Genomic DNA, 139,065 nt, shown 5'->3' with positions numbered 1-139,065 from the left:
CTGACTATGAATGACAAAGAGAAGAACAAATAGAATTGAAAACGAAAAGCCCAAAGCGAAACACAAAGATTGTAAAGATAAGGTTGAAGATAATACTGAACAACACTAAATAGAAAGGACAGGCAGAAAATAGGAAGAAGGCACAGTCCAGTTTATGAACATAACAGGTTAAGGCCCCTTTACACGTAATCATTTAAAGTATATTTTGATCCGGATTATGAATACGGGGGGAAAGATGACGCTCATTATGTATTCATTACAATAACAAAAGATGACAAATGATTCACAAAGATGAATAAATACGGGGAAGTCACGTAATGGAGGAAACGAAACAATCCCCGTTACATCGTCCTTGGTACGCCTTATGCTTGTCCACCCCATTTTCGTCACCCATCTGACCCGTGACCCGGACTCTCTGGGTATAGGACTCCCGAAGGGGGTATTCCAGAGAACTTGATGACCAATCTCCATTGACCATTACTGTTATGCCATGGTCAAGAGGACGAACAGTCAATGTTAGTCATAGAGATAGTTTATTATGATGTATTGTGATCATGATTGGGAGTGAAATGTGATGGGCCGAGACGCTTCCGATCTTTCTGCCAAAACAAGATGGGCAAGATGGATGGATCGGTATGACTAGGTGATGATGCGATCCTGATTCACCTGTATACGCTTTGAGTTCATTGACTGCTGTCAGAACGGAACGTTATATCCTCTTTATTTCTGTCTGTCTGTCTGTCTTCCTCTCTTTTCTCTCTTTAGTTCTTCTTCACCCTCTCTCTCTCTCTCTCTCCTTATCTCTCTCTCTCTCTTTCTCTCTCTCTCGTTCTCTCTCTTTATCTCTCTCTCTCTCTCTCTCTCTCCGACCAACTCCCCGTCTCTCCTCATCTCTAAAAACAAGTCAATCCTGCTCAATCGTGATTGATCGTACATTCTCGTAAAAGTCCGTCGGTCAGTCACGTGACGTCGATAAAACCCGAAGCCATAGATCCGTGTATCAGCTCCGGTGACAGATGCGACCAGAATACATGAAACTGCGCAGAACCTGCGCACTGGAAGCAGCGAATAACCGTTTCTCAGATATCAAAGCCCACAGAGCCATAGATCGGCATTATTATGACACATCGAGCCCCATGACAGTTTATTCCGATCCCTGATTACTTTGCAGGGGCCTCCATCCTACATCGTTTTATTAGACAAAGGAACTACCGTATGTACGCGTTTCGACATACATTTATATCAAACATTGTATCAAACAATGTTTTGAATAAACTTGAACTTGGAGAGCTAATGCATCCGTATGGAATTCATGTTATAAGAGTTAGGGTATAAATTCCAAACCATCCAATGACTAATACGAAAATTTCTGGATGGATAAAAGCACCTGTTTAAAACATAACATTTATTATGAAAGAAACAATTAATATAAAATAGCCTACATGATATAAGCTGAATGCTATCAATATTAAATGCATTCGTTAATTTATATGCAATAATTTTTTTCTCATAACCTACACAATCATGTTGGATTAGTTGTAAGCGCAAAAACACTTTCTAGATAAAGTTTGAACTGTATCAAACAAAATATTGGAACAAAATACGGGGAGAGAACCTTAGCTGAAAAATACGCCGTTTCTCCTTTTAATTCAGGTGGTAAAATACTATTATCTACTTTACAGTTTTAGAAAGCCAGGTGTTGTATCGATTTACTGGTTATAAGCTTCACAACCTTTGTCATGATGTAGTTCACTTTTTTTGTTTGTGTGTGTAAATGAACATTTATCAGAACTAAAAAGAGCGCTACAAATACTACCGTGTGCCTTCATATAACTAATATACAAATTCACCTGTTTTTCTTCAGTGACGTCAGACTATCAGTTATGGACGTCATTAAATCTAGTCACTTCTATTTTGACACTGACACAATTTCAATAGCTGATGTTACGTAGACGGATTCAGAGTTAGGACTAATTAGTAGGCTGACGTGGAGTTGTTTGTTTTTTCATTTAATATTTCAAACTTTCTAATTCATGTGGAAAGTGTATAATACTTGAGATAATCATAAACTTACTGGAGATTTACACATTAAATTTGCGGTATAAAACGTTTTGTTATATGCAAATTTGCAAACCAATAACAATTATGATAAATAAATGTCATTAAAAAATGTCTGTATTTCGAAAGGAGAGAGAGAGAGTCGCACACACACACACACACAACAAGAGAGGGAGAGAGACAGAGACACCATTATAGAGATACATAGACAGAGAGAGAGAGAAAGAGAGAGAGAGAGAGAGAGAGAGAGAGAGAAATAGAGAGGGAGGAGGATGGGTTCTAAGAGAGAACGAATAATAATAAGCAAGCAAAACAAAAATCCATTCATACATGCACATCTTCAAATTTTAGGCTTTGACTACTAGTCATGTGACTAACCGATCATGTGTTGCTAACTTTTCTTAGCTTTTAAATTACCACTGCTCATGCGCAGATCGACGAAGAACACATGAAGGAATGCGGTTTAATCATACCTTCCGGTTTGCAACCAAGAGGGAAAGGGATCGAGGTCACTAAAGAAGAAACAGTGATGAAGAAGAAAATCCGAGCTTAAATTTAGACTTCAGCTAATAATAAGACGGCATAAGCTCAAGTTGGAACGCCGCAACGTGATTAGAACGTAATAAGTCCAGCTGTTAAGATTTCCGTAAACAGAAATGCAGGCAGTTGTTGCGCATCGGTTCGCCGCTATCAAGGGCATAGGAGGAAACATGACTTGTCTCTGGCAGCGCGTGGGTTAAGAAACGTCTGGAGTTTCGGTGGCGTCCGCGGTCTCCAAATGCTACCTTGTGTTGAAGATGTTAGCTATATTGGGGTTAGACCTGCCGTTAAAATGTCTCCTAGGAGGGCGTTGGCTGTGTCTTGAATACACAGGTGAAGATGATAAAGAGAAGGAGGGGGAGGAGGGGGGGGGGGGGGGGCAGCGGGGGCAGCGGGTGCCCTCATGCCGGCCCTCATAAAATATCACTTCGTAGAGGTGCCTGTTGTTAGATAAAGTTTTGAAGTTTTCTTTTTGTTTTCCTCTGCTCATTAATTTTTTCGGCAAATTGTGGACAAGTGCAGCACTGTTGCACAACACTGCTCCACCTTCAAAATGGTTTGTATGTATGTGTGCGTGCATGTGTTTGTGTTTTTATTTGTAGGGGCCTATGAACAAATTGAGAGCATCACAATTTTACCAAGTAAGTCGATCATAGGCCTATGTAACTTTATGATAGTTTCTTTGTTATTTTGACTTTATCCAATAAAGAAGCCTGTGACGGGCTAAATAATATTTTAAAAAGGAATTATGCTATCGATAAAAAGATTGGTAGCCCAACTGGTCACGAGACAATAAGATGATTAGACCTCGTGGTCTATCGACACCTGGTTTGGACGAAATGAATTTGGACGAGCTGGATACCAGACGAATTCGCGTTGGACGAAATGGCAGTAGACGTACTCTCGAGCGAGTTCTGATCCCTCAATCTTTTAGATTAAATTTTCAACCAACATTTTTACTTTTGATATGCAAACTTTTTAATACGCTATGATAGAATCAGATTCCAAACTGATAAATAAAGGGATACAACAGGCTTATATCTTCTAGTTTTATACTTTCCTGTGTTTTGTGTTCCCAAATCTACTTTGTGCCAGCCTGATCTTCCTAAAATATGGGTCGACCAAAATACACCCACAAACTTCCAACAACTGATGAAGCGCCAGTGAGCTAGCATATCCTACTTGATCGCTTTAATTGCAACTGGAATTATGCTAAGATCCTCTCACAAATGATAAAATATTAACGTGATATTAACGCAGGAGCTCAGCCGAAATTACCCAAATCCCTTCCCGTTAAGCCCGCCTAAGCAGCGGGTTAGCGTCTGACGTCCAAAGTACCCAGCGCTCTTGACGGTTCGGAGCAAAAGGTGAGCGCATTTTTGGAAATTCGACCAACGTTTACCTGACAAGAAAAGGCCACACAGCTGCCAAGAGAAAACGCCCTTTTATTTGCCAATTTTTGCTCCTTTTCTTTGTTATTTTGTTATCTCCCAAGGATTCGTTATTTCGGTTAACGATAAACATCCTTTGATTATACGACACACGTTCGGTGCTTCTATATTTCAATTTTGTTAAAAGATCACGTGTCAATTTTAATAAAACTGGTAGGAATAAAGAAAAAAAATGAACTATTGTTGCACTTTTTCATCACTAATGTTCTGTGGACGAGGTGCTGATTACTCATAAGTAAGTACTTTGTTCTTCCGTTTGCACTAAACACGTCGGTCTTTCTATTTCGGTAGAGCATTATCATAAGAGTCATCGCTATCATTGTATCAACGAACATTTTTTTTCCTTCTCATCTTCATAAACATCGAAAATATGAATGATGTCGGCAACTTTGTTCGCCCTCTTCTAAATTACCAAGAAGTTGTGACCTAGTTGGTTCGGGAGGAGAACGAAATATGTGCAGAGACAAATCCACCCTTTTCTAAGGGCGGGAACGAATAATGATCGCCCGCCCCGCCCCCTTTGGAAAAGAAATGGGTTAGTCGCCATCAACCTCTTCTTCCTTGAGTTCCTCGACGTAAACGTTTTTCAAACATTTCAATCCTTCACCCCCTTGTTTTCAAATGATTATCTTGCATTCCCTTCTGCACCCTCCCTTCTGCAGGAGAGAAAAACAATACAAGTCCTCACGGACATCCATGCTAATAAAAATGTCGGGAAGGGTCATGTTTTAACCATGGAGATAAGAAGAGATATCTCCACGTTTTAACGAAGCTAGCTGCCTCCCTTCTCTCTGTCTTTCTCTCTCTTCACTTCTTTCATTATTTTGGCCATTCTATGGGATGCCCCCCCCCCTTGTCCCCACATGAATGAAATAATGTTATAGCTAAACTAGCTATACGCAACTGCGGTTTAAAGCTTATCTGCCGTAGTTTACAGGAGGGATTAGACCGCCCTGCAAGGTCACTGGACAGGTGGTTATCTCATCAACTCAGCTCTCAGTTAACATAAGAAAAAGAGGATCATGGGGGACCAATGGTCACCGATTATGCATTGTTTGTTATATAGAGGGCGCAAGCAGCTACAAGTAATGCAGTGGGCCTTTAATAGCTGTCTATCCTTGCCAAACAAATGTCAGAGAAACTGTTGTTCTACCACAAACACTCCACCGATATTGTCGCTTGCCAAAGGTATTTTACTATTTTAAAATCACCTTTATACCCCTGGATATATCTGTAACATCATAATTTGTTTGTAATGAGTTATAATAATGGATTTCCTTGCAAATCCGCGATAAAGGGATGGCATTTCTAGACATTAATGTCACCGGTGACGTTTAATCTTGACGCATGGTATGGAAATATCTGTCAAGATTAAAATCATCCTGCTTGGGGGCAACATTTTTTGGCGGTATTTCAAGAGAGAGAGAGAGAGAGAGAAAGAGAAAGAGAGAGAGAGATAGAGAGAGAGAGACAGACATAGAGATAGAGAGAGAGACAGACAGAGAAAGATAGAGAGAGAGAGACAGAGAGACAGAGAGGAGAGGAAAAGAGAGAGAGAGAGAGAGAGAGAGAGAGAGAGAGAGATCAATTTTTGACACGAAAGGTGTTGTGAGGTTTTGTGACGCACATGACGTAACAAAAAGAAGTGCAAACCTTTTTATATGAGAACATGACATTTTAAGGTCACGGCACACCTTATGCTCTGAGAGAAACTGAAGCAGGATTAGATATAGAATTTCAAAATGATATGATTCCTTTTAATTTCTAGATTTATATTCAAAATTTCTCTCAAAGTCTAGATACATGCGATATTAAAAATGTGTATCAAGATGTGTTGGACCTTCGATTCGAAGAAAAGGCCCGATCGGCGGCGAATCGTCGTGATGCCATATTCGTTTCGCACGACCTACTAACGAATTGTTGACGATTGGGCATATTCTTAGACATGGGGAATACCATGCAATTTTGATATCAATAATCATAACTGTGACTATGTGGGACCTCATCAGTTAAAAAAAAAAACTTGTTGAACATTCTTATGAATAAATGTTACCAAATTTGTAAATTTATAAACTTACATATTTCCAAATTCGGATGCAACCTCTGTTCCCATTTCAATTCCTTTCAAAGTCCAGTCGTAGTAAACTATATATTAATGGGGTCGTGTAAAGTGTTTCTTGGCCTCTGCTCTGTACTTTTAAACAACATCTCAGAATGTATTCTCACGTAGTTTCAAGAGATCCTCAGACAAGGCGCAAAAGTCGGATATTAAAACAAATATATTCTGGAGACTAATCCATCGAAACTACCTGTCTCCGATTGTTGAAAATTCTTGATAAATAATTTCCCTTTTCCTCTTTTCCTTAGCTGATTGTGTGTGTGATGGGGGGGGGGGAGGGGTAGATGGGGTGAGGTAGCAGCAAGTGGCTTAATTAAGGGCCATTCGTTATACTGTACGAAGTTTGCGATTTTCTATATATTGTTGGATATTACCATAACGTGGCACAGTTATGTCCATATCTAACAATGCAGCTAACTTTTACAAAATGGTTCATGACCTAGTTTACTTGACGAGGTGCAATTGTCCAAAAACTTAAATAAATGGAGGAAATTGAAGAAGAATAGCATGAAATGGAAATGTTTCCAGCAAAGCTTAAGCGAATAATAATTGCCAAATAATATAATCAACTCAAACTTCTGTATGCGGCATATTGCCAGCGTCTTTATCCGCGCAAACGCCAAAAATATCCCTAAAGGTATACCGATGAGGCGATTCCGTATAGCCTCCTGTTTTGTAGAGCAACTGGCAACCATTTTGTACCGTTTAAAAGTATGATCAGGTGTATATTCTGGAGTACGCAACATAGTGGTAATTAAGCACCGTTTCGATCCAGTTTTCTCGGAAATTTGACTGTGATAAACATTACTTCTGGATAATAAATACATTTTCTGACTTCTAGGACTAATTTGGGTAAGTAAAATATAACTTCCTAAACTGTTTTCACTGGTTTCACTGGTTTCTGTAAATGGAAATTGATTACACGAACGGCTACGTTCCACACTTAATGACTCTATATGTAAAACTGGTACTGACAAAATGGACAATATATACCCGAATTTAGGTTGGTTGGTTTAGGTTGATTATATCTGACTGCTAGGAAAGCATGCATGTGCTTGTAAGTAAGCAACCAGGGGACCGACGGCTTTAAGTCTTCTCTGATGAACTTGGTAATGAGGATTAATGCCTTACCAAAGGGCACTAGCGCATCGACTTGGTTTCGAGCCCGGGACCCCCCGGTTACGAGACCACTGCTCTACCACTCTACCGCCTCCGTCGAATACAACAAAACTCCAGACTCTGATGAAATTCGCACAGCAGTTTCTAGTAAACTAGTCTATTTGCTGCCATTGCTCAGGTTTTTATGCACTCTCTATTTGCAATAATGTCTTTATAGTGGTAAACATTTGCCGCAGGATTTAGAAATATGGTAATGTTAACCTTACGTAATTTATCCACCTTTTGAACTTACTATATTTAACACAAATATAGTAAGTTCAAAAGGTAGATAAATTACTATATTAACACAAATTTCAACAAAGTTATTGCTTCTTTAAACAAAGAAGACACATTTTGTGATTAAAGCGAATAAACCAAATTGCTAGAATTATTATTACAAACGCCTAGCCATGATCTCCGAGGGAAAGTGGGTCAAATGGAATTCCTACGTGTACATTTTTGACCACGTGACTCTTTCAAACTATCCGCCAGGGAGGGTGTCGAGACGCATTTGTCCGAGTCGCGGAGAAAAATGTCCGAATTAATTTCCCTTCACATCCTTCCACTCTGAAAGGTAGGATAAAATGTAGAGCATGCATGTATGATTATGTCTATCAGAGAGCTATATGCTGCTTAAAAGTTTTAATAGGTTACAGGGTCACACCTTATTTTTCTTGGGGGGGGGGGCATAAAAAACATATAACCTATTTTCTTCTAATATAGATAAACAAAATGCAGTTTTAACTGTGAAGAAAACATCGGTGCTCTTTGTATTGGTGTAAAATCAATTGGGTCGTATGCTCACGCCTTATTTACAAGATAAATCAGTCTATATTGATGGGGGAGAGAAAGAAAAGAGAATGCATTTGTTGTTCATTCATTCATTCAAGGGCGCACATATTCAGAAATACATGAATATATATATATATATTTATATATTTCTCCATCACGTGGACCTATTTTGATATTCAAAATATCAATGAGAAAAATATAAAAAGTATTTTATCAATTATACTACCACCTACGCTGAAAGGACACCATATAAAGTAGAAGTGATTTGTCATTATTAATAAATAGCCGAATTTTATCATCACTCTACCAGTACGTTGCACGACCCCTCCCTTACCCTACTTCCAACTTCTCCAACTGTCTCCCTCTGCGGAGCTCCTTCAACAAATAGAAAAACTCCGTGTTTACTTTTAGAAGGAAGAAACTCTTGCGTGAGTCGAAGAAAAACCCTAGAGAGCAAAACACACCACAGGATAGACTTAAATTTTCCATTTCCAAGCCACAGACAATCCGAAGAGAACCAGGACTTAACATTCATTCAAGAAGACCTGTCCGACATGACCCATTAATCATGTCGTATTCATTTTTTATCTTGTAATGCCAATTAAATAATTAGCATGCGGTGAGAAAAGCGATTTGCCAAGCCGTTAGGACAGCTTTAACGAGCTGCCTAATTGTTCTTATTACAGTTTTTGCCTGCGAATTATACGTTTATGGACGTTTCAGCAACCGCCGTAAAGCAGGTCGTTGATGAATGAGGTTACATGCATTCATGATTATAGGACTAAGACAGGATTCAGCGATTTTTTAAAATCAAAACTTTTTATGTTTGGGAAATTAAATAACATAATGAAAAAATGGAATATATACACTGTTGGTCATAATGGTGGAATAATTATTTTTACCCCAGTTTAGGGAAGGATTTTAAAAAATTATTTATTTCTAATAGATCTAGATAATGGTATACATTCTCAGATTTTATTGAATATTAATTTGCGAGTGTTTGTTTTGCATGACTGCTAAATCATATGTGTGCTACTATGCTAATCAGCTAGGGAACCTACGTCCTTAAATCATAATTGACAGTAATGAGGATTAATGCCTCACAAAAGGGCACTGATATAGCTGATCGACACGATTTTTATCCTGGGGCCTCACGGTATCGAGGCCATTGCTAAGCCCCAGAATTATGACTGTACGCAATGTTTGCTAGGGTACGCGGCCGCCCCCACAAATCCCCCAAAACGAAGAAATTGCAATAAATTGTCAAAAATTCATTGCATTTCCCCCCGGCCCCCAACAGGAAAAATTCGTCTGTGTGGCCATGCCTTGAACCATAATGCATGGCCCTACAGATGATTTTTTTCCTGTTGGGGGCCGGGGGAAAATGCAATGAATTTTTGACAATTTATCGCATTTTCTTCGTTTTGGGGGATTTGTGGAAGGGGCCGCGTACCCTAGCAAACACTGCGTACAGTCATAAATAATTTTTTAAAATCCTTCCCTAAACTGGGGTAAAAATAAATATTCCACCATTATGACCAACAGTGTATCTACAGCCCACTTTTGTTTACTACAACGGTTTTAAAGTTCGAAATTACTTGGTTTATTGATAAGGTATATGCTATCAAATAGAATGACGCGACAACCATATACGTCTGCCATTTTATTAAACTTGAGATTATTATCAATATTACATAGGGATAATTTGTCTTTTTGGAAGCCATCAGTAAATATCAAGTTACATTATATGATAATATGACTTAACTTTGTAACTTGAAGGAAAGGTTGTGAAATTTGACGAAAACTTAAATTATCATCAGTATGATGCAAGTTTGAAATTACTTTGTAGACACGACACAGTCGTTTCGCGTAACAGTATCTGCAATATAGGACGACAATAAGCTTTGTACTTTCGCACAGCCATGCAGAGACTGACAAATCTAGGCTCTGTTCAAGGCTTTGGAAATTGTGGTAACGTGTCAAATTAGTATAGAGTCTGCACTTGCGGACTAGTTTCAAATAGATGTATCTTATCTTCTTAAGATCTACGAATCAATAAAGGATCAGTAAATAAATGCCCAAACTATGATTCGACAATTTCAACACTTTAAGCTAAATCATTACGACTTTACACATTTTCCTTTCTGTCTAAATATTTCCTAATTAATTCAATTTTAATGTAAACATGTTATAACCATTAATAATTAAGCAATTTATTTAATTATCAAGTATGTTTATAAAAACGCTATCCTTCTTACAACGAAACTCTCCGACACGTACCGTGACATTGCATTTTTGTGCGAAAATATAAAGACCGGTGGACAGACACTAATTTAATGTTATCTCAAAATACATTATTGGCGATTAGCGCTTGACCGCAAGAACATCCTTAATGAAGTTACCTCACATTTTCTATCAATACTTAAAGCTAATTATGAGTTCTGAATGATGACATAGCATTTGTACAGAGAGCACGTTTAAATTTATGTTATGATTACGGTTTGTCATGAAGTAGATGGATGAATCGGAGAAAAAAAGTAACAAAAACATGGGAAAAGTAACATTCACTTCTAAAGCACCGCTCATAAAACATTGCATGATCTCTGTTTGCTCATTGCGCAGGTTGTGTTCGTTTACCACTAAATAGTTTAGTAGATATGAATTATTTATAATATTGATCATCTAGTATAACACATCCCATCAGTGTTCGGAGGGCTCTTCAGGTGTTATGGCGGGGCTATATTTAAGCATTTTTTTAATTGATATTAATCATTACTTCGAATGTTTCCAAACATTACATTTTGACGAAATTGTTCAGTCAAAGTTTCACCTTTGCAATATTGAAAATAGAGTTAGTTTTTCAAATGTTCACACAGCTACTTTAAGATAGCAATTTAATTGGTTATGTCGCGACGTTCATATTCTAAAACCAATTAATTACCCAAGAACAAGCCCCAGGGGAAATGGAGGAGTGTTGGAGAGGGGAGTGTGAGTTCGAGGGTTCCACCTGTCGTGCGTTTAAGTCTTGTTGGTATGAAACATTTAACGTCTAGACAAAATTAATCGAGCCTTTCATTCTGTTCTGGAGGCCATTTTAGGTAAGATGAATGTGAGGTTGTAGAATAATTATCTCGTCGTGTCCAGGCACATTAGAAGCCCCCTTTTAAACGAGATGATGATTGAATGTGAGCAAAACAACATTCATATCAAAAGAAAGTATAAGAACAGAAGGCGATCTACGACGGAAAAGGTATTTGTTGATTGAGGGCCTCAGTTTTTTTGTGATAAAAACAACCGATCAACTATTAATTAACGTTTTTATTTTGCGGGGGAGGGGGTCTAAGGCCGTAATAATATAAGAATTAGATAAAATCGTAGAAAAACAAATTGAAAATATATATATATATATATATATTTTTTTTTTTTTTTGGGGGGGGGGGGGGGCAACATTCATTTTAACGCATATTGGTATTAATGAAAATAGAGATAAAGAGATAATATGGGTGTTAGCATGCTAGCATGAACCATAAAATGGTGAAGGTGTTGGTGTTGGTGTGTGTGTATGTGTATGGGAGGGTGGAGGTGAATTAAAAGAAAGACCAGCGGATGTATGTACAGGAAAAATGTGAATTGTGGGATAATGGTGTATAGATCGTCAGATAGTCATATTGGTACATGCTTAGAGAAAGAGATCGGAGCTATGACCAGAAAAGGGCATGTGACAAAGGTTTGAAATTTCCTGTATCGCATCCAAAAGGAAAAAAATACCTGTACCAGTTCTAGATGAATAGAACTCTAAACATCAAAAATGTATTTTTTCCTTTGTAATGTGCACTTTCAAATCATTATTACAATCATCCGGATGAAATTCTTTCACAATAACATGTACTATAGAAATAGATAGTAATCCGGTGACCCGAGTTCGAAACCAAGTCGATGCGCTAGTGTCCTTTGGTATAAGGCATCAATCCTCATTACCAGGTCCCTCGGAGAGGATCTAAAGCCGTCGGCCGTCTGGTTGCTTACTTACAAGCATTTATGCTTTCTTAGCAGTCAGGTAAAAATAACCACCACCACAATATATATTCACATTGTATTACATAAATATTGTCTATTACTATCATTGATATGACTATTACACGTGAGGCGTCATTTCAACTACTCAAGCTAATTTAGCCTTTACAAACCGGGTAAGGCATTGATCTACATTTGCCACACTCTACCCAGGTGAAGTAAATGGGGACCTGGTAGGAATTTTTTCCTTGAAACGCAGAGCGCGTGACAGCTGCTATGCTAAAGTCAGGGTAATTATGCAGCATTATTGTTTTATTGTTTTATCAAACAGGGCCCAGACAAGCCGAAAGATAGAGACAGATGAATTCACAGGTGGATTCTATATTACATTAGAAGGGAGACAAGAGAAGCACTTGAAATAGTTGACACTGAGGATATTTCAAACAATTATCAGCCAATAACTAGTTGACTCCTTACGCAACTAGAGCATTACAAAGTTTGAAGGTGCATGTACATGTGTAGAGGAGTTGTGGTCGAGTGGATACGTCGCCGGACTGTCGATCACAAGGTCCGCCGCCGCACTAACTTTGGCAAGACATTGATCTACATTTGCCACACTCCACCCAGGTGATGTAAATGGGTACCTGGCAGGAATAATTTGAAATGCTAGAGTGCCGTATGGCAGCCGTGCTAAAGCCAGGGTAATAATCGGGAGCGCCAGGAGGGTCAAATCTGACTGACATGAGCGCTATACAAGAACCCATTATTATTATTATTACAGTATGTCGATTTTATCGAGGACAATGTTAAAACAAGATTATATGTTAAAAATGTGTCTAGATTGCGTGAATTGTGAAGCAGTGAAAAGAGATTTCGAAAGTGTGAAAACGATGTCTACAAACAAGTAAAGGAATTGTGCAAAAAAATCGCGAGACAGAATAAATCTAAATTTATCTCAACACACCAAACTCCTACAGAGCAACATTTTCTTGAATGTCCTTATATTTATTTTTAGTGATTGCATGATTTAATTCGTATTAAAAAAAAATCATACCCCCTCCCCCTTCCTCTCTCTCTCTCTCTCTCTCTCTCTCTCTTCAGTCTGTCATTTAAAAAAAAAAAGATTTTTACCTTCTCTTTATTTCTTTCCCTCCCCCTTCGCATGCCCCTCTCCCCTTCTCTATCTTCGTGCACCTCTCTCCCTCTTAAGCCGGTATGTCTTACGATTCATTAGCACTTGACGACCAATTACCGGCATTGAAGAGCTTAGGATACTCCAATGGCACGCACTTTCATCACTTTCACATCATGAATGTTGAATACTTCATCTTGGCCATGTTGGCGAGGGGCATTACAAATTTCGAATTTTCCCCAAATTCTTTCTTGAGTTGAACATCCCACTTGTTTTGTTCGTCCTTTTAAACCGGGTAAGGCGCAGGTATCAATTTCGATTTAATGATTACTCCTTTCATGTTATAGTCAAAAAAAATAATCATGTCTTCACTACCAATGGAAACATTTTGATATACTAACATTTCAGTTTTCACAGCTTTAAGGTTTTGAGTATTTTAGTCAATTTTTGTAATTCGTATTGTAAACATAGCTTCATATGCAAGTTCTTGCAGTGTGTGCTAAACTCAAATTTTGGCGTCCAAAACAGTGCATGTTGAAGCCAAAATCTTACTAATTATAATTATCCTAATTTGGCTTTGCGTTGATTTAGGTCAATCATTAATTAGATTTATTGCACTCTCATTGCAAATTAAAGAACACAAAGTGAGGTGTTTGATAATTCAGCTGCACCTTGCAATTTAATACGTTAATTCTATTTTAATATTGTAATGTAAAGCAAATGTGGCTTCGTGCACGTATTGTTAAGGCACGAATAACAAGGAATTGACTTGTTTGATCTTCCTTTATATTTTAATTTTAATTTTTAATTTCCAATATGCATCATTTATTTTGCCACTATTTGTTGATTCTTCTTCGAATTCTTCCATTTTCCCATGTACTTCTAACATTCTAGAATGATATAAAAGTTTATGGAAGCACCATTTGGGAAGTCCCTAAACGGACTATTGCGATTAATTCGGCAACAGTTCTGAAAAGACCTCATTTTCAGAGCAAGAATGGCGTTATATCTTTGTTAAAGTATATGAGTTAACGTCCTTCTGGCTCTAAACAGATGTATTTTTTTAATTTTCTGTCTCTCGTCTTTTTATTTTCAATCTATGTTTTAACCGTCCGTAATCAATCGACCTATATCACCCTCAACCTTGTTTCGCCACCCGTGCATTTACCTGTTTGCTTAAGAGACGTGCGTAACATGTCGAGACCCAGGGGGACACGCTGAAACCCCTTTCGCAGTTTCCCGCCGACCAATTTTCCAATTTCACGGTTTGTGGCAACGCTCCGCTGGGTTATTTTGCCAAATCAAGGAGCCAGAAATAGTCGCAATTGTAGCCTTTGATTTAGAAATGTGTCAGTATGTGTCAACCTTCCTCGCCTCTGGCGCATTGACCCCCTATTAACGCGTACGTCTTGACTTCTGTAACTTTTCCCTAGCGTCTTAAAAAGCCCCCCCCCCCCCCATCCCCCTCTCTCTGTCTCTCTCTCTCTATTTCCTTTTTGCTAAAATACTTCATACACATTTGTTGTCTTTCACTCTCTCACTCTTTTTTTTAGTGCCCGCTCTTTATCTTGTTTTGTTAATGGAACCACACTGCTTTAAAAAAAAAAACATGAATAAATAAATAAGTAAATGTCTACCTGTCTATATCAAGGCCTATATATTGATCTGTCTATCTATCTATCTACCTATCGAAGTATCCATCTATCATTCTGTCTGTCCGTCTGTATGTCTCTGTCTCTATCTATCAACCTATATATATTTCACTCCCTCTCTCTCTTTCACCCCTTACCCCTCCCCTTCCCTCCTCTACTCCCTCTCCCATGTCTCCTTATGTTTGTTTATTTGTTTGTCTTGTCACCTCTCTCTCCCTCCCCTATCTCTCTCTTTCCATCACCCCCCCCCCCCTCTCTCTCTCTTTTCTTTCTCTTTCTCAATTACAGGTTTGTTTTTATTTAGAAATTTGTCAGTATATGTCAAGTTTCCTCGCCTCTGGCGCATTGACCCCCTAAACGCATCGAAACAAGAAGTTAGACACGTCTTCTGCTTACGTCTTGGCTTCTAGTGTCTCAGAGAGAAAGTTCTCCACTTTCTCTGTCCTACCCTTTCCTCTTTTTCTCTATAAACCACCCCTCTAATTATGCCTGTCTGTCTGCCTCTCTCTCTCTCTCTCTCTCTCTCTTTTTCTCTCTCTCTATTGCTACTCTCCCTTTTCTCCCTGCCCTTTCATTTCTCTCCATCTCCTATGAGTTCTTCACTCTCCCCTTCTCTTTCTTTTGCTCTCTCTCCCTCGTTCTCTCTCTCTCTTTCTCTCTCTCTCTCTCTCTCTCTCTCCCTCTCTCCCTCCTTCCCTGTGTTTTCTCTCCCCTCTCTCTCCCTTTATTTATCTTTATTTCCCTATCTTCGTCTCTATCTCGCCCTCCTTCTTTTTCTCCCTGTCTGTCTCCTCTGCTTCTCTGCCTCTCTCTCTCTCTCTCTCTCTCTCTCTCTCTTCCTCTCTCCATCTTTCCCTGTGCTTTCTCACCCCCCTCTCTCTCTCTATTTATTTATCTTTGTCTCTCTATCTTCGTCTCTAACTCGCCCTCCTTTTCTTTTTCTCCCTGTCTGTCTCCCCTGTCTCTTGGTCTCTATCTCTCTCTCTCCCTCTCTTCTTGCTTCCCCATTCCAATACTCCTATTGCTGACGTCACAGCGACAATGTGACCTAGGAAGATGGTTGCAATTAGAATAATCAAGGGTTGCATCTGATAGAGACACTTGACAGGCCAGACATCCCCAGATGGCCGCAGAAATATACGGAAATAGTCCGCCGTTAAATCACATTATAATCATTCAATTCACATGGTAAAGTTCAAGGGGCTCTGAATGTAGATGTTGGCGACTTCAAGGGGTACAGGCTGCTGATTATAAGCCAAATTTGGCGATTCTCTTCAAGCTGAGGGTATTACCCTCTTGACTTGGACAGGCGATTAATCGTATATAAATTTGACGGATGATCGCTGATGTGATGTGCAGCTCTTGGCAGAATCAGAAAGAGTTGTCCGGGACAATTACTACAGAATATATATAACTATAATGTCCTATGTATTATTCTTTAAAATATACCAGTCATGTTGGGGAAGATAATGATCATAACCCCGCTTATCGGATTCAGGCAAGCCCGCACACAATGTTTGCACATTCTCCACTCCCTGGGGAGCATTCCAGCAAGGCGTTTCATACGCTCACGAAACCGAGAAAACTACTTTGACTTTCGCAGCGTACCTGGGTAGTGAGAACCAATGTAGAGAAAATGCATTGCCAAAGGACATAAATGCCATACCGGGGATGGAACCAACGACCTTCGCATTTCTAATAAAGCGCTTAAACGACTCGCCTTCTCGAACAAAAACGAAACTGAGAAAATGGGTTTCCATGCATTATAAATCATCATTGAGATTGATATATCGTGATGGTGACATGACTCTTTATTTTTACAGCCAAATCAGCGACAGAATATGTTTGGAGTCAAGTACCACAATATAAAGCTGTCATCACTTTCCCTCTGAATCAGATTCCTATACGGAAACCAAATGTTAGATCATGATAGTGATGTCCTCGGAGTTCAAGAACACCGAAGAAGGAGATGTACTTTCAAATTCATTCTGACTAATGTGATACAAAATAATTTCGCGAATATTTCTGCACTTGTTGAAAAATCAAATAAAAAATATTAAAACAACACCAATAGTATCCAATGTAATTGATTTTTTTATAAAATGTGACAACTGAAAAAAAAAAAAAAAAAGAAGTACGTCGCGAATGAATTCACCGTTAATTATTATTCACCATTAGTAAATGGATTCTATTTCAACAAATACATAAAACCCTTTTAATGCTAAACATAGATAATGTTTCAATCTTTTCTATATCCCCATAAATGAATTTATACAAAATAAAACATATTAGCATCTGCCTTTATTCATACTTACAAATGCAGTAACAATTTTCTTTAAAAGTAAATAACTAGGAATTACTAATTGTATGGATGAATCGTAAATTGGACAAATTCTACACAGACTTTCTTTCATCAGTTTTAGTTTTAAAATGCTTTTTTTTTTTTTTTAATTGTCCATGTAGTTGTGTGTGAAGATTGTGAAAAGAGCCCCCGTGCAACGATCAACGTCAATTTTCATGTATTTGGCACGTAATTTGGCGGATGGTGAAAACGTCCTCTGTTGATATCCTGTAGATGATTGAGGTACGGAGGAGAAGGAGAGGGGTCTTCCAGATAATCTTTTATCAGTGTTTTCACCCCTTATACATAAGAGTATTCACAATATTCCGGTGTCTGTATTTTTAGTTGAATCACAAGATGGTGTTGTGGGACAATATGAAAAGATAATATCTTCTATAATCATATACATGTACCACATACCGTCACAATTATGGAAAGGACTGTGATAGTGCTATTACTAACATTCAAATATTAGTTCCAGTCGCGTTTGGTCCTAGACTTGTCTCTTCAAAGAGGTAGGTAGAGTTAATGTGGTTGGATGAGCAAGTGGCGCTTGTCAAATAGCGACTGGCCGGAATGCTCCCCAGGGAGTGGAGAATGTGTATACATTGTGTGCGGGTAGGCCTGAATCCGATGACCGGGCTAATAATATGTTCTGCGACTAGAAACAAAGTATTAGACGCATTATAAATGTAAGCTATTATAAACTGTCATAAATACTAAATTTCCTCAAACATGATAAAACATTATAAAATTATTTGCGGAAGACGGACTGTCATTGGAAGCAGATTGCTTGACAATACGACAGCCCCAGAAAAAACTCATGAAATATATTAACACATTTATTAAGCAGAAACGGATAGGTAATTGAAAATACAAATTTCGATGATGGTGATGCAGATGAGGATGATGATGATGACGAAGATGATGATGGTGATGATGATGATGATGATGATGACGATGGTGATAATGATTCGAATGAATGAAAGAAGAGATGACATGATAAAGAATGAAGAGTTGACACAGAAATTCTACCTTGAGTATTCTGATAATAACATCGTTTTAACTTTGTATAGTGACCATGGATGACTCACACATCTATCCAATGGCTATTCGTCCTTTGTACTGAGACCCTTACCTGGCTCGAGCCAAAGTTTCCCCCATAATATTTACCATATTTATAGATATTGGACAAGGGCCATGGTCATTGGATATTGTGCGAATAGCGTTAATTCCGTTTAGTAATTAGAGATTTGATCCTGATTGGGGGCAATAGGTATGTTTCAAAGGGTATAACCCAAGGGAATCGAATCAGAGAATAGAGAGATCAGTCACTCTTGTCAAGTCCTGGTGTATAATAAGATGAGTGGACAATGATTTCATGGTTAGAAGTGATTGAAGAGCAGGGACGGACCAAAATGGCTATATTTGGCGCAGGTTTCAGGTTGGGTTTTTGTTTAAAATGTTTCAAAACGGTAGATACCGAGGATGAGATAAAGTTTGCACAACAAGATGATAGAAAAGTTAAGGCGAGGAAATTACAAGAGAGAGACAGGGAGAGAGACAGAGAGAGAGGCAGAGAGAGAGAGAGAGAGCAAGAAAGAAAGACAAAAAGATATGGCGACAGAGAAATGTAGAGACATGTTTGATAATAACATGAATAATGATAATAAATAATTGGGTCTTAGTCACACATGCTAGCTATACCAGTATTGAATACTGCTTTTCCTGTAGATCCTACAATTATCATTACCCCCCCCCCCCAGTAGAGACTAATCTACACCTGGGTCGAGAGTGGTCGAGAGGGACAAATGCGGTCAATATAACTTGTCCAAGGATGAAAGCACCGAGGGAGGATCGAACCCAGAACCTCTTTTATGAGAGTTAAGACTAGAGCCTTTACCAATATACCACAGTGCTTCCTCAGTGCTTTTTGGACGTGTACAGGCGTACATTTTTTTTTCTTTAATTCTGACCACCCTTAAAACAAACAATTTGCTGTCCATACATTGTCATTATATTTACATCTATTTCGACCACATAAATTGTGAGACATAACACCAAACCACGCAAGAGTTCTTTCACGGAATTTTCTTTCAAGTACACTTATTATACATCTCTATAAGTAATAGTTAATCAGATGGTCAAAGTGATATAAGAATGTCAAGACAGTGTAAAACATTTTTCTCGGTGACCTCTTAACCTTTGGCTGACCATTGCCGATTGCATGAAAAGACCTTTCATCAGACAAGTTAGGACTGAATCACTGATTGGTTGTAATTCGTCGAGTAAATTCAATTTGAGAGTTGGTGAGAAAATGTTTAATTGGACAGATGGAACTGCGTTCATCTTTAATTTTGTTGGCAAGTGACAGCCCATCTGATTAAAAATGATTTGAGGCCGGGTGAAGCATGCTTATTACCCCTCCCTCACCTCTCCCTCCCTCCATCCTCTCCCTCCCCTCTCTCTCTCTCTCTCTCTCTCTCTTTGCATTTTCTATCCTCCAGCTCTTGTCTACCAATCTCTCTCATTTTCTCTCGTGCATTATCTCATCTATCCCTTTCCTCCCATTCTCTCAATCCGACTTTCTCGCATTATTTCTTTTACTTAGTAAGTTTTTCCCTCTCTTCCTCTCCCACTGTCTCCCTCTCTCTTAACCATTTCCCCCTTTCTGCATGATATCTCTCATATTATTTGTGCCTATGGTTTTTAACTCCCCTTTAATAATTTCTCTATGAGCTTTTTCAGTAGTCTATTTTTTATCTTGCTTTCTGCCATAAACCTTCGTTTCGCTCCCTCCTGCTCATAATTCTTATTATTTCTTTCCCCAGATTTTTGTCATGAAATTTATGGTATTTTAGAGAATAAATTTGGCAGCAAAATTTAACCTCTTTTAAACTATTGCAAAATCAACACGAAAATTTACCGCACGTTCTCAAAGATACTGTAAAATCCATCAGTATTAATGCACTGGAAATAGACATGCAGAGCCAATCATTGGAGTGCAGACGCATTTGGAAATGTTTGCCAGTTGCCCTACTTATTCTAAATCGTCAAAATTAAAATTCACTTTTGTCGATCGATGATTCATGTCTCGTTATACCTAATTAATGTGCGGTTGGAGGAGAGTGCATGACCCATTAACACAAAAAGTATTTATTTTGGTGTCCTGAGCGATCGCCGCGTGTACTATGTCACGGATCCCTGTCTTATTCAATAAATGGAGTGACTTGTCTGGAGGGAGGACTATCGCGCCAAACTTGTATTAACGTTTCTCGAGCTGCACTGAGGTTATGCAGTTTATGCTCCCTCTATGTAAATTGCCCCCCTCTCTCTCTATCTCTCTGTCTCTCTGTCTCTCTGTGTCTCTCTGTTTCTTTCTCCATTTCTCCCTCGCTCTTTCACGTTCTCTCCTCGTTTGACTTTTTATTGTTTTAAACATAACCGTTATTGATAAGTCACATGAATAACATGAAACAAAATATTAAACTCAAATACAGCTCTTTATAAAAACTTGTTAACGCTCTTCCTGTCATCTGGGGGCAAAATTGAGAAAATTTGCAAATTTTATGAACTGGAATTCGCTTTGATTAAGAAGGTCTAATTCATTACCACCCTCTTCCTATTGCTATTCTATAGTGTTTGAATATTTCATAGAAATACAATCTGAATACTTGATACTCATCATCAATAGCGATCTGTCAGTTTATGACAGGTTCAGTGACCCAATCAAAATGTTATATCAAGTTTCTCTCCAAGTTGATACTGCTTTATATAAATAAATGTCAAATCAAGTCAATGTAATTATTGTTTAGCGACATAGCCATTAATTATTGCTTCCTTTTTATACTTGAAAATAGGTATTTTTCCAGTGAGGTATTCTGCCACAATTTTAGCCAGACGTATGGAAGCAAAAGAGGCCTTCTTTGCTTTTTCTAATGTTTTTTGGTAGACTGATCATCTCGTTATATGGAGGAAACGAATATTATCTCTGTGCCAAACCTTTGAAGGCTAACCTTTAATAGAAGAGTATAGCGTGTGCTGATATATATTTATACTGTTAATTCGGTGACGGGCAATGACATATATTCGTTATTAGTGGTATTCTGTCTAAATGGAATGGCTACTGCCAGTCTAGCATGGTCACATATAGAAGAGATATGTCCAAGTATTTGTTTTAATTCAATTTTACATATTCATTTAATTGATAATGCAAAAAAGAAGAGCGCCCTTAGACAAAAAGCTTTTTCCCCATGGGGGCCTGTTTATACAAAGTAACATTAAAACACCATGAATAAGTAAAATAAATTAACATATAAATTGATAACACACAGCAAGTAATATGGAAATGATACATTGCATTTCAGTCACTTGAAGAGTAATCTTCACTAAAAACGTATTTGCTATATCACGTTGGCAAATATTAACACAAATTTATTTGATTTCAATTCACAATTGATCACTTTGGATATAATTATATTGATGTAGATTGTTTAATCGAAATAAGATGAGAACATTGCATTTGTTAAAAAAGTCATACACTTGATTACAATGTTGAACAAAAGCATTAGAACGAACAATGATACGACGGAAATGACCTAAATCGGCAAGTAAATTTCCATGATATTACGTTACCATGGTTACTTTAGCCGCCATGATCATCATACAAGTAACAAATATCATCACATAACATAAACGGTAAAATTTATCTATCGGCGAAGTAAATTGCCAGGCATTTGCGGTCATTTGTGATTGAACTCTTCGCATCTAAACTTTTCAGATAACTCGTCCTTCATTGTGTTACTAGCTACATGACGTAAGATGTAATGTGGGAAAATCATTTCAATTACATATCTGATGCAGACACCAATCATTGAAACCGATTGCTAACCAAGCTGCGAAAATCCAACCCGCAAAACCTTGCTAAACCCGTCTTGGTTAACCAAACTACGTTTAATCAAATACCTTGAACCGAAATGTTACGTATATTACAGAACAGGTGGTGGATATGTTACTTCAGATAAACGACGACCACAATGTCCTTCCTAGACTACAATTTAAAATGACTTTTTTTTCATTGGCGAACCTTGTCAAATATGATATCTCCATTTCAAGAAGGGATTTCAAATCTCAGTCACGGGTCTGACAGCTAAATGATTATGAGTCATCATCATAAAGACTTCGAGCGTTTCACAAAAAAAAGTGCACCAATAAAATTTTCTGAAACGATATAATTGGTAAAAGTTTGCGGCATTTCTCTTTTTCAGTGTATGAAAAAAATGCAAACCATCATATATGCCTCTTGAAATGAAAATGTCAACAAAATAAATTGACAGCTACTTGTTGCCATGGAGAACTAACTGTCATCAGAATATAGCTTTCAGGGTTTGAACAAATGCCCGATTGACGAGCAAACGTAAAATTGTTGGTTAACCGCCAGCGGCCTTTCCTGAAGAGCGTTACCCCCTTGCAGCATAATTTCGGGCTACATCACATGAATGCCCGCTGCTACCTCGTCATAATGTCGGGCGCATGCGTGGTGAGGGGATATATCTCACGTTGTCTTGATTATCAGTTAAAATGGGAACTGAGCTATCTTTATTATACTTGATATAACTTAATCGACCAGTAACTGGAAGCCTGATTCATACTTTCAAGAAATAGAATGATGTTTTTAATGAGACACGAAAGCAGGGTGATGCATCGTTCTTAAACAAGAGGCCAATTCTCATTCGTCAATCCTACATAAAAGTCAATTTTTGAAAGGAGACAGGTAGTAAACAATGGACAAAATAGAACCCAGAAGAAAGGGTGGAATGGGATCGATCTAGTTGAATGATTAACACGAGGAATTGTAACAGAATGACAAATGTTTACATTCGTCATTGTTCTGATAATGAAATTGGTAGATACCGTTATTCGCCGAGATTTGTGTCTTCTTTTTTAAACTGTTTTGTATTATAGCAGTTTGAAAGTTTTATTGATAAAAAGTGCAAACGTCTCAGATCTGAGAAAAAGTCTATTAAAATTGTTTATTCATTTAATCATTCTGTATGAATGGTTCCCAGTACGTATCCAATGGTAAAATGAAACAGTAAAAATAACACTTGCTCCGTTTTATTTTGTTCATTTGAATTATAAAGTTATTTTACTGGTGTAATAAGGCCATCATAATTAGCTATACACAAATCAGTCTATGAGGCTTTCAACATATCAATGCATCTACGTGATTCAAGGTGACTAACTGCACTCTTAATCATGTAAAGATTAATGTCGTAATGTGTTTGATCATAAATTTACCACATTATATACACCTTCAAATAGCTACATTGTTTTGCTGGGAGTTTCCCAAGCACGTATACGGAAGAATAATTAGAGTCATACGCCAAAATATCTTCCTTTGGAGGGCTTACCACCTTTCCAAAAAGGATTATCAAGCTTGGTCCCCGCCCAAATCTTCTGATGACCGTACCATGAAAACAATGCCCGGTGTGTCCTATATAGCCTTGATAATATTCTCCTATATGCCTATCATCATCAATATCTATTATATTGTGATAGCTTTCACACTTATTTTCTTGCGATGATGTACATAACAATGACCGTATAAAATTTGACAAACAATGCCCCTGTAACGTATATCTTTGATGACCTTTCTATTGTAAAAGTAAAATATAATCACTTCTATGGTAGTTCTCTAAGCCTAGATCCCATCCATTCATCCCAATCATATGGACTGTGGATGACACTAAACAGTGCACACGGACACTTTCCCTTTTTCTGGGGCTCTTGTTGTGAAAGACACCAAGAATTATTTGATCATGATAGATAAATCACACTTTCGTGCGTTATTGATCGCAACATTGACTGTGTGATATGATAATAATACCCGGTGATAGCTCTCCTTTCAAATTGATCATGAATTCTGGTACTATGAGAGTTTTCGAGCCTCAATATCTTTCCCGTTTGCTTAAGGCCTTGTTCCATTTCCTTGCACGCAATAATGGAAACAATGACTGTCCAATATGATAAACAATTCTCATTGACACCTTTCCTTAGATCGTTTTCGTATTGTAAAGATTTCCAAGAATAATTGTATTGTGATCATTTTCACACCCAAATATCTCCCCTCCACGGTTTCCCTAGGCCTCGTTACACTGTCCATGAGATAATAATCGTAACAATGCCGTGCCATATAATAAACAATGACCATTGGCACCTTTCTCTCCACGATTGTCCAATTTCATAGAAAAATCAAAACGTGTATAATTTTGTTTATAACTGAAAAATATTTTTACGTAGATAAATTAACTTATACATATTATGCTAATGAAGTAACTCTATAGTTACTTTGTCTGACTCGTAATACTAACACCGGGGAGTGAAAAATGAAGGTAATGGAAATGAGTTTGAAAATGTTAATGTAAGGACGTAAATATTTGAATACTTTCCTTAGTTTATCGAATTGTCAAACTAAAGAATTTGATATAATGAAAGAAAATAAATTAAAAGGGAAGGAACAAGAAATAATATATAGTAAAGAAGACAAAATTGATATTCTACATGAAGAAGTTGCTACAAGGTGATCATATAATTTAGTATCAATTCATATCAATTTATATCACCGACTACTGCAGAGCGTGGGGGAAGAAGAAAAACGTATTTTATGCCTACAAACTTTCGCTTAGATTTACCCCATCAGGAAAGACAATAGCTAAATCTGATATGGCATCCAAGGTCGCTATTCTACCTTGATAAGAAAAAATAAAAGTTACAAGAAAAATGACCTTTTACTCTAGACGGCATTGTGATAGGTTGTGGCTTCCATGACGTTTCCTTTACAAACTTTTATTAAAGGAGTGAGTCATGATTGTGCTGAAGAAAGTATATTAATATCGATGAAAGGCTTGGACGAATATGCCTTTAATTTTAGGAGGATATCTCTAGCTTCGAGCAACAATTAGTGGATTTGAAAAAAAGTTGGTATATGATCCTCGTCAAATATCATGCGAGATATCATCAAATATATAACAACAAAAAAAGGTGATTTTCTTCAACTGAGTCAACTTTTTTTCCGTTTGGAATTTAAAATACTTTTCTTGGAATCCTCCCAAATTATAGCAGAATCAACATTACTTTGCCCTTTCATTTTATTCGTATTTTATTACGCCTCTTTGTTTAATCATATAACCTGAAGGGTTTGTTAGAATATAGAAAAGTAAGCAAAGTCTTAAGCATTCAATCGAACACATTATGTGATTTGCCAAGCTGTCATGACGGGGTTGCTGAAAGTTTGAAAATTTTCAGAGTCGCTTATATATTTTAGAATAAGAAGAGAGGCAGAGGGAGAGAGATAGAGAGAGAGAGAGAGAGAGAGAGAGAGAGAGAGAGAGGGAGGAAAGGGAGAGAGAGAAAGAGAGAGAGAGAGAGGGTGAGAGAGAGAGAGAGAGGAAGAGAGCGAGAGAGAAGGACAGTATGTTACCTAGATAACAATAGCAATCATGATAACCATGATAACAGCGTTGATGATAATAATGAAATAATTTCTACAACGAATGCAGAAACAAACTAATATAAATCCTTCTTTATCTTTTTATATCTTAATGACAAATTATCCGGATTATTATTATCGGTTAACAAGTTGCCATTTACATCTTTAATATCTTCCTGTTGAAAAAAGAGTCATGCGCGGCCAGGACACTTTGTTCCCCATCTTTCGTCATAACTTGAGCTCAAGTTGTATCGCTTTCATTCTCAGTCAAAGATACAATAAAACTATCTATGAAGAGGCCTTCTTCGTCAAATAAAAATCAATTTGGAAACAAAAGACCTGTCATCCGTTTTGCTCTCTTTCCCCGCTGATTGCCAAGGCAATATCATGTTTCCTGTTTTCATTTGCCCCCTTCTCTTTGACAATCGCCTGGGAGGCCTCGTATAGCAGTATGGCTCCGAATTATGAAATGTCATATTTAATCGATGGGGTTTCCAGAAGGAAACGTTAGAGTATCAGCGAATTGATATGTTGTCAGTGGGGATAAAATAGTTTGTATGAGTGTAGCTGAGGCGGGGATATTCTTGTTATGATTTGGGGGAGGGGCTCGTGTTCTTTAGGGGATGGAGGTATTGAGGATTTGAGTTTGTAATATAAAAAACTCGCATCGTTTGGACCATTCCATCAATGCAGCGGTTTTTAAAAGGAATGCTAGGTAACGGCAAATCGTTAGATTGTAAGTTATGGAATCAGGATGAAAATATATACTGTAGTGGGGAGGGGAGGGGGGAGGGGGGTAAAGTATTTTGTCTATGGAAGCTAAGATTTGTTTGTATAAAATCTCATTGGTTTCATCAAGACATTCTTTATCCTTTTGATGGGAGGGGGTAGAGGCAGGCAAAAGGCGGTCCCGTAATGTGTTAAACCCCAACTGATGCTTTTATGTTCAATTCAATTCAATTCATTTTATTCCATTCATCATATAAAAACATATATAATTATAAGATTTAATATTAACAGATATTAAGTAAAGAACATACACATAACATAACGAAACAGTCAGACCGCAGCCGGTGCGAAAACCCTCTATTTTATTCAGCACGTATGCAAGAATTTACGTGTCTCGCATACGTAATGAGTAGTGCAGACGGTCTTCCCGATCGGCAGTTTTTGCCTTTATAATTGTTCATTTCTCATGAAATGGGTCTTATTTTAAAGATAAGAAGTTGCACTCTCTATATACTTATATGACAATCATGTTAGATATATTTTGGAAACAGATATTTCGCCTTGAAAATGGGGTTTTTCGACGATAAATCTATCTAAAAGAGTAGGGCTAATTTTCACATAGAAATCATTCTTGCGTCAAGAAGATGTTATAATCAGCATAAAGCATAAATATTTTTCTTTACAATGATATCAAAATTATTATATTTTACGCTGTCCCAAAGTCAGGAACCAAAAAAGATCGCGCTCATGTTCATGAATAATTAAAAAAAGTAGTAAATTTTGCCGATGTGATAATAGAGAGTTCTGATTGGTCAACTACGTCAACTACGTCACATATGTTTCGCTTTGGTTTATTAACATTCTGAATACCACATCTTGGTAACCATGCGTTGTGGCGTGCGCCTGTAATGCACGTGCGCGCAAGCCGTCTTGACAACAATCTAAGGACCCGAGATCAAATACTTCACATGCCATGTAAATGTTTCTTTTCTACTGAATTTCTATTTTAATCATTTTTCTAAATTTTTTTCGGCTAGTCGATGGCGCGGCGGAGCTCCCTGGAGTTTAATAATCAGTTATGCATTGCCATTGCTCAGACGGCGAGCGTGCACGAGTATGAAATCACACAATTTCGCGCTATCATAAAAAGAACAAATTGGTAATTTCCGGGTTTTTAGGGTCTTAATTACTATGATTATAAAAAGAACATGATTTTGCGTCAATTAGGTTTTGACATATTTTTGATCAGTGACTTTTCATCTTTCGAACGAATCTCAAAGTGGACAAATTTATTTTGTCCCAAAGTCAGGAACCAAAAGTGAAATTCCCGGGTCAAAACAGCAGTTGAAATGTTACAAAAATAGCGTCAATAAAAGTTGTGAAAATTATTGTTTACAAATTGCGAAATATGGCAAATTACATATCAAACTGATGCTGAAAATCTCGAGAGTGACTTTCCGTTGCATGCTGCCATGTTGAATGAAGTTAACGACCAAAAACGCAGCTACATGTACACCCCTACAAATCTCACTGAAAAGCGCATGGAAATTCAGCAGACGTAAATGTTATGTGATCGCCAGATATCGCTGAATAAAAATCAGCTTTCAGCCTCATTAACGCGCGCGCTGCGGTCTGACTGGAAAGATAAACACAAAATACAAATATACGATTGAGGAACCAGCAAGAAAGAACAATTAAGTCTTATGTGGTGCTGGTCCCTTGTGACATAATAAAGAATCTTAACCTATAACACTTAACACCTTACATCTAACACCTAACAACTAACACCTAACATCTAACACCTGATTGCATATATACATATATATATATATATATATATATATATATATATATATATATATATATATATATATATATATATAAAACCAATAAAATACTATTCACAAAAATGTAATTGTTTGTATCTCTTTTTAAATGTATTCAGAGTTGTGCAACGTCACTTCCATCGACATCTCATCAACATCATAATACATGTATAATCGTAATTATTTTTATGGGATAGATTGTTTTGTTGAATTCTATAACGGTCATAGCAATAGGGATAACAAAAATAACATTCGATAAATAACGTTAATGCAATTATCTGGGACTAAATTTGTAATCTAAAATTGTAAAATTCTATATCTCTGCACTGTGGAATCGACGTCTCATTAACATCATAATACATGTATAATCATAATTATTTCTATGGGATAGATTGTTATGTCGAATTCTATAACGGTCATAGCAATAGGGATAACAAAAATAACATTCGATAAATGACGCTAATGCAATTATCTGCGACTAAATTTGTAATCTAAAATTGTAAAATTCTATATTACTGCACTTTTTGTCGCGAACTGAATGTCAAATTACAATGGAAACATTGACAATTTCTACTTTGTGTGTATCACGGACAGGATACTGCTATTATGGGGTGATGTAATTGATCTTTTATTTGATAGGAAATAAGGTGACCAGCGGGAAGCCAACATATATAGCTTAGGATGGGACTAAATAATTAAATCCATGCACTTTTGGGTTATTCTAATCTAAAATCAGCTGCAAATTATGATTGATGGTTTTTGCTTGTTCTGCCTAATTTTGGTTATTCTTACGATCAGATAATTACGAAAGATTTCGGCTTATATAGCATAGAACCTATTTTTTTTGTATGATTTGATTTGATTTGATTTATTTTTACAGCTATTGATTAAATTTTAGCCACTTTTAACGATTTCCCTAATCACATTCTGTATTTAGATTTACTACATTTGAACCTGAATGACATAAATAGAATATTTAAGCATGAATCACTTCGATAATAACTTTTCTTGTATTTAGTCCTTAACATATCAAACATGTTGAAAATAAACTTCCAAGCCTCTCCCCGTTACTATAATTTTGAGCATATATAATAACAATTAAAGGTTGAGGAACATTAACTTATTAAATCTTCACCAAATCCAAAACAAGCAGAAAAAATTAAAAGGAAAATTATACACAAAACATACAAAGAATTTTTTAAAAACTATTACATATTTTTTAGTTCAAATCGAATTCCAATATATCCGAAATTCAAAGATTTGGGGGTTAAAATGACTATACAGGTATACCTAAATATTGGCCTCTAGCTTCACAACACAATGCCCGCAGGGTCAAATGTTCAACTGGGTGGAACAAAGAAGCAAGAAAGGAAGTAACAAAGGATCGGATGTTTTGTATTAAGGTGGCTTTAAAATATTTACCGTACTAATCGCTCACGTGTATATACTGAAGGTGGATTCGGTGTGGAAGGGTGGGGTGGGGGGGGGGCAGTATGAGGGTATTAAATATAGGTATAGGAGCACTGGACGGACATATAGGGACTGAATAGCACCCCTTTATTAGGTGCATCGTCAACAGGTGGGGGATATATGTTGGTATCATAAATAAGATTACATTATAAAGGGGCCCTTTTATCCTTCCTGTGTTGCGATGTAGGCCTATATAGAGAAGGTCTGGTTGAATAAGAACTAGGTGTAGCAACTTCAAGATGACCGTGCATTATTATTAGTCATTATATACATTCAGCATATCTCTTCATATACTCCTTTATTAACGTACACAATTATTTCCTAATAAAATTTATGTCAAACTTGCATGATATCTTTGAAAATAAAACTAAGATACAAGCGTAATCTGTTACACTTAAAGCTACAATTTAGCGGTCTGTATGATGCCACTTGTCTACTTTTGCGAGCTAGCAAGGCGAGCGAGAAGAGTTTTGACAATTCATTACAGTATTTGCATTCAGTTATACCTTTTAAGTGTAATTTGTTTTTGAAGAAGATTACATAAGACACACGATTCAAAAGTACAGACACCGCCTTGTTTTTGTTTATGTATGAGGTGGCGGTTTCCCGATTGTGGTAGTTATAATTTTTTCCCGTTCAGGTGTCAAATGATAATTGAGATTGGCCGGGGGTATGGAAAATCCTACAGTTGATTAAGTAAAATCAAAGAACTGTGACGAAATCTTTTTCATGAGACGCACTAAATATGTATAAATGATATAAATATATATATAATCCCACATACTTGGGATAAACACATTAATTAAAATCTGCTTTCGTTTCAATAAACTCAAGAGGAGAACATAAATAAATACAATACCCCAAAATAATGTGACCCGGTAAACAGTTTTTATATAAACATTTAAAACAACAAATTTGTTTAATGTTGTCCGAACAGTGACAATATTGTTAACAATTTCCATACAGTGCTCACTTAAATATCAATTATCATTTCTTATTTCTTTTTTCAAAAGCTCTAGGCAAAAAGCAATAAAGGAGAGTAATTCGATATGCTACAATAAAGTATTATTCAATCATTCAGCAGTCGAAATATGTCAATCAACAGAGGATTAACTCATTATTTGGATGTGATTACAGAGACCACGGTTTGAAGCATAACAAGTTATGAATCAACGATAAAACCCAAATAAATGAGACAATTGGATTAACATTCTATAATTGATGCGTATGAATAATAAATGCAAGGACATATTATATCTGGCCGATATGAATCGAAATGTACTCGAATAAAAGGAGAAAATAGGAAGAACAAAACGACTTCCGCAGCGGGGGTATTAATCAAGTCCTAAACAATTTCGGTTGCGTCGCCACAGTAAGTTCCATGGATCATGTTCGGTAAATGCATTCTCTGTTTTGCTTAGCGTAAAACATCAAGGTTTATGGATAGCTGTCACTATCTTCTTTTTGAGATCGAAGTTAGTCATTGATCCGAAGAAACAGAACACGGAGGTGGTTTTCCAATTATTCACAATGACTTTGAGGGGGAGCAATGACGTAATGAGCCCCTCCCACCCACACATTCCCGTGGAGAGCAAAATAGGGGGACACACAAAAAGGGCGTTTATTTCACCGAAATTAAAATTCCGATGATGCCTTTGTGGTCAAAATATGCAATACTAACATAATGCTGGTATGACGTGAGGTTTATTCAAAGTATTGCCGACAAACGTAACACTCATGAAGAAAGGAAAGCATAACAATTGAACAAAATAAGATTTCAAACACAGTACAAGACAAACAAAATTGAACAAACGAACAAACCAAAACGAAAACCGCGTGATTTTTCAATATTTTTTTTAACCAGACAATAACGGAAATTCAGACGGCCGTTATTAACACAATTTAAAAGTTCGTTTTTAGAAACACTCATAATTTGAAACTTTTCTCATAAACAAATTGGACATTTACATGTTGTTGAAATTATTATGAATGAGAACTAAGTCCTTGCATTATTTTGCTCATTAAGAAAGTCCTTGGTTTTTATTGATTTCGTATGCACCAGTTTGCAATATTTCAAACGGACGCAGCATTTCAAATACATTAATAAAACACTCCAATACCAGTTTTCCCGCCAATGTAATTAACTTCAGAATTCCTCGCGGGAACTCTTAATTTATTCATCATTTCCCTCCTTGCCGTCCCAGATTCCTGGCGTTGCTGACAATTTTGTTTACGGTATTTCTTCTCCTTTCTTCTTTATCGCAGCTTCAGACAAAGACATTGACCGCACTGTTGTCTATCATGCTTTTGTGGAACCCGACGATATCCAAACGAAAAGTGCTAATCTTATTATCGATAGTCATATTTCAGGATGTAGTCTGCGCCGAAACCTGCGACGAACAATGCCCTAACTGTTTGTATATGTTTCTTAAAGACAAACAGACTGTCAGATTAATTACCCTCATTTGATGCTGCTGCGAAATAGCAGTAATGCCCGTTACATTTGAGTCATTTCGATAGTGTTGGTACCTAACATAAACAAAACAATAAAGGCAATTACTGCAAGCGCTAGTCAAATCGATAGTCAAATTTCAGGATGTCGTCTGCGTCGAAACCCCTTGAAGAACAAAATCCTAACTGTTTTTAAATGTTTGCTAAAGACAAGCAGACTGTCAGATTAATTCATCTCATTTGACGATGCTGTAAAAGAAAAGCAGTTATGCCCGTTACATTTGAGTCATTTCGATGATAAACAAAACAATAAAGGCAATTACTGCAAGCGCCAATGATTCATCGAATTATGTTCATTTTGAATTCACTTTTAGTTTTACTCTGTCACTCTCACTTGGCAAGCGTCAAAGACTGCGTCAGACGTTGACACAGTCTTAGGTCAGGCAAAATATGACGCATCTTGTGTAGCGGGTATTAAAGCCCCACTGCACTACTTATAGCTACTTGCGCCCTCTATATAGCAAACATTGCCCAATCGGTGACCAGTGGTCCCCATGATCCTCTTTTTCTTATGTTAATTGAGAGCTTATTGATGAGATAACCACCTGTCAGTGACCATGCAGGGAGGTCTAATCCCTCCTGGCCAAACTAGTGCAGTGGGGATTTAGGACTGATTTTGTATTCCCCTTGGTTGAATCAGAGTTGACAGTACCAACAGTTATGAAATCAGAGTCAGACACGATTTGATTGAACTGATGGTAAATGTGCATTTCTTGCTTGAATTTATGTATACAGTGCGTCCCAGAAAAAAAGAAACCGAGAATTATCGATGTTTTATCATAACTTAATCACAATTATAATTAATAAATGACACATATTTGTAATGCCTATAGATCCACCTTTTTCATTTGATGCAACTCATTTGATGCACATTTCACGCATGCGTGATTAAAATCAATTTGAAGAAAGAGTACCAAAAAGTCATTTGGCAGACGGTATCTGAATTTCAAAGAGAAAAATTACATTTCTAGACAGTCTGTTCATTTTCTGCCCTTTCATATGACACCCATCAGGAAAAATGAGCTAGGAATAACAAAGTTTTGTCTGTTTAAAGTAATGCTTGCATTTCCATAATTTTATTTTAAAAACGAACTCGTTTTCACTGTATATATCTATATATATATATAATTCATTGTAGGTCACCTCTCCCTGACCAGAGACTTATAGAGGCTTCAAAAGGCATCGCGAGAGTCTTATCTGCTCGGCCAATTAGACAATTAATCTGATATCAATTTAGCACATTAATTTTGTTTATCTCTTAAATAGACATGTTTTCCCTGGTATAACCGGTTTTTTGTTATCAGTTACAATCAGAATTAAAACGAATGACCTGTTTTTCATTGCGGTCAGACATGTTGACATGTTGACATGAGATAATCAAAAGTATGGTGAAAACAACAATATTTTGATAATTATTCAATTGGGCATAGGCCTATCTCTCAAGCTCTTCATAAGGAGGCTGTACTACAATTTAGCAATTTTGAATCCATAACTTTAACCCTGAGCCCAACACTATGATCTGACCCTAACCTTAACCCTAAACTTTTGAGGAAATACAGCTCAGAGCAATTATTGCAGGAATAAATGTCGAATCAACCTGACTGAATATAACCTGATAACCACACAAAAACGCGCCTATAATAATCCCATTACCATTACGTCATTGTTCACTTCGTCTTGGTCCGTATAGTGGTCATTTTTGTCGTATTCGGACTTCGAAATGGTCTCATTAACCTCGTATATAGACGAGCAGCTGACCACCGATGAAACATAAATGCGACCGCCAAGAAACCACGACGGAAGCTTTCAATTTTTTAAAATTTAAAATTCGAGATTTTTTTTTTAATGGAAAAAACAAGCTCGTTAAATCCAGCCCGTTTGATAATCATGACCTAACAATTATAGTCATGTTTCCGAGCAGTATATATTTCCTATACGAATGTAGGTATAGTGGCAAAAGCGTTTTTCCAGCTATGTAGGGGCACAGATGTTAGATGGGAGGTAGGGAGGGGGGGGGGTTGGGGCTGCATCAATATTTCTTGATGGATGAAATGCGAAAGAACAAAGCTCTCGATTGCGGAGAATATGTTGGATGGAGTCATAATAGTCGCTTTCATCTCTCCAATACTTTCCCTCTTTTTAAAACTTTTTTTCCATCTTTCGTCATTCTAAAGGAGATATGTGCCCCCTGCCCCTGTATGTACATAGTCAATTATATTCGCTGACACATGTGTCCTTACGTGTTCTGTATGTTTCAGTTTCCATTGATTATTCATCGTTTACGTCATCAGTGACATTCGTCATAATTATTGTCAAAATGAACGCAGTGGCGGCAAAATATTTATATTTCTTTCACACAATCAGAGCAAATTAAAGGTTGGTTGGTTTGTTTATTTTACCTGGCTGCTGACTGCTGACTGTTTAAGTTTCTAAGTAAGCAACCAGTGGACCGACGTCTTTAAGCCTCTCCGAGAGACTTGGTAACGAGGATTAATGCCCTACCAAAGGGCACTAGCGCATCCAATTGGTTTCAAAACCAGGACCAATGCTCTTCCACTGAGCCATCGCGCCTCACAAAGTATTACCATTTTCTTCTTGTTGGTCGTCGTAGCGTCTTAGGTTAACTCCTACCGGCAGATGCAGACGAGCGGGTGACACCTTTTACTTTTTGTTTGATGAAGACTATATAGTCATGACAAATTCAAATATTTGTTTGAGTCACTCTTGTTTATGTTTTCATTAAGCACACTGCTAAATACAAAGTCTACAACTGAGTATAATTACATTTTCACCTCACATTCTTCGAGTGGAGGTGTTAAATGGACATGGCTTTCGTTGGGTGATTAGCGTCGGCAGAAGCATAAAGATTACTTTACAGTAATTAAACCACCGTCTCTCGTTTCTTTACTTATGTAATTTGTTTAAAATTAACTTTTATCTGTGCGCAATCTTTTTTGCAGGAGGCCCTTATCTATGATGAGGCCATTCTCCTTTCTCTATGATTTTGTACCCTTTCCCTATACTTCATTGATTTTGTGTCATGCAGTGTATAGCTAAATTGATCTTTGAATATTATATAGTATTCGAAATTGAATTCATAGTAAGATACTGCATTCAAAATCAGATAATATTGTAAGTCGCAATTAATGAACTAACATGACTAGTCTAGTATAGCGGAGGTGCGAGTATTTTTTGGTGTTGTTGGTTGTTTGTTTTGTTTTGTTTTGCTTTATTTTGTTAATTTAAAAAAAAGTATATTTCTTCTTCTTCTTCTTCTCTTTTTTTTTTTGGGAGGGGGGGGGGGCGGGGGGGGGGGGGTGAAATGCTTATGATTAATGACATCGAATGGGGAAGGTGTAGGGGGGGGGTTCGTATAACCTACTCATACTCCCTTTTCCTCACCTTCTTGATTTCACTCTCCTCATTCCCACACACACACACACACACACACACACACACACTCTCTCTCTCTCTCCCTCTCTCTCTCACCCTCTCTCTCTCTCTCTATCTCGCTCACTCTCTCTCCCTCTCTCTGACATTGGATTGAGGATGGGCCTGTGCACCCGTCGTAGTTATACGCATCTGCTAAAGACAATTTTCTAAGATTTCTCAAAATGGGTTTCACTTTTAAAGAATAAAGTCAAACTGCCGCCCATTGCTACTGAATAGGTTGTCACTTTGTAAGGCATGAAAGAGTTTTGAAGGAAGAACAGTTTTTTTAAAGAACAACCTGATACAAATAATTATTTCCCACATAGGATACAGCTACTTAAGAACACCTTGGCTGGGCCAGTCAGCTGGCTGCATAAGGTACTATCTGTTCCCATCAACACACCCCTTAGAGATTAACCTTAATCCCCACAAGACGGGATTAGACAATCGCCATGTAGGATCTACAAGAATATGGTTAAATATTATCGAAGCACCGCCACCGTTAATTGTTTGTTACGAGAATATGAGTTTCTGCATGAGGAAGGAGACTGTTAATGGTTATGTATTATCATGTTAATTACAAAACAAATATCACTGAATAAAAGAATAATAATCTCCTATTAATACAGAAATTATAAGATATTAACAAACCTGATGAGTTTGTTTTCTTTTTGCAATCGATCAAATGTAATAGGCCTAGTGTTAAAAAAATAGGATATCTTTGAAAAAATGTAAAGGGAGAAAAAGTGAAAGAAAGAGAGAGAATGACGGAGGAGGGGGGAATGTTGATTTATATTAGAAAATCGAATTTCATATACTTTAGGTTCTGTAATTTCTATCAAACATTTTTGGGTCCATCTCTCTCTCTCTCTCTCTCTCTCTCTCTCTCTCTTAATTCTTCCCTTCTCATTCTTTCGTTGTCCCTTTTTAAACTTTTCTTTCTAATAAGAAATATTCTACTCTTCATCCACCCCTTTATTTGTCATTTTGTTTTGTTCTCACCTACATTTTGTTCTCACTCATGCTCAGTCGCTTTTCATTACACACTAATGACCAAGGCGCTGCGCGTCCGCCTTGCAGCAGCCAGGCCAAACCAAGTGACAGAATATTATTAGGATGAGAGGGGTTTAAAAATAAAGCTGTGACAGCTTTCGGTAATATGGTAATATCCGGTAACTCGACCGAGCTCTCTCCTCTTCAAATATATATCCCGATCTTGCCCTGGCGGTGCTGCCAGTTTTTCCGCCGCTCGCTGCTAAAGAAGAGCGCACGGCAATCAGATCTCTTCGCCAGTTTACGAAGTTTATATTATGCCGCAGAAAGTTCTCAGACAGTTGTCTGCTCAAGTGCCAGAGAGCACACACGCTTTCCGCCAATAGAACTCTCACTCTTTTCACACAGGCGCTGATGAAAGGCGCCTTAGAGATCGTCTGCATACTTTTGCACCTGAAAAGGATCCACACGCATGCGCGACTTTGTCTGTGTGTTCGCTCCGTTCGTTACTCGGTTTTGTTATCTGAGTTCAACCATCGGGCGAATGATATTGAGAGCGCGTGAGGGGGAGAGAAAGGTCGCACTTTGGTTTTGAAGCTTGCTCGGATCAGTCGTTCTTGTGCGGCTGAAGTTAACAGTGATATTTAGGGATTCAGAGTCCAGGATTGTGGAAATAATGATCGCAGCCTTCCTCTTGGAACTTATTTCTTGGAGCTAATACATTATTGTTTATACTTTGAAACAACTAAACTGTACTGATATGTGAGTATACTTCAAAATTCTATTCTTTCGTCTGATCTTTATTTGTACCTTTTATTATTGTAAGAGCTTACCTTGTTCATATATTCTTTGCTATTGAATTGTTTGTCCCTTTCTTACTAGGTGATTTTATCCTTACATTGTCATCGTATGTTCGTATTATATTGCATGGCATGGTATTTCTTTTCCAAATCACAATAAGAAACAATACACATACAATAGAAAAGTACATATAATAAAATCAAGAGTATATTAAATGGTTGGGTAGCAAACTCAGCTTTGTTAACTTGATAAAAGTTAGCTTAAACTAGAAATACGAAGCAATATTTTGCCAGTGTTTCGTTGCAAGCTGGTGGAAAAATAATGTCAAGCACTGCTACAAGATAAGTCTATTATCATTTCTTACTTATATGATACTTATAACCTTGTGGCGCATTCATCATACAATTGTTAGCATATTTTATATTTTTTTTAAATAAACACTGCAAGTATACAATTTGACGTGAATGTGAAGTAGTATTATCACAGCTCATCAAGCGTTAATAGAACAGCAGGAACATGTTGATATTTTCTTTCATTCGCTAAGTACTGTTGTATATTCTCCCGCTGTTAGGTTTATACACTGCTTTATTTTTCGAACATGTTGAAATGATTGTATTATTTTGAATAACTTTGAGTAACTTTCCCCTGTATATAAATTTATGTATGTTTTTTTCTTCTTCAGTTTGTCTATTTTCCGTCAACCGCCGCACGACTATTTTTTATTCAGATATCATTATATATATATATATATATATATATATATATATATATATATATAATATAAAAAAAAATATATATATATCTGTTAATATTGTATATACATACACCGTTTTATTATGTCAATTCAGACAGCATAACCTTTCAAGCCCAACCTATATCACTTCAGGCAAAAACACCTGTCCGTCATAATATCATAACACATATAGAATCGAGATGGAATATCAGAGATAGTGTGTGGGAGATCTGGGAACAGAAATAGTCTACAATTTCGCTGACAAATATAGAAGATAACTCTCCCTTTTGCTCTTTATTCAATCAGCCTACGTGTTTTCATCTTTACTTTAGCATGTTTTAGTTTTGCGTCTTTTCACCTGTGCAATGCCTCTCTTTTTGATGCACGAGTATAACTTGCCATGCCTAAAACACTTAAACTGGTCACTGCAGATTATGCTATATATAACTTTCAGTTATTAAGCTGGTATTATTTTGGCATCTACTCACCTGTGCAATGCCTCACTTTTTGTACACGAGTATAACTTGCAATGCCTAAACAATTCCACTGCGCATTGTATACTATATGCTATTTATACACTGGTAATGTAATACTCGTAGTTGTAAATCAGAATTAAACATAATCTCCAAAATGCCATCCTTTTAACTATTTATTTGTTTATGATAAATTTATCAATCGATCTCACATGCACTTGCTTCGCCCAGTACAAGAGGGGCTTCTGTGTGGTACATACATGGGCAGCTTTTGTGATGAGCAAAATAGCTTCGTTGCACATTCGGAATTGTTCATAAATGAAACCACCTGTGAATTTAAAGCGAGCAGTAACCTTTTAAACTCCCCTCTCTTTCTGGCCATCAACCTACATCTCATCGAAAGTAAACAAAGGTCACCAAACTCGATCAAAGCCACATTTTGACGGGGAAAACCCGAAAATCATTTTTGTTTACATCTCGGATCTGAGTAGAAGATTGCCATTGATGCGAGGGGGATATTGAGCGGGCTTAATAAACCTCGCTGACCCACGAACTTGTCAACTTTCAGCTCCGTTTTGAGAGGTAAATGACTCAACATGTTTGACGTGAATACTACATTTTCTAAAGAGGTTTATATTTTAGGGGACCGGGGGGGGGGGGTACCCTCTATAGGCCTACGTCAATTGTTTCGCTCTGTCTGGCAGATATAATCTGACAGTTTTACGACTGAAGTAATGTCATAATGAATTATTTCGATGCAGATGTATGCCTATAATGACAACGCAGTCGCATTGTTTCACGAGCTAATATTATTTTTTTAATGTGACATCATGTATTCTTGCCAAGTGATGTGTTAGTTTCTGTTTGTTTGCAAGTGCATATAGCCCTTTAATCCGACTTACAGTTTAATTATGCGACCACGAAAGTATTTCTTTAAATAGATTACCAGAATGTAATAAAAAGCTACCAAAGGGAATAAACTTTATTTTTTGGGGGAAAATGTAAAAATAACACATACATTCAAATTGCTTATACATGGGATGGACATGTGTTAAACGAATGGCTACACAATAAATACACACCTTAAAGACAGAAAACGTTTTGAAACATATATATTAATATAAACGGAAGCCCGTCTTTAACGTAGCCGGTTCTAGTTTTAACGTCTTTTGACTGCCATAATGTTGGAGTCGTTTCTCTTAAAACCGATTGTCATCAATAACGAGTATTACCGTCAATTGTTGTGAAATCGGAAATCTTACAGGGGCTACTTTCCAATCGATGTCATATTTTTCCCCAAGGTAATCCATCACGATTTCACCTCCCTCATCTCTCATTCCGCTATTTTTAGAAAAAGTAAGAAAACGTAATAAACAGTTATTTTCATTCCCAAAATGTGCACATATCCTGTCTTGCACTGGGAGAAAATTGAATTGCTTTACCCTCGAAGCTTAACCTATCTTTCACGAGGAAAACATTAATTGATTATCCCACGTGTCATTTCATCGAGACTTTAACTTGATTATGAAAACAAATTTGCCGCTTTCGCCAATTAAACGACCTTGCTAAGTATCAAAACTAAGAATATGGAAAATACATTACATTTCGTACTTTCGTGGGGTGAAAATGTATTTGTCTATACATTGCAGCTACAGCAGTAAGCTGAACAATCTTTGTACACAAAATTATTTGCTTTAAACGGACTCTGAATATCTCCAGGACTTTTACCGATCCAAGCGCTTCTGTCTTTGATATCCGCATTCAAATTTCTTCCTGACTTCAATTTTTATCATCCTCTTCGCTATGTGTAATTTATTTGTCAATCGAGTTGTCCGTCATTATAGCTTGACACGTTTTCCTTATGCATTTATGGTGGTATGATCCACATGCTGTTACAAAATGGTTCAATAGTTCATTTGATATTGCATACAGTAAGTATTAAGTAAAATTAAGCACTTCCGTTGATTTTTTGGGGAAATGAATATAAATCGTCTTTGTGTACTTCATAAATCTATAGGAAATAGTCTCCTAGACAATACTCCTTTCCCATCGTAGAGTATGGACGATATTAATGTTATGTACCAATGTCAGTCTCACTTATGGCACCTGCAGGACCCTGTTTGTTTTGGTATCCAAGAAAAACTTGATGAAAAAAAAAACTGCAATAGGTAAGGCAAGCACCCAGGTAAAACATAGCCCCTTGTTGAACCTGCCCAACATGTAACTATATCCCGAAACATGCTGCATGTGGTGGATTGTTTCCATTGCCAGCTGATTGCTGGGGCCCGTAACGCAAAGGTTTGCAATCAATTAAATGTCAATTGCAAATTTAATACGACGGTTCTGATTGGTATATGATCAGCCTTTTGAACAATATGTGCATGCAGCGATGCTCTTGATTGGCTACTGTCATTTTGTAGTTGATTGCAAACCATTGTGTTACGGGGCTGATCCAACACGGCCTACCTCGTATCTCTCCTTCCAAAATGTACATGTACATTCTGCGCACGTTTGGGTCATAAACATGCAAGTGCAGGTTATTTCTATTTACTCCCACTGGATGTACATCAATGTCTATTGCTCACGATGCGTCAATTCCCTGACGTATAGGACTGCGTCAACGACTAGGCTTTGACGCACCTTGTAAAAATGGCATCCGTTTCACGTGTGCAACGGGTATTACAGAAGAAGTTCGACTTTGTTACGAAAACAAAAATGAAAGCCGTGCGAACGCGTTCCTAATCGCCATTCAATACTGCGATAATGAGATTGACGTTACCGCTTGACTTTTCATAATTTCCGACAGACATGGAAATTTCAAACTACAGCCTCGGGCATGCTTTTAACGTTAAAGCCTGAGTTTTCATGTTCCCCTTATACATACAGTCATGTAGATTCAGTATGTTGGAATACTGTTTTGAAACACTGCGACGTAGCCGACTGAATGTATTCGTCCAATGAACATCACTGTGATGAAAAAGGAAAAGGAAAAAAGGAATTATCATACTTTTAATGCCTAAGACATTTTTGTTTCTAGGTTTTGCTGTATGAAACGAAATAGATTTAATTATAAACAGATGAACTCATGGCCAAAAACTGCAGTTTGTCAACCTTATTTTGATTGTAAAATCTACCTGTCTTTAAAGGATAATATATGTTAAAATAAAGCCGAAAAAGTAAAAGACCTAAAAACATACGATGTTAGTGTGTGTATATATATATTTAACATTATTGCTTTCTATTCATTCCAATGCATACATGTTGTTGCAAGAGAACATGGTCACAACTTCGTATTGGATTAAGATCTTATCCACGCTCTCCACTGCTAACGTATATTAATTTTACACTAGGGACTATATTACTAATGTCCTAGTGCTTTCAATTTCTCTACGAACATTATGAAGGCCAGCATGACCTGTTTTTATCTTATTGCAGCCACGTCATTCATAACTACTGTAATTAGCAGTGAGTCTTATAGATTTCACATAATTTTAATTAGTTATTTACTTTTATTTCGAATGAATTCTATGGCTGTTGTTAATTAAAGCTAAGCAGAAAATACATACAGAATTGATAATTGGTTCGCTCAAACATTTAAATGGATGGGAGGGGGAGGAGATTGTGTTGGACGAAATTTGCCGAAAAGTTTCACGGCAGGAAATGAGAATAATTTCCTAACAGAGGTTAACATTTTCTAATATTGTACACTATAGCAACGCTCATGCTTAAATTTAGTTTTCAGGTGAATATGACTATTTCCACGAAGGAGTTATATAAAATTCACATCATTTGCCGACATTTGTGGTGATTCGTAGAGTTCATTCCCAAGGTAATTAGTTTCCCTTCACTAGTCGTTTAATCCACCTCGTCTCTTAAAAACGTGATCTATTACGAAAACAAAACGAAAAATTACACAAAACAGTACGTGTGGGGGCCCTAGCATTCTGTACAGTAATCCATGAAGCATGTGTTTTTTGCCGTTGTAGATTTTCCTTAAGATTCTCAGAGGAAAATGTGTCGAAAGACTGGGGAAAATGTCAAGGAAAGATATCAGATACATGAGAACAATTTCCAACCGTTTTTTGTTGTCATCCCCAATAGTTTCCTCGACTTTCACGGGAGCGGTATGGCAGACATTAGTAACTTTCTAAAGGATATTTGTAAAAATATGTTTAACTGCAGTTGTCATTCTTCATGAACCATGCATGTATATTGTGCTTTATGTAATGTAAGTAGATTTGTCAGATCTTCAGAAGAGTACTACAGTTTGTTGGTTTAATAGAAAATAGTTATAATCTTGTGAAACTATACGAAGTCAAGCTGTGTTTATATGATGCTACCCCCCCCCCCCATATGTCAAAATTTGAACATGCTCTAAATTAAAAAAAATCTTTTTAATCTGTATCACTTTCTTATATGTTCCTGCGTTGTTCTTGACATGTCTATTTAACTATTTCCCATGTTGTCTACAAAACTATACATTTGACCCTGTCTCTGTTTCGGAATGTTCCTCCTTATTTCCCCTCTCCTCTGCCTTGCTTCTCTCTCTCTCTATTTTCCTATTATTCTCTCTTTCTCTCACTCAATCTCATTTTCTCTGTACTCGTATGTATGCCTGTTTATCTATATCTTTTTCTCTATCTAGTCTGTCTCTCTTTATTTTACATTTGTATTCGATTATGTGTGTGTGTGTGTGTGTGTGTGTATTGGGTTTTTACAGACGTGTATCAATCAGATATGATTATTTAAGTCTGGGACCGACCTTTAAACGTCACCATCCGAAAGACGTGACTCAGTTTCGAACCTGCGTCCTCGGCTGAATCAGTTTGTAACTTCCACTTTTTAGCTGGATTACAGGCGCACGCCACAACGCCTAGTTTCGATTATGTTCGTTTCTAATGGTGCTATCTACTGCAGCTTTTGCACAATCAAAATGGTTTGTAAATGAAACCACGTGTGAAATTAAAGCGAGCAAAAAAACATGACGTCACAGCATGTAACTAAGCCGCAGTCACTACCTACCACATTTCAATAATCTCAGAAGATTGTTAAACATGAATATTCGTTGATAAAACAGGACGTCGAACCCAATACAAAAAGCCCTCCAATCAATCACTAAATGAACATATGGTACATTATCCTTTCCCCTTTTCCCACTTTTTCTTGTCGTTTCTTCTTCTTCATTTTGTTTAATTCTTCTTTATTTCTGCCAGTCATTGCTCACTGATCTTATTATCAGTAGGACGAATTATCGACCTGAGCAGTATGTTCGAATGTCAGGCTAAAAAGCTCTAAATCACGGTTGCCTACGGAAGCCACATGGTCTCCAGTGTCTCTTGTTAAGCACGGTGTTTGCCTTTGGAAACCGATTAATGTATGACTCAAAACATTCACGTCGAAAGGGTTCTCGATACCAGACCTGCTCGATACCAATTAAGCGAAATTCGGTTGGAGAACTGGAATTGGAAACGTTTCCCCTTCAATGTGTCGAATAAATGGAATTGAAATTAAAGTTTGTCACGTTGAAGTTGATACAAAGTAATATATGGAATATGACTTTTTATCATAGGATGTGAAGCGAATGCTGGGAACTATTACGTGTAGTTATCTATTCGTTCATTTAAAGCTTATCTGCCATAGTTTACAGGAGGGATTAGAGCGCTCTGCAAGGTCACTGGACAGGTGGTTATCTCATCAACTCAGCTCTCAGTTAACATAAGAAAAAGAGGATCATGGGGGACCAATGGTCACCGATTAGGCTTTGGTTGTTATATAGAGGGCGCAAGTAGCTACAAGTAGTGCAGTGGGCCTTTAAAGATTCATCTCATTCCTAAGGTTTCCCATTGTAATCGTTTCATGTATATACTACAGAGTAAGCATAAATTACGATCATGAAATTTACGCCAGTTCTTGGAAAGTGTATTGTTTTTGACAGTTTGTGCTTTTATGCCGAGATTGATACTGCTCTATTGTTGTTGTTCATTATCATTATTATTTTTATTAATTATTATTATGGGGCCTATCTTTATTAATATCATTATTATAATTATTAATATCAACATTTCTCTTTCTTATACTATCATTTTCATTATTATTATGATAATAATTATTATTATTACTATTACTATTGATTATTATATATTATTTCTTGTGAACTATTTTTTAAACCACCTATCACATATTGACATCCATTTTGTTTGTATTCTATCCTTGTAGATCCTCTGTCATCATGAAGTACACGACGTCAACGATGAGCGCTATGCTCTTGATCGTCTTCCTTGTCCTATGCCAAGTACTTGATCCCACCGCTGCCGTCGGTTGTATCCGACCACCGTCCTGCGACACCGATGAGGAGGCCGGCTTTGCCAGCATGCTCTGTGGTCAGCGACGTCTGAACTGCATTCCCCAGGAGCAGCACCACGCGCGCTTCCTGGACATGCACGGCAACAGGCTCACCAACCTCCTGCAGGACGCCTTCAGGCAATTCTACAACCTTGAGAGACTCGATCTGAGCTCGAACGAGATTGCCTCCATCACACCCGGGGCATTTTCGGGACTTCACAACCTCACGAGTCTGATCCTGAAGAGCAACAGGATCGAGAGCATCAGCGCCAGTACTTTCTCGGGTGCAGCCAAGTTGGAGACCCTGGACCTGTCCAGGAACAACATCTCCAGGATCACGGTTGGAGCGTTTAATGGTCTGAGCCAACTCAGGACGCTGTACCTCAATGAGAACCAATTGATGTGGTTAAGACCTGGTATGCTTCAGGGTCTCCCAAGACTAGCCCTCTTATCCATCCACAGCAATGGTATAAGCACCGTCGATGCAGCGGCCTTCCGAGGACTTACCCATCTCCGTGCTCTCCAACTGAACAACAACCACATCGCCACCATGGGCAACATCTTCGTATCCTTGCCATCACTGTCCACTTTATGGATCGGTGAGAACCCGCTAGAGTGTGACTGTCGGGTGGAGTTCCTCAGGAGGCTTTTAGTGCCACAACAGGCTGGTGCTGGTCTCCTGGCTGTAAGACACCCGGTGATCTGCAGTGGGCCTAATGTCATGAGGGGTCTCGATATGCGGTACGTCAAGGATGCTCTCCAATGCACCAAGCCAATCTTCAAGAGGGTAAGTTCACACAATGTATTCATAACACGTAGCGTCCATTGCACACGGGGCGTCATTGTAATGGCGTTAGTACCTGCGCTAATAAAGCCTGTCAAGGCAATCAGCCCTTACGCAAGTAATTACATTTTTTAACGACGTTACCCTCATATGGCGCATCGAAGACCGCTAGTTGGTGACGCAGTCGTATGTCACGCTAGTGTCGCCTCGTCGCCTCGATGGGCGTAATGTTATTTATTCCATTGCTGTATAGAAACTGCAATTTACTTGTGAGAAGGTAGGATTAACCTAAGATTGAGGGCGGGAGGCCATTTTGTTTGTTGTTATTTGCCTATCTCATATTACGCCAGACTATAAATCCACGGAAACCTCATAATCCAACTAACGCTTGAAGAATTGACAGAGATGTCTGCACAGATTCATATAGGGTATAGAAGAGAAGCATGAAGTAAAAGAGACAATCCCGCATCATCACCGAGCAACCACTACGCCTAGACCAATTACCAGCTTTCTCAGGCAATTAGCGCCTCTCGCTAACTGTTGCCTAACGGCTTCAACATAGTGGCAGCATTCGTAGGAAAACTCCAATTCATATTGATAATTCAAAATTAAGTTATCACTCTTCCCCCTCCTCAAGCGGAGATCATATGTACGTTAGAAACATGAAAGACCTGGCCGCCGAACGGGGTTATCAGTACTTCCGGGGTCGGGTTGTGTTTCCGGTTCGGGCCTGGGGATAGTCATACCATTCCTTCAGCACGGCGGGATAGTAATCTTCCCCTATATTTTGTTGAATGAATGAATGAAATCGACTCTTACCTGGGCAATGACCAAAGCATTCCCCAAGAATTCATTTCCCAGAAATATGCCCGATATCTGGGGATCTGAAAGATATGACCTAGATTCGCGCACCTGAATTTACAGGATATTGAAATACAGGATGTTTATTTTGTACGTTTGACTGGAGTCCCGCTGCGTGGTCAATTTGACAGTTAATTGCGCTTTTCCGAAACAATTTGCTCTCTCTATATTTTTAGTTATCATAATATTTCTTAACCCATTCATCTTTAGAAATATTACAAATATTGATACTGATAATGTATGTCTGCCCTTTAATGTAGGGTCCTTTTAGTAGCGTTGCTATTTAAGTTTTGCCCCCATTCGCATTACTAGTATTATCTGTAAAGCGCTTAGAGACATTAATTAAGCGTTATATAAAAGCGGAATTTTATTATTATTATTTATTATTATATTCATATATGATCAAGAGGGGCATATCAATTTTCTTATTGCTGCAAAATTTGATAAAGTTGTTCTCTATTTTATACACACTTTATCCGTGGAATATTGTATCGGCGAATGACGAAAGTCACAATGTATTAGCACTGTTCTCGTGAAGTCAGTTGTTCTTGCGTACTATTATCATTATCATTATTGAGTTTAACTATGCTGTTCCAACTAAACGTATTACCATCAATCACCTACACTGGATCCTAACACAAAGCTCAGTTTAAATCAAATGCTATTTGCATCAACCCATCTCTTTTCCTTGTTCAAAACACCAAAAGAGATTATATCATTTAAAAAAATCTGAAGCAACCGCATGCGATCTAAAATATAATACATTTTCAACAAAAAGATTATGTTAAAGTCCGATGCAACACACAAGCTATTTAAAAGATGGTACAGGTTAGGTTTATCATGCAAGCCCTGGATTTGAGAGTTTGTAAACAGAATACTTTCCGGCAGTTGGTGGTAGTCCCTCGGATTTGCCCTCGAAAATCCTCCCGCCTACATGTATATCCTCCCTTTTTCATTGCGCTTAAAGCCCCTCAAAAGTGATGGGAGCCCCAACAATTTGATGGCAAAATTTCACTTAAACTGTAACATAAAGTGAAATAGGATGTCATTCAAGACACATTTCTGCAAGGATTTTCAAAACAAATGTGTTTGAAGTTGAATATTGATAAAGGAATACAAAATTTGATCTTCTACGTACAACAGAAAACCCATATTATGTTTTCTTTTAACAATATTTGTCTCCAAACGCTTTTTTTGTGTGTCTTAAATAACATCCACTTTCACATTATAATACAATTAAAGTGAAATTTTGCCTTCAAGTTTTTGGAAATTTGGAGCTCCCGACACTTTTTAGGGGGGCTTTAAAAATTCATTACCATCCCAGCTTTTCGTTGATCCCCTTCAAGCGCACGACCTGACAGCTTTCGGTTCGAATTTCCATGTCGGGGTGCGATGAAGAGAAAAAAAACGAGGCTCCTTGGGCAACACCCCTCTCCCTTGTTAATCTCTCCGGAACATCTCCTACACCCCTTTAAAGGGGGCAGGCAGTTTTAAATGAGCTCAAGGCTCGATAATCAGCAAATGAATAGACGATTTCAGTAGAAACTGTTTCGTGAGTAGAAAAAATGTATTCCGGGGGCAGGCAAGCAAGGCATGCCAAAAGAAATGAAATTGACGATAGCTCAGAGAAAGAGAGATTGGAAAAAAATAGAGCATTCATTAAGCTGGACCATGGAGTATCACATTTGAATATCACGAACTTGAATCTTTGCGAGATGAATAAATTATAGCCTTCCTTAAAGCCCTTCGTAAATCTTTGAATCTATTAATGTGAGAACAAAACAAAAAGTATAGCATATGTAACTAAATTGAAATAAAACGTTTCTATTCCAGTTAAGATTGAATAATTTCGACATCTAAGCAGTGGATTCTCAATTTTAGATGTAGTGTACTGATGAAACTATGAAGAATGATAAAGAAGAAAATTGCTCGTATAGTTTGTTGCTGCTCCGTAATAAATTAATGTACCCAACAATAAAACTTTTTTGTACATAACCTGGGTGATATCATATCTCTTAGTGTCCATTTACACTGAAAGTATGAACATAATTACTCTGCGCCTATGAATATCCATTACTACAACTGAAAGTGTGAAAGGCCCCATTTCTTTCTTCACATTTGGCAGTATTACAACTAAGAAAGTGGATTTTAAAACCCACTCAAATGGTGAATGGGGGGGGGGGGGAGTGGGAGAGCGGAAATGAATTATGATTTCTCTGAACCATAAGGGAATTTCAGAATTAATTTGGAATATTATTAAAATAGACAAATCAAGGTTAAGGGTAGGTGGTTTCAAGATTCACAAGCTATTATCATAAATCCATCACTGTTTCGTTTACTTGAACTCTGCCTGTCTGCAAACTTGGCCTCGTGATTAATAAGAATTTTACTTTCAAGAGGAATTATAAATGGTGATGATTGATGATAATGATGATCATATAATGATACTCAGTGGCGGAGGGGGGGGGGGCGATAAAAGAAGAACTTTAGAACTGATTGTCCTCCCTGCCAAAGAATCCTGGACCTACTACCGATAGTAATAATAATAACACCACTACTGCTAATGATAATGATGATGATGATGATAATAATAACAACAACAACAACAGCAATAATAATAATTAATAATATTAATATCAATGATAGTAATATAGAATAACAAATAAAGGAAATAAATTAACCCGGTGTTATTTTCCGAATATACTACCAAACAGTATCAATTCTAACTTTTAATGATCAAGGAATAGAGATGGTAAAATTGATTATGAATACTTGGAGCAGGGCTTAATTAAATCCATATTATCGGCTTTGATATTATACATCTTCAGACGTGGCCTATAGAAACTATAATGTTTATACATGAATATTATGTAAAGGCGTTCTAATGTTGTAATACTTAAAAAAAAAAAAAAATCCCCTTCCACAGGGTTCTTTATTTTCAAAACAAATTTCATCATATACAGAACATCCATATATCATATACAAATAATTAAAGAAATAATTTCCATACATAATGGCTTGACACAGATAATAATCATCACGGCCAAAAACTTTTGTGGCAGATAAAAACAAACATTTATGACAAAATTAGTACTTTAAATATATAATTTTAAAAAAAAATACCAAACATAAAATACATGATCACGTTTATGTTAGCACATTTCCAACACTCTCAAAATATTTTCTAAAGTGAAACCATTTCTTTTTTAGTTTTTTAGTTGTAATACTTACGCTTCTAAACTGTATTCCAATGTCTTACATTTTTGTATGGTAAAGAACAGGAAGCATCACACGTGTCTCTCACATATCTTCTCTAATTAATCACAAACCTGACACGCATTGCCTTGGAAAATCCTTAAACAGTCTATTACCACGACAACCAACAGAATGGGGGCAGCATGCCAAAGTTATTAATAACATTCGCACCGTGAGAATCATCTAAATACAGCTCGAATCAAAAGAGAAGAGTTGGCGCATATGTTAGGCACACGACGAGCTATCAGGACGTGAATAGGAAGTCCCACTGCCTTGTGTTCCTACCTTTGATGAAATTACTGCTATTTTGAGTGAAGGTTAATTATCATTGAAGCCATTGCAGGGGGAGACACTTGCTTAGTTTTCGCTAGCACGAGAGAGAAAGAAGAATAATCTCGAGGTAAAAAAATAATTGAAAGATATATGTCTTCATTTGCCAAAAATTGTACACTAAAACATCAACAAGTCAATGTTGCGCGTTTTTTACAAAAATATAAGAATAATATTGAAATATAATCATAATATTGACACAACAAATCTTTTAAAACTACAGTAAAAACATTGCATCAAATGAGTCGATGGCAAGGGGAAAAATACCATCGACGTGAAAATTGTGAAAGCCAAGGACGCTTTTTTGTTGCTTATGTTTAAACATATTCGGCAAAGTCATGGTAAATTGTGTCCAACGTTGCCCTTTCACAGTTTTCAGTGCATTGTGGTATCATTATTATATTCAATTTTGAGCGTCAGCAAAGGGTTTGCAGATGGTATATTGACCCCTACATCTTTTTCTTTCTCTTTCTCTACAGGAAAGGTTCCAGTATCTTATTGCCAAAGGACAGGACATCTCAATGACATGCGATGCTTCAGGTATCCCTCTCCCGGCCTTGTCCTGGGTGAGCCCTAGGGGAGAACCCATCCCCTCCATCACAGCCAGTACAGCCAACCTGAACTACGCCCATGCCCCTCGCATCAGCGTCCGAAGCGATGGGTCTCTCAACATCCGCCACGCCCAGCTCAATGACGGTGGCAACTACACCTGCCTGGCACAGAACCCCGGTGGTCAAGCAATGGCCGAAATTCGAGTCACCGTGGTCAACGAACTCCCAAAGCCAACCCTTGATGCTCCAAGGAAAACGACCCCAGATATGTGGCCCAATGGTGGCGGTGACCCTGCGGGCAACGAACCATTGGGAGGTTGGCCGAAGCAGGAGCGTCCACCGTTCGCGTGCATACCGGAGCGATCCCGGGCGTGTGATTCTGCAACAGGTGTGGTCGTAACGGCCATCGTGACTTTTCTGACGACCCTTATAACCTGCGTGGTCGTCTTTTACCTTTGGTATCGTAAGCAAACAGCCAAGATCCACTTCGCTTCATCGCCAATCCCGAAGACGCAGGGACCCCTCAACAATCAGTCATCGATGAAACCGACACTTCGCCGCTTTATTAACGCCATCTCGAACCCTGCACACCTGTACGCCAAGCCCAAGCCCACGAAAAAGCAGCGCCAGGCCGGGTTCACCTTTCACAAATCCAGCAACAAAGCGGACGAGGCATGCAGACACATTATAGCCCCGCTGACAGAAAAGCCGTCTATTCTCAGTCAAGGCATTCCAGAAATGGACGCGCCCCCGCCACCGCCCATGACCGGATTGAACCGGTCACACCCGAAAACAAGTGAACAGAAGAGGTTAAGCGTCGCGCGGGAACTGCTCCAAAACAGCGCCACTATCTCGCGGTCTTCACACCTTTACGAGAACGCGACAGCTTTAAATGATGACCCGAACTACACAGCACTAGATCCTATGACGAGATGTATAGTCAACGACACCTACGTATCTTAGATTAGTTATGACAAGAAAATAGGTATGATTTTATTTATGAAGAACAATCCATATAAGATCACAACATGAAGGATTCTTTTGTCGTTATCTAAGAAAATCGAACAAATCAATGAATGACTATCGTCGCTCATTTCAATTGAGGGAAGTGGCGGATAAAATGGATAGCTAGTATGGTATTTGAATGGATTTCGAAGCCTACTTGTCCTACGAAGACATGAACGAATTGCGGCATTCGTCAAAACGAAATCAAAGTTTTATACATGACCTGGAGAACTTGCAACATTTTAAATTTCAGGTGACTGTTTTTATGAAAGTGAAGGAGAAAGAACTCCATATTTAGTCTCTAGGAACTCAATGGTTGATGGAATGCTTGTGACTAAGCGAATGAGACGGAATACAGTTCAATTTTCAAGGAACTATTTTATGATCATGGCTCTAAACGGCATGCAGGCTATGCATGACAAGCATGTATTTTATCGGTAGAAGTTTGCACCTGAAAAGATATCCACGCTTGGTGGATCCATGCAGGGAAAGGGGGTGGGCGCGGCGCATAATGCGATACTCAAATGCATTTACCCCCACTGTCAGTGTTTGGAGTTGTTTCGAAAAGATATCCATATTTCAAAGAGTTCATCACATTCGGTAGACCCTCAGCTCCCCTACCTCTGCAAACCTATCATTTCTTCCACAGCATGTTTACAACATCAATTATCACCTGTCTGTGACGGACTCCTGCGCATCCACTTTTAACCAGTAATCACCATCTGGACACTACGACATACGTCACCTGGTACATTTCCTTTATTTTCCCTTTCTCCTCCCTCTTCTTCATCCTCCTCTTCCTCTTCTGTTTTTGTCACAAGACGTGAGGTTAATAACCCCTCTACCATTTCAGGCCATGCTTTAATAGAAATGAGCCTCGAATCTTGCAAATTAATGAATTCCGGTCCTCGATATCCGTTGTAGGGTTGGTCCGCAACCAGCCGTAACAAACATGCCTGGATGGTGCTCTGTGAATGCTCTCATACATACGTAATACTTCGGTTAAAAGCATCCAGACCTATTTATGTCCATGGTTGAAAGGGGTTTGTTGTACCATGGACATAAATAGGTCTGGACCAATTTTAATTAACAGGGGGGTATGTATACTTCACACGTAATACTTCTGTAAAAGCATCCAGACCTATTTATGTCCATGGTTGAAAAGGGTTTGATGTACCATGGACATAAACAGGTCTGGATCATTCTAAATAACAGGGGAGTATGTATACTTCAGACGTAATACTCTACTTGAAAGCATCCAGATCTTTTTTTGTCCATCGTTAAAATGGAGCATGTGTACTAAGATGTGATACAGTATATGCCTTAACCCATTTTTATACGAACTATACGATATCACTAGAGGAGTAAAATGATTGCTCGTAAGTTTACACATTAGCAACAAATTTGACGTCATTATAAACAGTGGAAGTCAGATGTCATTGTACAGTGTTTTTCTTTAAACCATGTCACTAAAAGACCTGAAGGTATAGTTACTTATCTCGAAGAGTTATCCACCTGAAGACACTAAGACAGTGTAGAGCGATGTTTTTAAGTTTTGAATAAGTGTGCCTCGAAATAGTTTAGATAAATGAGGAATTGCGATAGGAGAAAAACGGTGCGACAGAAAACGTAAAAGAGAGAGAGAAAAGGTTTAGGGAGCCTTGTTTCTTTTCCTTGCAGTCATGCACGTACTTTTACATGATTATAAATTGGGCGCGCAATTTCAAGAGTGTGACTGACATTTCGTTTCCATGGTTACGAAAAGGGCATCACTTCTGTGCTGTTCTAATGCCCCTAAAGTGAAAAAGAATTGAGCTATTTTATATCTGTACCAAATTTAATAATCTAATTTGTTACCATAAACTATCCCTTGAACCGTAAATCTATGACTGTTTCACAAAGACGTGAGTCCGTATAGTTATGTGAACTACGTCTAATTAATCATCGCTAAAATATCTGTAAAGAAATTGTGTGTGAGATATATATGCAGTATATATATAGTATCGTCATTCGATATAATCTTATTGTCTTCTTTTTCATGTGATCGCTTTGAGTATGTAATTGTGGTGACATTGGTAGTTCCATTTTTCCTAACATAAAGAATGGACTTTGAATCTAAAAATGCTTTTTCAATATCTGTTTATGAATTGTATTACTTGGTCTGCTTGATAAAAGTTCTTGTTAAGGAAATTTTACATTTTTGAAAATTACTAGTTGATTATGTTTCAATTTAAAAAAGGAGAATGAATCTTTCAGCCTATGTCTTTCAGCCTTTTTTAGATTTTAAAAAAGTCATCTTCATGGGGGACAATGAGTAATATGTTTTATTAATGGTTGTATTTATCTTTATTGTACATAAGATGTATAATTCTTTATTTGGTGACCATGTTTGAGACGAAATTTGAAGCTATCAAAAAGTATTTTATTTGTGATTTCTTTTGTTTGTTGTGAAATGTATGTATGATAAAATGTTGACTATGTAAATAGTATTTGTACGTCATGACTTACGTGTAAAATAAAATTCTATGAGCAATAAACGAGAATGAATTTATTATGAAATCGCTGTTTGAATATTTGTATTGATTTTGGAAGAAGCTGTGGAGCTGTGTATAATTCTTGATAAAAATATGAAGTATTTGCAGAAATATATCATATTAATAATATAATATCCTTAATGGTTACGGCAAAATTAATCGGTTGGATGCCCATAAGACCTCAGTTGTATGTTAAATATATGGATATGCGACAGGTTTTAAAGGGTTAATGTTTAGTAGAAGCGAATAGACGAGAAAAGAGATAAGGAGAGAGAGAGAGAGAGAGAGAGAGAGAGAGAGATGGACGAGAGAAAGGGAAAGAGAGAGGGAGGGAGAGAGAGAGAGAGAGAGAGAGAGAGGAGAGAGAGAGAGAGAGAGTGAGTGAGAGGGAGAGAGAGAGAGGGGGGGGGGGATGGTTATTACATGAAATAATTAATATGATAGTACAAGAGAATGCGCTCTTCATATAACGCTCGCCTACCCCACCCCCTTTTACCATTACGCAACCAGAATTATCATGTTATCCCCACACCCATGAGTGCAACTAGGTTACACATACCTTTCTCTATCTTCATAATTGTCTTAATCATTCCTTTTATATGATCTCATAATGTGAGTGTCTCAAAATATCTTCCGTCATGTATGAGCGCCGTCACATATTCATAATTAGGGACTTTAAGATTTGCACGTCGACATAGTGGACTGCTACGTGTTACGTAATTTTAATGCAATGTGACGTCCTTTTAAGGCACTGCCATTGCCTTATAAGGACGTCACACGTAGCAGTCCACTATGTCGACGTGCAAATCTAAAAGTCCCTATTATAGGCATGCAAGAACACCGTCGCAGAAAGCTGACGTACCAATATAAATAATGGTAGGGGAAGGGTGGAGGGGGGGGGGGAGGGGCACGACAAAATACCACACCCAAATCCGAGCTGCCAGTTCATATGATACCGCCATTGGATGATTCCTACAAATCGAATGAGCTCTGCAGTAATACATGTGTTCCTGTTTAATTTCACCACCAGCATGTCTTGTCTTGTACACACCGTTGACACAGTGAAATTAAAACATCGGATGAAAGCCCTGCATAATACAATAACTGTATAGGATTATGCAATAATTAAAAATTGTACATACACGTGAAATATCAAATTAAACACATACTTTTAAAAATAACACTATTTGAATCATACAATATTTACTATCAGTTATTAAAAAGAAAACAAACTGAATTATTACACTGTCTAACAATACCACGCCTAAAAAAAAAAAAAAAACACAAAAACACAAAAAATTAAATAGAAATACTAAAATAATTACAGAAGGAATAGATTACAGTTCTGTAGGCCTATTGCACTTTTGAAACTTTACTAAAAAGGTAAAAATAGTCATAGTAAATGCCGCGGCACTAATGTCCTTTGGCAAGACATTGATCTACATTTGCCACTCTCCACCCAGGTGTTAAAATGGGTACCCGGTAGGATGCGAAAGCTAATGTGGTTTGATTAGCAAGTGGCGCTTGTAAAATGGCGACTGGCTGGAATGCTCCCCAGGGAGTGGAGAATGTGCATACCTTGTGTGCGGCTAAACCTGGATCCGATGACCGGGGTAATAATATGTTCCGCGCCTAGAAACGTAGTATTAGGCGCATTATAAATGTGAGCTATTATTATTATTATTATAAAAGACGGGAATACTTTTTGAACAACTGTAATGATTTCCTTTACGCCATCTTACGATTTATAACACAGTTATATTGAATATTCATGATACCTTAATTGTACATTGCTTTGAATACGTTAAAACTCATGGATGGAATTCTTACTTTAAAATGGAAAAGCAACTTGTCAGATATACCCTCACTGCAAATCACACATTGATTTCTAACCCAATACGAACCTATAATGGTTACAATAAAGTTATTGTTAAATTTGCCTATAAACCAATAGCCTAATTCTTCAAATTTATAACGCTTAGAGACTTCGGTGGTAAGCGCTTTATAAGCACCGTTTTTATTTTTTATTAAGTGTTCCAAGATAATGTATTTTAATAACAAATATATGTACAATGTGTCAACATGAAATTATTTTCCCAAATGGTTATTAGGATACTTTTATATGTACCGAAAGATATACTCGAACCCCTCTTTGTACGTCTGGCTCTATACTGAAATAACGTTGAATCAGAAAAGTAGGGCACTTCTTGGCCAGGGTCATATTTTGACAGACCGAACCATGACAACTTATGACAAAAGGTGTTGGTTTTTGTTTAATACATCGGTACAGTCAGCATGCCTAGTTAGCCTAAGTTAGGCCAGGGAGATGTGAGTCTTTGGTTGGACAAACCGTCAGAGGAAACAGCGACTTATCCATCTTAATCACCTATACCCCATCCCTTTCTGTCTCCCGATGGCGGTTTTAATTTCTGAGCTGAATTATCCCGAAAGGAAATTAAAGACTGTGGTTGTGGTCTAATTAAAGCGAATCGAACCCATGTGACAACAAAAATAGGTGATCGAAGTATGAAAAACAGGATAGTCGGCGACAAGATGAATTAGGCTTTATTTTGATGGCTCCGTCGCCTGTTTGAAGTTCCTTCGTATACCAACTTAATTCCACATCGCCCTTCAGTTTTAATTTCCGATACTTGGGAAGCTGCGAGGACAATACCAACCACTTGTTAATATCCCAATACTAATAACCATTGGTATTAGTATTAAGGTTAAATGAGTTTAACAATAATATACATTAAGTACTGTCTACTGTCACCGTCTATTATAAATATATATATATATATATCTAAGAGTGAACATATCATTTTTCTAGGTTTATTATTGTTGTCTTTCTAATTATTACATTTTTCTCATAGTATATATTTTTATTAGAATGCAATTATTGCTGATTTTCACTGAATTTATCGCTTTTGTGGTTTATTTCGGTGAGGTTTTATAAATAATTGTCAACAAAATAGATATGAATCAATATGATATCGATTTATTTTGTTTCTTTCCGAAACAAATATTATAGGCCTGTTATACTTTTCTGTTATACATTTCCCGAACCCTCCTAACTTCTTAATTTATTTATTATTATTTATGGGATCCTTGTATGACATTTTGGAATGGACGACAAAGGTTCTTGAATGCGCAGATGTAGAAATGCCGTGATCAATTCGACTGGGATTAGAACCCGATTAAAACAGTTGGTTCAAGGTAAATGAGTAAAGCTTAGTATTCTAAACATCTTTCTATTCAATTAACAATGATCATGAAAATTAACCATGCATTCCTCTTTTTTTCTTCTTCTTCTTCTTCTTTCCGTCTTCTTCTTCGTTTCCTTTTCTGCTTCTTCTTCTTCTTCTTCTTCTTCTTCTTCTTATTCTTATCATTATTGTTATTGTTGTTCTCCTTCTTCTGATCATAATCATAGTAATCATTTTCTCTGTAATTTGTTTGTGTGTGGGTGGGATGCGTGTGTTGGGGGCTTACACAACGTGGAGAGAGGCTAAATAAGTTATTCATGCCTAAAGGGATCATGGTAAAACAAAATATTGGGGTTACACTCGAAACTGGACTACAAAGATCCTTCATTGCTCAGATGTAGAAATGCCGTGATCGCCTGGGGAGGAATTAGAACCCCATTAAAACAGTTGGTCTCAGGTAGATGAGTAAAGCCTATTAAGAGTAACGGTTAACTCAAAACGGACCAATTAGACGGGTTTAAAGCCCAATCCGTTGACTCACGGGGGAACTGTCATCAGAAATAGCACCAGACCCAACTGCATGGAGGGTGCACTGTGCGACCACACCCTTCGGGATTAGCGAGAGAGACGAGGATCGGGGGAGGGGGGGGGGGGTGGGATGGGAGGGGTGAGGAAGAGGAAAGAAGGGAAAGACAACGGAGAAAGTGAGGGATGGAGAGGCAAAGAGATGAAAGAAGGAAAACATGAAGGAGAAAGGGAGAGAGAGAGGGGGAGGGCAAAGGAGGGATAAAAGAAGGAAAACACGAAGGAGAAAGGGAGGGAGAGAGAGAGAGAGAGAGAGAGAGAGAGAGAGTGGGGAGGGAGGGAGAGGGCAAAGGGAGATATGAAAGAAGGAAAATAAAGGAGAAATGGAGAGAGAGAGAGAGAGAGAGAGAGAGAGAGAGAGAGAGAGAAAAGGGTGAACCATAAAAGAGGGTTAGGATTTAGAAGAGATATCGTATTTATAAGATTCATGAAAATGACATTCCTATTGGCTTCGAAGTAGCCCCCCTCTCGTTTTCCCTTGTAAGATGGTTAATCTATAGTCAAACAATCTGCGTACGATCAACGTTGACAATATTTAACTGAACATAAAGGAATAGAGAGGGGTAAGTGAGATAGGAGAGAGAGGGAAAGAGAGAGAGAGAGAGAGAGGGGGAGGGAGGGAGAGAAAGAGAGAGAGAGAGAGGGGGGAGAGAGGGGGAGGGAGGGAGAGAGAGATAGGGCCGGGGGGGGGGGGGAGAAACAGACATACACAGAAAACAAGAGCTTCGGTGGTAAGCGCTTTATAAGCATTATTATTATTTATTAGTAATCATCATGATCATCGTGATCATAGTTCATCGAAAGTCCATATTAACATGATGGACAGGTAGGGATTATGAGCGAATACATGATTTTATAGGCTTATAAATAGCACATTTACCACCAAGGTCAACTCAGTGGCATTGATTATTAGGAGAGTTTGGCCAACTTGGTGTCACTGGGTCACAACTCTGTGGATAGATGGCTTTGGGTTACCTACCATTATAACCCAATCTTTCTCTTTCTTTCTCACTCTCTCCCGTATTTTCACCTTATCTCTATCTCTCTCTTTTCTCTGTTTTATTATGTGTCTAATATATCTCTCTCTCTCTTTTCTATAACCCACCTCTCTCTCTCTCTCTCTCTCTTACTCTCTCCCTTTCCTCTCTTTCTCTCTCTCTCTTTCTCTGTCTCTCTGTCTCTCTGTCTCTCTCTGCCTCTCTCTCTCTCTCTCTCTCTCTCCCCCTCTCTCTCTCTCTCTCTCTCTCTCTCTCTCTCTCTCCCTCTCTCTCCCTTATGTCCAAACTAAATTATTCTAAATGAGAAGATCTAGGCCAGGTCACAGTCACTTGGATCGCCCATATTATGTAGTTCTCAAACTCATTTTTACAATGAAGCCTATATATATATCTTAAAACTGAATTAGAATAAAGTAACACAAAAGAGCGAGGCAACTATATAATGAAATCATTTTTATTTTTGTTTCGGACCTCCCAAGAAGAACTGACTAAAGGGGGCTGCACCCCCCTTCCCGAGACATATTCGATCCCCCTCTCTATGACATATTCGGGTAGACGCCATATCATATTAGAGCAGCGCATGTTTTATTTCTATGTTCTATCTCATTTTCTTATACTTTAAAGACTAAACTGCATTGTCTCTATAATAAATTATCAAAAAAGAGCTCACTTGCTTTGCTCGTTCGCAATGTTGGAAATGTGATATTCTAGCAAGACACGTCAGGCAGTCCCCCAACGAATATCGGGCCTTTACACCTTTATGACTCACACGTGTGTTCACAGATCGACAACACTATTAATGAAATATTACTCTTATCTACCGTATTGTCTCGAAGCCTAAATTTTAAACCGAATGCAAACTTAAGTTAAAGAGTAAAGAATGAGTAATACTTTAAACGTCTCTATTTATCATAATCTCATTTCCAATCGAAAGCCCAACGGGCATTTGGTATTTGTATATCTTTACATCTCATGCACATTGCCTTATTTGTTATGGGACTATATGGTACACTAGAGACCAGACTTTACTTTCAGATGAAGATCTTTTTCTGTCATTCAAATGGGTGAGTGTTGAAAGGGGGCCGTTTCTGTAGTCAGATTCGGTTCCAGATTATTCGCTCAAGACAAGTATTTCACTATAGACGCAAGTAGGCGAAATGGATTAGCGTAGATCAGATAATCTGCGCCCTAAATTTATTCGTTCATATTCATATTTTCCGAGACGGAATTGTGTCATGAAGAAAATAATCCCAAATGCAGTTATGGTTGTCATGATTGTGAAAATTCATATCATGGTTATAAAAGTTTACAGACCAGCATACGATTTTTCGTGAAAATATTTCTTTATTAAAATCTCTGAACACATTTTCCTTAACACCTGCTGAACTAAATAATAATAAGTAGAACACACACGCTCATGTACACTCACATACACAACAACAACAACAACAACAAACCCCAAAAGTGTTAAGTTTTATTTTGAAAATGGGAAATTTCAAGGAATTGCGTGCAGGGATTCAAATATTTATTTCTAACAAACAACAACAAAAATGTTGTGTAAGATGTTTAAATTCGGCAACCGTGTTAAAAAGAAACGAATTAGCCAAAAGAAAGAAAGGATTGGATGGTCGTAATATTTCCTACCCCTCCCCCGAGTTCCCCCTCCTGTAGGGTCCCCCAGTATAGGCTATCTATATTTATCTACCCACCCATCCACCTCGCTCATACATATTCATATATATATATCTATTTTGATGATTATCTTAACCAACAATATATAAATTTATTACACATGTCCAGCGACAATCGTGTTCATTTTATTTAAGAAATCTCGTGTTGTCTTCCAGGACATCAGAGTAATTTATCAACGGCCCGTATTTAAGAAATTTCAGAACCATATCTTCAGTAACTCACAAGAGCCTATAGTTGTTCCCCTGTCTAGTTGTTTAACGATGACGTCATGATGACGTATATAATCACGTCAAGTCGAATCATCCCCAGGTCTAAGTTTGATCGCATCGTCTTCCTCAAGAGTTTTTTTTTTATAGGGTTTTAGAGGATCGGTCATTTGAAGTTGACACTGGGGAGAGGAGAGAGGGGGAGGGGGGGGGGGGGGGGGTGGTGCTCTTGGCTGTATCTCGAATGTCCCTCCCTGAATTGTGATGTCATTTTGAGAAATGCTTCTCTCTTTCCCTTCTACATTTCCTGACTAATGCCATGGATAGATTTGTCGGGGTCTATATAGCGGAGATGCCATTATAATAACAAAGAACAACCGGGCCGGGTTCATATCCCATATGCGGCATTGACTGCTTGAACGAAACATTAATCTCCGTTAACCTCTCTTTACCAAGGACCTACATCCTTACACAAACCTTGTAAAAAAATCCATACACAAACGCTCAGTAAAGGAGTGCAGACGTATGAGAAGCGAAAGCTGATAGATTTAAAAAATCTTTTTTTTTGGAAAAACTAAGACAAAATAATAACGTAAAAATAGTGTTTAAAATGGTCGCTATTCATAATCATTAATCATTGATTCTATTCAGTGATTTAAGGTTATACATTATTTAGGTGGGAATTTAACTGAATGAATTGAGCTCCATATATCGAGAGGACAGTGATTGCGTGTATTCATGATTAAGAACTTGACTCAAATAATTACAACAGGGACCCGTTTCACAAAGCCTTTTTTTTCAATGACAAATATCAGTGACAAATCTGCTGATAACCAATCAGAAGCAAGGATTTTAGTAGCTTATAACAAAAACTGTCATTTGTCACTGATGACAAGTTTTTTTTTAAACATCCCCCAGGTCGTGAGAGCCATGCAGGAGGGCATTAGCTCTTTTGGTTTCACGTAATAAGAACATAAATAACACGTTTTACAAAAGACATACACTTACATAAATACAAGTACACTTCCATAATATATAAAGTTAAACGAGACATATCGTGGTCATTTAAACTTAACGCATTTCATTTTATGCCTTTATGCCTACAACAACTAACATATTTCCTCCATTGTGTGGCTACTCAAATACTCAATTACATAGAAAATTATAAGTTTGGTCGCCCTTATAGTTTTTTTGCTGAGGCCACCAAGCGGTCAAATTTTGAAATGATTTAATTGTTTAATTTTTTAAAAGTATAATTATTCATCTGATTTGTATGATCAGTCTATCCTTAACATATTATGATATGATTATAAATATATTTTGACTGTTATTAATAATATATATGTACCTAGTTTGTATATTACCTTCTATTAATATGTTGAAATGTGTAGAAAAAGCCGGACAAATACTTAAACCCAGGTGTAAATGGGTACCTGATATGCTTGAGCGCTAGTTACTTTGGTAGCTCGGCTATATTGGTAATACGTGTAAAGCGTCATGAGCGTCACTGTGAGAGCCTGGCAGATACCGGCGCTATATAAATATCCATATTATTATCAAAATAAATCCCCTTTTGGCTTTCGAGAGACAATGTTTCCATTAATATCCTTACCCTTTCCAAAGGACTCAGTTCACAACGTTTCACATGGACAGGGGGTGAGTTAGTGACTCACAGATTGTAAAATAAAATTTCTTCATTGACTAATGTTCGAGTTCTCGCACATCTTGTAATGATAACATACAGGGTGATGGACTATCAAGATGATTATCAAGCCGATGATATCATGGACTGTGTTCTAATATTGTTGCTTGACCCGATGCTAACCTTGATGGTACGTATATGAGGATTTGTTGTCACTCAGAGTCACCCTGGTAACTCCATTTTTAATTTCATCAAATCAAAAACCAGATCGAGAGCACGCAGGGGAAGGGGGGGGGGGCGGTTGCAAAAGACGTGCCCCCTATTTTTTGTTTCTCGAAGTATGATCATATGCACGTAAAACATGGACGTCTAAGTTCAATTCAATTAAATTCAATTTTATTCCTGTTTCCAACAAAACATTATATACCAATTATAATCATTAAAAACAATTAAGGAATACATATTGGAAACAGAGAGAGAGAGGGGTCCACTAGAAAGCAATGTTTGTACAATTGTGGACCCTTCAAATGATATTTAGGGATAATGAGTAATTAAATTAACAAATTGGTAACTACAAAGTTATCGCCTGCACATCCCCTCAAATTTCAAAGCCAAATCATTTCCCTTCAACATGCACCTAACGTTTAGCACACTGGAGACCAATACCCCTTTCTTTTTGTATAAAAAAAGGCTTGATCCGCCTCTGAACTTATACCTGCAACAATGAAAAAACGTGTATAGCAATGAGGACTACAGCCTGGGGACGTCCATACATGTCAAGTCGTGACGTCACACAACTTCAGAATAACTCAAACGACAAGTTTTAATAACCTTTTCCAAATATCGCTTATATTATATATTCTTAAAGAACGCATAATCATTGATGATGATGTGTTCCAAATACAGCACTGACAAGACAGTAATTGATGTAAAATGGAACGCATGTATATATAGGAGGCTCAAGTTGATTATCCCCAGGCATATCATTATCATTAGATCTTGGATGAAACGTAAAAGAATGTAAATTATCACGATTACAACAATTGGCTCGATGAATAATGAACCCTATTAAAGCCTCCTCAATTTCAGACTATACGTACAATACAATTGACAGACAGAGAAATCTTCTTCTTTATCAGACGATCTTAAGTTCGTTTTCCTCGACTTCCAGAACGCGGGAAACCGGCCGATGATGCATGTACCTGCCAGCTGTCAATCAAGCAAACATTCATGTCAACGTAACAATGCCCATGATCATGACGTCATAGACTGAAAGCAGGTAAGGAAGGAAATCGAACTAAAATAGGCCACGTATCAAATCGTGATGTATTAATGTTGCTATCAGCAAAGTCGGAATAAATGAGGTTTTTGTGGCACGCAAGCGACTGTATGACGAATCATTACTAGGGACCTGGGAAGAATGGATTTGTAAGACGGATGGGGATCCAGAAAAGCTTGGTCTAAATTCAATCGATTCCATATTGCTGATGTAATGTAGTTTTGCTAAGACATGGGCCCTGTTACATAAAACTAGTTATCAATTACAAGTTTCCATAACTGTTATAAGCTACTGAAATCCTGGCATTTGATTGGCTGAGAGCAAATTTGTTATAGCAATTTAGCATTTGTTATTGATAGCAAGTTTTATGAAACAGGGCCTTAAAATCCGGAGAAGACTGGTTTGAAACGAGTTGTTAGTTTGTTTTGATTTTACCTGATTGCTAAGAAAGCATGTGTATGTTACTTTGTAAGTTAGCATCCAGGGGGCCGACGGCTTAAAGTCCTCTCCGTGGGACTTGGTAATGAGGATTATTGCCTTACCAAAGGGCGCATCGAAAAAGGGGTAGTTATTGAAAGGGGGCGGGGCACTTTTACAAAGGAAATGGGGCACTTGTCAAGATAAAAGGGGCACCTCTCAGATTTGAAAAGGGCAATAATCAAAAGTGAAAAGGAGCACTTCTCGTACCTGAAACGGGGCAATTACTAGAAATTTATAAAGGCACTTATGAGAATGAAAAATAGACACTTATTGCCAAGGAAAATGGAAAATTGTCGAAGGAATAGGGGCACGTGCAAAAAAAGGGGCACTTCTCAGAGGTGTAAAGGGAAAGGATCACTTTTACAAAGGAAAAGAGGCACTTTTCCAATGTAAAAAGGGGCATTTTCTTACAAAGTTCAAGGGGCACTTTTTCTATGTAAAAAGGGGCACTTTTGGGGTACTTTGAAAAAGTAGGGGCACTGTGCCCCCTCCCCCCGGGAGGGCCGCCTGTGGTTTATCCGTCTCAACATTCATGTCATGATAATTTACACCACAAAATAAAGTGAATCACTCCCGCACCCATGTTCTCATAATTATAATCATGAAAAGACTTGAATGATCTTTCTCACAAGTCATCATACAGGCGACGTTTCCTGAAACTTTGCACCAGCAAAATTCATAGCACAGCCCGACTCGGATACTAATTAGGTAAATCTTACAAGGGCTATCTATTACTGGTTTTCGTATTTAGTCCGCGGTGGAAGAGCGAAAGTTGATAATGTCAATGAGCGGAAACCTCTGGGCTAGTTCACTGTCAGTTTGCGGCGGTGGATGTGATTCACGTAGGGTGATTAAATTTGTCTAAGATCTTCAGGTGGGGGTGAAAAGAATGCAACTTTTTCGACCAATTTCTCTGACGCCAAAGGTGTAAAGTTTCGCGGGTTTTGGAGAGAGATTTCGCACGTACGTGTGCTGGCGGTTTGCCCCCAAACAATTAAGAATCCGAGTTAGGAACTGATTGATGCAGTTAGTTCAGAGGAAATTTGTTTCCACTTTTTCACCTACACAATCATGGGATTTTTAAGACCAGACCACGCATATTTGTTTTGATCATTTTCGACTAATTTTGTTATTTGTTACCTCCACTAACTGCCTTGTCATGCTGTAATTCAAAGTAATATATATATATATATATATATATATATATATATTAATTGTCTTCGACTCCTTTATTCAAAACAGTTTCTCCGTCAGACATTTGAATAAATATGAATAAATATTACATTGCAAATATTTTGATACTTGTAGTACCAATTTTGTATATATAAAAAGTACATAAAGTACAGTTTGGTTAAAGTGACGATATCTTGAAATCTCGGCTCTTAACAATGGAGTAGTTTAGTACGTGGTTTAGTAGTTTAGTAGTTTATGTACGTGGGTTTAGAATATGAAGGGGCACTTGTGTCATGGTGGGGAGGGGGGGGGGGGCATCTGTGCCACATGGGTGAAATACGAAAGAACGAGGCAACTGGTGAGGGGGGGGGGTGGTCGGGAGGGGTCGTGTCATCCTCTTGTGTTATAGCGTCCCCTCTCCCAATCCTTGTATGTATTCATGTTATTTATTTTTCTTATTTCCTCCTCCTGTTTTTCGATAATCTATTAACGGGGGTGGGGTGGATGCACCCCGTGCCCCCGTAGCTACGCCATTGATCTTCAGGATATATTCTGTTTCGCAAGGATTTGGAAATAAATGATAACAAACATAATGTTGGATATGAATAGCCGCATGCACGTTGAGTAAAACAAAAAAAGACAGTACAATGAACGATTTAAATTATACCAATTTGCGCCACTATTGTTTGACGTTCAAGACACTCCTTACTCGTCTCACCTACCATCCCAGTATAGCTTCCTGAGTGAGCTGCCAAAGGGATTACCCAACCAAGTACAAGTACCAAGTAAGAGAGTTTCATTGAGTCTATCTTACAACGACCCCTCCCCCTTTATTTTGATAATTCCCAGACTTCGAATGAAAGAGTGAGTTCCGTTACTGAAAAGTGAAACGGGGAGGGGAAGTGTTACCCATGTTTCAGGCACTATTCATAATAAGAAGAACCATGTCTGAGGAATGTCTGCATAATTCTCCAATCTCATCCATACTATGTCTCACAAATCTCTCTCTCTCTCTCTCTCTCTCTCTCTGTCTCACTTTATTCACGAGTGAGATTCATTTTACCAAGATATAATGATAGTCATACTCTGCCAAAAATATGCATGTTCTATTTGTTTGATATTTGATAATTAATGTTTATTGTCAATTTTGTCATGTTATTCCTACTTAAGGTTTGAAATCCACTCAGTTTACGACTGAATTTTGCAGTCATCTTCAATAAAAGGGCAATCTAGTCCAGAAACTAGTTGATTCATTAAAGGAGAAACAGAGATAGCAACTTTGAAAATTGTTTTAATAGAATTAATCAAAAAAGTTATAAGATAAATTGGATATTGGAAAGGTAAAAGTAGCAATAAACAATGCGAGCAATAAAATGATGGAACTAAAAACCTGTAATAAAACGATGAATTCCTGGCCTACATTGCCTGGTTTGAAAGACTACATCGTACGTTTGTAATGATGGTCGTCTGGGGTAAAAAGTAGTCTGGAAATAGTTCCAGTTGCTTGAGATTAAATAAAAAAAGATGGAAATACATGAGTTTGGGAAAGAGTCTGGGGATGGAAATAAATTACAGCATGCAGCAGATGTGAAAAACCATCATACAACGCTAGAAATAAAACAATTGCATTTACCTCGAACAAAAACTGCATTTCATGTCCCCACGAGAGACTGTCTGACTACAATGTATGTTTGTAATGGCGTCTACACAACGTCTAAGGTGGAAGGTGGCCTGTTTGGAAGTTGTCTCGCCCCAGGCGAGAGAAGAGAAGAAGTAGAGAAAGTGTGTCAAGAAACTGGTTCTTGCCTCCGACCTCCAAGCCTCTACGGAGGGAGAGAGAGAGAGAGAGAGAGAGAGAGAGAGAGAGAGAGAGAGAGAGAGAGAGAGAGAGAGAGAGAGAGAGAGAGAGAGAGAGAGAGAGGGAGAGGGGGGTGAGAAAAAAGGCAGAAACATCTTGCTGTTTAATTTTAAGAGTGCCATAGTGAGAAGAGTATTAAAGGGAACGCAAAGTTTTGGGAAATTTCGAAAATTGATTGGATAGTAATTCTTTAAAATGTTGATATATTTGGATGCCCCTGTCGATGTATTATAAGCACTTGAAAATTTAGCCCCTAAAACATTTCTGCTTTCGAGAAATTTGAATAATACAAATAGCGCCTTAGGCCATTACATGGTAGCTGCGACCATGAAAATTTCAGAATATGCAGTTCTGAAATATAATTTCCAAACGGGAAAAGCAAATCGGTCGATTGTAGCATGATTGTAGTCATGAAACATTGTTTTAAAGCTAAAGTAATATCAGTGTTGAGAGGGAGCTATACAACTGAAAGAGTTTAATATTTACAATTTCATCACTTTAGACTCGATTCCAACCGCGACAACAATCACTGAATATTGTAAAATCGCATATGCTTCCAAAATGTTCATTTGAACCAAATTCATGACCCCATACCAAAACTTTGTATACCTTTAATTCTGTCATCACTAAGAAAATGAAGTTGAGGAGATATTCTGTACAGAGCGAATTGAAGAGGACCTCAACAAGATACGTGCACAGAATTGCCAATTTGTGTTTGATTGAACGCAACTTTAAAAAAATTAACGACTTTCTTAATCTCATTCGGATTTTGCTCCAACCTTCACTGACCTGTTTTCTGCTTCTATTAAAACCAAATTAATATCAGGGTGGATCCCCCTTTAACAAGACTCTGTGCTTATCAAATTACAGCGTGTTTGAATATCACGTTAATAACTTCTTTATCATTAGTGCAAATTTTCAAGACAGTGGCAGTAAGATAATTCATTTTGATCGATACATCTAACTATAAGTGACACTATAAAAGCTACTACCTTGATACCGTTTAGCAGGGGAATAAATATGGGTCAGCCGCGAAGTGACATTTCTGGAAATTTAAGCCTAATTGGGTCACCCGAAAATCCTAAATACAGGACTAACATAATATGGGACCGATGACATATTCGAGTGGGCAGGTAGAGATGACGGTGCGTTTCTTAACATTCTACACATATTGCAATACGCATATTCGGCATCGTTTTGAGATTATTGCGACTAACGAGAGACGTAATCAAAGGTTGGTGAAGATTTCCCATTTTTCTTGATTACATTATTTCAAAAAAGTAATTTAATCAAATTTAGTTTATTTCTTTTGTGTGTTTTTGTATGTGTATGTGGGTGGGAGGGGATCTGATCGCTTTCATTTTCATCACAATCATCATCATCATCACCAATATTATCATATTCATCATCAGAATCATCAATATCGTCATCTACATCATCACAATCGTCGTCATCATCGTCATCACAATCGTCACGATCATTAAGATCATCATCAAAATCATCGTCATCAACACCAATAATTATTAGCATTAACATCATCACAATCGTCATCATCATTGTCATCAACACCATAATTATTAACAACATCATCGTGACCATCATCATCATCATCCTCAAGCACCATCCCCGTATTTTTCGTCATCACAACCACCAAAAACATACTTCCACTCTCAATCTTGGGAATAGGCCTACAAGGCTTCCACAACCTATATATACATAACAATACAAATACAGCATAACCCATGTTCAGTACTGCATCCAAATTTATTCATCTTACAAAAAGGGACATTACTCATCAAAAAAATTAAAGAGAGAAAAGTGCTTTGTTTAAATCATGAAATGAGTAAACGAGCCAGTAGAACTAAGCCATACAAAAAAACAGCACTTTTATTGTCACTTTAACTGTCATGCATATAAACATAACATTATTTTAAAAACATTTCATAGCACTAATTGGTAAGTAAAGCTAGTAAAACAAAACTATACTAGACAGGTAGAGAAAGTAACAGAAATGAAATTGAAAAACGTTTAGTGAAGACTACAGCACACTAATAGTAGCACACTAATAGTAGCATTAACAAAAAACAAAACAAAAGGGGGGGGGGGGGGAGGAGTCAGCTGGCTCAGAAAATACATGCAACTCTCTTAACAGACTTGAAAGGAAGATGATAATGATACTGATCTTGATGATGATGGTGGTGATGGTGATGATGATGATGATGATGATGATGATGGTGGTTGGGATGATGGTGATGATGATGATGATGATGATGATGATGACAGCATTCACGTTCTACAAATAATAGAACCACCTAACTAAACATGAATTGCATTATGAAAATGAAAAATGAATGGAATAACAAAATGTTACAATCAATAAATAACTAAAAGGCAAGACGTAGGTTTACAAGTCAAAAGAGTTGCGTATCTTCTAGAGTTTACGGCGGCAGCTGCTGAATAAAAAATGAAGGCTGGGTTGCTACTGGAGTAGAAATATCAGTACTTAAAAACACTCATAACTAGCAGGAAAATTTAATCATGTACAAAACTATTATTCATGCTTCACTGTAATCATTTTACAAGTCGCTTGTAATAGCCTATTACATTATTTTTAGACAGTAATCTAAAAATATATCCATTCTTCTAAAACAGGCAAAATGTTATCGTCTATTGTAACACTTAATATTCTATCTCACAATGGTCGAATGATGAGGGATCCATACCAGAATAAGAAGATCAAGAAGAAACCAAATTTTTAAAGCTTTACCCTAATATCAAAATCATGAAAACTGAGTTGGAAAAGCTTTTCAAATTACATATACATAATTGCAGTTCGTACAGAAAAACATTGATTGATACTGTACCCTAAACTAAAAATACTAAGTAATTCTAATCATGCGAAAGAATATGGAAAAGCAGACGTCTATATTTATTCTAATTCAATTGTTAATTTGCATGCATATTATCAAATTGCATAGATAGAAGAGAGTTTGTATAATCTCTTTGTACAAATATGGACTCATTTTTCTAATACTGCACCACACACTAATACAAAATAGGATATTCACCTTTCTAAAGTTATCAGTTATATAAAATCCATGCAATGATATTTTTATGATTTGTCAAATATTGATTTCTGGTGATTAACTCTAGTAATAGCAGTTTTCTGATCTATTTACAAGAGAAAGAGTTGTATTGAATTGTAATAATGAGAGTATATGAGAAATTCACGACTCAAATTTTGGCAAATCAATAATGAATGCATTGATTCTTGAAAACACAACATTACACTGTTTAATAAAAAATGGCAAGTATGTGGCAACAACCACGAACCTGATGGGGGAAATGGAATTTCCATTTTACGTTTATCTTTTCAACTACCAAATTTTGTAAGAAAACCTAAGCATTGAAATTCTATCTATTTTGGCAACACGCAGCATCAAATGGTACTTTCTTCACATTTTAAGGAAATTATCTATGGCAGTCCATTCTATCCGTCCTTGTTTGGCATTATTATAAATGCCACTGACAACAGTGACCACTTCCATTGTTTTGGCAAGATGAAATAAGACGTAGAACCTGTCTTGAATAGCGTTCCCCTCTCAATGGTCTTTACAGGGTGGTTCGCTTATGTCATAATATACCAACATATCTAAGCTGCTCTACTAATATGGGACAATAGTCTTATTCTTTGGGTAAATTGGTCTGACCCCCAATATGTTTAACCCACTTTGCCTATTTTGTGTGATGATCCGAGGTAATTATGTCCAATTATTGTCATTTTGTCTAATTATTACCTATTAGTTCATCTTACATGCACTCGGTCCCTTATCCACTTATTTTCAAGTGGAAACTGCTGGCAAGAGCTAAAGGGCGGTTTGTAGCAGGACCTGAATATAAGACCTACAAAGTTTAATACTGAATGAAGCCCAATTGGTCATTAGACCAAATGATCATTAGACTACATGGAAATTGGACAAGTTGATGATCAGGGCCCCATTTCAAATTTTTTTTTATCGATAACAACTGCCACAGATCTATCACAAATCTGCTCAAAGCCAATCAAATGTAGGGATTTCAGTAGTTTATAACAATTATCGTATCTTTTTATTGATGACAAGTTTTATAAAACAGGGCCCAGAATTATCAGACTGAACAGAAACTAGCTTATTGGGTGTCGGTAAAATGATATCATACCAGCTAGATAGCAGGACAATAGCAGTATGATTAGACATGGCAAAATAATATCAGACGAGCTGGATACCGGACGAATTGGCAATAGAGTGACGAAGCTGTGACATCATAACAATCTATTTTTAGAATTTCTCAACTTTTTTCTTCATTATGGTTTCGTAAAGTTATGAACCAGAGCAAAATAGCACTGAGTTCCTATAGGAAATGTATTTATTCAGATGGTCATATCTCAGCCAATACTTAACATATTCAATTTGTTTTTGGCATTTGGACATTATTTTTGATGCTCTTTCGGAAAATGAAAGAAAGAAAAAAAAAAAAAAAAAATCTAAAAATTGATTTTTTTACGACGTCACAGCTTCGGTAATCTATAGACCATCCTTTGTAATAACTTAGGCATGATTTGGCTGGTCTAGATCTAGGGGTCGATGAACGAGACCATAATGTATCTTGTGCCGTTGGTGGTGGGTAGCCCCTCGTGGTAGTGGGTCAGGCGCCCGGGGTGCATGATGGAGTAGCCGACGGGTAGGCCGACCACGCTGCAGTTGTACCGGATGAAGCGAGCCCCTCCTCCCTGGATACAAAAAGAGATAAGAAGAAGAGAAAACAATGTTTGATTAGATGCTGCTTATAAGTACCCGCTTGCATGGTGATGTAGATATACATTATACAGTATGCCTGCGGATGCACCATGTGAGAGAAAGAAAGATTACCAAGAGTCCTTTCCAGGTCTCCCCAATCCTCCCCCTCTCTCAGTCACATAGTGCAACCGCAAGCCTACTGTATAATGTTTGATCAATTGTCATTATGGCAGCTTCACTTGCTGAAAAGTTGAAAATATTCAACTTGAGAATGATAAGAACTAGTAGTGGCTTACATAGCACTCATGTCTGTCAGATTTGACATGCCACCATTGATAAAATGACAAAACAAAAATAAGAATAGTGGCCTCTTGTTTAGCACTCATGTCTGTCACGACTTGACATACCTGGCTCTCCACAATTATTACCCGGGTTGAGCATCAAAGCTATTATGGCGCTCTTGCGTATTGAGGAATTATTCCTGCCATGTACCCATTTTTACCTGAACAGAGTAGTCGAGTCTGGCAAACGACTATCATTTTGAGATTACAGCAGATAAGAATAACCTTATTGAACATTCAAGACACACAACTAATATACTTTCTCAGTTGAAGCACAGCAATGAAGAGAGAGAGAGCGAGAGAGCAAGAAACCTGACAGAAATGAGGGAGGGACAAACAGGAGAATCGATAGGGATTAATAAAGAAAACAGTGAGAAAAGAAAAGGGATTGATGATCAAGAGAAAATTAAATTAAATATGAAACAAAAATCAGCAAAGGGTACAGGGAGAAGGGAAAAACACAGATAGAGAGAAAGAGAGAGAGAGAGAGAGAGAGAGAGAGAGAGAGAGAGACAAGAGGGAGAAGTACATATTATCAGGTACGGTAGTCTACCTGTCTGCGGGAAAGTGACTTGTCATAGATGACAGGTGAAGCCTATTTTCGCTGAAACAATATGATTTTATATTTCTTTGTCTGCTCTCTGTCTGGACACAAAACTTAATTCTTATTTTGATCCCGGAAATTGAGGACATTTATATGAAAATCATGGGCCCCTAAATTGAAATCGGAAGTTGGGAATAGGAGAGAAAATTGCAATTGTGAATGGCTTATTTACTTGACGTACAAATGTAAGAATTGTCAGTGAATATTAGCATACATTTCTGACATTGCAAAAACGGTTAGATGTGGAAAAACATGATTGACCTAAATGACTTCATCTGGGACTGCTGACTGATAAAAAGTAAATGAATTAGTCTAGTCATGAATGAATCAATGATACTATGAACTCTCATTCTTCCTCTCTCTTCAAAAGTGATGTTTTAATTCTGCTCCCATTCACATCTGCTTTCCTCCTCCTCCTCCTCCTTCCTTTCATCCTTCTCTTTTCCCTCCTCCCCCACCTCTTCCTCCTCCTTCACCTTCTTCTTCTCCCTTCTCTTTTCCTCCCTCCTCTTCCCCTTTCCTCCTCCTTCCTAAATCATCCTTCTCTCCCTCCTCCTCCACCTCTTCCTCCTCCTTCTTCTTCTTCTTCTTCTTCTCCCTTCTCTCCCTCCTCTTCCCTTTCCTCCTCCTTCCTTTCCCCCTTTCTCTCCCTCCTCCCCCACCTCTTCCTCCTCCTTCTTCTTCTTCTCCCTTCTCTTTCTCTCCCTCCGCTTCCCTTTCCTCCTCCTTCCTTTCCCCCTGTCTCTCCCTCCTCCCCCATCTCTTCCTCCTTCTTCTCCCTTCCCTTTCTCCCCCTCCTCTTCCCCTTTCCTCCTCCTTCCTAAATCATCCTTCTCTCCCTCCTCCTCCACCTCTTCCTCCTCCTTCTTCTTCTTCTCCCTTCTCTTTCTCTCCCTCCGCTTCCCTTTCCTCCTCCTTCCTTTCCCCCTGTCTCTCCCTCCTCCCCAACCTCTTCCTCCTCCTTCTTCTTCTTCTTCTCCCTTCTCTTTCTCTCCCTCCTCTTCCCTTTCCTCCTCCTTCCTTTCCCCCTTTCTCTCCCTCCTCCCCCACCTCTTCTTCCTCCTTCACCTTCTTCTTCTTCTCCCTTCCCTTTCTCCCCCTCCTCTTCCCTCCTATTCCTCTTTCTTCCTTTCCTCCTTCTCTTCCTCCTCCTCCTCTTCCCCTTCCTCTCATCTTCTCCTTCTCCTCCTTCTTCACCCTCTGCCTCTTTTTCTTTCCCTCATAAACATTTTGTAAATATTTTTGTTACCAATTTAACTGATTATTCTTGGTTTGAATTATTTGAAGACAGAAAATATAAAGACAGATGTACCAGAAAAACAACAGAATTAGCAATATTTTCAGGGGAAAAACAAGCACCTCTCCCGAAATCCCTTTAGACATATATCCTGTTTCATACTCGCAATGTATCCTCCTTTTGACAGTGGCATTTGTCTGCCATTTTAAAATGTTCAAAAATTTGAACCAGCCCAGTGACATGTCAATTATCAGTCAACGCAATTGTCGTCTCGGGATGAATAATAACATTTCAAGCTTCCTCAGAAACATATATTTGAAGAGAAATGATAGGCAGTAGACGATAGTCATCATGATGTTAATAATAATAATAGGCATTTATATAGCGCCGTCTATCTAGACAATTCTATTCCGAGGCGCACAAGAAAAATAGAAAGCAGAAGAGAGATTGGATGAGTGTCATAGTGCCAAGTAGAGGTATTGTTCAAAGAGATGAGATTTCAGTTTGGATTTAAAGGTCTCTAAGGTGCCAAGTTCAGGTGCTAAGTTCAGGCACCCGGGAAATTGGGGGATTTGTTCCTACTTCAAGATTCATTATCCTCCAGATTTCTTCTGTTAACAAAAAAATGCAAGTTCTTCCGATTATGATCTTATTACTGCAAGGGAGACATAGACGGTGCTCAGATTAGGAGGTGATTCACAAACACAAAGCTTCAGTTGAGACATAAAATGCACATCAATAATCACAAATCAATGTTTCAACAATTTTCAGACAAAAGTTATGGTGAGAATAAACGTCACGTTCTCTCCTTCTTTTGAAGCCCGTCTGCACTAGTTTGGCCAGGAGGGATTAGACCTCCCTACAAGTTCACTGACAGGTGGTTATCTCATCAAATCAGCTCTCAATTAACATAAGAAAAAGAGGATCATGGGGGACCAACAGGCACCGCTTAGGCATTGTTTGCTATATAGAGGGCGCAAGGAGCTATAAGTAGTATAGTGGAGCTTTAAGACAATTCACTTTCCCCAGGGTTTCTCTCTAAAAGATTTTGCTTGATAATTTAGGCCAAATGCTTTCATCTATGAATGCTCCTAAAATGACTTGGCAATAAATTTCTCTGTCTCGTCTAGACAGGCCTGGTATTATGTGTTAAGGGAATATACCAATTCTCCTCTATTCAATTAATCTTTTAATTCATCCTATCACTGAGCTTGTAACAAGAGGATATGTTTTGATGGGATACAACAGCTTAATTGATTAGCTATTCCATTAATACAAACTTGATACTTGTCATAGATACAGAAAGACAAGGTCTCTAGACGAGGGAAATTTCAGAATGTTAAAGGTAATACAAAGTTTTGGGAAATTTTGAAAATTGGCTGGATATTGATTCTGTACAATTTTGATATATTTGGATGCCCCTGTAGATGTATTATAAGCACTAGAAAATTTAGCCCCTAAAACAATTCTGCTTTCGAGATAAATTGAATACACCGGTAAATTTTGATTAATTTCAATTAGCGCCTACGGCCATATAATGGAAGCTGCGACCATGAAAATCTTAGAATATGTAGTTGTGATATATAATTTCCGAACGGGAATAGCCAATCTGTCGATTTTAGTCAAGAAACATCGGTTTATAGCTAAATTAATATATTGACCTTGAGAGGGAGCTATACAACATAAACAGTTTATTATTACAATTTCATGATAATTTCATCACTTTACACTCGATTTCAACCACACCAACCATCACTGAATATTGTAGGATCGCATATGCTTCCAATATGTTCATTTAAACCAAATTCATGACCCCATACCAAAACTTTGTATTACCTTTAAATTGTTGTGGTTTTACTTGGGTGCTTTCTCAGTTCTTGCACTAAAATTGTACCTCTCAGATTCCAAAGTGATATGCCTTCCCTTTTTATTATTTATACTGTCCCTTCAACTGTTCTCTCAAATTGTCTCTTTGCAATAAAATGTGCCACATCACTTTAGCGAAATCGAGATTTAAAGACAAAGTAATCTGAGACAAATTGCTTTTACATATATTTCAAAAAATATATGAAAAAATGTCAAAACAAATTTGTGGGTATGGTCCTGGAATTAAGTAACCCAGGCTGATCATTCAGAAAGTCATCAACTAAAACTTATTTTTATTGTGAATCTAGTCTGGAGCACTTACCCAAATTCGCATTAGAGCATTAGATTTTGGATTCGTAGAAACATAGGGGTTAATCATGTTCCACTAACATTTCCAACCTAGCAGAGTGACACATACCATCACCAGTCAATGAAAAGTGTGAGCAAATCATTTCAATCCATTTGCCTTGTATCGCTACATCAAGCAGATTAACAAAGCTTAATCCTTTAATTAGACATGGAACGTGCAGAGAAATTTTTGTGCCATCCAGTTTTACAGACTTCCACTGATCGATGCATCATGATGTGAAATGCCAAATTGGGAATAGAAGCGGGCGGTTACATCTGATTTTTCATGACTTTTCACCGTACATGGAGAAGTTCATGTGATATTTGAACTAACCCTCTCTGAGTAATTTGTGCCTTGTCTTGATTAATATCTATCAAAGCGACTCAGTAACATTGCCTCAGATTCTGAAACAAAATCCTGGATTTAGCTGATGCTGCAAACATAATTATAAACCTTTAGGTCAGTCAGGAATCCCATGACTTTTACAAGTCGATCGCCTGTCTGATAATTAAGATATTTATCATTGGAAATCGAAATTTCATTTTTCGTTTTCCTAACGTTTTTTTAATAACACTCAGTCAGGAATCCCATGACTTTTACAAGTCGATCGCCTGTCTGATAATTAAGATATTTATCATTGGAAATCGAAATTTCATTTTTCGTTTTCCTAACGTTTTTTTAATAACACTACAGTCTATTGGGGAAAATGAGTATGGTAAAACCGGTCACTCAAAGATTTTTACTTTTCTGAGGCACATCATGATTATTTTGAAGCACAATTTTTTGTAGGGCAGACACTGATAACACGTAGGGCAGTGCATCTCAGATTTAACATTGTTAAACGATCCCTTTAAGGATAAACAAAAAAAAAACCTCTCATTGTACACCTATCAAGAGCGTTAGATTTACTTATCCCCCTCTCCCTGTATTACATATTTTCTTTCTCCATTTCCCCTCAATTCACTCCTTCCGTTATACTCCCCTCCTACCCATTCTCTCCCCTTCCACCACTCCCTCGTTCTCTCTTCAAAATAAAAGATGTGATACACCTCTATTTGTTCATATTCTGATTACATATATGTTGCAATTGAGCAGCAGCAACATTCGTGCCAGACATACACGTAAGTCACGATTTGCCATTCACCAAAATAAATTAAAAAGGCTAAATCTGGACTAACAAGATCAAACGTTGAAGTTCCCTTGCTGCTACTGGTGATGGCATTATCGAAAATTAACTAATCTGTAGGTTTAGTAATCAGACGCACACTTTGCAGGGGGAATATCGGATAATACGGGAAAATCAGATAATACAGGAGACACCCACACGAAAGTCCCCGAGATATTGCACATCAGTCCCAGACATGGAGATTTGTGTGGGCTGTAAGTCCTGGGATACACATGGAGTCTCTATGGGAGTTGAACTGATGTCTATCTGCTCAAGCTCAAGTATCAAGAAAGATTTCACAGAGCTAAAAACACCACGATACTGATTTTAAAATTCTCATCTGATTTTTATCATCTCACTATCTTTGATGCCTTGATCAATATCACAAACTAACTTTATTCTTTCTTCAAGGTCTCTTTAAACATTACATATCAAAACTTGATTCTTCAGGGTTGACCTGACAATTCGTATGTAAAAATAACTTTGATAATAATAATTAAAAATCAAAATGATTAAACTATTCTCTTGGATTATTAATCATGTTGCCTTATAACTTTAAAACTTCAATAAACACCCCCTAAAAAAATTTATTAAAAAGTAACTCGATAAGAATACATAAAAGGAAGTAGAAATTGTTTGCCTACATACAAATTTTATGTAGGCAAAATTTTTCTACCGCTTTCTAGCACTTCAACTACAGCCCATGAGACCTGGGCCTGCCCTGTTCCATAAAACTTGTTACCAATAACAGTTTACAATTACTGTTATTAAGCTACTGAAATTGTGCCATTTGATTGGCTGACAGCAAATTTGTCAGAGAAATTTAGCATTTGTTATTGATTTCACATTTTATGAAACAGGGCCCTGGGCCTCTTTAGACAATTTGAAATTGAGGTGACAGCATGATTTCTTTTTTGGTGGGCCAAAGTGTACCAGACCCTTTCTAGAGCTGAGACGCCCTCAAAATCACAATGTCATCTTCATACCTTGTGTACAGTATGGATGTATTACAAGGAGCCCCTCCACATCGACATGTAGGTCGTATCCTTCTTCATAACGTTCCTCAGGGGTGTCTCACAAAGACTAAGATCAACTTAAGTTGGACTTGACCTATGGCAGGCCATTCATGCCACTGGTTGCTCTTTTACCATTGGTCTCTCAAGGGACTAAGATCGACTTCAGTTGGACTTGAACTATGGCAGGTCATTCATGCCACTGGTTGCTCTTACCATTGGTCTCTCAAGGGACGTCACAAATCTACAGAATTCACATTTTTTACACTTTATTATTGAAGGAAAAAACATTATCTGAAGATCATTATTTCTAAGATTTTTCCTCTAATTTTATATCTGGTTCAAGACTTTTTAAGGGCACAAATCGCCTGCCACAGTTCAAGTCCAACTTAAGTTGATCTTAGTCTTTGTGAAACACCCCCCCCCCCACGACATGCTATCAGAGCCCTTCTCTGAGAGACGCTTGTTATGATATGAGTCATGGCAGAACGACTCCCAGGCCATGGTTCTACATCAATAACCGTCTGGATCAAGAAAGATAACGTCCACAGTGACGTTCTTAAGCTCTGACGGGAATGCAGCCTCATCGAGAACGCTTGTACATGTACATCATTGACCACTCATATGAGGGAAGATAATACATGTATTCCCAAAGATATATGAATTTACTACGCTAGACTGGGAGAATTGGAGACTCAAATAGTATATAATTGTGCATGTATACATGAAGGCCCTATGATGAAATCTTCTCAATATGATTCAAAGTACATGTAAATAACTCCAGAAAACCTTTGAACATTTCCAGCCGGGTTCCCCCCCAGCCCCCACCTATTCTGTATTGATTTTGTTGTTGTTGTTGTTGTGGGGGGGGGGGGGTCCTCTGTTCTAAACTGTTCAGGGAAATTACTAGGTTATCTCACACTATGAAATTATTCTATAATCGTACACATCTATATTTAACACTGATAAAATTGAAGAAAAACAAAATGAAATTTAAATCTATTAAAGGCTTTACAAAGTTCATTTACACTCATTTTAAAGAAAAAAGGCTTTGACCTTTTATTCCTTCAAGCTATTGTTAATTTTGCTTGTTATGATGATCTTTTAATTCAAACTTCCTATTCTTTTCACAATAATAAATCTGTTCCCCAAATTGACCTTCACTGAATTGCCCTATTTGTTACTCCCTTTTATAGTTTTATGTACAAAGCTAAATATACATGTAGCCGAAACCACTCCAATTCCCAATATACTTTTGACACATATCCCAAAGAACAATAGTACAAGCCAAAGAGTACTAATTTTTATTGCTATAGTTTATGATTCAACCTCCAAATATCCCCCAAGCGGCTCTTAATCATTTATCAAACAGATATCAGTGGCTCCTACTTGAAAGTTATTCATTGTGATTCAAAACTTGTCATTCAAGAGGAAAAATGACTACCAAAAGTCCTAGGGATTTGGTGATCCTACAAGTTCTTTTTTTTTGTATGAAAAATAAGAGGAAGCAGAATGGTGAAAGTTTGAAATAGATCGGACCAATAATACAAAGTTACGAGCGTTGAAAATATAGGATCAGGGGAGGAATGAATTTTACAAGTCCCAGATGTTTGATTATTCTGTTTGTGTCCTTTCAATCATTTGTGAATAAAAAATCAGACTCTATTTTGTCATTTTCTTGAAACCGTTATATTTCAGATTTGATCTGTCAAGGACCACTGCAAGTCCAACTTTGTGTCGATCAATCATTCATCAATTTGATATCAAAGGCTACTACAAGTAGTACTTGGAACCATTTTTATTTTGATTTCAGATTTTATCATTCACAGGGGAAAATAAAACAATTGACCACTATACTATCAACATAATTGGTCATTTTGTGCACCACACGTTATGAGTTATTGTGGAAAAATTGACCGTTAAACACAAGCATCAAACTTGAAAGTATTACTTTTAGAGTTAAGTGGTCCAGTCCAAGCTACATGCACTCTGAAGATAAAAATTCAATAGGTACACTCAAATGTCAATTCTTTGATGCATGGTGGTAATGCATGGGACAAACTGATTTGGACTTCCCTACATCGATCTAAACAAGTGAGACATTTTGTATTCATTGCTTCTCTCCACGCAAGTATTTAATTGGTCCCTGGTAGGATGCGAAGGTGGCTTGCTGGTATGCTCTATTAAAAGGGAGTGGAGAATGTGCATATGTATTGTCGGTGTGTGTGTGTGTGCAAGGCTGAATCTGATGACCAGGTATGAACATATAGATCTGTTAAAGTGCTTAGATGCACTGTGCATGTATATGGCGCTAGACATGTATGTATACACCAACTATCAAGTTTCAAAATAAGGTGCAGGAATCTTGAAGTGAACATCTGAAAATTTAGTCAAGAAAATATTTCACAATCATTAAGGTTCTTCCCTAAATCTTCTCTTGGACCTACTATGATGTCCTACAGTCTAAAATCTGTTCTTAGATTGTGAGTAGAGAGAGGACGATGATTCAGAGCCCACTTTAAGGCCCCTCTAGCACCATGCATCAATCATTCTTCCAAACACAGTCTCTTGAGACCTTTTACGTCTCTACTCTGATATGCTCCGATTGCATTGATTTTGACGGCATACAAGAGGGCCAAGAACCGGATTGTTGGCAGTATAGCCGCGTGGCCCTGAGCGCCGAACATGAAAGAGTGATTAGGCAATGTTGATGTAAACATTAGGTCCTGTTCCCACAAGTTTTAGATTGCAGTTTTTCAGAACTTTTAAAGAAAATGGCCAGAATATCTTATCATCATCATTATTATTATTATTATCATTATTATTATTATTATCATTATTATTATTACTATTATTATTTATATACTGAGCTTTTCCCAGAGCAGCCCAAAGCGCTTACAACAAGAAGAATCCATAAAAATAATGAAATGAAAACTTACAGAATCCTAAAAATCTGGATTACAAAAAAGATTACAAATTATTGAATGAATTAAACCATTGAAACCTTGGAATGAACAAGAGGTATTAGAAGAAGAAAAATAATATTCCATCAAGTTTAATAGTAAGTGGATAAGAAAGGTGATCTGAGAACTAAAAGGTCAACACTTTAAGATCATAAAACATAAAGCTAGGGCCCCTCTGTGATGCCTTATTCATCAGTATCTATAGGTGCAGGTCCAGGAAGGGGGAAGGGTGGGTCTAGGGGTCCAGACACCTTTTCCCCCTTTTGGGGGGACTAGTCGATGTTTTTTCTTGTAGTGGACCCCTTTTCTTTTCACTGATAACCTTAAAGGGATTAGGTATCTTTGCCTCAGATTCTAAACAAAATTCTGGATTTAGCTCATGCTGCAATCATAATTATAAACCGTTAGGTCAGTCAGGATTCCCATTACTTTCACATGCCGATAAGCCTGTCTGATTATCAAGATATTTATGATTGGAAATCGAAATGTCAAAAAACATTTTCCCACTGGTGTTTATAACACTACAGTCTATTAAGGAAAATGATTATGGTGAAACCGGTCACTCAAAGATTTTTACTTTTTTGAGGCTGTTCATGATCATTTTGAAGCACAATTTTTGTAGGGCTGCAATATTACACCATACCACAGACACTGATAACACGTAGGGCCATGCATCTCAGATTTGTAAAACTGGAAACATTGTTAAAGGTAATACAAAGTTTTAGGAAATTTTAAAAATTGGGTGGATAGTGATTCTTTACAATTTTAATATATTTGGATGCCTCTGTGGATGTATTATAAGCACTAAAAATTTAGCCCCTAAAACACTTCTGCTTTCGAGAAAAATTGAATATAAAAGTTTACAGGTGCTCCCGGTAAATTAAAAACAAATATTAAATAGCGCCTACGGCCGTACAATGGTAGCTGCGACCATGAAAATCTCAGAATATGTAGTTGTGATATATAATTTTCAAACGGAAATAGCTAATCGGTCGATTTTAGTCAAGAAACATTGTTTCATAGCTTAATAAAAAAATCTTGACTTTGAGAGGGAGTTATAAAACATAAAGAGTTCATTATTTACAATTTCATAACTTTAGACTGATTTCAACCGTGACAACGATCACTGAATATTGTAGGATCATATATGCTTCCAATATGTTCACTTAAACCAAATTCATGACCCCGTGCCAAAACTTTGTATTACCTTTAAGCAATGCCTTTAAGGAAATTCAGGTTTGAAAAAAGTCACTACGTCTGTACTATATAATAATTCCTAATATATTTGCACAGAAGTTGCTATTACTTGACATTAAAGATCCAATATTTCTATGTTTTTTCCGAGATAAGGTGGTAGTGTGAATGCCTAAATCTGAGTTTGCTTCATTTTCAACCTTGAGATAAGGCGCAGATTGAATGAAATTTCTTACCTGGCATTATTAGAGAGCCTTATCACCACCTTCATTCTAATTGTAATTGATACCGAGTGGGAGAGCTCGGCAATGAATGACACATCTAGTATACCAAGTCACATCGTCTGAGCCAGAAGGGCGTTAATGACTGAACACTCATACTTTTACACCTGTAGACTAAAGGCCCTTTTGGCACTCAACTAATAATGTAAAACATTCACTGCCTTGCCTTCTTATGCCAATAATTTGGTGGTTAACCACATCATTCTGGCAACGGATGTTACCTCTTGGGATGACAAGTTCTTATTTTGGGAACGTCATGAACATACCTTAAAGACACATATCAAGCAATTGGGTTCTATGGGATACTCAACATCATTCGGATATTCACCCAATATCAGATCTGAGGCGCAAAGCAGCTGCGCAGAGACAAGGCCTTTATTTTGATTTTGAATCGTGAAGAGACGATAAACGCGACATCCCGCAAATCACGTTCGTATAGTGGGGTTCGATAGTGGGGTTCGATACGTACATATCTAGTGGCAAGACACGATAAATGCACCCTATGTTATCAAGCGCAGAGAGTGGACTTCACCTTTATAAATAAAAGGTCTTATATAATGCACTGCACCCTCCACCAACTGCCGCATAAGGATTGACTTGGTTTTGATGATGGTTTGTTTTACCTGACTGCTTTGAAAGCATGTGTACATGTACATGCTTGTAAGTAAGCAACAAGGGGACCTACAGCTTTAAGTCTTCTTTGAGGAACTTGGTAATGAGGATTAATGCCTACCGTAATTACCAAAGGGCACATGGTGCATTGACTTGGTTTTGGACCTCACTCACGGTTATGAGACCATTGCTCTACCACTGAGCCATCGCGTTTCTCAAGGAAAGCTCATCATCCTAAAGTTCCCTTATCCTAAGAGATTGGGAATATTTCTTGATGGGGCATCCAATTCTCTGTATGTGAGACTTGTACACCCAATAATTATATTTCCAACAAGTCTGATACGTGAGCCAACTATGACATAGGGAAAATGGAAACTTCCTACAATAAGACTTTAAAGTATTCTTTAGAGATTTGCGTCATGGGCCAGGGTTACAATTCACTCAGGGGTAGATAAAAACCACAGTGTAATTGTCGCTTAAAGAGAAGGTTGAGTTCTGGGAAGAGGTGAAAAATAATTTGTGAGCGTAATAATTCTTATTATGCAATTGTGGAAGATCATCAGATAAGACATGTTCCCTGAAAAACATGGCTCTTCAAATGCCTTTATATTCGAAATATTTCAGTAACATCGTAAAACTCGGGGGGTAGGATTTTTACGCCACGTGTTCGTGTAGTCCCATATACATCTTTCTGTGTACAGTGTTTGTAACTTTACCAAGACTTGGCCAAATTTCTTATCATTTTGATGATTCTAGAACCTTGCAATACACACAAATTCTTATATGCTAGATGATCAACCTTTTTAGTCAATTCCACACCGTTTCTTTCACAATGCAATCGCATGACCAGAACTCAACTTCATCTTTAAACATTGGTGCAATCAGAAAAAGAGCCACAACTTCAGGAGCCACCACTGGAGGAAACCAAAGATCGTTATACAGAGTCAAGCTAGTAACCTTTGGGGAGTGAGTCAAAACTCTACGTACCATCAAACATGACAAAAGCAGTCAATTTACTCTCATCCAATTAAGTGAACAATGTCAAACTCATTAGGATCGATAACATCTATATCTCCTTCAGATGAGAAATCTAGGTTAATTTCAATTCCGTAGACAAAAGGCCTGTTTTCATCAGCTCGAGTTTGCCAAATAACCAGCTATTTTCAGACTCGGATATCATCCTGAAGCTCAAAATTGCGTCTTCACCAGACCGATATACTCACCACAAACTAGCTTGGACGGCCGCATATTAGCCCACTGTTTCCTAAATAGTGGGATATTTTGGAAACAATATCAAGATTTTTGTTGATATTTTCTCGACTAAATATCCCGCTAAATGCAACTGCAGGCTGATCGGAACAGTTAGAATAGCGGATTATTTGGCAAACTCGAGCTGATGAGGACAGGCCTAATTATCTGCATTTAAGGGGATCCCTATAGGGTACAGGAGTAAACCCCAATTCCTGTTTCTCACCATTTTTAATTCTTTGTTTAATGGAAGTCGGTCACTCTAGGGATACCAGAAAGGTGACTGAATTCTCACAACTCGGGAGGACTGTGACTTGCGAGGGTAGTGACAAAGAGAGCCCGTCTACACTGCCTCAGTATCTAGATGAACAGATCAAAATCTGTGAATACAAGTACGCAACTGTATGTACATATAAGATGGGAAGTATGTTGGATCAAGCCGTGGGATTAAGCCCTAGTAAGTATGGCACTAATGTCCTTTGGTGAGGCATTTATCTCTATTTGCAACCCTTTACTCGGGAGTAGAAAATGGTTGCCTCGTAGGATGGAAATCCTTCAATGTTATTAGCAATGAAATCAGCAGCCCAGCTAAAAGCCTAAGAAATGTTGTTTGTGGTAGCGTGACAGCCCACTAAACTAACAGCCCACAAGACCGTCCCTATGGTCTCATGGGCCTTCTGAAATCTATACTGAGCATTCAACGGATAAAAATTAAAGAGCATACTTGTAGGGCTGTTGCAAGAAACTGCCATAAGACCTTCTTACTCTGCAGACATCCCAGAGAAATATGTGTTAAGTTTGTAACACAAGTTGCATTGAGATCTTGAGAACGACTTAATCATCGTTTCTTACAAACATGCTGAAACGTTTAAGTGGTTCAGTGCAAACGGCCTCTTACGATGCTTTTGTTTCAGATTTGAGTCTAATGGTTCTTGAATGGCCAGGAAACATTCAGAGCTATTAGCAATAATGAGCAATTGGGGTTATCCTAATTAACAGCAGCCTTTATACTGGACATTGCCCTCCAGGCTCCGGCTACTCACTCTTCGCGGAAAGAAGGCCTGTGAAGTATCTAGTCGAGTTCCACTTTCAATAATCATTACCGTAATAGTTCTGGTAATGGCTAGAAAATTAATTTCTTCAAAGAATCAAATGAAAACTCACACTGGGCGAATCATGACTTGAGATAAATGTATTATATTTTCATTAGTTTGTATGAATTTTGTTGGTCTAAGTAGCCTACTTATTGCCTAATAAAAAAGGATTTGGTACTCATATGAAGTCAGTTTCCCAACGAAATAAATCATTAAAAGAAGTCAAGATAGAAACTGAACTTTTCATTGAGAAAAAAAAAGATACCTAAAACAGTCTGTAGCACCCAACCCCCTCCCCTATGACTTAGGTTGGAGCATATTAGCAACAGCTGACCAATAATTGCTGTTATTTCAGTTGAAGAACATAGAAATACAAAATAATTATATGATTTCAGAAGTAAGCCTAGGATAATTCTGGGCTTGCAGACTAACACAACAATCCATACTGTTTTTTCCCCATGTTATGCCTCTATGCGCTTTATGGTTTGATGTTTTACCTGACTGCTAAGAAAGCATATGTATACTTGTAAGTAAGCAGCCAGGGGACTTTCGGCTCTAAGTCCTCTCTGAGGGACTTGGTAATGAGGATTAATGCATTACCAAAGGGCACAAGTGCATCAACTTGATTTCGAAACCCGGGACCTCCCAGTTACGAGACCACTGCTCTACTGCTGAGCTATCGCGTCTTCCAAATTTATATCAAGCTAAAAGATATTCTTGTTGAAGTGTCCAATGATCCAATCAGAGACAGCGCTTGCAAACCAGACACCCCATTCTAAACCAAGTTACCAGGTATGAGATCTTTCAACAAGCGATAAATGAAGCACAATGCATCATCAATCAGAGTTGGTTTCCTTTCCTCCTCTGTATACCTCTTCCTCTCTACGCAGCAACCCACAAACATCAGACAAACCCTTATAACGACCAAGTGACATCACCATGTCTCGTCTTACACCTGTTCACACACAGCCGTACCACAGGTATTGCCAATTTGGAAAAGTAATATCTCCTAAAACAAACAAGTCATTTGCTTTTCATCTCATAACTGTATGATGGTTCCAATTTTCAATAAACCACTCTACACCAACAAAGTATTTGGCCAATTTATATTAAGGTACAAGATATAAAAGAAGCAAACAATAAGAACTGAATCTTGACAATCATGTACAGAGAAATTTTTTTCTTAGAACTTAGAAGAGGACCGTCTAATTTTTTGCGTAATGTTTCTAATTCAAGATGAACTACGGTATAGAATGTTAGTTTTTAAGATGAAAAGCTGAGAAGCGAAAATGGTCAAGTTGGCCTCTTTCAATGACCGACGTTCAAGAATCAGTTGATTTTAAAATACCCAGTTATCCAAACATTAGCATCTGAGGGCCCAAACCAAACAAGGGTTTATTCCTGATAGTCTATACCATGGGACTGTGCAGGACTTGCACAATCTTCCTTTAGAAAGAACTTCAGTGTTCAAAATCACACCAAACTGTCTGTACTTCTCATTACAAACGGTGTACATGTCCCAAAATTCTGGTTGTCTGAACATGTCATTCACATTTCATAATACCTTCAAAGGTAGACTACCAGTCTATATAACGCTTTGAAACGATGTGAAAAGCCTAATGTGGACACAGCACCCAGCCTCCCGTGGTCCAGGAAACCGACCGTGGAAACGCAATCGAAACCAGAGAAACCCCTCCAAAATAACCACACGTTCAAGTTACAGACAAGACAGTACTGATAGCCATAAAAACATTAATATTAGCAGACCAATTTCCACTCCTGGAAACACTCGATGATGGATATCCAGCAATTGTGACTGGAATATACTACATCGCGCGATCTCATGGGAAATGTGTTATCATAGTTTTGCGATCTTGACGTAGACGTTTCCCTCTATTTTTGATTGTGCTATTGTTGTGGATGATATATCAGTTACAACATGTAGTGACTCCTTGGTTATAGGGAGGATTGGGCAAGTCTGGCAGGGAATTCTGGAGGGTTCCTGGCGGAACAACCCCAAAGGACATCTTCTGCAGGGGACCTGCACTTGCAGATAACTCAAAGCAGAGGGTAGGACATGAGGCAGCAGCTGAAAGCTTCAAAAAGTTGGTGTGATAGAAAAAAAAATGCACAATGTCATAAACTATTTCTGCCTTTGGGTGTTATGCATAAACCTCTGTCAAAGTTGACTTCAAAGTAATGTAAGAATAAGACCAGGAACTTTTGCATTCATGAAGCTTTCAAGAGTTTGGAAAAGCTTGGAAAGGAGATGGTGCACATGAGGGGTACAGATTTAAAACAGTTTCATCAAATGAATAACTGAATTGGCCTATCAGGAACAAGGTTTGTAGATTCAATGATCTTTTCAAACAACCCTATGTGTTTTAAAGAGACCATCCATGTGTACAGTGTATGATAGCAAAGATGGACATATTCCTGCTTGGATATATTGGTCTGACTGATGCTATGTCAGGCAACTGTGATTTGATATCATCTAGAACAAAATAATCTGTCATACTATGCATACAATTTGAATACCTTGATCTTTGATAATTAATTGGTTAAATGTTTTCTTGCTACTCTCCATCCAGGTGTTAAATGGGTACCGGTAGGATGCGACAGTCATTGTTGGTCAAACAGTTTTTGAGCGTCATGTAACACCTGGCTGGAATGCTCCCCAGGGAGTATAGATTGTGCACACAGTGTGTGCGGGCAAGCATTGAATCCAATGACCGGGGTAATAGTATATTTGTAAAGTGCTTAGAGACATTTGTATTAAGCGCTATATAAAAGCTAAATATTATTATTATTATTATATAATGTAAAGTTCTATGTAACTACAGAATACCAAAATAAACTACTCAAAGTTTTTTAATGTTAATACAGAGCTGCAGATTCACAAGTTGCAGAACCTGTACAGTGAGGCAAAGTTTGTCTATAAGCTCTTTTTATCCACCCTTCATGAAAACGGCCTAAACGGGTTAAATCTGTCTTATCAAAACAAGTTTTTAAATGTTCCTCTCCTAATACTTAGTTGAAGGCCTTGAAGTTGAATTAATCATTTGACAGGCTATCATATGCTGTAATCCCTAGCCTCCGTCCGCCTCATGTACACTTGATGAGGTATAAATGGATGAAAAATAAAAATAGAACTGCCATGGCAAAAGAAAACCCCATTTTAATATAGAAATAATCAGCATTATGATTAAGGGAAGAAAAAGGAAACTGAGGGCACAAAGGCCTAAAAGAGTATTGAGTTATCATCATAAATAGTGATGGTAGAATATTTCAAATGAAAGATTCGGTAACAATATCTCTTTCTCCAAGATTAAGCTGTCGGGTTGCAGCATAAGTCTTATCCATTCTTCTGTCTTTGTGACTTGTAAGATACATACATACATGTACGAAGTGCACTAGCTGCTGAATAAAGAAAAAAGCTTTGATCAGGTGGAAAAAATACATTTTAAAGATCTGTTTCCAGAGATTTAACTCACTGAATACAGTTTAATTTTGGCATACCTGCCATGCATTTCTAATGTACTCTGCCTCAAGGCTTACTTTTCAATGGGTTACAGGGTTACAGCTCGATAAAAAGATGGGCTGACAAATCATGTGTAGTTGTGTACTGAAAAAGGGGTATTTCAATCAATTTAGCAGAATGATTATAATTTGTTCAACGTGCGATTCAGATGAGCCTCTTCATTGATTACCAAAAAAAAACCCTTTTTAATTATGACAGCCAACAGGTAATACATGTACATGTGTATGATGAAATATCTCCTTACCCCCACCCCCTCCCCTTACCGTACTCCCTTGCCTCTTTCCCTCTCACCCCTTCCCTTCCCCCTCTCTTCCCCCCTCCCCCTCTCCCTCCCAAAAGAGTGGTGAAGTGTGACATCATCACAAATCTATTTTTAGAATTTCTCAATTTAAATTTGGGCAGTATTTTTTTATACTCTTTCAGAAAATGAAAACAAAATTTGAGAAATTCCAAAATTAGATTGTTATGATGTCACAGCTTCGGTACTCTATCCATGAACGAAGTAATCAGGGGAGAATAACCCACATGGAGCTAGCTGAATTTTACCTGCTACACATGAAGGCCTATCAAAAAGCTTATAATATTTTGTGAAAACAAACACAGTATATTACTTTAATCACCTCCTGATGATCTAATGATAATTAAAAGACAGGATATTTATAAAGATCTGGCGAAGGTCGGGGGCTGAGTCAAAAGAAGAGCGTGAAGGGTAAAACAGACAGTGATTAATCCAAAATTCATTGAAGTGACAAGTACGGCATCACCACTCTGATCGAGGTGTGAAAGAGAGACAGAGAAGTGGAGTCCTGTTCCAGCGATGATTGATATTAGAGATGATACATCTAGGTGTACTCCAAACAATATGATTAGGCCTGTCTTCACTCTCTCTCGAGATTGCCAAATATCCAGCTATTTGAACTATCCCGATCGCAAACTATCCAGCTAATTTGCGTCTTCATCAGACCGAAGTAGCAATTAGAAGGATATTTGGTCAGGATTGTCATCCCAAGATATCTTGGGATAGTTTGCAAAATATCCCACTATTTGGCAAAATATCCAGCTATTTGTCCCGTGCGTCTTCACTAGACCGAAGATTCACAATACGCTCTAACGCTGAGCAAAATATCTCGAGCTAATTTCTCAAGGTCGAGTTTCAAGTTTCGAGGTCGAATCTCGAGATAGTGAAGACGTGATTTGTTACTTCGGGATTATTTCCCAAATCAGAAATAGCGGGCTATTTGGCAATCTCGAGATGATGATGACGCGCCTAATGAGAGATGTATCATGTAGAAATAGACAATAATGATTTCATACTTCACTGTGATGACATACATACTGTACAGTACATACAAGGCACCACCACTACATTTGAGGTTTAAATGAGAAAAAGAGAAGTGGAGTCCTGTTCCAGCGATGATTGACGTTAGAGATGATACATATAGGTGTACTCCAAAAAGTCATGCTACTTAATATAAACGAGAGAAATAGACAATGATGATTTCATATTTCACTGTGATGACATACAAGTATACAAGGCACCACCACTATATTCAAGGTGTAAATGAGAAACAGAGAAGTGGAGTCCCTGTCGGTCGGCGATTGATTGAAAAGATGATACAGACAGTTTCATATTTCACAGTGATGAGAAATAGAGATCTGGAGTCGTAGAAGATAAATGAAAGTACAGGGTGGGTAAAGAATAATATGAGAGATGTAAAAATAGACAGTATAGTAGTATTCAATCTATTATTAGGTATTATTGAAATGTTATGACCACCATAATGTCCGAGGTGATAATGAGAACCAGATATATTACGAGGTCTGGAACAAGTGTAAGAAAGAAGAAAAAAAAGCTCTGGCTTTCTCATTTTTTCTTGAGGGCATTCAACCCTTCATCATCACGACTATGATTCAACTTGTAAATTATTTCAGTCTGGTCCTTCTTGAGGACTGACCACTGACCAAGTATGAATAAGTGACCGCTCTGTGCCTCGGGGTATTCTAACAGATAAATCCCCTTCTTGTTGACAATTTTATCCTCAGGGTTCTTCCTAGGGCAGCATGACTTTGTGGAAAATGCCTAGGGGTGCAAAGAATGATTCAACTTATAGAAAACCCTGTTGGCAGTCTCTGGCAGGGATGGATGGATGCTGGTTTTGCATAATACTCGAGTCCAAGTTTCTGTACAATGTATTAAGAGGACACTGATAGTGCACAAGCTCGGCTCCCCAGGGAGTATTCCAACGAGGCGCCATTTTCAAAGCGCACACATGCCAATCCAACCACATTGACATTCGCATCCTATCAGGTACCTATCAAACACCTGGGTGGAGAGTGGCAAATATAGATTGATGTCTTGTCAAAGGACATGAATGCCATGGCAGAATCGACCTGTGAATCGTATGATCATATCCACGAGACTGCGTCACCTCTACAGATCACAATGATGTAGTCATACAGTGTACATTACACATATGTATACACTTGTTGTGTAGACATAGGGTGCGTTTATTGACCAATTTTTTGCCTAGAATCAGGTTTCTCAAACATCTTTCAGGCAAATTTTTAAGGTGATAAATGCAAAGCCTTTTTCAAACGTCTTTAGATATGGGCATATTGTAACACCGAAAAAGGTGAGTTTTGAATGTGACATACAGCCAGAATCACGATTCTGAGACATGATAAACGCAAAGCTGTTTTGAACCCCACATACAAATCGTACCTTTCCCGTCTAATTTCCGGTGCAACGAAATAATGCGCACCATGTGCTATGCCCTAGTTGACCTCCGAGCAACTCTCTGCTTCCCGGGCCAAACTGCGCAAAGCAGCTGCGCAGAGACAAGGCCTTTATTTTGAATCGTGAAGAGACGATAAACGTGACATCCCGAAAATCACATTCGTATAGTGGGGTTCGATATGTACATATCTAGTGGCAAGACCCGATAAACGCACCCATAGTCATAGAAGGACAAAACTCTATGAAAATTAAACTCACTGGAAATCTATGTAATCAACTCCCAAGCTGCTCACCCATTCGCAACATTCTGTCAGGGATAAAATGACATTGTAGCAATACTCAGGTTTATTTATTGATATCCTGGTGATGACGAAAAAAGGGACTGGTAGATTATGGAACACTAATGTGATGCAGGTAGGGTTCATTATGGTAATCATTAGATACGGGTAGAAGCCGACAATGTCAAGCCCAGGATCATGCTACTCATTAAGCCTTGTCATGGGATTAGGAGGAAGGGAGGGGTGACCTTGGTATGAACTCTGAAGACAATTGGATGAGAGAGAGAGAGAGAGAGAGAGAGAGAGAGAGAGAGAGAGAGAGGGAGACGGGAGAGAATGAGAGGGAGGGGGAGGGAGAGAGAGAAAGAGAGGGAGTGAGAGAGGGAAGAGGGGGAAGGGAGGGAGAGAAAGAGATATAGAGACAGAGTGTTCATTATATGTGAGAACAAGAGAGCAAGGGACAGCTGGGCAGGGGGGGGGGGGGGCAGAGAAGAGACAGAGAGAGAACAAAGGGAGAACAAAAAAAAAGAAATTCATACTTTTAAAGGAATAGAAAGGGAGACTGATATTATTATTAATAAACATGGAATTAATTTCTGTCTTCCTATTGATGAACGGCTGTATTTATTGATCATAACAACTAATGCAACCGAAAATACAAGATTCTGTAAAGGTACTCTGCAAGCATCTTCAAGAACAGAACCATCCACATCATTTTAAAATGTGTACATGTACATGAAGAGAAATACAGGCGTGCATTATAATTCTGGCTCTGGTCACCGTAACAAATCGCTAGATCACCTTCAAACCGACCGACCAGACTCGCCATTCATCAGAGATCGAGGGCACGGTTTCCAAGGCAAAGGGACTGTTTTCAAGCTCGGCTACTGTTTGGAAGGTGGGGACCACGGGGAGTTCAGATTGTCTTTAGGATAAATGTGACAAGGACAAGGGGGATAGGTGTTGGCCGAGCTATTCCTGTCGGACTGCTGAATGATCCGTTGATTCCACCGCTCACGTCGGTACCCGAGTCCATTCATACCTCATAGGCCAATTACATGCATCATGTAATGCACCAACGCAGGTGTGCTGGTTATACCGCTCCTATAAGTACCTGTCATATGAATACTGCAACATTAGCTGCATTTACATTGCACAAAAAAAATCATCGATTTTTGTCACATTCTTGTGTTTCGTGAGTAGTTGCTATAAAGCATTGACCAGTAAACATGATGAAAAACTGAAAGTGAAAATTCCACCTCTGGAGTTTATTTTTTTTGCAACAGTGGCAGAAATTTTACAGATTATTGCAGTGTAAACGCCTGCTCACAAAACAATCGTAAATGATCCAGTTTTTGGTCATGCACTGCTCAAAAATAAATCTGAATGAGCAAACACCAATGTCTTTTTTTGGTCTTTTTTCCAGTAGTGTGAATGACACTCTAAAACATCTATTATGTCTCAAAATGGAGTTTGGGCTGCGTAAATGAGCCTATCAAGAATTTTGTTGAAAATATTTTTGTTATGTTACATGTATCGGCATTGTGTCAGAAAGCAATCTCAAACCTCTATTGATAAATGCATTTCAGGAGAAATCTTCGATTTATTTCCAGAAAATACAGTGAGTGTGAACTGATACCAAAACATGTTTATGAGTTTTTCCTCATTGCAATGATGCAACTAAAGAATCAACTATGGAAAAATTCAAATATTGCAAATTCCTATTCACACTACTTTTAAACTATCGCTATAAATCATGTAAATACAGACCTGCCCCTAAAGGCCCCCTATGAATATGGACGCGCGTGTAGTCCACTACCTACTGTATATCATATAATAAGACCAATATGTTCTAGAAAGAGACCAGTGGGGTGTTTAACAAAGATCCTAAGTCGAACTTAACTCTAAGTTGGACTTAAACATTATGGAGAGCCGTATGTAGCCTTAAAATAAAATATATTCAGAAGCAAAAATTCAAGTATTTTAGACTTTCCTAAATTCCACATCAAGAACCTTTTAAATCAACTTTCACAAATATTTTCAAAGATGCTAACGGCTTTCCATAATTGTAAAGTCCAACTTAGAGTTAAGTTCAACTTCGGATCTTTGTGAAACAACTCCCCCCCCCCCCCCCCCCCCTTCTGCTACAATCTGAAAAAAAGGACGCAAGCACGCAGCAGAAATGAAGTTCTGGACAACAGGGAGGGAGATTGTCTTTCTGATAATTGAGCTGAGATGGAATTAATTAGGAATAGGTGTTGGCTTTCATGCTCGATGACTGATCATTGCACTCGTTACCAGATGCACCTGTTTTTGCTAATAGATGTACATAGAATTGTAAATCTGATGTTCAATCCTTTGGGAATTTATGATTAGTGAAGCATTCTGCAGATAATTGCAAAGTCCTTCCTTGAATATAACATACACATATTTCATATTTGAGTGAAATTTCTGTGTCATCTTGATTACATGACGGTCACTAGGACATAACATCTTGTTTTCTTTTATTATCATCACTAAAGTTACTTAGTTAATATCTATTATCATGATAATATAATAACTAATATCATTGTTACGTTTATTTTCACCATCATTATCATAAACAAGTATGTATAATTGCATATCCAAAGGAAATGGCCCAAATTTGTATTTATGCCTGAAATTCATATATATCATAGATACATACCTGTATTTTTGTTTTAAATTAATTTTAACTATTGGAACTGCATATATGCATTATTTGAAGATAATTAGATTTTTCCTTCAAGATAATACATTTAAGCATATACAGTATATATATAAACTTGAATCAACAATGTACTATCAACAATTAGTCATTACTATTCTAACAAGCACATTCTTACATGCACCCCCTCCCCCAGCACACACACATATAACAAAACAAACAAAAACATAAAAAAAGACAGCACTTTCATTAACAAAACAAAACAAAACAAAAAAACAAAACACAAGATCATAATTTGCATCAACCCATGACACACATTATAACAAAACAAAAACAAAAAACATGAAAAAGACAGCACCTTCAATAACAAAAAACAAAAACAAAAAACAAATCACAAGATCATAATTTGCATTAGCCCGTGACACACTTGTCAGCTGCATCAGCTTGCACCTGCAAAATGTCAGCCAAGTTCTTTTTGGAAACACTTGTTACAGATTGCAGCCAAAGAAATTCATTTTTACAACATCATAAATGATGTGACGTTCGATAAAAATAAAAATATATCGGAGAGAGGGGAAGAAGCGAAAAGGAGAGCATTTGCTATCAGTCACGTGCAGGGAAGCGATTAATCTGTTTCTTGTTTGGGTGAATGTCTGTCAAAAACCACCGGTAAACTAGTGATTCACTATTATGATTATGACTTATGGGTGAAATGGAAGATTAACAGACGCAGGTACATGTCAATGCGTACTTCTGTCATGAGATATTAAAGGTACCGTTGAAGTTATTGGTGGCTAAATAATACTAATCCATCCAACTTTTTAATACACTATTAGTTTACTCATTTTTTATTTTCAACTTCAAATTAATAGTATATATTAAAAAGTTAAAAGTGATCTTGTACTTGAACTCAAAAGTAGCTAATGCCCAGTCTAAACACACCCCTGTATGTCCGTAGACATTACACATGACAAAATTGGATGGGTTTAGACTAGGGTGGTCACACCTTTTGGGGAACTATTCGAAGGAGAGTTTCGGTATGTGTGTAGTTACTTGAAGTAATTAATGAGTAGCAAACAACCAGTCTAAACACACCCGTGTATGTCCATAGACATTACACATGACAAAATTGGATGGGTTTAGACTGGGAGGTCACACCCCAAGGGACCAATCAAGAAAAAGAGAAAAAATGTCACAGGTGTGTAGTACAGTAAGTAGCCTAGTGACTCAGACTAGATATTAAATGTGGTGATTTAGACTAGAGAGAAATAAATGGACTTTGACAGAGCAGAACTACGTCAAACCATTAGAAGGATCGGTCAGCAAAGGCCATGGGACCCAGGAAAGACAGCCAGGTGGAGAGCGGGGGTCGGGAAGAGTGAGAGAGGGTCGGAAAGAGTGAGTGGGGGTCGGAAAGAGTGAGAAGGCAGGCAGGCGAGGAGAAAATATGAAAAGGAATGAAAGATGCATGCATGTGGGGAAGAGGTGCATACTTGAGAGGGAGACAGAGAGAGAGGGGGACAGAGACAGAGAGAGAGAGAGAGAAAGAGAGAGAAAGAGAGGGAGAGAGAGAGAGAGAGAAAGAAAGAGGGAGAGAAAGAGACAGATGGAACAAAAGGAAGAGGGAGAGGGAGACAGAGACAGGAAGAGAGGAAGAAGAAACAGAGTGAGATAAGGAGAGCTGATCACAAGGGGAGGGTCAAAATGGACAAGAGAAGAGAGAGTAAGAGAAGAAAGAGTAAGAGTAGAAGAGAGAGAGAGAGAGAGAGAGAGAGAGAGAGGGGGGGAGGGGTGAGAGGAGAAGTGGAGGTAAAAATCCATGCAACATCTTCATATTTGCTACATGTACACCTGGACGTAGAGAGACAATTGCAGACAAAATGCCTTTTCTACGTGCATATCAAGAACCCTGGAACTACTTGAACCCTTGACCTTTTATGTTGTGTATATACTGAGCATGAGCCACTATATCGCAAAAATCGCATAATTCGCAGAGGACAAATGAGACACAGAGAGTGACAGTGAATGATCAGAGAAGAACCTTAATCTGATACTTGATCGCCTCAAGATGATCCTTATCCTTCTCCATCTTTCCCTTACGTCAAGGTGTCGGATATTAACGGCAAAATGACATCACACGGAATGTGCGCAGGGCATGGGGGAGCAGGGACGAGATGAAAATAGACCTGATTTTTTTTTACTTTGGAGTTTTTGAACTGCCGTGAGAAGGAAGGGGGAGATTGTGGACATATGAGTTGGTACAGGGAAACGGAGCGTGGAGGGATGATGGCGGGGAGGGAGCACTGGGGGGATTGCAGGGGAAGGGTGGACTGGATTGGTCAGAGCTACCGGAAGGTTTACCTGAAGGTGACGATGGATGGGAGGGATGAGTCATGGATAAGGAGAGAGAGGGAGAGGGGGAGAATGGTATGGGTGGCATGGGCGAGAGCAGGGTATATTGGGAGAGAAGAGGAGAGGAGTGAGTGGAGGAAGTGAGTGATACATGAGAAATAACAGAGAGAGGAACAGGGGGAAGAGAGATGGACAAAGAGAGGGAGACAGACAGACAGACAGAAAAGGAACAGACTGTTTAGAGAGAGAGAGAGAGAGAGAGCGAGAGAGAAAGCATGGGGGATATTCAAGGAGCATAGATGAGAGAGGGGTGCTGACAGACGGGAGTTCAAGAGAAAGACAATTATACAGATACACACAAAAAAGGGACCAACATTAGGAGACAGAAAGAGAGACAGACAGGCAAACAACGAATTACAAATATGGAGAGACTTTTTTGAGAAGAAAAGGGAGGCAAAACCAACAAATGGGTGGAGAGACGGAGAATAAGAAACACAAAAAAGATATGTCAGACAAGGACATAAACACATATCAACAGGGGAGTCGGAGATAAAGAAACAGGAAGGAAGAGAAATGAAGTGAGGAGAGAGAAGACGGTGAAGGCATACATGTAAAACAACTGAGATTGGAGAACCAGGTATAGATACCAGAGGGAGGGTGGGGGGGGGGGGGGGGGGGTACATTAAATCCATAGTATGCTATGAGTGGAGGGGACCTGCACAGAGTGAAAACTGATTTGTTTGCAATGTTTATAGAGTGCCAGGGAGTCCGTGTACGCACAATTATCTGTAGATAGTAAAAGTGGTTGTGAAGAAAATTGTAAACTTATGTCTTTTTATCTCCTACAAACGAATGACAGGGCTTGGGAGCAAACAGGATGAAAGAAATACCTACAGAAACACGCTTAACCTTTTGTGTGCCAGTTGGCACGATCACTTGTTTGCCTCACATGCAAATTGGCACAATAAAAGAGAAAGATGAGTTCTAGTATAGAAGAAAAAAGATTGGTGAGCTTTCTCAACCTTTGTATGTCTGTATTGAAGAATATCACAGCAGAAATTCACCCCCCCCAAAAAAAAGTACCACATTATTTGACTTATGACAAGAAATCAGCTGAAAAGTTTGGATTAGAAATGTGTGTGTGTGTATTTTAGTGTGTAGTCCCAATGACTCATTTCTGTGTATAGTGCACCTAGTCTCCAGAAAAAAAACCTTCAACTTGGATCTTTCTACAACTTTAAATTATACAGCAATTCTTAACCTGTTGACTCCTGAATTCAGTTTTTCCTATTGGCTTCAGCTGATAGGTTAATTAACCTTTCCTAATGGCTTAGAGACAGTTTTTTTAAACAATGTATTTGCACGACCACATACCGGTACTCAACTTGATCTTAATACTGCTACAACCAATTACAGCTAATCTCACGTCCAACAATATCCCAACCTAGGAACATGTGCAGCGTGGCGTTCTCCTCAAGGATGAAGGTTGTCTATCCCAATATCCTTTTGAAGCTTGTTGCATAACCTTAGTCATGGTTTCATGTGCTTTGCAGTTCATGACATGTCACATTTATTCCCTTGTGTCTGCTCATCCATTAACGGGACAAACTTGAGCGACGTGACCAATCAGCAAAAATATTACGTCCCGAACCAACCCAGTAATGTATCGGTCTTCTCTGTCATTTCTTCTTCATTTTCTTACACCCACCACTAGTAGTACTAATGGCTTGAATCAATATCATATACATATTTAATTATGTATTATCAAATTCTCTTTGGTTTCTCCATAATAGTATAATCTATTCTTTTGTTCTTTGTCCCTATTTTCCGAATTTTGCCATCCAGACACTTGAATGCAACACTGTTTAATACAATCTTACAATAATTTCCTTATGGACACACAAATTACATCAAACTCCTTATTTATTTAAAGCCCCACTGCACTACTAATAGCTACTTGCGCCCTCTTATTATATATAGCAAACAATGCCTAATCTGTGACCATTGGTCCCCCATGATCCCCTTTTTCCGATGTTAATTGAGAGCTGATCTAATGAGATAACCACCTGTCAATGACCATGCAGGGAGGTCTAATCCCTCCTGGCCAAACTAGTGCAGTGGGGCTTTAAGGATCTCTAAGAGGGATGCTGCAGGGAAACAGAGTTCTTTTTTGCTTCTTTTCCTTTTTTAAAGTTAAAATTCAGCCCCATGGTATAGATCTCTAGACAGTACCATGCCCCTATGACTATGCCTTGGGCCACAGCTCCCTCTGGAGACCACCAGAAGGCAGTAGATCGAACCCTGCCCCTCAAGACTAGTCAACAGTCGTCAATGTTGATCATTGTTTCATCGGCTTTAAACGCATGCTATGACGCATTTCAATCCCCAATGTCCCCTCATACATTAAAGCAGATATTTAGGCGACTTGACCAATCGCCATCAATTTTGTCACAAATGAATCCCGCTTTGTCTCAACTTTTTTCTGTCATTCTTTATTTACCCGTTCAGTTCCATCAAAATTTAGCCCCGTTTTCTTCTGAACTTTTGCACAAACAATTTGAATTTTTAGGGAATAGATTTGCATTATAACCATGTGGATACTGGAAAGTCCTTATTACAGATGACTGTTTTTATTCTTTTGTGTTGGTTGAGAAGTCCTGAAAAGGTCTGAAAATCAATAAAGACTCAGATTTGTGTACAGGTTAACTGTCCATTGTCAGGATTTTGAATTCTGCAATGTACTTATAGATATGAGCATGATGACTAGCCTTAATTACTTTCTTGTTCCAACACAATAGCAAAGGCTGTGAGTGGGAAAGAGAGACAGAATGAGAGATAGTGAGAGGGGGACTACGGAAAGGGGAAGACAGTGAAACCTGTATACAAAGACCACTCAAGGGAAACAGAAAATGTGGTCTTATAGATAGATGGTCTTTCTATAGAGATGGTTGCTAAAGCAAGTTTGACTGTATCAGGAAGTGATTGAAAAACATGGATTCTGAAACAAAATTTTCTAGAGGTTCGTCTTTACCTTCCAGTTTTAAAAGATGCCAGAAGATCAATATCAGACAGGCATGACTATATGGTCTAGACCTTCAAAGTTGATCTGTCTTTCTGGTTATAAGTTCATACAGTATGTGTTGTTATGTATCTGCCAACAGATGGCAGCAAACAGATATACATAGTGGTGTATCAAGTGAATGTAACACGTCTTGATAGAATAAGTGCATGAACAAAATCATCTGCTTCAAGCTACTTGAAAAACGATATTGATCAGATTCTCCTTTTTTTATATAACATATATATATACAGAAAGAAAAAAAAGAGGCGGCGCGATGGCTCAGAGGTAGAGCAATGGTCTCGTACCAGGAAAGTCTCGGGTTCAAAACCAAGTGAATGCGCTTGTGACCTTTGGTAAGGCATTAATCCTCATTACCAAGTCCCTCAAACAGGACTTAAAGCCGTCAGTCCCCTGGTTGCTTACAAACGAGCATATACATGCTCCCTTTATAGCAGTCGGGTAAAATAATTTTCGATCATCAAAAGAAAAAGTCTGTACATGGATGATTATGAAAAGTATGGGCGATGCATGCAAACTTAACTAAAAGTCATCCAAAAACATTAGAAAACAAAAGAAAACTGAAAGAATCATAGTACCAATTTAAAATCTGGGGCCACATTCACGAAACAGTCACAACTCATGTTTTTTTCTTCTTCCATACATCCCATCCACAAACTTAAACTTGTAATGGTATCTGTGGAACAGACCCCAGTGCCATGCTGTATAAATTACAGGACTTACCTCATAGTCTGTTTCCCGTTCGTTGAGTGCTACGTTAATGGTGTAGGTAGATGAGTCGTGATGAGGTCGTAACGAGGCCTGCTCATCCGGTTTGTATCGTACCACAAAATTCATTATCGCATATGCCTGTAGTGTATGATTGCGAGAGAGAAATTAATGAGATGAACATGAGTACATCTCTAATATCTTCCCTATATAATATGCAAACATGCAAAATATGCAAAATCCCCTCTAGTCAGCTGGAACAGTATGATCCGTACTCTTTGCAAGATAACCATGAGATGGCAATGTACATTATGCTAGGGTAAAAAGTTTATCAGTCCAATATCACTTGAATTGTCAATAAAATTGTGCCGCGTCTTATAAAACAAACATCGAAATTATTGTGTAAAGGTGACCTTGAGTTCTGGCAATGATGGAGAAAAGAGATGCCTCAGAACAAAACATAATTTTCACTAAATGTTAAACATTATAAAGAAACAATGTCCCCTAATTAATTATTGTAGAGATTATATAATAGCTGAGCAATAGGCAAAATTATTTAAAAAAAATAATAATATTGTGGGTTCCTATAGCGATTAATACATCAACATACTTGCCAACATTTGAAATTCAGAAAACGGAACGCACATCCCAAAATCATGTACCGTACACCGCGACTGCACTGTGCACTGCACATGAAAATAGGTATCTCGCATATACAGCCGGCCGGAGTCATGCAGTGATCATGAGCGATTGTGCTAGCACGATGCGTGCACGCTGTGCGATGCCTGTGACTGAGGGATTGTGCATGGCACTCTATGGGCACTCTACGCACACTTGGGCTCATTATTACACGCGGCAAATAGAAATCAGTGTGGCGCGCAACAAGCACGCTTCACGCATCTTGCGCAATAAAATCCTTCCAGCACTCATCGGATCAAAACTATGGAAAGCCAACTGGTATTTATACCACATGTATAATTCCCCCAAATCGGAACATTCCGTTTTTCATGGCTCTAAAAACTTCAAAAAACGTAACAGCTCCTTTAGAAACGGAACGGTTGGCAAGTCTGCATCAATGATGTCTCTAAGCTCTATACAGACTATTGCCCCAATTATCGCATTCAGGCTTCCCCGCAAACAATGTATGCACATTATCCACTACCTGGGGAGCACTCCAGTCGGGCACCATTTTACAGACACTTAAAACGACTTTCGCATCCTATCAGGTACCAATTTAACACCTGGGTGGAGACTGACTGATGAGGATTAATGTCTTGTCAAAGGACATGTCCTTTGGCAAGACATTAATCTACATTCGTTACACTTGACCAAGGCGAGGTAAAAGGGTACAACAGTCAACCTGTCTGATGACTGTTCCTGGAAGGAATTAATTCCATGAAATGCTAGAACTCCTTTATGGCAGCCTTTGGCCAAGGTAATAATTGTGGAGCGCCACAAGCGTCAAATTTGATAGACATGAGTGCTATACAAGAACCCACTATTATTATCAGTACAGTCAAACCTGTCTATAGCGACCGCCCAAGGGAAACACAAAAAGTGGCCTTTGTAGACAGGTGGTCTTTGTAGACAAGTTCCTTTAGTGCATGATTCAATGAGAAACCATTTTCAAGGGAAACAAAAAATGTGGCCTTTGTAGACAGGTGGTCACTAAAGTAGGTTTGACTGTAGTAGTAAACAATTCTATTATCTCTGCTTTTGGTTTACAATGACAATGAAAATATCTTACTTTTGAATAATAGCCTGGATAAACGTTTTCACAGATCGGTACCACATATTCTCTGAGGAAATACAACCAGTGCTGCTCGAAACCGATCTGATTCATGTGGATATCACGCGTAGGCACGTTCTCGTATCCACCGTTTAATCTTTTATCCTGGGGGTAAAAAAGAAAAATAAGCAAATGATTAAAGTTAACTTAAAGCCCGCCTGTACTAGTTTGGCCAAGGGGATTAGACCCCCTGCAAGGTCATTGACAGGTGGTTATCTTATCAAGTCAGCTCTCAAATAACATAAGAAAAAGAGAATCATGGGGGACCAAGCGGCACCGATTAGGCATTGTTTGCTATATAGAAGGCGCAAGTAGCTATAAGTGGTGCAGAGGGGCTTTAAATCTCTACCTATGAGAAGCCATTTACTACTGAATGGTCATATTTCGCAATTCAGGAGCAACCCAGTTCCAGTAGACAATGGGCTTAATATACACATGGCAATGATAAAGTCAGAATTTGGCTGGTTAAACTATAATAAAAATGGGTTAACATCTCATGTTCTACTTTTACAGTGTAAGCTGTCTATAAGGCTACTGTATTTCACGGGAGACTTATCTTGAAATGCCCTCACATACTAGACAGAACGTGAAGTATTAAAGATATTGGACCAAAACTTGATGCCAATTCCAACATGTATATTCTCATATCCGTGTGCGCTGCCGTTCACTGGATGTGATGTTCAGCAATGTTCATTTTGATGATTCCTGAACCTCAAAATACATCACTACACAACCTAATGAACCTTTCCTAACGACTTCTAGATTTCTTTCACACTACATATCACTCTCACTTATCCTGAACTTTGATTTTGCCTTTAACCCTAAAGAAGGCCAACGTTTTAGGGTTAAAACCTCAGTCTCAAAAACCAAACACCAAAAGACCCACAGCAGAATAAACAAGAGATTACAATAACCCTAATGGCCGAGAATTGATCGCATGGAAGTTTGTTTGGTGGTGCGACTGCGGTATGAGCAAACCTTATTTTACACAGAAATAAAAACTTTTAAAAGTTTAATCTAAAAACGTGAGGACTATTTACCTGATTTCCACCACCTGACCATTCCCCAAAATGCTCCATTTCTTCTATCAGCTCTTTGGCCCATGTTCTCGACATGAGGGGGAAAGTATACACATCGGTGCATGGCTAGATTAAAAAGGAGAACAAAACAAACAAAAAAGATGAGATATTAAAACATTCTGCTGATAAAGGGAGATACATGTATGTGTTGATGAATTAAGAAATTGCAGATTTTGAAAGTGGTTAAAATGGCCAAACTTTCATGCCCCCCCCCCCCCCAAAAAAAAGGTAACTGCCTGCAAAAGGTTCAATACACTGTGTACAAAGTACATTGTGGGTTGCATTATAGATACCTGAATCATTCCCTAAACTTTCAGTTGATAAGTTATGAATCTATAATCTCATGACATATTTAAAGAGACTTTGCAACTGACCAACTGTAAAATGGTATTTGGAGAGCTGTGTTCTACGCCCCTTTTCTTTTCTCGCTTTTTTCATCTAACAAAAATAAGGAGTTGATTAATTGGTAAAAACATGGATGTAGTAATGAAGTTCTTTGAAAAATATTATTATTATTATTCTAATCATTTAAAAAAAAAAAATTCATGGGGGGTGGGGGGAGGGGGGGGGGGGGGGGGAAGGGTGATATTGTCCTGTCAAGTTATTGCCTCACATCACTGTGTTTTAATAGAAAAGTCAAAGTTGTGTTATGGGAAGGAAATCCACCCCCCCCCCCCAAAAAAAAAAAAAAAAAAAGAAGGAAAAAAAAAAAAGGAAAAACCTACCATAGTTATGTTATTCCTGTCCATCTCCTTGACAACAAAATAATCAGGAGATAAATATTTGGCTTCCCAATCCTGTCAAAATGAAAATAAAAAAAAAGAATTGAAGAGATGATCAGTACTACAAAATCAAAGAATAGCAATGTACACAGACATACATGTACTAAAGATTTTTCTTTTACACTCTTCAGAAAGCTGAAATCGGACAATATAAGTGGACACTAGAGGAACAAAGATTAAACAAAATACACAGCATGAAAGTATTTTCCTTGTCATCAAAACAAGGAAAGAACTAGATGGACCTACGACTGCGTGCAGTCGAAAACGATGTCTTTGTCACAGAGCCATTTTTCAAACCAAAATAGAAGACATTTTAAAACTCAAGTTTGATTGTAATCCATTAACAGGTTCACAGCATATCGTGATTACAAGCCATTTTTGACCATACATGTATGTAAAAATAAATGAGTTTCAATAGTCAGAATGTGAATTGCATACATGAATTGTTGCTAGGTAAGAAAAACATTATGGCTTGTCCTACCCAACAACACAGAATGTATGCAATTTGCATTCTGACTATTTAACTGCTATTATTGATTTTTTTATTGTTATTGATAACAATGATTTGCGCATTACATTTTATTACATTACGGAAATAGCTTATTTTTAGACCAAATAAGGTTAGCACAATTTATTACCTCCTTGTTGTTCCACAGCTCCCACATGTCGTTATGTAGGTGAGTTGTCTCGTAGTTGTCTAAGGTAACGATATGACCATAACTGTCCTCCATGTTTACCACATACAAGAAGATTCCCTGTAAAGTGTGGAAACAAGAATAAGTTTCATCATGGAGGCTGTTCACACCGGCAGGGATAGCGCGCGCTAGACCGCGCTATCTCTGCGATGTGGAAGGTACAACGTCGTTTCGGTCCGCCCAACAGCAAGCCACGGCGAGCCAAAACGGCGTGCCACTGGAGCACCTCTTGGGGGTGGTCCACGAGAGAGAGAGCGCGGTCTAGCCCGCGCTAGAAAAAAGGGGGTGCTACGATAGACCGCGCTATCGCATTGCGGTGTGAACAGCCTCATGGACTACTTCGAAGGACAAACAGATATATCTACAGAATGGCCGGTAAATAAAAACAATTATAAAATGGCTCTAGTATTTTAAGCATCGTGATTGGTCAATACGTATCACATGACATGCACAAATTTTTGATGCATGCACGATTTTGCCCCCAAAGAGCGTAAAAAAAGTTACATTGCACGTTACCATGGATATCCAGCGCGTACGTGTAGTACGCTCCCTCGAGTGCATTGTAGGCTACACGTAGCTAATATTGTACGCTCCAGATCCACCACGATCCCCAGCGCAGCGTATATACGCGTAGCTCAGCTATAGCGAGCTAGCTATATAGAGCGTGTAGTGGGGTATTATTAGAAAGCAAATTTTTATTTTACTTTTAGGCCTGTTTTGACTTTTGGATTTTATAATGAAGCCAGGAATTTCAGCTGTCTGATGTAGACTCGTCTCTAGACCCCCTATGGATTTTATTTTTAATCAAGACAATAAATCCCGTGGACTTTTTGGTAAGCGTGCTAGCTCTAGTCTAGAACCAACATTAAACATAACTCTAGATCGAACTCTCGTAGACTCTAACTTAAGATCTAAACTTTTGATTTGTGTCGCTATTTTATAAAACAAATAATGCACTTGACCCTGTTGTGCGAAACGTAATTGCAGTGTTTGCTCGGTTTCTTCAGATGGTGCTCACTGTGAACTCGCCGCAAAGCGGCTCGTTGCACAGAGCGGCACCAATCTAAAGAAACCTCGCGTGTAGGGCATTTACCGCTATTGCACGCTGGGACGTGCGTTATTTGTATATCATTATCTACTTTTTAGGTTGAGGCAGGCATTTTCATCCACAAAAGGGTCAGCAAATGAAAGTAAATGCTGATTTCATACCTGACTGTAGTCATAATAGCAAAGAGTGATTTACAGTAAAGTAAATAAGTTCAATGATTTGAAATAAAAATGATGAAACGCCGGGAGGATTACAGCACAGCAGAACTGAGTGCTTTACATGAAACCATCATTATCATAATCATTATCACTATCAGTTTGTTCATTAGACTTAATATCAAATCATCTATTTGATAAAATTGATATGATATGATAATGGTCAAATTAAATATGTTACATTTGTTTATCAATACAAAGTATACCAAAATTAATTAATCCTGACCCACAAGAACTACAAAACAATTGTCTTTTTAACCTCTAATATAAGCTTTACATTCCTTAAATTGGCAGCATATTTGAGAGATTCAAATCTATTGTTTTTCAATCAAAATTGGCAATATCTTTACCGTTTTGACAACATTCTTGCCCACTTATATTGTTTTCAGAGACATTACATTTGATTTCAACAAGGTAGCAATAAAAAAAAATACCACGGTTGCCAATTTGAAAGACAATATAATAATAATAATAATAATAATATTCCGTTTTACATATAGCGCTCAATACATCGATCCAATGATGTGATCAATGTGATCAATCTAGCCCTAAATATGAATCCTGTCCTGTAAAGGGTTAAAACCGTTCTGGATCTCGAATTACTTACCTTGCTTCTCAGATCCATACATATGGCCATGTCTGTGTCTAGATCCTCGATCTCAAAATTAGGTTTATAGGTCTTCACCATTTCTCCTTTCGCCAAGTAGACATTGTTGATGTACGGGACATTCCAGACTCCCCTGGAAACAAAGCAGAAAGCAGAGTGGGTCAAAGAAAGAAAGAGGTACAAACAGTTAGCAGGAGACCCCACTTTTGCTCCAGGAACATTTGCTCACTGTTTTATTTCAGTACAGTGTATAGAATGAAATGTCACCAACGGACGATAGCATGCAATGTGTCTTGTAGAACATTTAGAATTAAAATTTCATATTAATTCATTTTACTCGATAAAAAAGAATCAACATGTACAACATTCAAATATACAGTGAAATACAAACAAGACAAGACAAAACAAAACCATATAAAACAAAGCATTAACGATATATGAATAATATAAATACAGAGTAGGACAAAAATTCGAGATACAGAACAGGGCGAATGAGGACCAGCGTTAAAGATTAGAAATCTTAGTTATGCCGACCTAAGCAGAAAGGAGAGGAAGAAGAGGGGGATAATATAATTTGAGATAAGTTGTTGCGCTTTTCTAGAAAAAAATTCCGCAAGTAGTAGAAGGACTAGAGCCTAGAGACATATGATCATTACCCCTTTATTTCATCCAAACATGAATATCTCTTGAAATAATGATATCATTGGCATTATCAAATGGTCAAATCAAGATAATTTTGTTCTTTCTTATCATTTTTGAAACAAATACGTGGAAAGAAACATATGCCATAAGGGACACATTGCACAGAATCGCCCAATAGTGCGTCAAAATAAATCTCGACATAGTCTTCACTGAGTTCCCTTTCCACAGAATACTCTTACGATCTCGCTACTTTAAGAATCCAAGAAGCAACTTAAGAAGACATTTGAGGAGAATATTTCCTTGAGGCTCACCTCCTGTTTCTCCTGACCAGGTCAACGTAGTCTTCGGAGCGAGCGTAGTAACCCTGGCTGTTCAGGTCACCCCAGAAGTTGGACCATAGCTTACCCCGCTTGGAAACCACCGGTGCTACGATTTGCCTGTTCCAAAAGAAATTTCATGTACTTAAAGCGGGACTGCACTACCTGTAGCTACTTGCGCCCTCTATATAGACAACAATGCCTAAGCGGTACTTGTGATCCCCCATGGTCCCCCTTTTCTTATGTTAATTGAGAGCTGAATTGATGAAATAACACCCTGCCAGTGACCACGCAAGGAGGTCTAATCCCTCCTGGCCAAACTAGTGCAGATAAGCTTTTAAGACGGTTTCAGGAAACACTGCCCAGTTTTCATTTTGTATACAATCAATCAAATTGACTGTTTTCATTGAGTGGTCACTTCCTGCATCTTCAATGAGAATTCTCACATATTCCAAACCGACTCAAAAGCTAGCCCTTTTGTGTATTCCGAAAGATGAATTTAAGTGACTGCCTAAACAGGTTGTTTATTTCAAAGAAAATTAACAAACAAAAATGTGCACAGAATGCATAATTTAAACAGCAAGACCCATAAACCTCTTCCAGATCAACAAAAAAGTAATATATGATGTAAATATTGAAAGATTACTGTCATTCACTGTACAGATAGGACTATAGATACTAAAACATGGAAATGTATTTTCAAGCAGAATTATTGTAATCTTTCATGATAAAAATTGAGTTTTCTTATTCTAGAACAATAACAAAAACTTGAGAATGAATGAATGTTTAGAATCGGAGAATCGCGTTAAAAAGAGCCATACTTAAGCTTTTCGTCTTGCACTCATCAGAGTAAAATGCAAGAATGAAACAGAAAGCTGAAATCGATCAATATAAACAGAAACTAAAAGGAACAAGGGGCGGATATAACAAGCTTTGATTGGCTGTCTACGGTAACGGTAACTTAGGCTTATTGCCAGCCGGTTATAACGGTATAATCGCCTAAATAATACGAGCGTCCGAACAAACTCTTTCTGTCTGCTTGGAAGAGGGTCGGTCAACCGAATGAGTTTGGCTTTGAGCATGCGCAGATGAGTGAAGTTTCTAGCTCGGCAGAGAACTTTGAACCAAGATGAACAGTATTGCTCAGCGCAATCTTGGTTGTTCAGCAAGTGACGAGCGATGGCGATGTTTAGAATGTAAACCTACTTGTTGGTTTCCATGAGGAGTCTAAGGACATCAGGATTGGTGAGCTGTACATCTGAATCCACAGAGAAATAATAATCACATTCCATGCTCATACAATGATCCCTAGAACAACCAAAGATATGGAAAGGATTATTGGTTAAAACAATCATTAAAAACATATGATTTTCAAGGTTTTATCATTGGTTGTTGAAGAAACAATCAAACCTGTCTACATTGACCACGCACAGTCAGTAAATGAAAAAAAAACAGGATACAGTGATATAAATTATAGAAATGTTGCTATATAAATGTAAATTTGTGTAATTATTAACCTTAGGAGGTATGGTCACCAACTCTTATACCATACAATTAAACACCCTGTGCCCCATTGTGAATATATTTACCAAAGACTTCAGGATTATAATACCTTCTAGTGCAAGATTAATCTATACGATTGTTTAACGGGTTGCCATGGAGCTTTTCATGAAATGGGTAATGTTGCCAAGCCATTGTGCTGCACAAAGCAATCCTTCCATCAAGTTTTGTGCAAAATTGCATGTGTGGCATACACGCAACCATGCAGAGAGACGAGGAAAGCAACCAAAGTGTTCAATTATGGTAATCTTAAGATTACTGAGGGGTACTTACACTCCACGGTTCCTTCCCTTGGCATCACCTAACATCTCTGCAGGGAGGATGATCTTAATGCTGTTGTACAGAGGACCCTTTTCTTCTCTGAACTTTTCAAGCATGTGATAATGGAACATTGCCTGTGGGTGAAGAAAATCATAAAGATGCAATGATCGGTTTCATTGGGTTAATTGTTTTATAACATTGTTTATAGCATAAAGAATATTGCTCAGGAAGAGGGGGAGAGATGGAAAATAACACAGAATAAGAAAGAAAGAGAGAGATGGATGAGGGAAGGAGGTGGGTGTTAGAGATGGGAGTAGAGAAAGGAGGCCATGAATTTATAATATTGATAGCAGAAAGAATATTGCTCAGGAAGAGGGGAGAGATGAAAAGAGAGGAGAGAAAGAGAAAGAAAGAGAAAGATGGATAAAAGAGGGAGGCAGATGTAAGAGATGGGAATAGAAAAAGGAGGCAGAGAATGGGAGAGAATAAAGGGAAAGATGGTGAGAGAAAGAGGAGAGAGATAGAGAGAAACAAAAGAGGAGGGGAGAGAGAGAAAATGAGAGAGAGAGTGAGACATAAAGACAGAGAGAGAGAGAGAGAGAGAGAGTGAGTGCGAGAGAGAGAGATAGAGCGAGGAAATGGCTACCTGAAAATGACAAAAGAGAAAAAACGTTTTTCATCCTACCATCATAACATTGTTAGCAGAACGAATATTGTTCATAGAGAGAAGAGCGATGGAAAGAGAGGAGGGAATGAGAAAGAAAGAGAAAGAGAAAGAGAAAGAGAAAGAAAGAGAAAGAAAGAGAAAGAGAAAGAAAGAGAAAGAGAAAGAAAGAGAAAGAGAAAGAGAAAGAGAAAGAAGAGAGAAAGAGAAAGAGAAAGAAAGAGAAAAAGAAAGAGAAAGAGAAAGATGGATAAGAGCAGGAGGTGGAGGAAAGAGATGAGATGTTTTAAAATTTGAATATGTTAGTAAACCGATCTTTTGACTTGACATTGATGCTTACCCTGTTGTGAATAAAGATGTCTATTTTGTTCTTGGGGTAGTTGAGTTTGGTGAGGAGGTCCAGGAATTCTGCAAAGAACGGGGTGGGGACACCAACGAAAATGGCTATCACTACAGAAGGATAATCCTCAACCTGTTACGAGAGATATTAAAACAAACATTTGTCAATAGATGATTATTGTAATGTACCGATAATCAAATTTAATGCATAAATCTTTGTTAAATGCCATGTTACAAATTATTTCAATCGCCTGTTAAGAATAATTGTATTTCAATAGACAGAATGCAAATTGTATACATTAATTGTTGCTAGGTAGGACAAACATTATGGTTTGTCCTACCTAATAACACAGAATGTATGCGATTCACATCATGACTATTGAATTACAGTAGTGACACAGGGTTAGTTGTTTTTTTTTTTTTTTAACTTAGGATTCCACAGTAAACATGAACAAAATATATAGGTGTGCTACCATTCAGGTGTAAGGCTTGATTTGCCAGCAGACCTCCGTTATAATTATCAGTACAAAATAAGAAGGGAGAGAGAGTAAATTGCCTTGCAAAGAATGAAAGAGCAAAGGAGGGAAAGAGCAAAGGAGGAAAGAGGGATAGAGGGAGAGAGAGGAAGAGAGGGAGAGAGAGAGAGAGAGAGAGAGATGAGGGGGAAAGAGGGAGAAAATATCCTTACTGGTAATCCTTGGAGGTCAAAGGTATCTAGGTCACAGTTCTGACATCCACCATCAAAGGTCCACTTATTGGGTAAGTAGTTGCCCAGATGATTCAAGTACACCTACAAAACGAAAGAAGGTGAATACAGAGACATTAAGTGCATAAGAATGTATATGGTATTGTACGTTGTCTAAATATCAACATGATTTACTATTGAATTCACCATTCCGATGATACAGGAGCTATCTGAATACCATAGGCAATGGGTTTAATAAGACTGCTAGGAATAACACAAGCATATTAAGGCCTGTGTCCCGTTGCATAAAACTTACCATTGATGGTAACTTTGCGATCAATGGCAACTACCATGGTGACAGGGCTCAACAGCCAATCAAAATCAAGGTTTCCATGGTAGTTACCATTGATGGCAAAGTTACAATCAATGATAAATTTTACGCAATGGGACCCTGGTGTGAATGCCTCGGCAGTGTCTTCCTCTCCAGGCCTTCGGAAACAACTTCACAGCTCCAAGACCCCCAAAGCATCGGGGGAGTACATGAAACCTGAACAATAGTTTAGTAAAATAATGAATTAGTTGACACTGCTGTACATTCTCCACGGAAGCCAGAAGGAAGCTCGTCTTATCCAGTATCGTATCTGCGCATGTCCTGACCGGTTCAGTGTGAGAGGAAGGTCGCCCTCTACTGTTGAACGTTGCATTTGCGGTAAGGTCACTTGAGGTCACACCTGAACAAGGCTAGACAGGGTTATATGTATTATTAAAGGCATCGTTTAACAATGGTAAATCTGAGATGCATTGCCTTACATGTTATCAGTGTCTGTGATATGGTGTAATTGAAGCCCTAAAAAATTGCGCTTCAAAATGATCATAAGTGCCTCAAAAAAGTAAAAATCTTTGAGTGACCGGTTTTACCATACTCATTTTCCCCAATAGACTGTAGTGTTATAAAAACTGAAACTTCGATTTTCAATTATAAATATCTTGATAATTCCTGACTGAACTAAAGGTTTATAATTATGATTGCAGCATGAGCTAAATCCAGGATTTGTTTCAGAATCTGAGGCAATGTAACCGAGCCACTTTAAGTCATTTGCTTTTCTTACCTTGGTAGGCCCATTGCCATGAAGAACACAGGGTACTGTGTTATACTTGGTGTTGTGAAGAAGATTGTTTCCCCCTTCAAACCTCAGCGTTATATCAGCTAGATTAAAAAAAGAAGAAGATAGAATACGGGTGTATACATACATACCTACAAAGATGCATGGAAGTACACATATTCATGTATCAAATGGTGAAGATGTTCTTAAATTAACCTTTTGTTTGTGTGTGTTTCCAGCACAAGGTTAACTTTTCTTTTATTTTGGCCTCCTATTAAAAAAATATGTTCTGTTCTCATAACAATGGTAAACCATTCATCAGAAGGAAACAAATTTAGTTCATGTAGATCCCATATATCATTGTAAGACAAGAAATGCAAACAGCACTGTCAAATATTTAAAAATAAATAAACTGCAAGATGAAGAAAAGCAAATAAGGTCAAAATAAACAACCATCCCCTCCACCATTGTCTAGGTTTAGGGTGGTCTGGGCCCTCTTACATAAAAGTCAAGTCGCAATTAACCGCAACTCAGATCAAACGCAAACATCATACGCAACTTGCATAAAGAGAGCTACAATTGAAAATGCATAAAGATGTGTTTACGCAATGGGCTTGCAATCTTGGGATTGGTTTTCAGAGTTACGTTTAAATGCAAATCTTTATGCAAGAGGGCCCTGCTCCTGTAATCATTGGGCGCGTTCATGCTTGATTTTGAAGGCAGAATGAGCGATTTGTAACGCTCATCGTAAACGCTCATCGTTATCGCAGTTCCACGGTGCACTATTCATGCTCACTTCTCCAGGCAATTCTCCTTGGGTGGCCTCAGCTGGATTCGCAAACCTGTGTGCGCATGCTACGTAGACCCACTAGAGGTCAGTGCGTTGACCCCATTTAAACGCGTTTACAAATTGTAAACGCATCTTTTTGTGAGTTTACGATCGGGGATCATGATCGCCGTTTTTCGGTGATTCTACAAAAGTGAGCATGAACGCAATCGTGTTTTAAACTAAACGCGTAACAGATGCCTGATTCTGGCCGTCAAAATCAAGCATGAACGCGCCCTTAGAAGCTCAGGTACATACCTCTTGCCCCATTGATATTCTGGAAGATGACAGCAGGATTATCCAACTTGATATTCCACTTATGCTGCAGAAGACAAAACATTAACAAGAATAAATTTCAATTATTTAAACATATTTGTGGCTTACACCCAGTAAATAAGATTGATTGATCGATCTGTACTGAAAAATAAGTCAGAAAAAATCTTGGAACCAGCGGGACTTGAACCTGCATCTAATGCTTGCCGGGCAGCGACTCTACCACCAGGCCATCACTGATCCATGGCACAGTCAAGATGAACTAGAAACAAATACCCAAGCTCTCCTGATTCATTCTGACTTATTAATATTCATTAGTCTGCCACAGGATAATAACTTTTATAAATGTAATGCTTACTGGGAGAAATTTAAATTATTTAAACATATTAGTGGCTTTTTTTCCTGACTTGTTTTTCAATACAGATCGATCAATCGATCTTATTTACTGGGTGTAAGCCACTGTTTGCTCTCACCATTATGAACTGTAGATAAAATGAATTCCTTCAATAATGAGTTATCCAAAAATTTAAATTCTATAGATTTGTGACCAGTGGCATGAATAGCCTGCCATCCTAAAAGTCCAACTTAGAGTCGATCTTAGTCTTTGTGAAACACCCCCCCCCCCCAGAACAAATAGGAAGCGGGAGAATTTTTCTACATGTACCTGTATTTTGAGAAGATATTCTCTCTCTATATCTTTACATCATAGCTGTTTAAAAAAAAAAAAAAATCAATATATCCTTTCTTACCCTTTCTGCAAGGTAGAGTTCTGTAAAGAAGAGCTGGTCATCAGCTATATCTTCTATTGGTTTGTACGAGAGGGCCTTGTAGATGTAGGGGGCGTAGCCCATGTAGAGTCCAGAGCAAAGATACGGGTAGCCATTTTCAACTTTAGGATACTTATTCTAAAGGGGGGGAAAAGAGAGAAGAGTGAAGAAAATGTAGTCGCGCCGCGGCACTAATGTCTTTTGGCAAGACATTGATCTACATTTAACACACTCAACCCAGGTGATGTAAATGGGTACCTGGCAAGAATTAATTCCTTGAAATACTAGAGCGCAGTAATGGCCACCTTGCTAAAGCCAGGGTAATAATCGGGGCAGGGCAAGCAAAGTCACAACGTGAGGGACATGTGCGCTATTTAAGAAGGCACACTTATTATTATGAAATCAAAAGTGGTTATAAGAGCGAAAGCGAAATAGAGTTAAGAGGGAGAGAGAGAGAGGGAGGGAGGGAAGAGAGAGGGAGGGAGAGAGAGAGAGAGAGAGAGAGAGGGGAAGAGAGAGAGAGAGAATGATTAAAGAAAGAAACGAGAGGGAGAAGAAAAAAGGGGAAAAGAAAATCATGCATGACCATTGTTTTCTGCGTTTACTTGTTTGATACCATTTTCTCTGACAAGACCTACAATCAACCACCAATAAGCCAAACAAGGTTCTGTTGATTAGCCCTCACTTGAGAGGTCTTTTTGTCAGTCTACCTGACCTTTCACTTTCAAGCAATTTACAATGATTTCCAAGTAAGTTCAAGAATAATTTCATCAATAAGGATACTGTTTACAGCATGACACTGGAAATGAAATTTCAGGATAACTTTTCTTCCATCAAGTGGCAACCTCTATGGAGATTATAACCATGAACCACTTGTTATTTCTTTTTTGAACATGACGCAAAGACTTTCAGGGAATTGGCCCCAAGAACGATTTCCATACCTCATTATAAGATATCAAAGTCAAATTGCCATCGTAATATTTGCAAATTTCGAAGGGTGATGCCCAAGGCTATTGCATTGATTTTTTTTTCTTCCTCAGAGACTTTGCGATGGTGTAATTTGCGGAGGCTAAAATGGTTTTGTAGTATCATGCAAAATATATTTACAGCAAGACTTTTTTCAGGCCAGATGTACGTCTCAGCCGAGAAGAGTAGATTGATCTGGTATGCTTTGAACTTCCTCAGCATCTCATCAGCATCAGCCAGGAAAAGGACATCATAACTATAAAAAAATCAAGTACAGAGGGAAGCAAGATATTTATTTATTCAATGTTTACAAACATATAATTTGAGTTTTGGACTGTAGCAAATTTACAAGCATGAACATTGGATCTGATTATGGCCCTGCAGAAAGGTTAAGGTTTTTTTTTATGGAGATCAAAAGTTTACCTCTCAAAGAATGATGAAGGGATTTTGAATCCCTAAAAGTACCGTAAATACAAGATTAATATTTCTAAACAAATCACAAATAACAAACCCAGAAAAAAGGCATTGAATTTGTCAGAGAGACGAATTAGTTGATCTGCCGCTTTGATCGAGACATAACATATGTAGAACCTCAATGGGAGATTAGCCTTTAAAAAAAATCCCATTCTCCACTCATATAACACGCCTATGTACTAGCTCATTAGGGAATTTGTTACACTACACGGCCGAATTATCTAATAACACAGAGTCAAAGAGAAATTCAGACTTTGAAAAAAAATTGCATCCTCCATTCATATTGATTCATTGAATTTTACATGAATGCGATGACTTGTCAGTTATGAAAGGCAGGCTTTGATATCTACTCAATCTATCAAACAATACAAAATCTAGCTGAACAATATGATTTATGGGCATATGGTTGGTTCTGTGGTTGTGGTTAACAGCTTAAGTGTATTAATTGGATTTACCACATTCAGATTCTGAATATTGGCAGCGAACTGAATCGTATTGAAAAGGATGCAATATTCCCCCTCTCTCTCTTTCTCTCTTGCATTGGACCCACTGGACTTTGAAAAAACGACAAAGCATTCTAACAGCAAACGTGATACATGAAATCGCATCTCCAATTCATATCCTATCAGAACATGAAAGAAAAATTGGGGGTCAACAGCCATTCTGAAGAGTTATAGCTGATTCAAAATAGGTACTTTTTTTACCACTTTTGGCAATTTTTGCATTTGCGGGTGGGCATCAGTTTTGAGGTTTAACAAACATCTAAGAGCTAAATTTAGATCAATAATTGCTAAAAGTGATTTGAAATTGCTAAGAATAGTATCAGCAACACAATACAAGTGAAACAAATTGAATCAATACATTCAGTAAGAACGGATCACGCAAAAATGCCGCACATGCGTCTACGCGCGCATATTAATTTTTTTCTTCTTAAAGGTCTGAAACCTCATGGCAGCCCTAGCCATTGATATTTTCCCCCTCAAGCCACCAATGTTCCGTATATGCACCAAGGGCGATATGCACGGCCCAGAACACCAATGGCACAGCTTCTTGAAGATTCTTGAACTGCAGCCGAACGGTACATGGCAGTGAACTCACCAGGGGAAAAAAAAGAAGAAATCAAAAATTGATTTTTTATTTTTTTTGGGGGGGGGGGGGATTGGGGCTGCTTTTCAAGCTTGCTTGCATGAAAATAACACTAATTAATTTGTTTTGCATTGAATTCTATGCAGATTTGGGGGGGGGGGGGCTCTTTTATGACTTTCGGGGGCTCTTTTTGGCATTGTGGGGGCAAATTCACCCCTAGCCCCCTTGTATATTTTCCTCTGACATAGCAGTGAACTCACCTGTCTGTGAACATGATGACAAGGTCTTCATCGTCCTTGTACTGGGCCACCGCCTCCCTCAAGAGGTTGATTTTGAATCCGCCTCCGGGACCATGCTCAATATCACCTCCTTTCCATTCTTGGTCCATGCCTACCACCTAGCATAGAGAGAGATTTGAGGAAGGGGGGGGGGTTGAGATGGAGAGAAAGGGGTAGGGAAGGAGGGAGGGAGGGAAGGAGGGAGGGAGGGAGGGAGGGAGGGAGGGAGGGAGGGAAGGAGGGATGGAGAGAAAGAGAGAGAGAAAGAGGGAGGGAAGGAGGGAGGGGAGGAGGAAATAAACAAAGGAAATAAAAGAAGGAAATAAAAAAGGAAGAAAAGAAGGAAATAAAAAAAGGAAATGTGGAGGAAAGAGATAGGGAGAGGAGAGAGAAAGGGAGAGGAGAGAGAGAGGGGGGAGAGAGAGAGAGAGAGAGAGATGGGGAGAAAGGGAGGAGATTATGGAAAGAGACGGAGAAGGGATGAGAGGAGACAGAGAAATATAGGAGAAAAGGGGGAGGAAAGGGGAATAAAAGGGGAAGTGAAGATAGGGAAAGGGAAAGGTAGGAAGGAGGGAAGGGAAAGATATAGGGAGAGTTAGAGAGGGTGAGAAATGGAGAGAGTAACAGAGAAAGAGAGATAGGAGAAGGAGAGAAGGCAAGGGAGAGAGAGAGAGAGAGAGAGAGAGAGAGAGAGAGAGGGGGGGGGGGGAAGACAAAAGAAAGAAATAGAAGATGAAATGTATGAATAGTGTTAAGGGAACATTATCAACAGCCTCAACATTAAAACTATCATTACACCTTTATTCAGGATTCCTAATACAGTTTGGATCCCTTTTTCAAACTACACAATTTTTTCATTCACAGGTACAAATCAATACTGGTATTACTTTAAAGCTCCAAAAGTCTACTTGAATGGATTCTTGATAATGTTCAATTACACTTTAAAAAAAAAAAAAAAAAAATCAAAAAAAAAAAAAAAAAAACTAACATTGAACATGAGACACTAGACAACTTCCTGTCTGTGACTGTCCAACCTCCATGCTTTTGTCTGCCTATTAAAAAGCCTACTGACAATAAAAGCCTTTACACCAGCTCGGTGACTTCCTGACTTCGCAGGTGATTATCTTCTTTCCTCCTACTGAATGGAATACAAACAATGCCCCAGCCACACCGACAAAGTCCAACAACAGACCGACTAGGCGACACCACACCAACCAAAGACCTGTACATTACCCCACAAATGGCTAAGAATCAGACTGTTTTAGGTCGGTTTTGCAGTGTGCCTGAGGTATACATAGCATTCTAACCATGGAAACTACCAGATATATTGAAAGTACACGTGTATCTATCAGTTTTTAAAAAAAAGGCATTTTGGTCTATATTTTATGCAAGTTCTTTTTGGTTTACTGAAGTAAAAATGATGTTTCAGCCAGGTAATTCTGATGTTTTCCTTTGTTTGTGTTCTTTTTTTCTTTCTTTTAAAAAGCAATTCTTTAAGCTATGGTCAGAATCCAAAAAAGTAGCCTGCTCGGCGGCCGGGCGGCGACCGCTTTCTGCCCATTTTTTTTTGTTCAGGGGAGGGGCTCATGGCCCCCAAGCAATGCACATGGATGCAATATATATTTTGAAATGTTTTTTTAAAGGTCTATTTGGACTAATTCATCGTTACCTTGACATTGATTCCGAACGCCTCGGCGGAATCCATGTATCTTCTGAAAGCATCTGTTTCCTTGGTTGCTACAGTAACCACCAGAAGCTTTCCATATTTACCTGAAAGTAAAGAAAGTCACCACATAAAATTAATTTTCCTTTTCATAGATCCTTAGCAAAGTGTGAAATTAAAAGAGGAACTATTAGGTGGAGGGTTGCACAAATAAAAATATAATGCAACTGTAGATCCAAATAAATTCAATTACAATCCAATAAAATGGTTTCTACTTTCTTGTCCCTGTCAGCCTAGCTTTTAATATTCACCATACTCATTTGCTAGGTCTAATTTATTCTTCTTTTCTCTTTCTTCTTTTTATTCTCATATTTTCTTTGAGGTCTAATTTCTTCTTCTTCTTCTTCTTCTTCTTCTTCTTCTTCTTCTTCTTCTTCTTCTCCTTCTCCTTCTCCTCTTCTTCTATTTCTTCTTCCCTCTTCTTCTGTTGCTCCTCCTCCTCCTTTTCTTTTTCTTCTTCTTCTTCTTCTTCTTCTTCTTCTTCTTCTTCTTCTTCTTCTTCTTCTCCCTCCTCCTCCTCCTCCTCCTCCTCCTCCTCCTCCTCCTTCTTCTTCTTCTGCATTTTCAGTCTCCAGCTCGCGCTACCATTCATTTATATGTCCTATCATGCCTTGCCCATGAAATTGAAAGTGTGTTGCATACTTGTCCATTCATGGCCATGGTCATTCATCTATTCATTCATTCATTCATTCATCCATCCATTCATCCATCCATTCATTCATCCATTCATCCATTCATTCATTCATTCATTCATCCATTCATCCATTCATCCATTCATTCATTTGATTCACAATCACCTGCACCTTTGCCACATATTTAGTGATTTATCAGTTTTATCACAAACCAAAAATAATGATACACTGGATTGATTAGGAACAGCAGATCAATTGAATGAGAGACGAATTAAAACCACTTCCTGAAAGTAAAAGTTGACATGCACCTGTTTATCTTCCATTCATCAGATCAGAGGGCTACGTGCATTACGAGACGAGGTCAATGGCCTATGCCCGGAGCCGCGGCGCACTCATCAACTAATTTACGCTGCGAATGTTAAAAACAAAAGCTGATTTGTACGGACGAAATGCATCATGTTTTCACACATTTGAAAGAATCGGTTAGTCATCGTAATAATATTACACGGATATAATTACCTTCTTTTTCTGAATCCGAGAGAGCAACATCGGAGAAAGACAGCAAAGTGATGAAAATGATGACGGAAGTTAATGCTACGTGGCAGATCCCCGCCATTTTGATGTCAGCGTGAGTTGGTTTCGAAAATTCGGGACTGTACTGATATTTGACCCACGTAGCTAGATGACAGCTACTAGGTTTGTTGTCATTTTACACCTGACCAAACTTGGATGTGGTCGAAAGATGGCGCTGGTTCACCAGTGACTAGTTTCAGATCCACGATGAAATTGAGAGTCGATTAGTATCAATCCATCTGCTTGCATCTCTTTCGTTTGTCTCCCTCTGTAAAATTCGCCTTTGAAAAATGTGCCTATATATTTCAAACGTTTTGCATCGGCAATTTTTGTGTAAGGCCTTTAGGTTTGCCATTCTTCACCTCTTTTCTCAGAACCCCCTCCTCCCCCTCTCGCTCAATTTCTCTCTCTCTCTCTCTCTCTCTCTCTCTCTCTCTCTCATTCTCTTTCTCTCTGTCTCTCTTTTCATCTCCCCCTCTCTTTATCTCTTCCCCCTCCGTCTCTCTTTTCTTCCTTTCCCCTCGATGAATTAGGCTACTGTAGAAGAAAATTTTCATACTGACCAAGCCGATAAAAATTAATACATGTTCACATAATACGAAGGCCTAATGATGATAATACCTGTTGAAGGGGGGGGGGGGGGTAGGCAAATGTTTCGTGATTATCATGTATGCAGATAGACAAAGGGGAGGACATCCCTTCGTCTATGTCTTTGAACTTTAACTTAGAGATCAGGCATATCGTATTACTCACAATTCAACATCGCTGGCATAATAGGGTTACCTAGGGAGTGTTTCACAAAGACTAAGATCAACTTAAGTTGAACTTAACTATGGCAGGCATTTTATGCCACTGGTTGCTCTCACCATTGGTCTCTCAATTACGATCTTTAGATAATATTTTTTCCTTCAATAATGAACTATCAACAAATGTAAATTCTGTAGATCTGTGACCACAATTGGTACGTCCCTTGAGAAACCAATGCCAGTAAATGATGAAAGAAAATAGTGGCATGGACAGCCTGCCCGTAGTTAAGTCCAACTAAAGTCGATCTATAGTCGTTGTGAAACAATCCCATGGAAAGGAAAATGGAATGAAATACTGAATAATCCAGCACGATGCTTTTTGAGTGCATTTATTTCACCATTTCACAAATTACACACCTTTTTTTTTAATTTTTTTTTTTTTTACACGAACACCGTTTGTGTTAGGCCTATAACCTAATAGCTATACATTCAGATTCACACTCGTTTGGATGCATCAAAATATTTCACATTGAGTAACTATAACTGACTGAGTGCTCAATATCAGTATATACATTTGTTATATAATTATTTACATTATTTATTACACGAACACCGTTACTTTTTTTGGCCTATAACCTAGCTACACAAACAGGTTAACACTCGTTTGGATGCATCACAATTTTCACAATAAGTAACCATAACTTAGAGAGTGTTAAATATCAGTATATACATTTCTTATATATTTATTTACTTTATACACATATTGCATTAATCTCTTACTTTTTTCATCATGACAACATAATATTGGAATACTTTTTTGTCTTGAACAAAAAAACACACATAACTATCTGAAATGTATTACTTATCAACATTCGGTGATGGAAATAAAGCCTCTATACATTCAGGTTAAAACTCGTTTGGATGCATTAAACTATTTAACAATGAGTAACTACAACTGAGAGAGTGTTCAATATCAGTATATACTTTTCTTATATAATTATTTACTTTATACACATATTGCAACAATTTCGTACTTATCTCATCATGAAAAACGAAAAACACCGACTCCAAAAACCGAAAAACTATCTGAAATGTATTACTTATCAACATCCGGTGATAGAAATAAAAGCCTTTAAAAACAATCTACGTTATACAACATTCCTACAAATAATTATAGTCATCATTATATTCATGTATATTTTGATATTTTGATATTTAATTCCATTCGAGTGCAAAATTACGTGTGATTCTATTCGAAGTTAGATGCGGACTTAATATGCCCCAAGGGATAAACACTGAACTTTTGAAATGGCATGCTTATTGTATAGAGATGTGGGAGTGAATTTAATTTCGTATCCAGGCATTCATACTCCACGGAATCGACAACTACTTTCGAAAGATCAACCAAAGGCAAATTCAATAGCATTTTAACCACTTGACTGCTATTGGCTTAAAGGTAAAGACCAGTATTGGAAACACCCCAATTTCAAAAAATGAAATGGAAGCTCTTATTACCAATCATGTGAAAGAATATGTTTTGAATATTACATGATGATACAAATTTTGACGGGAAACCGCCTACTAATGATATATTTGGTTAATTAGTGTATCTCTCGCCTGTTGAGAGATATGAAATGCACGTGTCGCGCACTTGTCGCGCACGTGTGTGTAGTCCCATATACATCTTTCTGTGCAGTACGTGCTTCTAACTTTATGAAGACTTGGCCAATTATCATTTTGATGATTCCAGAACCTCGCAGTACATCTATGCTAAATGATATCAACCTTTTCTGATCGATTTCACAACGTTTCTTTCACAATGCGATCGCATGACCATAACTGGTCTTTAACTTTAAAACGCATTCATTCCCCCCTGTGCTACAGCATTTTGGGTAGCAGTCAAGTGGTTAATATTGCGTCAACTCGATGTGCGACGACATTACTACCGCGTAATCCGATTATCTGCAATATGGGAAATTACAATAAGGTACTGGTATTGAGTTGATTTGTCGAAAATAGCCTCGCGGTCGTGTTATATGTAAAATATATATTTCTAATACATAGATGCATACACAGTCAGTGGGCAATGGTGTAGTGTTGGACCAGCCATTGAGGGGGAGAGGGAGGGGCATAGTGTCAGGAGGGAGGGCCCAATAAAAAAAAAACTCCCGAGTTTACCATAAAATGGGAGGATACGAGGCACGGTGAAGGAGAAGAAGGAACGCATCATCTGTGTTTCACGGTGCCCCCTCCTCTATGCTCTCTCCATTTATTTTTAAAAATCTTTCCCCCCCCCCTCTCTCTCTCTCCCTCTTTATATCTTTCAATTTTCACCCCTTACTATAGGTCTTAATATGTTTTTCATTTGATTTGGGGCAACTGCGCCCTCCTCCCCTATCGTGCCCCTTGTAGCTATACATGACGTCATACATGACATCATGACACATGACATAAATACCCTTATAGTATTTTTTCACCTGGCAATTAGAACGTTGTCAAGTTTAGAAGCAAGGAATGTATTTTCTTGCCGAAAGACATACTATAGTGCTTCGACTTGGTTTTTAACTTGACCCCTCGACCCAGAGTTTAAAGGTCAGTCTACAACACTAAGATTGACATGCTTCAGAGTAGTTCAGACGTTATTTTTAGACAAAATAGAGAACATTATGCTGAAACATGATAACTCCAGAAAGGAATTTTTTGTCGGATGTTACTTTTGCCAAGGCTTTATCCATCAAAGTATTTCACTTACAAGGATGGAATAAGACCCTTTTTTCAATTTTGATTTCGAGAATCTATCATTTTAGATTTTGCTCTAAAACCAAACGAATTCCGTTTTCAAATCGTTTTTGAAATTAGGTCATGTTCTAATTGTGAAATCTGTGAACAGAACTAAATATAATTCTAAAATGGTGAAGCGATCATAGTACTCATGCATATTATTTCCTTGTTATACATAATAGAGGTAAATAGTTTAATATTCACAATCTGTACATTCAAATCAACACCTCTATGTGGTTGTAATAAAGCACCACATGCACACACATGACTATATAATCCGACCACCCAAACAACAATCATGTTAATTAAATCGATCCAGTACCGGACTAAAAATCTGGATACTTTGTTCACCTGCTCTGTGTAATTACGATTACCTTGCAAAATACATTCCAACACGTCAGCCACGTAGTTATATATACATATACAATATTTACATTGACAGGCTATACGCCCTGGGCCCCGGCCGTCTCATGAAGATTTACCATCAATCTAAAATCAATCATAAGTCCTACAATCAATCGCAAGTTGCGATCTCCTATGTCTTATGTTCATAGTCGCAATTGATATCAATCGCAAATAAGTTGCACTTGATTTCAACTCTCAACTTTCAAGACGGGGCCTAGGGCAAACATGCACGTGATAAAATGCTACACAATCGACGACTAGCACAAAACTAGACATCAGCTACGTATTTATATACACAATATTTACATTGACAGTCTAGGCCTATATACGCCTGATAGTAGTTATATTACACAAATACAAATTGGAAAAATGCCCCAAAATGCACATTTCTTTGTATCATCTTTGTACAATAAAGTCTACTTCTGTTATATATATATATATATATATATATAAGAAAGCTAATAAAATAGTTTTTTCTCGTTAAAAATTATGTTGAAAATGTTATGTACTGTCAACATTATCGTGGAATACAACACTGAAATCAGTGATACCACGTAGTCAACCACTATCGGTATCATAATTATGGAATTAAGATTTATATTAAAAAAATAATGTTCAAAGCATTGTTACATATTCTGCAAAAATGAACATAAAGTGAATATTCATCAACAACGGTGTAGCTTGAGGAATATGCCTCATATAAATTACTGGTGCCCCAGAAAATGTGAAAAACGAAATTGAAAATGATTATCTCATTCTTAGTTATACAATACTACAACATTCAATATTTTACCCGGTCGCTATAGTTTTTCTCATCATTCTAGAAATGAGCACGTGATTTACCGCGTTCCACATACACTACCAACAACAAAAAACTAAAAAAACAAAACAGTGCTCCCCCTCCCTTCATAAAAGTGGTGACCCTCATTATCCCCGCTGAATTTTTTTTTCTCGCCATGTCGCTGTTAGTAGACTTATAGGCGAGAACACACGTCCTATTATTTTTGTGTTAATATAAAAAAGAATATACTCGCCTCACGTTCATACCAGAGACAATGGTCCTTGTTAAAATTGACCTTCCCTAATTATTCTGGTACCAATCCTTGATGTTAGTTGAGTTACTTTGGACAAGCAACACTATTTCTGTTCAATTTTATTCTACTGCTAGATAAGCATACATATTCATGCACATATAACATAACATTCCGACAATCTATGATACAATACTATAGTAATTAACAACATCATTTTTGAAAATAAAATCATAAAACTAACAACATAATTTCATGGTTCATTTCAATGTTCACGTTTTCCTTAACTCGGGACCCACACTTTGAAAAACAAATCACACAATGTTCACATACTCAAAGAACAACTTCAAGTCCCCGCCCCCCCCCCCCATCCATCCCCTCGCGTGACATCTTCCTAATTCGTAAGCTTGGCATTTTCAGTTTTAAATTGTGTAAATTGATGTGATTCTCCGTGACTCAATTATAATGTTCTTTGAATGACAAATACATATACGGTATGATGCCTAGTTTAACGACATCATTGACGTTTTTTGTTGCGGTCTTGTTTCACGATTATCGTTTCATAAAAGGAACGGAAGTTAACCGCATGAAAGTTTCCGCGTTTCTGAGTATTGTTTTATCTACATTGTGGCCAAACCTGTGGCTGTCACGGGGGCTGTCATCGTTCTGTTCTTTTCTGTTTTGGTTTGGTTTTGTTAAATTGTGCAGTGTTCCTTTTACATTCCACTTAGAGGTTTTTCAAATGACACTTCCGATGTCTTGTTTCATGAGTTGTGCTTTATTTTATTTTATCTTTTGATGTTGTTGGAAGTTTTAATCTTAAGAAGCTGATAAAGTTTCGCATTTCTGAATATTTGTTTCCCGTTTGGTGGAAATCGTTGAACTATAATGGGTATGACTTACAATCCCTACTTTGTTGACAATAAAGAAGAACAAAACCAAACAAACATACAACTTACTACGTCCGTAATAGACCTACTCAAGTTTAAATTCCGATTTTTGTTTTGTTTTCTTTTTCTTCTTTGAGTATAAATCCCACACGCAAGCTTATAAACTTACTTGCGCCGATCTTTATCTTTTTTTATTCAAAGAGAAACACAAGGAAACCACACTTTTACAAAGTGCAGATATCAAGATTAAAAGATTCGATTTTGTTTTACCACAGGCAAACTGACGTGAAAGACACAAAACCGACAACGAACCGAACAAACATAACCTCTCCCAGGCAAGATTTTGCCGTGTATTGGTTGGTTCTGAAATGGTTAGCAAAGTGAGTGGGGTATAAAAACCAGTCACACTATCAAACCGACCAACTCTTGGACATTTATGACCCCAGTAACACCACAGAGACCCACACCAGACGGACACAAGCTAAGTAGATTTTGTAGGTTTTGTATTTTGTCTCTGTGAGTCGTATTGTCTCCGCGTTGGCTGGTTGTAGTACTTTGATATGTATTTATCTACCTAAAAAAACGAATTATTTCGACAGTGTTCTCTATAGAATCTTGTAGTGACGACTATCTTTTTCATAATTTTACACAATCATCGTGTAAAAATCTTTTGGACGCTGCAGTAATTGCACATAACGTACGATAACATTTTCAATCATTGCAATTACCATTTTGACAGTCAACGTTCACTATCAACGCTCGATAAAATTTCCTCTCAAAAGACCACTTCACCATCATTCAATTTCCAGCAGGTTTGATAAACAAAGCATTGGTTTCCCTTCTGAATTTTTCATTGACGCCATAGTAGACAAACACATTGATGATGTGGTTTATCAGACGCATCTGGTACAGGAAGTTGACCGTCCCTTCACCGGCGGTCGTCTGCTGCATCTGCACGATATACCTCCTTGGGAGGTTCTCGAGGATGAGGACCGGTATACAGGAGAAGACATAGATGATGGTGACGATGAACATCATCTTGGTCATTTGGTCTTTTTTGGTACGAGGTTTGGACTTAGGAGCCGGAGCAGACGTGGCGTCAGATGCGACTGGCGCAGGTGTAGCTGGTGATACTTGATTCTTGACATTGAAGTGTCCCTTATTTGAAGAATTCGGGTGATCCAGGGAAGAGGAGATTGCAGGTATGGAAAGATGGTTTTCACCGAAGGCGACACGCGAATGCGCCGGCTCCGAAACGGATCCTTTCTGATTAGATGGACCATCATTTCTGCTTGCATGTCCACCTTCTAGATGGTCACCGTCAACCCCGTTTGTTGTCCCAGGCTCCTTCTGAGGAAAATCTGAATTCCCCATATCTTTCGTTGACACGGTGGAAGCTATACCAGCTTGCATGTAGGCTGTCTTCTCGCGATGGTGTTTTATTTTTCGAAAAATCATAGTGTAGCAGAACGAGCAGCTAATGCAGGCCAGGAGATAGATGAGGATGAGGATCATTCCGTAGGCAGTATTGATCCAAGCCAGACCTTTGTAAACGCAAACTGCCCCGACTGCATTGCCATGGGAAATGAACGGTATGCAAATTATCAAACAGAAAGCATTGCTGGCGACAACCCAAAATGTGCCTTTCTTTCTTGACGTTTTCAGTTTGAAAGGACTGCACACCATGACATACCTATCAATGGCAATAACGCTTGCCAACAGAGCAGATTCGCAAGCAAAAGCTCGACGAAAGAACCAGAAGAGGACGCAGTTAAACCGCGTTCTGAAACTGAGGTTGACAGCCCAAATGATGGCGGCGATGAGCAGGGCACTGCTCAGGAGATCGACGACGGCAAGAGTGATGATAAGGATGTCGGTGGACAGTTTCTGGAGTCTTTTCTGAAACACGCGAATGATGATGGCGTTTCCAATGATGCCTAAAACTCCGCAGACGACAAGATAGGCTACATAACATGCTACCAGCAACTCCATTTCGCTGATTCGCTTTCAAGAGTGCCTCCCACAAGAACATGATAGAGTTTATATAACTAGACAAAAACCCAGGTATGAATCTCCAGCAGTATTCACTGTCACTCGTTTCAGTCGTGAAAATGATACCGCAAGATGAAAGCAAACACACTTGCCTCCCACAAGGGCATGCTAGAGTTTATATAAATAGAAAACCATTAAGCAAACCATTCTAAAAAAAAAAAAATCGAAAAATCAGAGAATCAGACTGGTGACAGTTTTAACTACAAATAGGACAGATATGAAATTTTGAAACTAGTAATCATTAAACGTATGGGCCCCTCAGATTGACTGTGTAGGTTATGTCACTGTATGACGAAGTGCCAGACAACTTTTTTATTTGTTGAACACACGATCAACACACGTTATAACCTAAATGTTATTTATTTCAAAATCTATGTGTCAGGATAATTATCTTTTTTTCCTATGTAGAGAACATTTAAGAATCATGTTACTCCCCTAACTCTCTCACCATTGGTTCGATTTATTTCACACTTTTGTCATTCTGTTTCTCGGCTTATTTTTCCTCTTTCATACAAATGAAATTATTTTAAAGTATAATGCCCTTCAAGTGCTCCACTTAAAACTTAAAGGGCGTGTAGATTTAGATTCACTTGTAAAGCTAATGATGATGTGTCCTGGTTGGTATTACCTTGACAAATGTTTATCTAGATAGACGGTGCTATAGACATGCCTATTATTATTATGGTTTAGCTGCTTCATTAGTCTTGACAAACGCATCGACGAATCAGTAATGCCATTAGCGCATTACATATATAGAAATACACTCCCAAGACCCCAACAAATCATAAGCCATTATAATTCGTAGGAGCTGAAGGCGATCGATGTTTATTTCTTTCTGCTTCATGCAGAGGGCGGTTTTAAATGGCAATCAGTACTTCCGGGATTTTCTCACCAAGTTTCAACGAATCGTTGATAACTTGGCACAATTCTCAACGGACTGCGGTCAGAAATGAGAAAGGCAAATCAGGCATATGCTAAAGAGCATAATGACTAAACGAATAGGATGCACGGCTGAATCTGCGGTAAATCGATGGGCCCCCAAGGTACATCTCCATCGATGAGATATTAATGCACTTTCTTATTACACTGACAGAACAGGGAACGGGCTAACGAAGAAATGTGCGATTGGCGATTGGCGAAAAGTTGCCAGATGTGGTGATGATGAGCACATTGAAACTTTGTTTCCTTTCGGAATCCTCACCCCCCCCCAAAAAAAAAATAAATAAATAAATAAAAAAATACAGAGTAATTTCATTTTACCCCATAAAGGCACATCTTCCTGCATAAGTGGTAGGGTGGGTACAGACAAATAGCAATGGTGATCATCCCTGGTTATATTTTGCATAGAAAATATAAACCGATTGTACTCCGGGTTGTCGATGTGTGTTTATGTAGGTATGGTACATAAGTTCCTACTTGCTTGATATTGTTTTTTTTTTAAATCCTAGTTTAAAGGTGACCGAATTTACAAGCTGTGCTTTATGGGCCACATTGATGTACACTCTGACTTTGTGACATATTTTAGATACATTCTTAATGTATAATATAATGACATCACTTGTGACTGAACACTATGAGAAATTTCGAATGCGCCTTTTCTAGAAGTAAACGTGATTCCATTATAGAGCAATCCAGAATCACTATGAATATGACGGACAAAGAAAGAGGGCAAAATATACAGTTCCTCATTATACCCTCAACAATTGCTGTGGTAGACAAAGGACTGCTATTATGTAAAAATGTGTAGAACAGGTGAATATGCATGTGACACCAGTTCTACACAGCAGTGAAGGGATGTTCCTTTGTCTACCACAGCAATTGTTGAGGGTGGAATGAGGAACTGTATATTTTGTCCTCTTTCTTTGTCAGTCATGTTCATAGTGAATATCCCTTTTGCGTGCATGATAATAACATATTGCCTTTGCATTGCATCACTAATCTATTAACACGAACTAAACCACTTTCGATAAATCGACCTAGAGCAGTGTCACGTGCGTCACTTATTTAAATGTGCGAACATTAAAAAGACGTATTACGCAATCTGAACATGGTGATTTTTATTTTACCTGACTGCTAAGAAAGCATAAATGCTTGTAAGTAAGCAACCAGACGGCTGACGGCTTTAGGTCCTCTCCGAGAGACCTGGTAATGAGGATTAATGCCTTACCAAAGGACGCTAGCGCATCGCCTTGGTTTCGAACCCGGGTCACCGGATTACGAGACCACTGCTCTACCGACTGAGCTATCGCGCCTCCTCGACATGATTTTTATGAGACACTCAGTATTGAAATTACCCTTTAGTTGATTTTTCGAAAGAAGTTGCGACCAAGTTTGTTGTAAAAGAGTATAGGTAAAACTATTGGCATCAGTAGTTCTATTTCGCTAGAATACTCTTATCTCGTCCTTCTCTAACCCTTAGTGTATACAATTCGTCAGCGGAAAGTACAATGCCATGTCAACACTATTTTCCATATGCGCTCCCCTATAATTAATTACAGTTTAGATTATCAAATCAGTCTTCTTCCTCAAGGGAAAGTCAAATATATAATAATAATTTCTGGTGTAATTCAATTCAATTTAATTCAAGGTTTATTAAAAACATGTGTCGCAGCCCAATGGCTGAATTGGTCAATAACCAGTTATCTAAATGGCGTCTACCCAACGGCTACTACGCCATGGGAAATTATTCTTTAAAAAAATATATAATGGTGTAGAATAGTAGAATTACTTTGGGGCAACTACCCACGTCACATTAACAGTACAATTACGATGGATAACGTTGACAGTCCATTGGGTAATTCTTTAATATCTAAAGTACACCTGATTGCCATAACTACTCCTGTATTAACAGAACACAGTCATGCAATATACCCCACCCCCCCCCCCCCAAAAAAAAAAAAAAAAAAAAAATTATACCAGTATCTTTAATTTTTTAAAGGAAATATAAAGAAAAAAAAATCAAACAGTTTATATTTAACAGTATAACACCGAAGTCAAATAACGTTTTACCACATGGTACGGGGGCATTTTCAGGAAAGGTGAAACAAAAATTTCTTCGATTCCATGTTTGTTTAGTTTTGGTTGACAAGCACCTCTAAAATGCAATAACGTCTTTATTTAAACATGTGACCTGTGCATATTAGGGTTTGAAAAGTCTCAGTATCTCAAAATGTATTGACAGCATTTGAAGACTGCCATCAGCCTGTGATGCACCTAAATCATCGAAACGATTGACGTTGAAACTGATTTCTAAATCAGAGGTTATCGAGCACTGATTCAAAAGTGCCACCGGAATTTTTTTGCACATTTTTGTCAATGTAGTAGTAATGATCTCAGTTCACACTCTGGTTATAAAACTTCCAAACAAATTACATGACAAAAGGCCACGTTAAATGTTTTTTTTTACTTTCAGAAAGATAAAGTGCATTTTAGATGCCCACTCTCAATGTACTCATCTGTCAAAACGTTTCGCCCATTGTCAAAACTGTATGCTTCTGAATATCAAAATGAAAATTAACACCCAACATCGAGGCACTAAAAACATTTCCTTTTTCGTGATCCTTGTGAATGAGATATTCGACACTTTAATATTAAGGATATTTCAAGTGATTAATATTGTGTTAAGTCAGAAAAACAAACTCACAGTTCATCATTAAAGTATCATCTACAGATCATTATACGAGCATAGGTCATGAAGGATTATCATTATCTTCAACTTTTATTATACCATAGGAATGTACTGTTAAAATAAATAAATACTAATTTATTCTTCTTATCGAGTCACTACACAAGTCCCGTCCAGTGGTCCACACAGGCTTTGGCACGGCAATTCACGGCTTCCAGATCATCTTGGGTGCATGGCTCTGGCAGGAGTGGGCAAAATCTATCACCGTTTAGTTTCGAGCAGTTCCAAAGCCAAACAATGCATTGGTTTCTCTTCTAAAGTTGTTATTGACGCCGTAGTAGACGAATATATTGTTGATGTGGTTGAAGAGACGCAGTTGATATAGTAAGTTGACTGTCGCTTCCCCAAGAGAAGAACTCTGCATCCTGATGAGTTGTCTAGTTGGGATATTCTCAAGTGTTAGCACAGGTATAGTGGTAAAGATATAAATTACAAATATGATAAACATCATTTTGGTCATCTTGTCCTTCTTCTTCCGAGGTTTGAATGTAGCAACCTTGCCCGACGTAGCTCCATGTGTTGCTTGTACCGCTGGTGATACTTTATTCTTCACACCGACATGACCCCTGTCGGTATGCATCTTTTTCGAGTCCAAGTTTTCAGTCAGGGAGGACACTTCGCCTGTCATTCCATCATCGTCCAAAACCATTTGCGAGCGCAGCGCGTCCTCCCTGTCTTCTAGCCTCGTATGGCGGTCTTGCAAATCAAATTGACCAGGAATGCCCGATGAATGTCCTAGTTCTTGTGTTTCTTGCATGTGTTGAGGAGCTGTTAGGCATTTATTTATCGTGGACACGGTGCCGGAATTTATACCAGATTGCGTTACATATGCAGTGTCCTTGTTGTGCTTTCTGATCTTAAGGTAAATCATACCGTAGCAAAAGAAGCAGCTAATGACTGCCACGAACAATATACAGAGTGGGACCTTTGAAGATACGAACTTGAGCCAATTTGGTCCAAAATAGGCGCATACTTTCGTGTCGCCAACCCCGACTGCATTGCCGTATAAACCAAAATATATATTCGTCGCGAAAGATAATACGAAAGTCACTACAACTGAGATTTTTGCCACTCTTTTCGATGTCTTCAATTTACATGGACCGCATACAAAGACATATCTATCGAAAGCAATGGCGATTTCAAGAAACCTAGATTCATAAGCAAACATTCGACGAAAGAACCAGAAGAAAGCACAGTTAAAACGAATTCTAAATCCTTCAGTGACGGCCCATGTAACGGGTACCATAAACAGGACACTGATGAGAAGATCGACGGCGGCCAAGGCGATGATCAGTATATCTGTAGACAGTTTCGTTTGTCTTTTTTTGAAAACTCGTATGATGATGGCGTTACCAAGGACGCCGAAGACGCAGGAAATTACTAGGTAACTAATGTTGAAGGCAACCAACGATTCCATCTTGCAAACTCGGTTTTAGAAATGTAACTTCCAAAGAACATGCTTCGATATATATCACGAAAAGGGGAGAACGGCATAGATTTCAGACATTGGCATTGCATCCTTCAAGTCAGTCATGGATGCGTAACGGGAGAGGATTATCCAAGCTTACAGAAATAAAAAACGCTTCAGAGAAGTTTCCACCCCAACATGTGGTTTGTCTGCTTCATTGACTCGAAGCATGCTTTCTAATATATTCTTATATTAGTAAAGAGTAGATTGTGTTGATTTTCTTATTTCTCCATGGTTTCAATAAAATAAAAGTTTTTACTTGGGTAGGTAATCAAATGAGAAATATTTTTGCGTGCTCGAATTTCGACATCAGGTGTGGCTAATTAGCATATAAAGAAATACATTAATATTAATCTTACCAATTCTCATTCAATAACTACTAGCTGGATCATCTTGAAACTTTTTGGAGTTGTTTAATGTTGCTTTGTTAAAGGGACTTTAAGAGATGAGAGATAGTGGTGCTAAGGTAGTGACTTCAATGCTATATGTACAATTAAAGATAATCTGAAAATTTGAGTGAATACGGACCATTATTCATGGTACAAATTGGAAAAAACTGATCTGATCGATTCCTAAATTCTCCAAACTATATTATTACAATTTAATTACATTTTAGGTTAATGGAAATCGTCACAAAGCAATAAAATGGCTCTGCATTCCATTCCAGACATTTAAGTGTTGACAGATTTTTTATAGCCTGTTTATGTCTTTTTTTCATGAAAAAACGGTTGGGAAAATTCAAAAATGGGTGGGAGAATTTACTGTTAATCACTGTTAGAGGGTGTCATACATCGACTCCTTCAAAGAAAACCATAGATATCTTCGTGGTTTGAGAATTTTTTGCATGTCAGAGGGTTAGTACAGTGGAAGGAATATAGTAAGTAACATTTTATACACAAATTAAGCAACTTTTTAATCAAACTTCAACAATGTTACCAAGTCACTTAAAGTCAATGAATTACCCATTTGGTGAAAAAAATAATTCTCTTTATTTTTATGATTTTTTTTAATGACTTTTTTCTGGACCAATCATTTTTCAGATTACCAAATTATTTATTTATAAGCTAATTATGAGGAATACATTGCTGTTTTTTTAAAAGAAGTAATTTCCTGACAAGAACAGTCATTTTATACTCAAACAATCCATATCTCAATCACACCATGCATGCAACTGAAAATTTACTTTTGATAAAACAAGGAAAATAATCAGCTTTCCATTTTACATATATACACATGTTGCCAACAATCTGAAGTAAATTCTTCAAAATGGCGTAGTTTCTTAATTTTCCAATCAATATTTTTAGAGTAAGATATCAATCTAAAGCTCACTTCCTGCTCCACGAGAATCACTCAATGTAACAGTGTTTGCTGTCATCTGTAGGTGAGGGTTGTACAAAATTCATTCCTCCACTGAGTAAGCTCATGTAGTCTTTCTACACACAATTTTGTATTCGCTAAAATGGTTCGAAAAGTTCCAAAATACAACAAAAATAGGAATGGTTTTCATGGAACCAGATGGGTGACTTGAAAAAAGCCAGGATTGATGGAGAACTTAGCCCTCCAGAGCGGACAGCCTCTGAAAGAAAGCGGAAACTAAATAAGTATTCCCCCCCCCCCCCTAGCCCCAAATTCCAAGACTGGTCCCTTACAGCTAGATCCATGTCAGACGCTTAAAGGTCATCAATTTAGACAAATTAAATACCTTTTAACAACTATTTAAAGGCAATACAAAGTTTTGGCAAATTTTGAAAATTGGGTGGATAGTGACTCTTTACAATTTTGATATATTTGGATGTCCCTGTGGATGTATTAAAAGCACTAGAAAATTTAGCCCCTAAAACACTTTTGCCTTCCAGAAAAGTTGAATATAAAAATTTACCGGTGCTCCCGGTTAATTTTGATTAATTTAGAATAGCGCCTACGGTCGTACAATCGTATCTGCGACCATGAAAATCTCAGAATATGTAGTTGTAATATATAATTTCCAAACGGGAATAGCTAATCGGTGTTTTAGAGCATAATTAATATCTTGACCTTGAGAGGGAGCTATACAACATAAAGAGTTTATTATTACAATTTCATAACTCAGTAAACTCGATTTCAACCGCGACAACGATCACTGAATATTGTAGGATCGCATATGCTTCCAATATGTTCATTTGAACCAAATTCATGACCCCATACCACAACTTTGTATTACCTTTAAGATATTTTTAGTGCATTTTTTCGCCCCAAACTCAGGATTGAGCTTGACTGAAAATCACCGAATCAAATGGAATTAAATGAAATGATTTTGAACCAATTTGTTCGCATTATACAAGGTACTTTATCCGTATGGAGTTGGTGATGATTTCCATAAACATGAACTAAAAAAGATAAATAAATAAAATGGAATCATGGTACACTTGCGTCTCCACGATTAACAAAATGGCGATTTGCATTTCTAATAACCTAAGATTCATTCAATCGAAAAGGAGAAACGGTACATTCCGCAAGACTTAGAGTAAGATTTTGTTATGCTTTAAATATATATCATCGTGTCCCTAGCTGAACACTACATTTTGACTCCTATTTAAGGTACTATGTCCCATTTGCAGGCCCAACAAATGAAAAGGTTAAGTTCCACCGGCCATTTGAAATAAAATACTATTTTAGAACTTCCCTCCAAACGAAATCGCTTGAAAATGTTTTTTTTTGCAGGAAAATAACGACAGTTAGTTGTCGAATCGACTTGAGTGATTGGAATCATTTAAAGGTGAAATTCAAAGAAAATCACAAATATGTCAACTAATGTATCACTAAAAACTGGTAAGCTAACAGATGGCCATCGTACAAGTTTTAGGTCAACTACGTATCGGGTCGTTTATCAAAATACAAATACAACCACCTCCATAGCAGCTGGGATATACGAGAGATTCGCCAGAAAAATAACGATATTTTAATGACGTCACTATATGGACCACTACTGCACAAGCAGACGACATCCCATAAATAATGAACATAATTGCGAAGCTCTTATTTGTCAAATTATAATGAGTTTAGTGTATATAAATGTAATGGCATGTCAAACCATTCAAAAGGGGATATGACCCGATTCCGATAACTAAAATCTTTTGCTTGTAAATACACAGTATAGGGGTTAAATAACAATCAAAGAAACCAGACTTTCAAATTAAACCCCCCGGAATGATATTAAGGACGGCATTTGTTCCCTCTTTAAACGCCGGACATACCACGGTGTTTGCAGCTGAATATTCAATGGCGTCTTATTTTGTTTACAAGCGACAGATTCCTTTATTTTTGTATCGCTGCATTTGTCATCAAAATAAAACCATGCGCGGGGTTTAGAGTAGGAAATAGATTATACATTTAGCCTGTCGGTAGTGAAGTAAGAGAAAGAACTCAAGAGAAGATGAAAACACAGGCACTGAAAATGTGTGAGATGTCATGGGACATCGTCTGCTTGTGCAAATCGTGTCCATACTGTGATCTCACACATCTCAGCAGCGTTCGGAGAGCTCTTCAGGTGCTATGCCGGGGCTGTATTTAATCGTTTTATAATTTATAATATTCATTACTTCGATTCACACTTTGGTTTTAAATCTTCCAAATAAATTACATGGCAAAGATCCACAATAAATGTTTTATTTCTTACTTTCAAAAAGATAAAGTGCGTTTTAGATGCCCACTTTCAATGTACTTATCTGTTAAGACGTTTCGCCTATTGTCAAAACTGTATGCTTCTGAATATTAAAATGAAAATTAACACCTCAATCTAGGCACTTAAAAAAAGAATTCCTTCCACTTGATCCTTAGAAGCTACCACGTTACTGTTGTAAATGGGATATTCTACACTTAAACTTAAAGGTTTGAAAAAGTTCTAGAAATACTACAAGAGGTTAATATTGTTCGAGGTTAATATTGTTTTAGAATCAATCGTGAGTCGGAAAAACTAAAATCCACAGTTCATCATTAAAGTATCAACTACAGATCATTATACGGGCATAGGTCACGGAGGATTATCATGATCTTTAACTTATCATATCATAGGAATGTACTATTTAAAAAAAAAAAAAATTCTAAAATAATCACTGTTTAGTTTCGAGCAGTTCCGAAGCCAAATAATGCATTGGTTTCTCTTCTGAAGTTGTTATTGATGCCGTAGTAGACAAATATATTGATGATGTGGTTAATGAGACGCAGTTGATATAGAAAGTTGACTGTCGCTTCCCCTAGAGAAGAACTTTGCATTCTGTTGAGTTGTCTGGTTGGGATATTCTCAAGTGTTAGCACAGGTATGCAGGAGAATACATAAATAACGGTAACGATGAACATCATTTTGGTCATCGCGTCCTTCTTCTGCCGAGGTTTAGCTGTAGCAACCTGGCCCGACGTAGCTCCATGTGTTGCTTGTACCGCTGGTGAAACTTTATTCTTTACACCGACATGACCCCTGCCGGTATGCATCTTTTTCAAGTCCAAGTTTTCAGTCGGGGAGGACACTTCGTCTGTCATTCTATCATCATCCAAAACCATTTGCGAGCGCAGCGCGTCCTCCCTGTCTTCTGGCCTCGTAAGGCGGTCTTGCAAATCAAATTGACCAGGAATGCCCGATGAATGTCCTAGTTCTTGTGTTTCGTGCATGTGTTGAGGAGCTGTTAGGCATTTATTTATCGTGGACACGGTGCCGGAATTTATACCAGATTGCGTTACATATGCAGTGTCCTCGTTGTGCTTTCTGATTTTAAGGTAAATCATACCGTAGCAAAAGAAGCAGCTAATAAGTGCCAGGAAATATAGGAAGAGTGGGAATTTTGAAATTGCGAGCTGTAGCCATGTTGGTCCAGTGTAGGCGCATACCTTTGTGTCACCAACCCCGACTGCATTGCCGTATACAGCAAAATGTAAATTAGTCGCGAAACACAATATGTAAGTCACTACAACTGAGATATTTGCAACTCTTTTTGATGTCTTCAATTTGCATGGACTGCATACCAAGACGT

The 139,065-nt window shown here is 38.0% G+C and overlaps 3 protein-coding genes across 4 annotated transcripts; 1 reads left to right on the top strand and 2 right to left on the bottom strand.

The window, feature by feature from the left end:
- The first annotated feature begins 36,985 nt into the window (after nt 1–36,985).
- LOC115924542 (leucine-rich repeat and immunoglobulin-like domain-containing nogo receptor-interacting protein 1) lies at nt 36,986–54,403 on the top strand. The gene is made up of 3 exons (XM_030986947.1): nt 36,986–37,471; nt 44,933–45,845; nt 50,768–54,403. The coding sequence occupies exons 2-3, from the start codon at nt 44,946–44,948 to the stop codon at nt 51,800–51,802; spliced, it is 1,935 nt and encodes a 644-aa protein (XP_030842807.1). The 5' UTR covers nt 36,986–37,471; nt 44,933–44,945; the 3' UTR covers nt 51,803–54,403.
- A 17,611-nt stretch (nt 54,404–72,014) lies between these two features.
- On the bottom strand, nt 72,015–121,104 carry LOC576306 (procollagen-lysine,2-oxoglutarate 5-dioxygenase 1). Of its 2 annotated transcripts, none has more exons than XM_030986945.1 (19): nt 120,951–121,104; nt 119,746–119,846; nt 118,059–118,195; nt 116,380–116,494; nt 115,255–115,410; nt 114,491–114,554; nt 113,413–113,510; nt 112,307–112,408; nt 111,620–111,751; nt 110,628–110,749; nt 110,001–110,102; nt 108,789–108,914; nt 107,836–107,968; nt 105,909–106,025; nt 105,214–105,285; nt 104,450–104,554; nt 103,368–103,514; nt 101,636–101,761; nt 72,015–72,265 (listed from the first exon to the last, which is right to left on the bottom strand). In XM_030986945.1, the coding sequence occupies exons 1-19, from the start codon at nt 121,045–121,047 to the stop codon at nt 72,110–72,112; spliced, it is 2,208 nt and encodes a 735-aa protein (XP_030842805.1). In that variant the 5' UTR covers nt 121,048–121,104; the 3' UTR covers nt 72,015–72,109. The 2 variants fall into 2 exon arrangements, with proteins under 2 accessions (XP_030842805.1, XP_030842806.1); XM_030986946.1 differs by lacking the exon at nt 72,015–72,265 and adding an exon at nt 98,692–98,817.
- Nucleotides 121,105–127,655: 6,551 nt separating this feature from the next.
- On the bottom strand, nt 127,656–129,059 carry LOC115924690 (opsin Rh1-like). The gene has a single exon (XM_030987435.1). The coding sequence runs from the start codon at nt 128,847–128,849 to the stop codon at nt 127,656–127,658; it is 1,194 nt and encodes a 397-aa protein (XP_030843295.1). The 5' UTR covers nt 128,850–129,059.
- Nucleotides 129,060–139,065: the final 10,006 nt, after the last annotated feature.

This window comes from Strongylocentrotus purpuratus, unplaced genomic scaffold, assembly GCF_000002235.5.
Source record: "Strongylocentrotus purpuratus isolate Spur 01 unplaced genomic scaffold, Spur_5.0 spur5_scaffold_16, whole genome shotgun sequence".
Taxonomy (NCBI): Eukaryota; Metazoa; Echinodermata; class Echinoidea; order Camarodonta; family Strongylocentrotidae; genus Strongylocentrotus; species Strongylocentrotus purpuratus.
The sequence above is the reverse complement of the archived record's forward strand: the minus strand, read 5'-3'. Positions and strand labels throughout refer to the sequence as shown.

Coding starts and splice junctions, on each gene's coding strand:
- LOC115924542 (XM_030986947.1), top strand. CDS start 44,946: ATGAAGTACACGACGTCAACGATGAGCGCTATGCTCTTGATCGTCTTC. Junction 45,846..50,767: donor CCAAGCCAATCTTCAAGAGG/GTAAGTTCACAC, acceptor CTTTCTCTACAG/GAAAGGTTCCAGTATCTTAT.
- LOC576306 (XM_030986945.1), bottom strand. CDS start 121,047: ATGGCGGGGATCTGCCACGTAGCATTAACTTCCGTCATCATTTTCATC. Junction 111,752..112,306: donor TTGACCTCCAAGGATTACCA/GTAAGGATATTT, acceptor CTCTCGTAACAG/GTTGAGGATTATCCTTCTGT. Junction 107,969..108,788: donor CTGGTCAGGAGAAACAGGAG/GTGAGCCTCAAG, acceptor CTTTGTTTCCAG/GGGAGTCTGGAATGTCCCGT.
- LOC115924690 (XM_030987435.1), bottom strand. CDS start 128,849: ATGGAGTTGCTGGTAGCATGTTATGTAGCCTATCTTGTCGTCTGCGGA.